This window comes from Amborella trichopoda, chromosome 7, assembly GCF_054954075.1.
Source record: "Amborella trichopoda isolate Santa Cruz 75 chromosome 7, AtrichopodaSantaCruz75HAP2 v2.0, whole genome shotgun sequence".
In the NCBI taxonomy this organism is placed as follows: domain Eukaryota; kingdom Viridiplantae; phylum Streptophyta; class Magnoliopsida; order Amborellales; family Amborellaceae; genus Amborella; species Amborella trichopoda.
Window position 1 is genome coordinate 26,254,568 of NC_142342.1, and position 144,179 is coordinate 26,398,746.

A 144,179-nucleotide genomic window follows, 5' to 3' on the forward strand; every position below is an offset into this window, starting at 1 on the left:
ACTGACTGATCTACCACGCATGAGCCGTCAAGTTTGCAAGCCCTCAATTGCAACTAACGCTGACCTCCATAGAGAAACAATCAGCGTAATGGTTGTAAGCGAGCCTGACGACGCGCAGGAAGAGCACATGAATAAATTTGAAGATATGGTGCGTGCGATGATCGAAAAGATCGATCGTATAGATGTCGCACAACAATCAGCTAACCATGAGGTCAATTCCCATCACTCTGATGGTGCACCTCCAAGACAGCCCCTTCTTTCTGCCTCACAGGACAACTCTATCCCTCACCCTAGCTTTCAGGCAGACATTGATGCTATGGTGGCCCATAGCCTAAAGAACAGACAAATCCCTGGGATACAGGGTGCGACGCCTTATCAAAGGTTGTACCCTTCATACGTTGACCAGATCTCGTTTCCCTTAGATTACAAGAAAGGGAAGTTTCCTCTATTCAACGGAACCACGTCCCCGAACTAGCATATTCCCCACTTTTAGGAAGCGTGTCAAGAAACAGCGGCTGACGGTAGACTTCTTCTCCGTTAGTTTGTTGAAACCCTTGACGGCCCAACTTTTCAGTGGTATGCTCGACTCCTTCTAAACTCAGTACATACATGAAAGGAAATGGAGAAATTTTTCTATCAGTACTTCTATAAGGTCGAGAGAGAGGTCCAAACCATTGAACTTCTCACCCTGACTCAAGATCCCGATGAGCCCGTGGACCAGTTCATATCAAGATGGAGGAATTTAGCTACTCGCCATCCCAATCCGATGCTTGAGAATGAAGCAGTCCAAACCTGTGTGTGGAACATGCGACCTCAGATTGCTCTACGCGTCAAGGCCTCTGATCCAACTTCCATGTCAAAGCTAATCTCTAAATCAGTTCGCATAGAAAGCCTATCACGCCACCACGGCGGGTCACGACAACAGTCTGCAAGCTATGGAAACAACTGGGGCTATGGTAACCCTCGAACTAACACTCGGGGAAACCAACAAAAAGGAGTAATCAGTACAACTGTCACGGTCACTGATCCAAAGAAGGCTCCCTCCCAAACTTTGGACCTCTCCAAAGGGGTGAGCACAGCGAAAACAACACCCCTAGCAGGCAAGCAACAACAGTCATACAATCGAGTACCCCCGCGGGTCAACCTTAATCGAGAAGATTATTTCACCAGGCATAGAAACAAGGTCTACCCCTTTGAGAAGGAATGGGTCCCTGCACTGTTCCAGTTATTATTGGAATAGAATATGGTTCAGCTTCTAGAAGCCAAGTTCCCTGAGAAAGCTGAGCTTGACACCTATGTGAATAGAAGGATAAATCATCCCACAGATGACTGCTACACTCTGAAAGATATTATCGAAGCCCTGATTCATAAGGGTCAGATAAAGCTTGTGGACATAAAGAAGGCCTTCGGGGCAGCAGAAGCCTCATATTCAGTAACCATCCAGAAGGAAGACGAAGCCCCTGGTATCCTTCATACCTTCTTTATTATAATGCTTCACGAAGGCATAATCACACCAAAGCCCGCAAGGCAACCTCGACGCCATGCACGGGGAATTGAAGACCGTTGGTGACCGTATCACCAGATAAGGGGTCACTACCTTTGGGAATGCACCAGTTTCCATGACATATTCGCAAAGAAAATCTTGGAATGTCAGGAGTTTTACAACATTCCAGTAAGTGATCCCCAAGCCACTGCTCCATCAATGCAAGAGGAGGACCTCCCAACACAAGACCTTCTCAATAACGATTCAAACTCTGTTGAACCCTTAGCTTCCCAACTGTGGATAGTCCATCATGGGAGAAGTAGCCTCAAGTCCTTAAGACGAGAAGCAAGTTGCCAAGCTAGGGCTGTTCACAAGCCTAGTGAGACGAATAAAGCACCACCTCAGAAAACCAGAAAGAGACGGGCACCAAGGGCTGCTCACCGAAGAAACAAGACGACTCAACCACCAGTTGAGCAAGAATTTCTCAGGCCCCTTCCCCTGCAGCCAATCTTACTGGATTTTATCCGTAGCACGATCCTCCTTCCTTCTCATCAAGAGGACATCCTTTCACCATCTTCCACTCAGAGTACGTCCAATGAGGGTGACGATTCTAAAAGCACTCCCCAACTATCCGAGCAAGGGAAAGTTGTAAAAGACCCCCTGCACACGTCCGACCCTGGTGATGACGCAAAAAGCTGCCCAGATCGATCTAATGAGGGGAACGACCTTAAAAGTCCCCCACCTTCTAACCCTTCTCCTTCTTCTTCTTTTGCTTTTCATCCTTCTTCTTCTATGCCTCCTGCAAGTACAAACTTGATATGTTCGGACTTCGAGGCTCTTGACAGAGAATTTGAAGGAATCAACATAAGTAGGATGCAACAGAAGCAGTTGAAAACGATGTTGGCCCAGAAAGCATGATTCTTAACAGTTGCTGACGCCCTGGAAGCTCAACCTAGAGCATGACCATCCTCTTCAAAGAAGGACAAAAAATCAAATCCAAAGAAACCCCAGTAGTCCCCTGAGCCCGACTTTGAGTAGAAACTGAGAGAATCAAGGCGGCAGAGTAGGAAGCCTGCCATATAGCACAAGACTATGAAGCACCAGCCAACACGGGGAAAACATTGCAGACACCCATGCAAATATCGTGTGATTCATACGAAGATACTTCTCGCGTCACAATCACTGAATCTCAAACCCCCTTTAACTTTCAAGACAAGCTCCTACAGCCCGATAGGCTTTCCACGTTTGAGCTCGACCCTTTAGTCCCTCGATTCGAGAAAGGCACAGAAATCATGACCTACTCTGGAGCCCTATTGGCGACCGAGATGTCAGGATCATTGGTCTCTGCACTGGAGGTTGACGAAAAGATCTCTGAAAACAACGAGGAAGAGTTGCAAGAAGCCCCAGAAGAATAGGAAGGACGTAGTCAAGCTACTACTGACGAACTCAAAGAAATAAATCTAGGAGATGAGGCCGACCCTATGCCTACATTTATCTCAGCAAGTATGTCTCCAGAAGAGAAAGAAGATTTCACTACTTTCATGCGAGCAAATCCAGATGTCCTTGCTTGGCATTACCATGAGATGCCTTGTCTAGACCCTCAAGTCACCATTTACCGTCTCGACATAGACTCGACTGTCAAACCTATCAAACAAAAATCAAGGAGATTTAAGCCTGACCCCAAAATGCAGATAGATGCCGAAGTGACCAAACTCAGACAAGCAGGTTTCATTCATGAAGTCAAGTACTCGAAATGGCAAGCAAATGTCATTCCAGTCAAGAAGAAGAATGGCCAAATTAGGGTCTGCATCGACTTTTGCAACCTCAATACCGCCTGTCGTAAGGATTACTTCCTGTTACCATTCACGAAGATGCTCATCGACTCAACGGCTCACTATCAAATCTTTTCCTTCATGGACGGATACTCCGGGTATAATCAAATACGGATGGCACCTAAAAATGAAGAAGCCACTGCGTTCTTAACTCCAAAAGGGGTATTCTACTACACGATGATGCCTTTTGGATTAAAGAATGCTGGTGCCACATATCAGACAGAAATGACGACCATCATCAAAGACATGATGCATAAGGAGGTGGAGTGTTATGTAGATGACTTGGTGGTAAAATCCAAAGAGAATGATGCTCACATGAGAGACCTTGAAAAGGTGGTTGAGCGATTACACCTTCATCAACTTAAAATGAACCCACTGAAATGCTCTTTTGGCATGCGTTCGGGAAAGTTCTTAAGGTTCATTGTCAGACACCAAGGGCTTGAAGTAGAGACGGTTAAGATCAAGGAAATCAAGGAAATGTCGTCACCAACTACATTGCGAGAGTTACGCTCTCTTCATGGGCAGCTAGGATACATCTGCAGGTTCATCTCAAATCTCTCCGGTCTTCACACACCCGTTAAAGAAAGATACCCCATTCATCTGGGATGAAGATTGTCAGGAAGCTCTTGATGACATCAAACAGTATTTACTCAACCCTTTAGTGCTTTCTACACCAGTGTTGGGAAAACCTCTCATTCTATACGTGACCGCTCCAGACGTGTCACTCAAGGCCTTGTTGGCAAAAAACAATGATGAGGGGAAAGAAACTGCATTATACTACCTCAACCGCAGGATGCAAAGGGCCAAGAAGAATTACCCCCCTATAGAGAAGATGTGCCTGGCCCTAATCTTCGCAGTACAAAAACTTTGTCATTACTTACATGGTCATGAAGTGAAACTTATATCAAAAGCAGATCCTGTAAAGTTTCTCATGACACGCCCGTGCCAATCAGGACATCTTGCTAAGTGGGCATTATTATTGATGGAATTTGACATCACATACATCCCACAAAAGTCCATCAAGGGCCAAGCCCGGGATGATTTTCTCGCAGCACACCCCGTGCCGGCGGAATCTCTGTTATCAAGCGACCTCCCCGATGAAGAATTATTATGTGCTGAGCTTCCTCATGCATGGGAATTGTACTTCGACAGGGCATTCCAATCAAACCGAGGAGGAGCCGGAGTGGTATTCCTGACCCCAAAAGGAGGAATATTGTCGCTTTCTTTCTCTCTCGTCGAGGTCAGTTCTCATAATGAGGCAGAATATCAATCCCTTATAATTGGGTTGGAGATAGCTTTCGACCTAGACTTAGAACAACTCAATATCTATGGCAACTCTGAGTTGGTTATCCAGTAGCTCAAAAGGATCTACAACGTCAGAAAAGACACTCTCAAGCGTTATCATGATACTGCAAAATCATACATGTCCCAGTTTAAGGATGTATCCCTAAGTGGCATCCTGAGGAGGTTAAACTCGCAGGCAGATGCACTTGCAAAACTCAGGGCTACAATTCAATTGTCCTCATCTGGATCCATGCTTGTTTGGGTGGCAGAATGGAGACACACTGAACTTAGAACTGAGGTCGATGGGGATGATAAGAGAAATATCTTCCCTGAGTGCCCTCCTTATCCGTTCAGTGCACTTCTATCTGCTAAAGAAGTACTTAAGACTGAACAAGAAATGACACAGAGTCAAGGAGATAAGGGTCAAAACCAAGTACCATAATTCTTTGACCCAATATGCGCCAAAATTGAGCAGGTAGAAGATTGGAGAGAGCCCTTCACTAGTTTTCTAAAACATGGCATGCTCCCGAAAGATTGTGTCGAATGCAACAGCATACGTCGAATGTCTACTAAGTATACCCTCCTTGAAGGAGATGCTCTTTTTAGACAGTCATTTTACGGTATTCTTGTTAGATGTGTGGACGTGCAAGAAGCAAATAAGGTGTTATAAGAAATACACTCAAGCATTTGTGGACTACACCAGTCTGGTCCTAAGCTCTATGAACGGATATGCAGGTTGGGGTACTATTGGCCTTCCATGATTGTTGATTCATTAAACTGTGTTAAAAAGTGCCAGGTGTGTCAAATACATTCAAGCCTTATTCACCAGCCTCACTCTATAGTGGCATCATGGCTGTATGGACATTGTAGGGCCTATTGACCCTCCTTCGACAATGGTCATCTCTTCATTCTAGCCTCAACAGATTACTTCTCTAAGTGGGCTGAAGTGGTCCCACTTAAGTAAGTTCATGGGACAACAGTGACCGACTTCGTTCATCATCACATCATATACAAGTTCGGAGTGCCTGACCGGATTATATCTGACAAAGGTCCCCAATTTCGGAGTCACCATATTGATCATTTGATCAACCAGTTTGGTTTCGAATGAAGGTACTCGACTATGTACCACCCTCGGGTGAACGGATTAGCTAAGGCCTTCAATAAGACTCTGTGCAATGTTTTAAGAAAATCTGTATCGAAAACAAAGAAGAACTGGCATGAGAAGCTTCCTGAAGAACTACGAGCTTATCGTACTACTACGTAAAATTCTATCAATACCACTCCTTATTCTCTAATCTATGGGGGTAAAGCAGTGTTACCCCTCGAAATCCAAATCCCTTCATTGTGTGTCATGATACATCAAAGGTTAACTAAAGATGAGAGAGTCAAGCTCTAGTATCAAGAATTGGATGCACTTGATGAAAAGAGGTTAGAGGCTCAGCAGAACCTTGAACTCAACCAAGGGACAATGAATAGGGCTTTTAACAAGTCTGTCAAGGTCCGGTCATTTGCTCGTGGCGATCTAATGCTAGCTGTCAAGAGGCTTATTGTTATGCATGACCGGTGTAAAGGGAAATTTGAACCCAAATGGGAGGTTCCCTTTATAGTCAAAAAGGTCTCACCAAATGGATCCTACATACTGGCACATCCTAATGGAGTGGAGGTGATGGCCCCTATCAACAGGCGATACCTAAAGAAGTATTATCCAGATACATATTCAAAGGAAAGAGACTCAACGCAAAAAGTATGCAAGATAGTCCAAACAAAATCTTTTTATTGCAGCAAAAAGGAGTTACAAGTTACAAGCCAAAGAGCCCATTATTAGGGTGGTTACAATTCTCTTATATCAAAGAACAGTCGACAGCAAAAAGGTTGCTCTGGCATCTGAGGATAAGACGACGGTTACAAACCAAAACCTGTGATGTTGCCCTGGCATCTGAGGATAAGAGGATGGTTACAAGCCAAAAGAAAGGCCTTCCTCATGAAGAAGAAGCAAATCAATGAAAGAAATGCTCTCCTCATGAAGAAGAAGCGAAACCACTCAGAGAAGTTAGCTTCAATTCAACCGACGAGTACCACCAAAGAGAACAGTTATAGGCCAAAATAAGAAGCCAACCATTTTCGAGTCAGCTTCAATTCATCTAACGTGTATATCAAACATACAAGCCAGATCTCATATGACGTGTAAACTAGATCTCATCTGACATGTATGTCAAACATACAAGGCAGAATTCATTCGACGTGTACATCAAACATACAAGGCAGGCTTTTCTGGTAAGGAACTAACCAATGATGGAGAGCATACCCTATTCATAGTGGATGCCCTTCCACAAAACAACATGGACTTCACTGTTGTGCTGGAGGACTTAGCTTCCAACACGTATCACAAGCCATGCCTTACCATCATTCACCACCCTTTGCCAACCCATGTCAGCACCACAGCCAAGCGTAGCAATTCTCGCATGTAACTTACTACCACATGCGAGTGGCACTGTGCGCATCATCACGTGCCACCTGTGCTGATGAGCACCGTCTGAAGGCAGCACCGGCTGTTTCCTCCAAAGGTCAGTGCCGGTTGTGCTCTCAACTCCTAGCACCGGCTGCCTTTTTTGAGGATCAGAGTCGACCATGTTAGCTCTAGTTATGCTTCTAACCATCAGCATCGACTATGTTAGTGTTGGTTATGTCAACGTTGATTGTGTCAGCGTCGGTTGTGTCAATGCTGGTTGTGTCAACGTCGGCTGTGCTTCTGTAGCATCAGCTTTGTCGGACTGTTCGTCTCTCGAGACTCCTCATTTTCAAGGCGTAAGTCACTTTGCCTCCCCAACGGTTGCACGATTTCCAGGGGCAATCATCCACCTCCTGTGACCGTTCATTTTCCCTGACCCTCCGGTTTCTCATCGGAACTCCCTTTCCAGTGACAGAAAACCCCTACAGCCGTTCACCTTCCCTGCGACGGTCCACCTTCAGCGACCATTTCGTTCCCTACCAAAAAACTTTTGTAAGGCCACCAAGAAACCAAGAAACCACCTATGCCCCCATAAAAAACAAATCACAAAGTATGCAAAAATGACCATTACTGCACTTCCCACCTCTCCAACCCGTAAAATCACCGTCGGCGTTCTCCTGCTTCTCGAAAAACCCCCTGTGTTGACCGAAAACTCCAACAACTCCAACTAATCTTCCCCCCCCCCCCCCCCCCCCCCCCCCCCCCCTTCTCTGTCGATGTCTCCTTGTTCGACTAGAACGTCCCCTGCTTTTCCAGCAATCCCTTGACAATCTTGCCGAAACCTTCCCTATAAGGCTTGTCGGAGCACTTGATCTCTTGCCGGAATCCTTTGTTGCTTGTCGGAGCTTCCACCACAAACTCTGCACACTATTAAGAAGTTTTGTTTAAGTATTTAGCTTCGATGAAAAGAGGGGAAAATGGGGTTTTACCCCCTTATATAACCAACACTACCCTCAAACGCCCCTCACAAACTGGCAATCCCAACCGCGTATAAGGAAAGCCAAATGACGACAGGACGGGTCAAGCTTTGACCCGAGACCCGAGGCAACTCTCATCACCGCCTATAAAATTTCAACAAACAGGTTGGACTTGGTCGGGCTTTGACCTGAGGCTTGGGTAACGTTTCATTTTCCTCCTCATCAAATGTCATGCAACACAAGCCGGGAGCTGGTCGGGCTCGGGTCATGGCTCAAATGTCAATCCATACCTAGCGCCAGCTACGCGGTCGAAGTGACCTAGCACAGGCTGTGTGCTTGGCAAATCAGCGCCGATGTGTTCAAACGATAACACGGGCCGTCCTCAACACCAATTGTGTGCTCGACAACCCAGCACCGACTGACTGCTTAAGAACCAGTGTTGAGCTTCTTCAGTGCTGATTGCACTTTCAAAGTCTTAGCGTCGGCTGAGTGCTCAAGAAATAATGGTCGCTGCACTTGGTGCCGGCTGTATTTTAAACAGCCTATTATCGCCTACTCCAGGCCAGAGCCGTGTGCGTCCCGTCATTATCATCCTCAGTAAATTTGCACCTTGACTCTGACCTATTGAACCTATGTCGATCAAAATCAGGTCATGACTTCTCATCCCCAATAGGAACGTCATACTCGTACTACAACTTATTATCCCTAGTAGAGTTAGGGTCATTCTTGCTACTGCAACCCCAAGTGGTTTGCCTCATGCTTATTTATTTTGTCTTCTAGGATATAAAAGACCCACATTTGCCCCCTCTTCCCCAATAAGGTCAGATTTCCTATCTGGATTCCTCATTGGTCCTATCTGTCTTATCCCCAGGGAGTTAGACTACTACCCACAGACCTATTCCCCATGAAGCTTCACCTGCATGGTGACCCACTCAATGGTCTAGATGCACGACCCTAAACTGCATGATCCAAACTATATGACCTTAAACTGTAGCAAATGTCTAGTTGCACGACCTTAAACTGCATGGTCCTAGTTACATGACTCTAAACTTCATAACCACGGTTCAAACTATATGACCTTAAACTGTGGCGGAGGTCTATTTGTACGACCTTAAACTGCATGGTCCTAGTTTCATGACTCTAAACTGCATAACCACGGTCCAAACTATATGACCTTAAACTGTAGCGGAGGTATAGTTGCGTGACCTTAAACTGCATGGTCCTAGTTGCATGACTCTAAACTTCATAACCATTGTTCAAACTATATGATCTTAAACTGTAGCGGAGGTCTAGTTGCACGACCTTAAACTGCATGGTCCTAGTTGCATGACTTGAAACTACATAACCACGGTCCAAACTATATGACCTTAAACTGTAGCAGAGGTCCAGTTGCATGACCTTAAACTGCATGGTCCTAGTTGCATGACTCTAAACTGCATAACCACGGTCCAAACTATATGACCTTAAACTGTAGTAGAGGACTAGTTGCACGACCTTAAGCTGCATGGTCCTAGTTGCATGACTCTAAACTGCATAACCACGGTCCAAACAATATGATCTTAAATTGTAGTGGAGGTCTAGTTGCACGACCTTAAACTGCATGGTCCTGCAAGACTCTAAATTGCATAACCACAGTCCAAACTATATGACCTTAAACTATAGAAGAGGTCTAATTGTACGACCTTAAACTGCATGGTCCTTACTGCATGACTTTAAACTGCATAACCACGATCCAAGCTATATGACCCTAAACCATAGTGCACGTCCTGACCGCATGATGATAAACTGCTTTGCACAGATCCAGGAGGCATGGCCATAAACTCGCCCCCACATACGTGCACACTCCTTTTACATGCATCTTCGAGCACGTCTTCCCTAACCGACTGTTTGTGTGCATGCACCACCTTTACCATCTCCCCAGTGAGTCCATTCCTTTCATCATCCTACATCATTCCCCAATGAGTCTCACCCACACTCACAAAAGGGCAAACCATCCCGCCACTTATACTTGTTGTAAGCTAGTGGGTCACCACTTTCCACATTTTGTCCATACTTCATCCATCTTTCATTGATAGCCTCATGCCATCTCCCCAAAAGTGAGCTAAAATCATTACCATACTCACTCCATAGCCTCTACCAACTGCCATCCATCTCCATTATGGTCCAGCTGTATGACCTTAAACTGCAGTGCACGTCTTGGCCACATGACGTCAAAAGTCTTCGCACAGGTCCGAAGGCATGACCTTAAACACGACTTCACAAAAAAATGAAATAATGGGCATGGTGCATACCTTAATAAGGGAACGACAGATGGACATGGTCACGAAACCATGAGTAAAAGAGTTCTGTGAATAAAAATAGGGCACAGTGAAAACCCGAAAAGGCATCGTGAGTAAAAATGGAAGAATAAGGGTGGACATGGTAGTAAGGTCATGGGTAAAATAGCCCCAAATAAAAAGAAGTTGGTGAAAATCGTCTCTATGGCGCCGCTTCTCAAGTTCAAGTGAACATTCGCAAAGGGCGCTTGGACCAATAAACAGGTTGATACAGCGCTTGCCTCAACAGGCAGCTTCAGCCCTCACTCAAAAAGAAAAAAATCCCTGGTGTTACAATACCAGGGTCCAAAAATACGAGTTTTAAGGAAAAGATTCTAACATTTTGAGTCCAGTTGCAAAAAGGACTCGAAAGACAGAATACTCTTCAAGACGACAAGATAAGTCTTATGAAAAAGAGCATCATTCCCAAGAGGCTACGAAACACACTCCCAGATGCTAGAGGTGCCTTGAGAAGGCTAAGTCAACCATGACTTTGGAGCAGCAATCAGATGATTGTCGTAGCTACAAAGAAGTTGGTAGGGGTGGTTATACCAAAGCTAGTTATCTCGATAAACTCAGGTACCCTACCCACCAAGGAACAATTGGTGCACGACACAGATGAGCACCAACAAAAGCCTCTTCAGCACAACAAACAAACAAGAAAGTCACTCCGACGAACCAAAGATGCCCCAAGAAGGCTAAGTTAACCATGACTTTGGAGCAAGAATAAGATGATTGTCATAGCTGCAAAGCAGTGCATAGGGGTGGTTATACCCAAAGATGGTTTTCTCGATAAACTGAGGTACGCTTCTCACCAAGGAACAACTGGTGCACTACCCAGACAAGCACCAACCAAAGGCTCTTTTGTTTTCTATCCAAGACAAGAAACACTGACCAAATGGGAACAATGCCCTTCGACATGGCACTCAATTACCAAATGGGCCTGATTCTAACTGACGAGGTCCGTACAAAATCCTAAACTTCAGAATCATAAACAGTCCACACAAGGGTGGGGACTTTGACAAGATCCCTTAAAAAAGTCTCTGCTCCCCCTAAAGTCTCCATGGACAAACCCACGAACAATGCATCCCTACGTCTAAGAATCCTAGTTGCATCATTACGTGAATGTCCTCGGCTTTCATGTGGTCCTATGGCTAGGAAGAAAAAAGTAATAAAGCTGAAGGAAATTTTTTGAATGTTGTCCTTCTCTCTTCTCTCAAAGTGCAACAATCGATGGGGCAAGCTATTTGAATGCATTTTTCAGCACCTTGGTCCTTGATGTAGAATAAAGAGGAAGCAGGTCAATAAAGCCTACAAAATAAGTGGAAATTTTGATATACTCAAAATTACCTCAGAATCGGTCATGATCTTCATCATCACTCTAAAAGGCCACCTACCAAGTTTTATCGTGATCAGACATGTCTAAGACAGTGAACACAAAGAAACAATAAAAATTGGCCTCTAGCACCCTGAACGTAACTAGAATTATATTTTTGGTGTATCAAATTGCTGTGGGACCACCTCCATTGGATTCGACACGGTTGAATACCTCTATGGGTCAAGTTTCGACTTAATCGGGCCCTCCAGGACAAATTTATGGGTAAAATACTTAGAAGGGGTAGGTCGCACACTATTCTCACATGGCCACCCTGCATCAAAACACCATTAGAGAAGGCTGTTGTTACAGTCATGGGCAGTGAATTTTAGTGCCTATATCTCACTTGTTATAAGTCGAATCATGCTCAAATTTGGTGAGCATGTTCGTCTCGTCAAGACGAGCGATTTGATATTTGGTATGCCCTGTGACGATGCCCGAGCAGGGAGAAAAACTAAAAAGAAGTTGCTGATCTATGAACAAAGTTGTAGAAAATTCAGCATCAGCACGCCCCACTCCGGCAGTCAAATCACGATGCTCGCATACCCAATCAGCACGAAACCAATTGCATTATATGTGTAAGGTCCGTGGCCATCTCTAGTCCAAACCCTGCGTACGATGAACGGTTGGATTTCACACATGGAGGTGTCGAAGCTGATGTAAATTTCGGCCACGGGATTTCAAGATTCCGGCAAAAAACTCAAAATGATGAAATCTTCATCCTGACACGAAATCGAGATGCGTTTATTGCAACGTGATTGGGACGTCATGCTGAGTGTGATTCACTGAATAAATTGAAGAAAAGCATCAAGAAACGAGCACACAATTGATCCAAAGTTTTCAAGATTCAAGTAAATTTCAAGTTTCATGATCATGGCTTAAAAATATGATTCGTGGCTCGGAGTTGGTATCAAATCAATCGCCATGAAGAAACCTAATAGAAAACAATCATCTTTTGATACAAAGGGCATTAGAATAACCCCAGATCATTCATGGAAGATCACGCAAGTTCTCGAGCAGCAACAGAGACTATTTTGGAATTCTACACATTGTTAGGCATGGGCAAAACAGTCCTTTTGCACCCATTTTTAGAATTTATTTTAATTCAATTTAATTGTAATTATCTTAAATTCTAGGTAGTTTTTAGGCATACATCCATGTTTTAGCCCAATTCTATATAAACATGCAAAGCCAAATAATAAAGGGCCTTGGTTCATTTCTTTGATCAATCAATAAAAGCTTCACTTTTGCTTAACCTCGTGGGTGCGTCTTGGAGAGAGAAGGAGGAGAGAGAAGTAAAGGCTCGATACCCTTCGATAAGGTAACTTTCTCTCTCCTCCCCTCTTTCTCTCTCCTCCCTCTTTCTCTCTCCTCCCTTATTTTCTCGTTTCTCTCTCTTCTTCTCATATTTATCTCTTTCTCTCTGTTCTTCTCATCTCTATCTCTCTTTCTCTTTCTCCTTCTCATATTTATCTCTCTCCCCTCTTCTTCCTAAACATATATGGCGAAGCCTAGCGTGGACTGTGTCCTTCTCTCTTCTCTTCTTCCTAAACACAGCAGGCGAATCCTAGCGTCGATTGTGTCTTTCTCTCTTCTCTTCTTCCTAAACACAGCTGGCATAGCCTAGCACCGACTATGTCTTTCTCTCTTCTCTTCTTCCTAAACACAGCTGGTGAAGCCTAGCACCGACTGTGTCTTTCTCTCTTCTCTTCTTCCTAAACATAGCTGGCGAAGCCTCGCACCGACTGTGTCTTTCCCGCTTCTCTTCTTCTTAAACACCGCTGGCAAAGCCTAGCACCAACTATGCCTTTCTCACTCCTTTCTTCTTAAACACAATCGACAAAGCCTAGCACTGACTATGTCCTTACCTCTCCTATTTTCTTGAACACAGCCGGTGAAACCTAGCGCCGACTGTGTCCTTCTCTTTCCCTTCTTCTTGAACACAGTCAGCGATCACTAGCACCGACTGTGTCCTTCTCTCTTCTTTATCTATCTCAGTCGGTGATACTCAGCACTGCCTAGGTCATCTTGTGCTTCCTCTCTCTTTCCTTCCATCACAGTCGGTGGAAGCATACCTTTGCCTATGTCTTTTCCTTCTTCCTCCTCCTCTTATTTCCATCTGAGTTTGTCTTCGACCCTTCCTTCTCTCTTTACTCACACTTTTCTCCTCCTTTCTTTGTCTTCCTCTCCTTCTTTCTATTCTCTTCTTCCTCTCTTATCTTACTTCTTATTCTCTCTTCAAGATCTCCATGCCTTTTTTTATTCTTTCATTTGACTAAGAGGGGTTGACATTAGACTCTTATGGTAGTCCTATGTCTAGCTGTAATGTTGTTGTGCTAGAATTATTGTGCCTGCTTTATCGTCATGACAGACTAAGCATTGTATCTAGCTAGTTAGTATCGATATTGATGTCTAATAGTAATTATGTTGAGCCGGTCAGAGTTACTGAGCCCGTTTTACTACCACGTCAGATCAATTACTCACCAGCTTAGTCACTGTGCCGATCTCCCAGCCTAGTCAAATTCTTCTCTTTCTCGTCTTTCTTCTCTTATTATTATTTTCTTCTTTTGAATGTGCATGCTTGTGTACATTCACCAAAGAGGCTAGGCGAGGTCTGCTGACCCACCTGTCTTATAACCTTTGCCATATGTGTGTGATTGCAGAAAACAAGAGAATATAGGCCAAGAGAAGCGAGTCCGAACCAATTTTACTATCGGGGGGATTTCTTCGTGATTTAAGAGGGCACCCACGCGAGCCAGCCCAAGTAAGTCCTGAACCCACCTTAAATTTCTCTCACGTCGGTTGGTAATATTTGCCCTTGTTCTCGAATTAGGTTCCCGAGAGAGCAATCTCAAATGTCCTGGGTCTCCCTTGAAACTAGAGATGCATGCCTCCCGATCATCTAGATCCGAAGAGCGAGATCGAGGCACCTAACCAGAAGGCTACCTGCATTGGTAGGTGGCGCATTCGCACAAGGGAGGTCCTTCCATCTAGGTACTCCAAGCTGTCTATAGCCTGAAGGATCCTACATCTTGTGGAGTGATGTCTTTGACTTTTTGGTGTTCGTTTCCTTTACGACAGGGTCGATCGATCATTTGTGCTTTGAGAAAATCGAAGTAGCTTTTCAAAGCAGTTCTTGTAGAAGCAGTTTTCTTCTCCCTTGTAACAGAGACTTGTATTCCTTTTTTTGCTATACGGAGGATGATTTTATTGTAACAGAGACTTGTATTTCCCTTTGCTTATGAATGAGAATCTTCTTTTTTCTCTTTTATGATCGTTTGTTTTCACCTTTTCTTCATTTTCTTCGGAGTTTTTCTCCTTCGCTTCCCCCGTTTTTTTTAGCAGGGGATATCCTGCCTCACTTGGACGGCTCAAATGCCTCCTTCCGGGTGTGTGAGCAGCGTAGGGAATGAATTCCCTTTTGCTTTGTGAAGTTCTGAGTGTGTGTCGGGCTATGCAGGGAGTGATATGACCCTTAGGGTAGTCCGGAGTTTTCATTAGAGAGCAGGGAAAAGGGTGTTGCGTACTTGGGTGGCATTTGGCCTGGTGTACCTGTGCTATCTCACTGATGTGTTGTGGGTGAAGCAGGACCACGACTTAGGTTTTCGCGGTGCACTTTTGATTGCTACATGGCTACCTCTTTGGGATAAGCACCATCAACCTCGTTCATGCGGTTCATTGCGCATGCTTTTTTAGTGTCGTCGTACCCCTGAGTCGTGTGATGTTTTGCATGTGTGACACTTCGTGGGCTTCTTTTTGCAAGGTGTTTTTCCTTCCCTATCACTTGGTATTCTCCTGTGATTGGGACATGTGTCCGGCCACCAGTTTCCCTGCACGATTCCTCTTCCTTGTTTGCTTATTTATAGGCGGGACAGGGGGAAGACCTTTTTTTAGTCTCAGTAAGGGTTCATTTGTCTTGGAGAGAAAGAAGAAGAGTCGTAGCCTCTATCGTTTTCTTCCTTGTTTGTGCATCTTCCTTCCTTGTGTTGGCCTAGTCTATTTATTCGTCATGGTCTTGGAGAAAGAAGTTGGTGCGAAAAGAGGTGGCTCTTCAGTGGGGCTTCCTTTTGCAAAACGTTCAAGAGCGGATGTCCACTCTTCTTTGACTCCAGTCCGCGGGGTGTTTGTATCGAATGCTGAGACTGTAGGCGGAGTCGAGGGAATCCCCGCAATGAGATGAGGGGGCTCTGTTCCTGTTCATTAGGAAATGGAGTCGAAAGCAGGGGATGACCGAAGTTTACCTCTTCCGTTGTTTCTGACAAGGACGTGGAGGTCTGGATTGGGGGCTGTGCTTTAGACATCTAACCTCTTTCCGTGATTGCTTCCCTAGATTTTTCACCCCCAGGGCTGGGTTTTAAGGAGGCCATGGTACGTTGTATGACCCGCTCAGGGCTCCAAGCGCTCAAGAATTGTTCTCTCTCTGACTTGAAGGGTCAGGTCGAGGCTTTGGAGTCTTGCGCGGGCAGTTTGATGTCTGTGCATTATGATGAAGATGATTTTAGTCGGCCGAAGGAGTTGTTACAGAACTTAACAGATTGGGGTGCTGAAGCACTCTCACATGAACTTTCGGCTCGAGAAAAATTTGAAGTGGATCAGGTCACCATGCGGGATAAGGCAGCCCAAGCGCTTGCTGACGCGAAGCGTTATGCGAAGAGGGAGAGGTGACTTGTCAGTACTCATGCCTGGTTCATGGATGAAGAGGAGAGGTGCTCTCGTCAGATCACGGAGGCAGTGGATGAGGTTGTCACGACTACAGTTGCGCATAGCCAGTTTGAAGGCATACCGGGAGGACTATCGGAAGGGGGCAGCGATGAGGACTCATTATTTGGAGGAGGCACACTCCAAGGCGCGGGTGGCTCGCGCGGCTTCTGAGGAGTTTTCGATAAGAGTTTCTCACCTGGAAGAGCAGAAGCAAATTGTGCACGGGAGGGTACGAGCCTCGAAGGAAAGAATGTTGGCGGCACTTGACAGCTTTTAGGGTTTCTTTTTTGCTCTGGTATATCCATTGTTCTCTGCCTATAGTCTCGTTTCTTCTTTGCTTGTAATGAAGATCTTCCTTTTTCTTGTGGGTGTATATATTTTTTTTTTTTTTTCTTTTCTTTCTTTTTTTTTTTTTTTTTTTTTTTTGTACCCTCGCTTAGAGATAATATTTCTTCAAATTGACCATTGATTAAAGGCATGGTCTCCTCGCCTTCATGATCATCTAACAAATATGCCCCATTCGAAAAGGCTTTCTTCACTACGAACGGACCTTCCCATTTCGATTCAAACTTCCCTTTGCTTCGTCCATGAGAGACGATGGGCCTTCTTACTACTAAGTCCAGTTCTCCATATTTTGATATATTTGTTGAAAGCTTGTTGCATGTGATTCTTGTGGATTTCAAGGTTTTGTTGTGCCTACAACCTCTTTTCGTCGAGCGTGTCTAGCTCTTGACGGTGAAGAGAAATTTGTTCTTCTTCCATCATCCCGTGATGGAGAGCTATCCTAAGGGAAGGTAGTTGGATTTTCAAGCCCAGAACGGCTTCCCCTCCATATACCAAGGAAAAAGGGGTCAATTGAGTCAGGCCTCAAGTGGTAGTGCGATATGCCCATAGAACCTCTGGTAATCTTTCGTGCCAGTCTCTTTTAGTATCAGAGATAGCTTTCCTTAGAGCTTTACAGAGAGTTATATTAAAGGCTTCAGCCAAACCGTTGGCCCTTAGGTGATACATGGTTGAATAGACCCAAGTAAATCTGAATTGTTCAGCTAACTTATCAATTTGGCTGCTTCGAAATCGAGGACCATTATAAGAAAGTGATCTTGTTGGGAACGCCGAACCTGTATATGATGTGATGGCACACGAAGTTGGCCACAGTAGGGTCGGGGACTTTCTTGAGTGGGATAGCCTCGGCCCATTTGGAGAAGTAGTCTGTTGTAGCAAGTATGAATATTGTGTCCCGAGGACTATGGTGGATCAATGGGCCCCACGATGTCCATGCCCCACTGGGCGAAAGGCCAGGATGCCATGGTCGGATGGAGAGGCTCCTGGGACTGATGAGTAAGGCTTGAGTGAATTTGGCATACGGGGCAGCTTTTCGTGAACGTGATGGAATCAGTGATCGCGGTGGGCCAATAACAACCTATCCAGACAATCCTGCTATAGATTTTAGGCCTTGCCTTGATTGGTGTATCCCACAGATCCCCACCTGGACTTCTTTGAGTACCTTCTTTTCTCTCCTTGATCGATGCATCTAAGGAGTAGATCGTTGTAGGAGACTCGGAATAGGGTGTCATTTGGCATGTGTATCACGTAACTAATCTTCAGATTTTGTTTCGTTTGACTGGATCTTGGGGGAGTTGGTTATGTTGAAGGTACATTTTGATAGGGATGCGCCAATCGATCGTCTACTCCACTTCCACACACAAATGTTTAAATGATTATATTCTTCCCTATGGTCTTTTTCCTTCATCAAGCGTCAATGAATTCGTGGAAGGGGGTGTATCCGAGGAGTTTGTTTTTCCTTACTCAACAAGCTCTACTTGTCTTTCTTCTTTAGGTTCCTTGATGAGTTCGGCGGATCTCCATTCCACCACCCATATTGACGTGATTCTTCCTAGCGACACTTGTAGTGCGTCGGCAGGTGCATTAAGCCTTCGGGGGACATGCTCTAGGATGACTTCCGCAAATTGGGTGAGTAATGATTTCACCAATTCAAAGTAGGGCCTGAGGATTTCCCTCCTCACGTTGTACATCCCCCTGAGTTGTCAGATTACTAGCTCGAAATCACCGTAGACACTCAAATGCTCTAGGTCCATGGTGGAGGCTATCTCTAATCCTATGATGAGCACTTGATATTCCGCTTTGTTGTGTGACTCTACCTCTAGGAGAGAGAATGACAAGGGGATGAGACCGTTATGGGGGGTAGAGAATACAATCCCTGCTCCTCCCTTTTCCCCTTGGAATGCTTCGTCGAAGTACATTTTCCATTTGGGTAAGGCTTCTGCCTGGAAGACCTCCTCGTTGGGAAGATCGTCGATGAGTCGGAAGCCTGGTGGTAAAGGATGGGCGGCCAGGAAGTCCACCATGGCTTGCCCTTTTATAGCTTTCTGAGGGACATATGTGATGTCGAACTCCATTAGGAGCAACGACCATTTTGAGAGTCGCCCCATCAGGCATGGTCTCAATAGAAGGTATTTTATCCGATTTGCTCTGGAGATAAGTTGTATCTGATGTGAAAGGAGGTAGTGGTGTAATTTTTGAACTGCGAAGACCAGGGCTAGACACATCTTTTCTATTGGCGAGTAGTTTTCCTCTGCTCTTTGCATCCTCCTGCTTAAATAATAAAAGGTTGTCTCCTTCATGTCGTCCTTGTTTTGAGCGAGTAAGGCACCGAATGATTGATCCAACGCGGTCACGTAGAGAATGAGGGGTTTCCTGGTATTGGAGCAGAGAGGACCAAGTGTTTGAGTAAGTAACTTTTGATACTCTCGAAGGCTTCTTAACACGCCTCATCCCATACGAATGGTACCTCCTTTTTTAGCAGGTGCATGAAAGGCTGACAACGTCCTGACAAATTGGAAATGAACCTCCTTATATAGGCCAATTGACCTTGGAGCGATCTGAGTTCTCGTAGGTTGCGAGGCGGTGGCATTTCTTGAATAGCCTTGATTTTGAGAGGCCCGATTTCAAGACCCTTGTATTTGACGATGAAGCACAGGAATTTCCCAGATTGTATGCCGAAGGCACATTTTAAGGGGTTCATTTTGAGTTGATGGAGACGGAGTCTCTCGAAGACCTTCCCTAGGCTTCTTATATGGTCACCCCTGTCATTAGATTTGACAACGAGGTCGTCGACATAACACTCGACTTCTTTGGGGAGCATATCCTCGAACATAGAGGCCATGGCTCTTTGGTATGTAACATCAGCATTTTTTAGCATGAATGGCATTACTGTATAACAAAATACTCCTTTCTGAGTGAGGAATGATGTGGCTTCTTCGTCTTCTAGGGCCATTCTTATTGGGTTATATCCATAATTGCCATCCATGAAGGAGAATGCTTGGCAGATGGTGGTTGAGTCGGCTATTTGCTCAGTGAATGGGAAAGGAAAGTCGTCCTTTAGGCAGGCTGAGTTTAAATCTCAGAAGTTGATGCATACTCTGATCTGTCCATTCTTCTTTCTGACGGGGATGATGTTGGCCAACCACCTTTGGCATTTGACTTCTCCAATGAATCATGTTGCCTTGAGTTTATCCAATTCGGCTTCGATTTGAATTTCTAATTCTACTCTGATACTCCTTGATTTTTGTTCGACAGGCTTTCGCGAAGGTCGATTCCTAGTTTGTGGACTGCAACTCGTGGGTTAAGACCCGGCATTTCTTCGTAATGCCAGGCGAACACATTTCGGTTAGCCCTCAGGAATTCAATGTACTCCTGCTTTTCTGCTGACGACATGATGGTAGAGATAAACGTGGATCTCGGGTCGACATCGTCAGCTGTGGTTTGTCCATCGTCTTCTAAAACTTCTAGGGCTTCTTCTATTTCTTCGATTTCAAGCTAGGGTGGATTTTCAACTGGCTCGTGTGTTTCACTTGCTAGTTCCGCGTGTCTCGGGTCGGGTCCGACCGTCTCTTGGGCTCCCTGGTCAAAGGATTCTTTTGAGGTGCATCCTTGGTGGGGTACAAGCATCTCTTGTGAAGTCGTTACGTGAGAAGATTGTTCGGCAGGAGAGGACTGTGGAAGGAAATTTGGTCGTCTTGGGTAGCCGAAGCCCTCTTTCTGGTGAGGCAAAGAGGCAGTGACTTGAATGACAGCAAAAGGTGCTAGCATTCCTTTGTCGTCGTTCAACCCTTGATTTCGAGAGGGCTCATAGTCCATTTTCTTCACGATTTGATGGGCCTCAGGACTGTATAGATCCCATTTACGAGCAGCGGCGGCTTCTAAGAGGGGGTCATTCCATGGGCTCATTAGTGTGTCTACTTGCTAAATTTTCGAGACGAACCCAGATAAGGGTTCAGAGGTACATCTCAAGGGTATCCCTTCTTTTATTTTAGCCTTCCCTTTCCTTATGGCCTCTTCTTGATTGCAGGTGTCTTATTCATGTTGCACCGTAATCGAGGTCGAGGCTTGTGCCTAAGGTCCGTGCTGCTGGTCGTCATGAGCGGGAGAGGATGGACCGCTCCTTGTTTCCTGACTCAGGAACTTGAACTCTCTCTCCTATCTTTTGGGGATGGTGATAGACAAAGTTTCAGGGATTTGAAGGGCCTTGAGAGAGTTCTAATGCCTTGTCGTAGGGGTCTATAGTAGGTCGTTTCTGTTGTCTTTGATATGCAGTGTTTCAGATATCTATAGTACTTTGAGCTTCTTGTCGGTATGGGCCATTGAGGTCGTTCCTTGTATTTTCAATGAGGACGATATGCAGAGGATTTTTCGATCTTGTTTTTGCCCAACCCCACTCCCACGCATTGTCTTAATTTTGAGGGAGGTGGGGATGTGCAATATTTTCAAGCCTTTTTGCTCGGAAACATCCATAGGTGAGATTTCTTTGGCAATTGCGACTTTGTTGTGCAGCATTTTTTGTTTCCGTGGTTAGGGATTCTTGTGCTGCAAGGTTTCGGGGTGGACCTCCCTCCTTTGCTTTTTTGTTTGGGGTGTCAGTGGCAAGGTTCCCATCCACCGGTGTTAGGGGGATCGTCGTCCCGTATCTCTTTTCTTCTTGAAAAAGGTAGTCAAGAGACTTTGTCATGTCTTCGATATCTTTGTGAGAAGTTGAAGTGGTCTCTTTCAACCATGGATTCAAGCTCTGTTTCACCAACGTTTCGAGTTGTTGGGTCACATTGGATTCGCGAAGTAGTATTTTGCGTCGGCATATTGTGATTCAGCAATGGGGAACGACATTTTATCAGAGTAGAAGGTGTGTTGTTTCCCATCTCGGCTGTATTTGAAACATTGATGAAGGGTGGATGGGATCACTCCTTGCTCGTGGAGCCAAGGGCGACCAAGTAGGATGTTATAGGAGGTGTCAGTGTGGATGACATGGAATAACGTGGTGGCATTTAAATCTCCGATCTTGAGTTTCAGTTGGATTGTTTCAGCCGGCTTTTCCCCAGACTTGATGAATCCCTCGACGGTTATGGCTGTTGGTTCGAGCTGATCTATGCTTGAGCCGAGCCGACTAAGAGCTCTTTGCGACATTAAATTTACTGCCGATCCCCTATCCAGCATGATCCAGTTGATTTAACATGCATGGAGTTCTCCTGTCATGAAGAGAGGTCAGTTATGTAGTCCGTGTCGTAGTTGTAGGTCATCATCTAAGAAGGTGATGGCCATGAAATTATTGAGTACTGCAGGGTCTCCTTCAATCTACTCGACCTCAGTCTAGTAAACCTCCAGGTTGGAGAGCCTTTCAAAAGTCTTTGGATAACATAAGGGTGTCGTAGACACTGAGAAGAGAAGGAAGTTTTTTGAGGTGCTTGATGACGTTGTACTTGATTTTATTAGTCTCGTGACAGGTAGCCTTTTGGTTTTCCAACACTCTTGGAGGAGTGGGCCGTGATGGAGAATTTTTAAGCATCGAGGGATTTGTCACAGTCACCTGCAAATCTTGGGTGGCTGCTACTTCTTCAGGTCAGCCAGGCGAATTAAGGGATGCTATTGAGGCCGGAGCATGAGGGACAGGATGGGGTGGTGTCGGCACAGCTCGAGCGTGGTTAGAAGTCGTCTCCGATCGCAAGGGTGAAATTCTCTCAGTTTGACCCAACCCAAAGACGGATCGATAAAAAGGAGTGATCGGTTTCAGATATGGGACTAATGGCAATCCTGGGTACTTCAAGGTTTTGGGCAAGGGTTTTCTTCGATCCGATTTTAACCTTTTTCCTGATCGTAATCGCATCTGCTCGACTGGAACCGCTGTATGTATTTGATGGGACGCCAACATGTAGCAAGGTATTAACAGTTCCGGAGAGGGTCTTCCTAGGTTTTCGGATGCTTTACTTGGAGAAGGCCGTCGAGAATCTGCTATCATGGATTTGGACACTCGATGGCGTTTGGGCCAACGCTGCGGCGGGTTGTAACCGTGACACTTCCGAGGTTGGGTTCCCTAGATTGGCTCGTGATAATCTTGAGGCCACAAGGCTAACCGGCTTAATCTATCAACGTGGGCCTGGATGATACTGTCGATTCTGAATTCCTCGGTCTTCCATAGTGGATAGAAGCTATTTCTCTTCATGGGGTCTTCCGAAGTTGAAGAGCTCAAGGTCATCTTTTGCGGCTCTCTTCTTTTTGCGTGGGGGATCTGCTAGATAGTCTTCTTTAGTGTGCCCTCTTTTTTGTTAATGTGACACCTGTCCCAACATGGGTGTGTATGACCAATCGAGGTGTTTGGGATGGGCCTGGGTCCATCCCTTTGTGCTGCACAGGACCCAGCACTTGGGATGCCTGCCTGCCTGGTTTGGTGGGCCTTATTGCTTTCAACGTATATGTGCAGGGTTTTCTACGACCTTCGATTGATCTGAAGGCCATGTGCCCGTGTGGGTCTTCCGTCTGGACAGCCCTAAGTGGCAAGTTTGTTATGTGGTATGGAGGCGACGAGCGGACCGTGTGTAGTGAACTTGGGTCTGAAGAGACCCGTGGTGGGTGAAGGGATTGAAGAGGGTTGCCCCTTACCCCGACGCATCATGGCAATGGTTAGACCATCGGTTGTGATGTGAGCACGTGTGAAGGAGGACAATCTCGCTCGAGGGGTGCATGAGACAGAGCGTCATGTTTTACGGGTGTCTATGGAGGTGGCGGCTCTGTTAGGGGTGGCAGGGAGCCCCACGTCTAGGTTTACGACTAACTAAGTTCCAGTCGTGAAGGTGTGGAAGAGTGACCGCGACGCAGTCCTTCGAGGTAACCCTGGCAGGTTCACCCCGATCAAGGGTGGAAGGAGGAGTAGAGGCGTGGATGCCCCTACACCATGTTACCCTAGATCGAACCAGGGTAGTAGGGCCAGCCAACCCACTCATGGATGAATGAGTCGCTGATACGGGGATGAGAAATCCCCAATTTGAAGGAGACAAGAAGAGTAGGAATCCATCAAAGTTTTAGAAAGAGAGGAGAAGAGGACTTTTGTCTTAAAATTGTCTGAGCCAACTATGGCGTGTCCCCAGTGGAGTCGTCAGTTGGTCGGGGCCTGATTTTCTCTGGTTCCCTTGTGCGGGGGCACGGGGAAAAGATCCTCTCTCAAACAACCGCCGAAGGCTGGCGCGCATGGCATGTCGAGTGACGCGGGCGCGTTAGCTTTCTAGAGTGTTAATAGGCTACCAATGAAGAGAGAGATTTTATGATGGGGAAGGGTTGATTCGCTTACCTCATCATTGTGGGTTTGTGGGACACGTCCGGGTGGATTGCCCTCTTAGATCGATTACGAAAGCCCTCCGGCTGTTCATGAACACGGTTTGGTCAAGGACTCTCTCTAGACGCTACGACCCTCTTCTCTCCTCTCAAGTCTGGGTTTTGATGGATGTCTCGATCCTTCGTTCAGAAGTGGCTTTCTTTTCGTTGTTCGAACAACGGGTGGGGAACTTTGCCTTTTTTGTCAGGCTGTCGAAGCAAGGAAGAGAGAGATTAGACACAGGCACACATCAGTTTGAAACCTTTTCAGTTGGCTCGAGTCCACGTAGTCTTGCACATGTGTGGGATTGCATATGTGGGAGGAGAAGAGAGAAAGTATTCGGAAGCGATAAACGTCTTCAAGAAGAGGGAAGTGTGTGCCCGCACGTGGTTAAGTGCCTCGATCTCGCCCACCGGATCTAAGTGATCTAGTGGTATGTGTCTCAGGTTTCTGGTGGGCCTAGGAATTGAGATCGCTCTCTCGGAACCCTTCTCGAGGGCAAGGGCAGGTATACCACCAATGAGAGAGGAATTTTAGGTGGGTTTAGGACTTACTCGAGGCTGGCTCGCGTGGGCTCCCTCTTAAATCACAAAGAAAGCCCCTCAGCTACTTGAGCTGGTTCAGAATCGCCAACCCTGACCTGTAATTCTCATGTTTTTCTACACAACACTTCTATGGTTAATTTGTAAGACAAGTGGGTCGAAGGACCCACCATTGTCTTAGGCAATGCACGTTCATATGAGAAGCCGATGAAGTGCAAAGTTAGATGAAAGATCGAAAGGGAGAGAGAACTTGGCTGAAGGGCAAGGCTAGCATGACAGTCAGACGTCACAAACTTGGAGTGGTAGCAAGACGAGCATGGTTCACAAGACCAACATGGCGACAATAGTACTCAAAATCGATGTCGGAGCGATGATGCTAAGCTAAGCCTACCCTCAGTCAAGCGAGAAGAGAAGGGGTGAAAAGAAAGAGGTGAGACAGTGAAGAGAAGGGAGTCCGAACGTCAATAGGGGTCGTGGTTGACAATGCTAAGAGGCAATGTATCCCTTGCGGATGATGCTGACTGTTGACGAGGCACACAGTGATAGTTCCTCCTAGGTTGCACGGAGATAGGCATGGGACGCAAAAAGAATGACTATGAGCGCCGGACATGCGAAAGAAGCTCGCAGACGGCGATGGGTGTTGCCAAGACCTCTAGCGGACGACAATATGTATCACCTTCTACACTAGGCGTGCAACAGAGGAAGACCCCCCCGAGTGGCAACGAGCTTCGCTGTCTAGGCTCTTCATCGAGACGTCACAGTTATGTTTGTGGCGAGCGATAGGCAGCGCCGTCTACAAACTTCACTAAGAGAAAGTGACAGACAACGAGAAGGGGAAGGGGACTCGTGCAAGGCGCTGCTATCACCCTGCGCGACCTGTATGACCAAGGAAGAGGCATGCACGGAACTACCACCGTCGTGCACAGCCTCTTCGAGGAACTAAGACGAAGACGAAGGAAAAGAGAGGGGAGAGGAGAGAGAAAAGAAGAGAGAGAAGGTTTACGTCAATCTTAGAGGTATCGATCAGAAGTTTCTCTCACCTCAATCCCTCTCTCAAGTGTAACACCACAATGGTAAGAAAGAGAAACTTGTATTAAATGAAAACTCTCTTGTGTGGGTATCCTCTCTATCTCTCTCTATTTGCACATATCTCTCTATCTCCTTCTGCGTACAATGCTGGTATGTATATATAGAAATGTGCCCCGAACATGGGTGGATGATCAAAAGTAACCCTAATTGCTAACAATAAAGATTAAATTGATTTAAAGGAAATTAAAAAATAGGGTGCAAACTAACAAGGTGTGGAATTTGAGAACAGTCCTTGCTTTGTCCTAGGACTTGCGTGTTCTTTCATGGGTGATCCGGGGTCGTTCTGATGCCAGGTTGATCGTAAGATTGCTATTATCTTGTAGGGCTCGGCATGGCGATCGATTTGATACCAACTTCGAGCCATGCATCGTGTTTTTAGTGCACGATCATGTGACTTCAATTTTGAGTAGATCTTAAAACTTTCTATCGATAATGTGTTCATTCCTTGATGTTTTTATGTGTTTTCTTCATTCAATCACACTGAGCATGCCGCTACGATCATGAGGTACCAAACGCAGCTCGATTCTATGGCTGATCGAAGATTTTTTAAGCTTGAAATTTTGGCCGGAATCAAGGATTCTAGCGACAGAATTTGCAGTCTATTCGTTGGCTTCATGTGCAGAATCCGACCATTCATCATGTACGAGGTTCGGGTCAAAGATGGCCCGAGACCTTATGCCCATAATGGAACTAGTCTCATGTCGATCGAGCTCATGAGCGGTGTGATTTGGCCACTAGAGCGAGGTACAATTCTACTGAATTTCCTTCACTTTATTCACTGATCAATAACTTCTCTATAGCTTTTCTTCGCGCTCGGGTAGCGTCACATGGCATGCCACATATCGAATCGCTCGTCTAGACCAAACAAGCATGCTCATCAAATTTGAGCACGATCCAACATGGGACGGTCGAGATATAAGCATCAAAATTCACTAGTCGTGACTGCCCCTTCAATGGTATAGTGTTGCTGGGTAGCCGCATGGGAATAGCGTGCGGTTTCACCTGTTTCACTCTTTTGCCTATAACTTCTTCTTGGAACATCCGTTTGAGCTGAAACTTGAATCTTAAGGGTTTTCAACCATGCTATATCCAATGGCGGTGGTCCCATAATAATTTGAGGTGGTAAAAATGTAGCTCTAGTTATAGGGGTCCGTTTCGGGATGCTATAGGTTGATTTTACCGGAACTGTTTCTCAGTTTGCACTGCCTTAGACATGTCGGAATATGACAAAACTTGGCAGAAGACTCTTGGGAGACCTCATGAAGATCTTGGCCAGTTCCGGGGCTATTCTGGTACTGTCAAAATTTCCATTACAGGCTAGGCCTTTATTAAGCGGGGGCCCCATGTTGATGAAAAATACCTTCCAACGCCATGCCACGCCAAATGTTGTGCTTTGATACAATCAAGAAGTGCAATCATTCGGGATGTTTGAGGGATCTTTGTCAGAGTCCACACCCTCAATAGACTATCTAGTTCTGGAGCATGAGACCTTTGTCAGGATCTCCTCGCACAGAACCAGGCCTTTCTGAAGGCCAAATGCTACGAACCTTCAGTCGGCGTTGTTTGCTGCTATACCATGTTTGCTTTTTATGTTCAAGGTATCTCATGTACGTCCCGTCTAACGGGGTCCAATCGGGGGCTTCTGACCCATCCCAAAAGTCTAGTCTCATGTAGGCTAGTGGATTTGGCGAAGACGTACCTTGAAGCCTGTGGCAGATTAGACCCTGGCTTTGTCAGTTTCTTGACTTCGAGATGGTTCTTAGCATTTTTGGAGGGATCTTTTGGTCATCGTCCACACCCTCAAGGACTCTTGTTATCGTTGGGAGATCTTATGCGGCTCTCACTCCCTGATGAGCCATGTTATGGGGGATCTTTTATGGCTCTCACCCCCAGATGAGCCTTGAAACTGGGGAGATCTTATGCGGCTCTCACTCCCGAGTGAGCCTTGAAACTAGGGAGATCTTATGTGGCTCTCACTCCTAGGTGAGGCTTGAAACTGGGGAGATCTTATGCTGCTCTCACTCCCAGGTGAGCCTTGAACCTTGGGAAATCTTATGCGGCTCTCACTCCCGGGTGAGCCTTGAAACTGGGGAGATCTTATGGGACTCTCATTCCTATGTGAGCCTTGAAACTGGGGAGATTTTATGCGGCTCTCACTCCCGAGTGAGCCTTGAAACTAGGGAGATCTTATGAGGCTCTCACTCCTGGGTGTGCCTTGAAACTGGGGAGATCTTATGAGGCTCTCACTCCTGGGTGTGCCTTGAAACTGGAGAGATCTTATGCGGCTCTCACTCTTGGGTGGGCCTAGAAACTGAGGATATCTTATGCGGCTCTCACTCTCGGGTGAGCCTTGAAACTGGGGCATCGGCTAAAGCTGTGGATGTGCATCAACCTACCTTATCAGTCCAAGCGCCTTTTCGTGGGTTTTCACTTGAGCAGGGGAAGTGGCGTTGTGAAGACGGTTTTCACCAACTTCTATTTTTTTTTCTGGGTTCTTTTACCCATGACCATGTGGTCACGTCCACCCTTTTCATCCATTTTCTCCCACGGTGCCCTTTCGGGGTTTTCACCGTGCCTAGGTTTCTTTTTCTATGGAACTCTCTTACTCATGGTTTCGTGACCATGCTCGTCTGTCATTTTTACTCATGGTGTTCCCTTGTCGGGTGTACACCAAGCCCGTTTTTCTTTTGAGAATGTGTGTTTTAGGGTCGTGCCTTCGAGACAGGTGCGAAGCTTTTTAATGTCATGTGGTCAGGACGTGCACTATAGTTTTTAGGTCGTCCAGCTGGACCGTAGTGGTAAGGAATGGCAATCTGTAGAGGCCATAGAGTGAGTCTAGTGATGACTTTGACCCACTTGAGAAGATGAAGAGAGTTGATGATGAGTAAGTGAATGGTAGTGACCCACTAACTGGGTGGCGTGCCGACTCGTCGTTTCGTAATCATGAGTAGGATTCACTATGAAATGATGAAAGAAGGTAATGATGGTGAAGGCGGTATACACGTGTGAATGGGCCGACTAGGGAAGGCATGCTTGAAGATGCACGTAAAGGGTGTGTGTGCGTACGCATGTTCACTGGGGAGGCGATGGAAGTGGCGTGTGCACACTGACGTGTCGGTTAGGGAGGACGTACCTGAAGATGCACAAAAAAGGGAGATGTACACGCATATGGGGGCGTCTTTAAGGTCGCCTCCTGGACCTGGGCAAAGCAGTTTAACATCATGTGGCCAGGATGTGCACTATGGTTTAAGGTCATATAGCTTGGACCGAGGTTATGCAGTTTAAAGTCATGCAACTAGGACCATGCAGTTTGTGGTCATGCTACTAGACTTTCGCTGTAGTGTATGGTCATATAGTTTGGACCATGGCCGTGCATTTTAAGGTCGTGCGACATGGACCAAGTTCGAGTCACCATTTCAGTAGGGCTGCATGGGGTGGGTATGTGGGTAGCAATCTGACTCCCTGGGGATAAAGATAGTTGAGGCTACACACATGAAAAGATGTAGAGAAAGGTGGTGACTCTACAAGGAGTAGTAAATGGGAGAGGCTTCACTGGGGATTAGGAAGGCCAATGTGACTCCACGGGGATGATGAATATCGGTGTGCATGGAACTCTGAGAGGCCAGAGCACGGATGAACCCAACCGTGGGTTCAAGGAAAGGTGGCTCTAACTCTCTAGGGCTGATGAGGTGAGTACGCCTCTTGCATGCATTTAACTCTGCTGGGGGTCTAATTGGAGTTATGCGTATGAGCCATTTGTGGGCTGCGCGTTACAGTTTTAGGGTCTTGTAACTCAGACCCTGGCTATGTAGTTTAAAGTCGTACAGCTAGGACTATGCAGTTTGTGGTCATGCAACTAGACCTCCGCTACAGTTTAGGGTCGTATAGTTTTGACCATGGTGTTAAACCTTTTAACATCATGCGGCTAGGACGAGCACTATGGTTTAAGGTCACACAACTGGACCCTGGTCGTAAGTTTAAAGTCTTATTACAAGGATTTTGCAGTTTGAGGTCGTGCAACTAGACCTCCACTATAGTTTAAGGTCATATAGTTTGGACCATGGTTGTACAGTTTCGAGCCATGAGACAAGGACTATAGTTGTGCAATTTAGGTTCATGCAGCGTGGACCGTGGCTACACAGTTTAAAGTCATAGAGCTAGGACTATGGCAGTGCAGTTTAAGGTCGTGCAGCATGGACCGTGGTGTAGTGAGGGAAGCGACTCCATGGGGAATAGAGCCATCACCAGAAAATGGGCTCGTTGAGGAGCGGGATGGTGGTGCAGGGAATGAACTTCCTGAGGATGCGGGACGATTGTCAGAAGGGGAGTGCCCAGGCATGCGCATCGCACTAAGTGTGGAGTGGCCCATGAGCTAGGTTCCTTGGTAAAGCACGCGACAAGCCCTTCATCAAAAACGCGTGGCAATTGACGAGACGCGCTCGGTAAAGGTCTTGACGGGGCATGCAGCCACGATTGCCTGAACGAAGCGTGGGGCGATAATCACTTGAGTGACGTGCCAGGCGAAAGTGTTGACAAAGCGCGCGACGCAAGTCTTTGCAAGGCACGCAGTGACGATGCTTCAGGTCTCGGGCTTAGCTCGACCCAGCCCGGTCTTATCGTCATCAAGAGCTGGGGATTGGAGCGTCATTCTGAGTTTGTTGGGGGCAGTCTTCGACACTGTGAGGTATAAAAGGGGGAGAGACCCCACTTTACTATTTTACCAAGGGGTAAAAACAGTCGAATGTTTTTTAGAGAGAGAGAGAGCCAAAGCTTCTGGCGCAGGTTTTCCAGCAAGCATTTCCCAGCCAAATCTTGTAGAAACAGGCCCTTAGAAGATTTTTCTGACAAGCTTCAGGAGGTGCGATGTTTCGCAGTGTGATTGCGAACCTTTCCCGACAAGTGTTGAAGCTTTTTTTAATGAGGGAGAGGGTTTCTCTGAGCCTTAGCAGAGTTTGCAAAGGTGCCCTATTGAAGTTTGAGTGCTCTTCCGGCCATTTTACTGCTGAAGGGGAGGTCACAAAGAGTTCAGAGGGCTCTGTCAGCCCTTTGGTTATCATAGACGAAGGAGTAGGGGCAGTATTGAGCTCAACGGACACTTAGCGGAATTCTAGTGGGCTTTGGTGAACTACAGCAGTGGGAAACCAGGGAAAAGGGCCATCTGCATGGTCTCAAGGACTTTCGATGGTTTTGCTAACTCTAACAATGGGTAGCAAGTGGGAAGGTTTTTTACTAATGTTTTCCACGATATTTCCATCCATTGGAAAAGGGGAAAGAACAGGGTTAGACGGGAGGTTCCTATTGATGGAGCAGTCCTTTCTTTTTAGTGCTCATAGGGGAAAGATCAAGGCCAAGGAAGGATTTCGAAGGTCAGAAGTGTGCTTTTGTCAAAAACCCGAAGGATTGCAAGGAAGGTGAAAGGTTGTAAGAAGGTGGACCGTCGGCGAGGTGACTGTTGGGAAAACTGAAGAGGCATAAGAGTCAATGCCCCACGGAAATTGGGAACAGTGGGAACTAAGGTGCTTCAAAGTCATGCATGCCATTAAATCGCATGCGGCACCGCCTTCACACGTTCCTAGGTCGCACGTGGCGATAGCCACCTTTAGGGGTATGAGGCTCATGGCGATAGTCTCGCACGATGTTAACCTGCCTATGGTGATGATAGGACGTGGCATTGGGTTGCACACGGCGATGGCCTTTGACGGCGATGTCCTGCGGGGGTCAAAAGTGATGGCAAAGGGGGAGGCCTTTCCACCGCGATGTGTTTGGAGCCAAGTCCTCCAGCACAACCCTGAAGTCCATATTGTTCTCTTGACTTGTAACTATCCTCTTATCCTCAAATGCAAGTGCAACGTCGCTGGCTTTGGTTTGTAACCTTCCTCTTATCCTCAAATGCAAGAGCTTTGTAACTTCCCTAATAATGGGCAGTCGATTGTAACTCGTAAACTTTTTCAGTGCAATAAAAGAAATGAACTTCCTTTGAATTGGCTTGATGCTTCTCCTCTTTATTTCTATCTTTTTATTACACACGCTGCACTTTATGGCCATGTTAGGGATAGTAGTTCTTTAGATACTGCCCATTGATAAGGGGCAATGCCTCTTCGCTATCTGAGTTTGCCAGTAAATAGGCCTCATTTGGTGTAACCTTCTTGACTATGAATGGCCCCTCCCACTTAGGCTTGAACTTTCCTTTGCGACGCCCACGCATGACAATCGGTCTTTTCACCGCTAGGTCTAAGTCCCCACGAGCGAATGAACGAATCTCGACAGACCTGTCAAAGACTCTTTTCATTCTTCCTTGGTTGAGCTCGAGGCTCTGATGGGCCTCCAGTCTCTTTTCATCAAGGGCGTGACCAGTCTCTCGGTAACAGAGCCTGACCCTCTCGTCCTCAATTAGTCCCTGATGTATAGCAACACGGAGAGAGGGTATTTGAATTTCGAGGGGTAGGACTGCCTCACCCCCATAGACCAAGGAATAGGGGGTGGAGTTTGTAGCATTGCGAGTGGGGTTGCGATAAGCCCACAGAGCCTCAGGTAGCTTCTCGTGTCAGTTCTTCTTTAACTTTGACACTGACTTCTGGAGCACTTCGCACAAAGTCTTATTGAACGCCACAGCTACCCCGTTGGCTCGAGGGTAGTACATAGTCGAGTACTTCCACTCAAAGCCGAACTAGTTGACTAGGCGATCAACATTCTGGCTCCTAAACTGGGGGTCATTATCATAAATTATTCGCGCCGGGACCTCGAACAGATAGATGATGTGGTGCCACACGAAGTTAGCCACGGCGGTCCCTGAAACATATCTGAGAGGGATTGCCTTGGCCCATTTGAAAAAGTAGTCTGTCGCCGCCAGGATGAAGGCATGACCCAAGGCAGAAGGAGGGTCGATGGGTTCTACAATGTCCATACTCCACTGGGAAAAGGGCCATGATGTTACCGTAGGATGGAGAGGCTCTGGAGGCTAACAAATGAGGCTTTGGTGGATTTGTCACACATTGCATCTTTTGGCATAATTTTGAGAGTCAACTACCATGGAAGGTCAGTAATAGCCGAGTCTGTGTATGCACTCGTAGAGCTTAGGGCCGGACTGATGCAGCCCGCAGATGCCCCAGTGTACTTCCTCAAGTACCTTGCTTGCCTCTTGTGTATCGACGCATCTGAGGAGGATTCCATCGAATGCCCGATGAAAGAGGACATCCCCATTGAGAAGGGTGTACTTGGTGGACATCCACCGAATACCGTTGCGCTCCGCTCAATCTTCAGGTAGCCTTCCATGCTTTATGAAGTCCATGATGAGCTCCCTCTAGTCTTCTATTTGTTCAACCTCCGCGCACATCGGGTTGAAGAATTTGAGCTCCTTCTCCTTGACCTTAGCTTCTTTTCCTTGAGGCATTTTCTGCTCCACCTTGAGGACATCCTTAGCTGCGAGGAGTGCCCCGAATGGGTAAGGCGGGCACTCAGGGAAGACACCCCTCTCATCATCTGCGTCAACTTTGGTTCTCAAGTCAACATGTCTCCATTCGGTTACCCAGACTGGAGTAGGTCCTGGTGAAGACTTGGCACTGAGCTTTGAGAGTGCATCAGCCTGTGAGTTCAGCCTCTAGGGATATTACTTAGGGAGAAGTCATCGAACTGGGTCATGTAAGTTTTGGTTGTGTCATGATGAGGCTTGAGAGTATCCTTCCTTATGTCATAAATCCCCTTGAGCTATCGAATGAGAAGGACAAGGGAACGATCCCACAGTCGGGAGTTAAGAACACAACTTCCCCGCCCCCCCTCTATCAGACTTGAATGCTCCGTCAAAGTACATCTCCCATGGCTGAGTTAGCGTCGTGCCAAAGACTTCTTCATCCGGGAGGTCACTTGACAGGGGAGATTTTGAAGGGACTGGGTGAGCCACAAGGAAGTCTGCTAGGGCTTGACCCTTAACTGCCTTCTATGGTACATACATTATGTCGAACTCCATCAGCAATAATGCCCACTTGGCCAAAAGTCCTGACAAGCATGGCTGGATCGTGAGGAACTTGACCAGGTCTACCTTAGAGATTAACCTGACCTCTTGCTCAAGCAAGTACTGACGAAGCTTCTGTACCGTGAAGATCAGGGTCAAGCACATCTTTTTGATGGGAGGGTAGTTCTTCTCGGCCCCTTACATTCTGCAGCTGGGATAATAGAGCATTGTCTCCTTCCCTCCATCATTGTTCTGTGCCAGAAGTGCCCTGAGTGACTCGTCCAGGGCAGTCATGTACAGAATGAGGGGTCTTCACAAAACTGGTGTAGAGAGTACTAGCAGATTCAACAAGTACTGCTTGATGTCCTCGAGCATAGCTTGGCATGGTTCATCCCATACGAAGGGAGTGTCCTTCTTCAGGAGGTGTGAAAAGGGTCTGCATCGCCCTAAGAGGTTCGAAATGAACCTTCGAATGTAGGTAAGTTGTCATTGGACAGACCACAATTCATGGAGGGTTGTAGGCAGCGGCATGTCCTGAATATCCTTGATTTTGACAAGCTCGATCTCAAGTCCATGGTACCTCATAATAAACCCTAAGAATTTTCCTGAGCGTACGCCAATGACACATTTCAAGGGCTTCATCTTGAGTTGGTGACGTCGCAACTGCTCAAACACCTTTTTAAGGTCTTGCACGTGAGCGATTTTTGTTTCAGAATTTACCACCAAGTCATCCACATAGCACTCGACCTCTTTGTGAATCATGTCCTTGAAGATGGTTGTCATGACACGCTGGTACGTGGCACCGGCATTCTTTAACCCAAAAGGCATCACAGTGTAGCAAAAGACACCTTTTGGAGTCAAGAACGCAGTGGCCTCCTCACCCTCAGGCGCCATCTTAATTTGATTGTAACCAGAATAATCGTCCATAAAGGAGAAGATTTGGCAATGGGCTGTGGAGTCAACCAGCATCTCAGTGAACGGCAAGGGGAAATCGTCCTTGGGGCAGGCAGTGTTTAAGTCTTGAAAGTCGATGTAGACCCTGATTTGGCCATTCTTCTTCTTGACGAGGACGAATTCGCCAGCCATCTTGGGTATTTGACTTCACGTATGAACTCAACTTGCCTGAGCTTGTTCACCTCGGCTCTGATCTGCGTCTCGAGGACAGGCCTGAATCTTCTTAATTTCTACTTCACGGGTTTGATGGTAGGATCGATGCCGAGGTGGTGGACAGCAATCTGGGGGTCTAGACCAGGCATCTCATGATAATGCCAGGCAAAGACATCCCAATTTGCTCGGAGGAGGGAGACATAACTTTCTTTATCTTCGGGAGACATCTTCGTTGAGATGAAGGTTGGCCTTGGGTCAGCTTCGTCCCCCAGGTTAACCTCTTCAAGCTCATCATTCGTGGCCTGACTGCCTTCTTCCCATTCCTTCGAAGCTTCCTGGAGTTCCTCGTCGAGGGACTCAGAAGGGTCTTCTTTGATTTTGAGCGTAGCCACTCATGACCCCGACATCTCGGCCTCTAGGAGAGGCGCAATGTGGGAGGGGACTGGTCTCTGATTGGTCCAAGCAATATAAGGGTCGGCTTCAGGTTTGAGGTCCATGGTCACGTGATTGAGCTTACTCGATGCTTGCCCCGAGCCAAGCAACGCCTCATGCACTTGGATCATGTGGCAAGCCTCATGAGAGCAAGAGCTCGGAGATGGCTCGGCTTCGGTGCTGACCTAGGTGCTCGCCATGGGTTGACCTAGGTGCTCGATAGTGTCGTTGAGCTTTCCGTGAGCTGACCTAGGTGCTCGCCATCTCCTTCGGGATCCTTGAGGGGGTGTTTGGACTGCCCTATTAAGCTAGTGAGGGGCCATGACCTGGCGAACTGCCTCACGTTTCAGGGCCTTGAACCTGCTTCGCCCATGGTAGACTTCCCAAGGCTAAGAGTTCGAGCGCTCTAAGGGATCCGGTGCATGTTTGTGAGGAGCATGCAGCGCGACTTCTTCTCGGATGGGAGGTAAGGCTTGGACGTGTTCTGGGAGAATCACATAGACAATGTGGCCTTGCTGGACTTTATTCGTGACTATGGACTCGAACCCAGAGCAATCTTTGAGTTCGTGGCCCCACACTTGATCGTATGAGCACCAGATATTTTTCGTGCCTCGAGCAAGATGCTGAAGCTTTCTGCCAGACTTGGGGGTGACGAGACCCTGGTGGAGCATTGCCTCAAAGAGGGCCTGGAGAGGGTCTTGCCTGGAGTTTCCCTGGGCTTGCATTGGGAGATCTTCTTGTGCAGGTGGGAGAGGGACCTGAGGGCATCTCGTCGGGTTGCCTTGAACTTACTGGCACTGCTGCATCTTCTCAGTCAAGAGATTATGGAAGCCGGTGCACTCGCTGATGTCATGGCCTCTTATCTGGTGGTATGCGCACCAAAGGTTCTCCATCCCTGGAGGCAAGACCTTAGGCTGCCTTGTCGGCTTTGGGGCGACGATTCCTTCTTCAAGCATTATGGAGAAAAATGCACGAAGGATAGCGGGTGCCCCATCATCCTCTTGGATCGTGACGATGTGAGATGCCTCAGCTGCCCTAAATGCCTTTTTCAACTCTTCGAGCTTTATCTTACCCTTGTTGATAAGGGCTTCAATAGTGTCGTTGAGCTTATAGTAGTCATGAGTGGGGTGGGCTACTCTCCTATTAGAGGCGCAGTACTTCTCATTCGCCTCCTGCCCCGGCGGTTCTACAGCGGTGACCTCTGACAGTTGGATCATGTTCTGTGCTAACAGTAGTTTGAGCAGTGCAGGGATCCACTTTGTGTCAAAGGGGTAGACCTTGTTCCGATGCTGGGTCCAGTAGTCGTTTCGCTTACTGTTTTTAGGAGGCAGGACTACATTGTAGGACAGCTGCTTACCCCCGACCTGAGGTGTCTGTGCCTTGGAGAGGTCAAGAGTCGGAGAAGCCACTCCTTTGGTTTCAGCCACGGTGACAGCCGCACTGATCACTACCTTTTGATTGCCTCGACTGTTGGAGCGAGAGTTTGAGGCGGAGAGTTGCTGACGAGAGCTGTCATTCTTAAATAATCCCTCAATATGAACTACCTTAGAGATGAGCTCTAACAAGGAGGGTGGATTCGATGCCTCGATAGGTAGGGCGATCTCGAGAAGCATGTTCCGTATGCAGGTCTGGACCGCTTCCTTCTCGGTCATGAGGGTCGCATGGAAGATTGACATCTCTCTCCATCGGGTGATGAACTTGTCAACCGGCTCACCAAGGTCTTGCATTAGAGTGATGAGCTCGATGGTCTCCACATTCCTTTGAACTTCGTAGAAGCGTTAGTAGAACAACTTCTCCATTTCTTGCCAAGTGCGTACTAAGTTCGGAGGCAACCAAGCATACCACTAAAAAGTTGGTCCTTCAAGAGTCTCGACGAACTGGCAGAGGAGAAGTCGTCCATCAGTTGTCGTCTCCTGGCAGGCTGTTTGGAAGTGGGTGGTATGCTGGTGAGGAGACGTAGTACCATTGAACAGGGGGAGTTTCCCTTTTTTGTAGTTCGAGGGAAACGACACCTGATCAATTTACAAAGGATACGGCTTCTGGTAGAGTGGCATCTCCTACATGCCTGGGACCTTGTTCTTGAGGCTATGGGCCACCATAGCATATATGTCAGTTTGGGAGACCCCGCGAGAAGGAGAGCTATCTTGAGAGTCTGACAGGGGAGTATGCTTGCTGGCTCTATCCTCGTCGGGAACTTGGACGAAGAAGGGGACTTGGCAGCCTCTAGGAGCTCCATCTTCCCGAGGATGGCTTGCATCATTTCCTCGAACTTGTTCATCTGTTCCTCCTGAACGTCGTTCAGGTCATCAATCACCATGATGCTGATCGTTTCCTCTAGAGGGCCATAGTTAGGTGATGCAGCGGACTGTCGAGGTTGGCGAGTCATGTGTGGCAAGTCAATCTGGAGGGGCTCAGCTTGCCTCGACTGGACCCATGCTTTGTATGTGGATCTGGTGAGGACTGGTTCTTGACGGTCTTGGGACCGTGGCTTCTGGGTGGTGATCGCCAAATAGTACTCCTGGACTTGCTTAGGATCCGGAGTTTGAAGAGGGAAAAAAGGGTTAGAAGGCAGGAGGTTGTCAGGGGTGGTGACCTCGACTGCCTTGGAGGCTTCCTTGGTCAAGATGTGCGGGCCTCTCTTCTGATTAGTCATGAGGCGGTTGTGGACCTCATTCCAGAACCGAGCTTGGGACCTGGACTGTCTCGTTTCCTTCTAGCAGGTGAGGCTCAGGTCCATGAGCCGGAGCAGGGAGTGGAGGGCAGCTTGGGTTCTTGTCTTGGAGGTTGGAGGCCTCTATCTGCCATTAGGCCATTGCCCCGAATTCCTTTGTGAGGATAGGGTGTTTGACTAACCTAAGGCTGGCTCAAGATGGTACTCTTAGGGAAGACCTTTGAGTACCAGGGCTTGAGGTGTTTGCCTGGGGTCAGGAGAGCGGTGAAGGAAAGAGGGGCCGGCTCATGACTCCGCCTGAGTTCGGCTCCGGGAGAGACCTGGAAAGATGGTGCGTGTGCACCTTTAGGGTTAGCCGTCTGGGTGACTTGGGGGTCAGCCCAAGCTCGGTCCATGGGTTCAGCCTGAGGAGGTCGAGACCCACGAGCTTGTGTTTGTGAGGGGTGAGGCGGGAGCTTGTCTCTCACAAGGTGAAGCTGTGTGTGCTGGGAGGGAAGATGGGATGGTTGACCCTCATGTGCTCGGGGTGGCCTAAAGCTAATGCTGCCCCGAGATGTGGAAGGTGAATGCATGACGCATGTAGGGTTTGGCCCGAAAGGCCTAGCCATGGATGCGAGCTCAAGACAATGTGAGGGTTGCCCCGAGGTGTGGCTCGAGTGGATAAACCATGAGCCTTTGAGTGTGTGCAAGGGGTGAAGACCTCAGGACCTTTGCCTCTGCATACCGACCCTCCAGGTGTGGAGGCTTGGAGTGGTGAAGGAGCACAGGGGGTTGCCTTGCGGCGAACCTCAGAAGCGACGGCAGTTCGTTTTCCCTTTGCAGCGATGGATGGGGTAGCCTCCCGGTGTACCGCAGTAGTATGACTGGCAGGAGATTTGCCAGTAGCATGGTGTGCGGCAGCAGCAGTGCTACCCATTCAAGGGGCCTTGGTGGAGAGTCCACCAGGGCAAGAAAGCGGGGAGGCAGGGACTTTTAAGTCCCATCTCACACCGATCCAGGTGAGAACCTGGGAGCCAGACTGTGAGTCCTGACTCAGAAGGAGAGTAAGGAAGGAGGCTTGAGCGGCTCGCTTCCCTAGGACAGACACGAGTGCAAGGATAATAAGGAAGTCCTCGACCCGGATGAATGGGTTGAACAACTCAGGAGCGATAGAAATAGGTGCAGAAAGTAAAGAAGGAAATTGGTCAAACAAGAGCAAACGGACAAAGGGGTAGTAAGTCACCAGTGGAGTCCCCAAGCTGGTTAGGAGCCTCGATCTCGCCCTCCAGATCTAGGTCATCTGGTGGCATGTGTCTCGGGTTTCTGGTGGGCCCGGGATTTGAGATCGCTCTCTTGGAACCTTTCTCGAGGACAAGGGCAGGTATACTAACCGATGAGAAAGGAATTTTAGGTGGGTTCGGGACTTACTCGAAGTTGGCTCACATGGGCGTCCTCTTAGATCACGAAAAAAGCCGTCCAGCTACTTGAGCTGGTTTCGAATCGCCTCCCTTGACTTGTAACCCTCCCATTTTTCTACACAACACTTCTATGGCTAATTTATAAGTCAAGTGAGTCGAAGGACCCACCCTTGTCTTAGGGCAATGCACGTTCATATGAGAAAGCGATGAAGTGCAAAGTTAGATGAAAGATCGAAAGGAGGAGAGAACTTGGCTGAAGGGCGTGACTAGCATGACGGTCGAACGTCGCAGACTCGGAGTGGTAGCAAGATGGGCATGGTTCACAAGACCAGTACAGCAGCAATACTACTCAAAACCGAGGCCAGCACGGTGATGCTAAGCTAAGCCTACCCTCAATCAAGCGAGAAGAGAAGGGGTGAAAAGAAATTAGCGAGACGGCGAAGAGAAAGGAGTCGGGAGGTCAATAAGCGTCGTGGTTAACAATGCTAGGAGACGGGGCATCCCTTGTGGATGACGCTGACTCTTGACAAGGCACACGACGATAGTTCCTCCTAGGATGCACGGCGATAGACGCGAGACGCAAGGAAAACGACTATGCCCGTAGGACGCGCGAAAGAAGCTTGCAGACGATGATGGGTGTTGTCAAGACCTCTAACGGATGGCGAGAGATGCGAGACGCAAGGAGAACGACTATGAGAGAAAGACGCCGGCTCGCTTCGCCGTCTGGGCTCTTCACCGAGACGTCACAGTTATATCTGTGGGTGGCAATAGGCGGCGACGTCTACAGACTTCAATAGGAGAAAGCGATAGACTAGGAGAAGGGGAAGGGGACTCGTGCACGGCGCTGCTATCACTCTGCGCGACCTGTGAGACCAAGGGAGAGGCATGCATGGCACTACCACCATCATGCATAGCCTCTTCAAGGAACTCAGACGAAGAAAAAGCAGAAGAGAGGGGAGAGGAGAGAGAGAAGAAGAAAAGAAAAAGAAAAGAGAGAAGGTTTACCTCAATCCTAGGGGTACCGGTCAGAAGTTTCTCTCACCTCACGCCCTCTCTCAAATGTAACAACACAATGGTATAAAAGAGAAACTTGTATTAAGTGAAAACTCTCTCTTGTGTGTGTATCCTCTCTATCTCTCTCTATCTGCACATATCTTTCTATCTCCTTCTGCGTACAATGCTGGTACGTATATATAGAAATGTGCCCCAAACGTCGGTGGATGATCAAAAGTAACCCTAATTGCTAGAAATTAAGATTAAATTAATTTAAAAGAAATTATAAAATAGGGTACAAAATGACATATTTGCCCCTTTCTAACAAGTTGTGGAATTCCATAACAGTCCTTGTGTTGTCTTAGGACTTGGGTGTTCTTGCATGGCTTATCCGGGGTCGTTCTGATGCTCTGTTGATTGTAAGATTGCTATTTTCTTGTAGAGCTAGGCATGGCGATTGATTTGATACCAACTTTGGGCCATGAACCATGGTTTTTAATGCACGATCATGTGACTTGAATTTTGAGTTGATCTTGAAACTTTGGATCGATAGTGTGTTCGTTCCTTAATGTTTTTCTATGTTTTCTTCGTTGAATCATACTAAGCATGCCGCTACGATCACGGGGCACCAAATGCAGCTCTATTCTGTGGGCGAACAAAGATTTTGCAAGCTTGGAATTTTGACCAGAATCAAGGATTTCGACGACGGAATTTGCAATCTATTCTTCGGCTTTGTGTGCAGAATCTGACCGTTCATCATTTATAGGGTCGGGTCAGAGATGACTTGAGACCTTACACCCGTAATGGAACTAGTCTCGTGTCGATCCAGGCTCGCGAGCGACATGATTTGGTCATTCGAGTGAGGTACGATACTGCTGAATTTCCTGCACTTTCTTCACGGAGTGGCAACTTCTCTCTAGTTTTTCTTTGCGCTCAGATATCGTCACGGGACGTGCCACAGATCGAATCGTTCGTCTTGACCAGACAGACATGATCACCAAATTTGAGCATAATCCGACATGGGACAGCCGAGATATGAGTGTTGAAAGTCACTAGTCATAACTTCCCCTTCAATGGTGTAGTGTTGTAGGGTGGCCGCACGGGAGTAGCGTGCGGCTTCATTTGTTTCACTCTTTCACCTATAACTTCTTCTTGGAACATCCGCTTGAATTGAAACTTGACCCTTAGGGGTTTTCAACCGTGTCGGATCCAATGGCGATAGTCCCATTGTAATTTGAGATGCTGAAAATGTAGCTCTAATTATAGGGATCCGTTTCGGGGTGCTAGAGGCTGATTCTATCGGAACTGTTTCTCAATCTGCACTACTTTAAACATGTCAAAATGCGACGAAACTTGGCAGAGACTCTTGGAAGACCTCATGACGATCTTGGCCAGTTTTAGGGCTATTCCAAGACTGTCAAAATTTCCACTACTTGCTAGGCCTTTATTGAGCAGGGGCCCCATGTTGATGAAAAATACCTTCCAACAACGCGGTCCGGGGTATTTCCCTCTCTTGCAAAAGTTTTCTCTCTCCTCTCTTAAGGATGCTAGGGCTAAGAGAAAAAATAAGCGTAATCAAGTGTAATGCCTCTTCTTTATTGAATTGTAATCCCCTTTTTACAATTGACTTAAGCCTTTTTATATAGATTTTTCCACAAACATGGGTGGATACTAAAAAAATAAGCCTAAACACAATTAAAAGTAATTCTAGTAAAATGCCGAAATTGGGTACAATGTTTGCACATATGATAAACTCGTCCTTCCCTGAGGAGCTTGCCACCATTGTTAAATCTTCGAGACTTCTTCCCGGGTACTTGCAGTATGAGATGGGTTGATCTACTGCTATATTCTTGATGTTCTTTTGCTTGCAATCATTTTGATCCCTTTTGATCATTTTGTGGTAATCTCCTTCGTGAGTGGAGGTACTTGGTTGGACTTTATGAAGTCTTTGATGGACTTTGTGGCATTTTTTAGTCGATCGTGAGCCTGGAGAAGGTTTTCTTCGAGTGTTTTTTACAAGAGGTTTGCTTTGCTTTTACATTATTTCTCGAACTTTTGGTGGAGATATTTTGAAGGTGGGGATCTCCTTGTTTTTATTGTTGTGACCTTGGGTTTTCATGCCTTTCTCTGTTTTATTTTGGACGCTGCTTGTCGTGTTTAACTTGGGCTCTCTTCCTTAAAGTGTTCCTTTCTCAACATCAGCTTTCGCTTGGCCGAGTTCTCTCTGCAAGGGGCTAAGATGTCCATCTGAAGATTCAGGCATCCATGGATTCAAGCCGTCTTTTATTCTCTTTCGTGTAGGTGGCTTGTCTTCCGTGCCTATTCGTCAGAGGGAGGGGTTTTGTCGAAGCTTTTCGTGGGCATCTGAGGCTTTCGACTACTTTTCTGCTGAAGGGAAGAAGCCTCGAGCTCGTCGAGGGGTGGCCGAGGAATCGCCATGGTCGTCGACTGGTTTCGTGCGGCCGTACGGCGGGAGTCGTGCCTCTACCCTACTTTGCGACAGTCCGGGCTTTTTGGGCCACTATCTGAGCCCATGCCCACTTCTTTTTTCTTGGAAGATGACGGTGGTCGTTTGGCTTGCCTATCCGGCTACTACGCGGTGGCGAAAATAAGGCTTCCAGTGAGCATCTTTATTCTTCGGCCATCTTTATCCGAGGCTTATTCCTTCTGCAGCTACTGTCTCCGTGCGGCTATGTCCTGTGTGCCACGGTGAGCAGGTTGTAGCTGGCTCTCTTCCTTTATTTGATTGAGGGCCTGAGGTGCATCAAAAATGACGTATAACAACTACATTATTAACTTTCATTTTTTTCATCAATATGTGAATATTAAGACGTTCTTTCCCTATATGAACTTATGTTAACCCTTAAATTTACATCACACAAAAGAAAAATCATAGAATTATCATGGATGAAGTATATAATCATACATGGACTACAATAAAGAATGGTTTAAATCGATAAAAAAATGGCCACCAAAATCAAGAATTGGTAGAGAACCCTAATCCGTTAAAAAACAAAACCCAAATTATTACAACCTAACTAACTATAATCCAAAATTATTATAACTTAACTAACTATAATATTATATAATGAAATTAAAATTGTTGGTTTACATTTTATAGTTATTTTATTATACAAATAATAACAAGCCCAAAATATCTTATAATAACATCTAATTTAAGATGCATTATTGACAACTATAAGAAAAAATAGTACATTACATAATTTATAATACAACTAAATTAAAATAAATAAAATAAAAGATTTGGTTATCAATGTAGAAATAAATTATAAGGTGGTATGAGTTAGTGTTATTTTCTTCTCTTAAAATATCCTCTAAACTAATATTTTTTAATATTTAATAGACTAGAATTAGTATTATTTTTTGTTTTTTTAATATCCTATGAGTTAGTACTAATTTTTAATCTCAATTAACTGCTTAATTAATTATTAATCATATAATGAAATAATGTTGTGAGATAATAACCTAATTGAGTTTTTATGTTTTATTTGGATAGGTAAATTTACATTTTTTTGTAAAAGATAGGGGTAGTGAACACCCAATTATTATTTTTAATATTTTTTTTCTTTTTTATCAAATAATTTAATTACCAACATCGGGCATACACCCTTCCTATTCACGATGGGCATACACCGTTGGGCGTACACCATCACGCATACACCATCGTTGCTTTTTACGTTTAAAGCTCAAACGTTTTATAAAGTTTCAAACATATATTAAACGTCACGTCGGTTTAGTAGGAAGGTACAAAGAATATTCCCACATTGAAGAGACATGGGATAGAGAGGCTCTATAAAAGAAGCAAGCCAATCGCCTTTGTCAAGATATGTAAGCAAGTGGGGCCATGTAGGTGGGTCGTGCACATTGATGTACAAGTGGGGTTGTCCGGGCGAGTCGCAAGATCATGACATCATCATATCATCACTAGGGTGATTCACTCTGGTGACTCACCGATTTACTGTAGTCAGTTTTTAGAAAAAATCACCGTTTCAGCTCTAGGGTCGCTCGATTTTTGGTATTTCGTCGGAATCGGCACCGATTTCTGTTTCGACTTGGGCTATTCCGGGTCGACTTGGCATTTTTTAAATCATTAGTTTAAACTATTATAGGTTATTGTTGAATTGGGCGATTCCGGGTCGACTTGGCATTTTTTTAATCATTAGTTTAAACTATTACATATTATTGTTGAATGAGCTGGTTGCATGAATTGTGAATGTTGCTTGACATGCATCACAAATGTCTGTGAATATTGCTTGACATGCATCACAATGCCTTAATAAATAACATATAAATGTTGTGTGCCATTATAATCTTAGAGAGAGAGAACACACAAATGTTTTAAGGGACATACAAACAATGTTGGTTTATTGTTGAATGACGTATACTTTTTAGGTTGGGATATAGATGCATCAATGGTGAATATAAGTAGTGCTCAAGTTATTACACGTGATTGTTGAATGGGCTGATTTCTTAGTGCTTGCATTTTCAATTGTATATGTTTAAACTATTACATGTTATTGTTGAATGACGTATACTTTTGAATCGTGAATGACGTATATTTTTTAGGTTGGGATATGGATGATCAGTGGTGAATATAAGTAGTGCTCATATTATTATAGAAAAATAATTGTGTACTGTACTTTCAATTGATATTGTATTCCAAAAAATAATATTCTATAAATTAATAAAAAATAAATAATATCTATGTCTCAATTTTAACATTTACATCTTGCCTATTACTTAAGTTAATCCAATACAGATACCCAGTTCTTCTTTAATATCCCAAGAGGTTATCAAACACAGAAACTAAGAACTTCATAACTTCCTAGGAGGTTATCAAACACATAAACCAGGAACTTCTTAACTTCCTAGGAATGTCATCAAACACAGAAACTAAGAACTTCTTAAGAGCTACTATTTTATAATTCTTTAGTAACTTCCAATTTCCAGTTCATGTTCTTGTTTCTAGTTATCAAACATGTTCTTACTGAATAAGTTTCATGCAACAAACATCACGAAGAAAACCCCCCAGTCATAAAACTGGTTCGGAATCACCTCTCTTGGCTTGTATTCTCCTATTTCTATAATCACGCACATATAGCAAATATTACAAGACAGGTGGGTCAAGGTACCACACCATGACTTCAGGTGAAAGTACATAGGCGTGCACATTCAAAAGATGAGAAGAACGAGAGGATGAAGATTGGGGTGAAAAGAATTTGATCGAGTGGTGAGATTGGCACAATGACCTGACAAGCAGGTAATTGACCTGTTGTGGTAGTAAAATGGGCTAGGTAGCTCAGACTGGCTCAACATGTAACTTAGCCGAGTCCAAGTGGAATAGTCTGAGTCTAAAAATACTAGTTATGGTACATAGGGACCATACATATAGGATGGAAATACTTGAGCCCAGGCCTTAGAGGGTGAGCCACTTCTTTGGCATTTTCAACAAATCTTGTGTGTTTGACTAGCTTGAGATTTTTGGGTGTCCAACTGAAAGACCTTGCCAAGATTGCATGATCTTGGAAAGGGCCTACATCTCATTCGTAGTCTAGTGTGTCCTTCGTTAGTTCAAGATTAGTGATATGAAAACTAGGGATACTTTCATTTGGCATCTCTATTTTCATAACTCTAAACTAGAAGTATTTTTTGTAATTTCGTTAGGATCCTCTAAGTGATCTAAATTACCAAAACATTTTGATGGTTGAGTTTTTCAATGGAAATTTAATAAAGAGATGTAAACTTAAAAAGTAGGCACAAAGTAAATGGGATCATTTTAGCCTTTTAAATTATTTGCAAGATAAATTGAAATCTTTAATGATTTTTTCCCACAAGACGAGAATTTTGTTTAATGAACGACTGTTTTAAACCCAACGACACGGATTGGGAATCATTGATTTGGATTAGGAATTAATCGGGACCAAATTGATTTCGGGAAGTCATTGATCCCAGCTCGGTTTACCCACCTAAAATGCCCTTTATATATATATATATATATATATATATATATATATATATATATATATATATATATATATATATATATATATATATATATATATATATATATATATTTTTTTTAAAAAAAAAATTTATATTACTTTTTAGATACCCCTAACCACCCCCATAAATCCCTATCTTAATTTTAATTTTAATTTTAGTTTTTTATTTTTTGGAACATCAATTTGGATTAGTCCAAATCACTGATTTGACATCAGGCAAGGATATGTAGGTGGACAATCTATCCCATCGATCCTGATTTTGATACATTGGTTTACTCTAGTGTTTCAACGCCCGGTTCTGTAGGTTGGATAGTCCACCCTAGAGATTTGTGTCAAACTGTTGAAACGATGATCTAGATCGGTCTGAACGACGACCTAGAAGAATATTAAAAAATAAAAATAAAATAAAATAAGGGTTCATGGGTTAAGGATTTAATGAGACAAAATATATACGCTTAACAAAAAAATATGAAATAGGGGATTTTGAGGGAAGCGAGTGAGGTTGAATGCCTTCTGGAAACCAATGCGATCGGATCCTGAATGGTTTTTTTTTTAAAACACCAATTTAATCATTGGAAAAGTTTTTCGTGAGTCATTACTATGGTAAAAAGAGGGCATCCAAATGAACATTACCAAAAATAAATAAATTTTAAAAAATGTTTTTAAATTATAAATCTTATATTTTTATGGGCAAGATTTCTATACTTCATCTACTGTTAAAACCATTGTTCGCAAAATTGCTCGATCTATCCGCTAACCACCCAGTAAAGATTCTCTACATTATGGTAAAGATTAAAAATTGTTTTGGTCATTAATATTCACTTTTATATTTTTTCATTCTTTTAAAATTTTTTTTAAAGTGGGTTAAAATATAAAGTGGGTTAAAATCCTATTTTTTTCAACTTCATTTTAAAGTGGGTTAAAATATAAAGTGAAAATATAAAGTGGGTTAAAATCCTATTTTTTCATTAATTTTCAACTTCATTTGCATGTGTTTTGTTTTAATCATTCTTTATAGGTTTTTCACATTTTAGTATATTTTTTTTGTATTTTTTTAATTTTTTTTCAACACTTTTTTGACCGCCCGGGACTTGTCCAGTTAGTGCGGCTAAATCGGCAGGTTTACAAGTTAGGCTAGTTAAACAGCTTCCAGGCCCATGTCCAGTTAACCATTCCGGTTCAATTTTGCGAAACTGGTTAAAACTTAAGGAAAACTTTCTATACTTCCCCTACTGTGTAGAACTTACATACTTCTCCTTATCCAACCGTCCATTCTCAATGGATGGCTGAGATGTTTCCAATCACAATGTCATGCATCTACACTGTTTTATTTTTAATATTTTTTATACAAAACATTTTGACACAAAATTTTGGGCATCCATTGTTCTGTTAAAATCGCACCTGTAAAAATTATATAAAAAAATATTGTCAATAAAATAAAATAACCAAAATTCCCCTATGGTCATTGTATTTATCGAAAATATTATTTTTTATTTTGTTTAGGTGCACCCCATTGAGAATATGGCAGTTACCAAATTTTATATTCATATAATTTGTAGAACAAAAATTAAAAATAAAATACTCTCAGGTGTCGGCTCTAGCTCACACGGTCAGTGACTTATCTTCTATAAAGTAGGGAAAGTATATAAATGCTTCCCAAAAACTTATATACTTCCTCCTATCTAGCCGTTCATTTGAATGGACGACTAAGATGACCACAATCATAACATCACACCTCTACACCATTTTGTTTGTTTATTTATTTTGATAAAACATTTTAAAACCAAATTTTGGAAAACATATAAAAATAAATATTCCCAATAAAATAAAATATCCAAAATGCCGGTTTTTAGTCATTGTAGTTTATCAAACTAATTTGTTCAATACTTTTTTTAGGTGCACCCCATTGAAATGATGATATGTACCAAATTTCATATTTATATAATTTGTAGTTAAAACACTAAAATAAAATACTATGAAGTGTTGGATACACTATCAAATGGTTAGTGGCTCACTAGATCTAAATTGGATGTCTGGATGGAAAAAATATATAATAAAAAAAATGTAGAAACCTTTCCCTTTTTATAATGGAAAAGTCCTTCATGAGTCAGCGGTGCAAGAGCCCACTGACGAACTAACATCCATCTCTAAACGGGCTATGCAAAAAACTCATAGGGCTAAAATGAATTTAGACGGTGGACAAAGTTTCGATACAAAGAATCATATTTTAAATATTAAAAATTTTATTTTATTTTTCATATTTATAATTATCTTAACACATATATCCCTAAAATTTTAGATTAAAAATAAGATAGGTTTAGGTGGGCCCCGCATATCCTATTGAGTCTCTAAAAATTTAGATCTAAAATCCATCTTTAAAAAAAAATTTTAAGTGGGCCCGCATTTCTAAATGTGAGTCGGCGGACTCGTAGAAATCCTGTTGATCATTACATACAGGCAGCGTTTTAAAAAACGCCGAGTCGAACCGGACTCGCTCGGTTCGACTCGGAAATAGTGAAAAAGGAACCGGATCGCCCAAAAATCGGAAATCGTCCGGTTCTAGAGAGAACCGGACGATTCTGTACAGTGAATCGGCGATTCCGTACGGAATTTTTTTTTTTTTTTTTTTTTTTTTTTTTGGTAATCCATGATAGATTTTTTTGTAATCCATGATCGAATTTTTTGGTTTTTTGTAACCCATAATAGAATTTTTTGTAATCCATGATCGAAATGTTTGTTTTCTTTTCTTGTAATCCATGATCGATTTTTTTGTTTTTTTTTTTTTTTGTAACCCATGATAGAATTTTTTGTAATCCATGATCGAATGTTTTGTAATATATGATCGAAATGTTTGTTTTTTTTTTGTAATCCATGATCGAAATGTTTGTTTGTTTTTTTTTAATCCATGATTGAATTTTTTGTTTTTTGCTTTTTTTGTAACCCATGATAGAGTTTTTTGTAATCCATGATTGAATTTTTGTAATCCATGATCGAACTATTTTTTTCTTTTTTTGTAATCCACGATTGAATTTTTTGTTTTTTTTTGTAATCCATGATCGAATTTTATGTAATCCATGATCGAATTTTATGTAATCCATGATTGAATTTTTTGAAAATTTGTGATTTTTTTTGTTTAATCTATGATCGAATTTTTTTTTGTAATCCATGATAGAATTTTTTGAAAATTTGTGATTTTTTTTTTAATCCATGATCGATTTTTTTGAAAATTTGTTTTTTTTTTTTTTTAATCCGTATTATTCAAAGAGAAAACGAGAGAGATGATGATTTTGAGGCCACCCTATCCCAGCCATATAATTCACATATCGAGTCCCAACAGCAACAGTGTAGGGATGAGCACGAAATACTGTAAATTAAATGCTGAATAGCGGTTCATGCAGGGAAAGAACATATCAATATTCGCATATTCATTCAAAAACATGAAAATTCTTAATGGAGTACCCTCATTTTTTATTGAATTCCTAAAAACCAATATTTATAATGAATTTTAATAATTTTTTCGGATTTTTTTGAAGCTTTATTCGGACCGATTCACCCGATTTCGATCCGGATCGCCGATTCGCCGATCCGGATCGTCGATTCGCCGATCCGGATCGATTTTTGAAAAGCCCGATCCGGGTCACCGATCCGGTTTTTAAACCATTGCATACAGGTTTTCGTTCAAGTAAATTGATTCTACCCATATCATCAAAGTGAGGTCTGGTGTCCTCTCTGATTCAGTAAGCCTTCATGGCTGCTACTGCCCTTCATTCTCACCGACTAGCCTGCTATGGTTTAAACACCTCTTTCTCTCTTTATCCCAGGAAACCCATTTTCTCTCTCTTCCTCGCAAACCCCACATTTTCTGTGGTGTCAACCGTGAGCTCTTATGCTTCTTCAAATTCTAATGGTTTCAGTGGGATTTCTTCTGCCTTGGACTTGACAGCTTCAAGGTCTCTTCACCTTTCCAGAGCATCAGCTGGAGGTGCTCTCTCTCTCTCTCTCTCTCTCTCTCTTTACTTTACTATCCTTGCCTTCTGAAAATGGCAGTGGAAAATCTACTTTCCATTACTTCTGGAACTGACAGGAGTTGTGGAATTTGCAAATTGATTAGATATAAGGAAACATTTATTTTTTTTGTCTTTGTGGTTATTGGACACTAAATTTATGAAAGAAAAATTCGGAATCAATGGTGATATTCTCGTTTGATCCTTCAGTTCTTATGTTCACGTTTTGTTTTTTCCGACCATTTCTTAGTTTCAAGTTCATCACTAAATGTGGTGAGTCAACTAGTTTGTAAATGCAAATAAGTCTCTAGTTTTTTGGTATGAATTTGAAATATTTGTGCAACAATTAAGGGTAACTTCCATTATTGATCATATACATGAATGAACAATAAAGGAGTTAAAGAAGAAAAATAGAACACTGAACATAAGGTCAATGTCATGTGGAATGAGATAATGAGATGGCTGATTGTATCAAGTAAGCGGCAAAACAAGTTTTAGGAGAATCTAGATGGAAAAGAAATTTCGATAATGAAACTTGGTGGAGTGATGAGGTTCAGAAGGCCATTTGCGAAAAGATCATGTTATAGAACTTGGCAATATAATAGAAATGATCAAAACTTAGAAGAATATAAATATGCTAAGAAAAATGCTAAATAAATAGTATGTAAGGCTAAATTTAATGCATATGAATATATGATAATCTACAATAAACTAGGAGCAAGAAAAGGTGAAAAGAAGTCTTCAAATCTCAATATTGAGAGAGAAAAAGTATAAGAATCTAGACCATATTAAATGCGTTAAGAGTGAGGATTAAAAGGTCTTGATGAACAATAAAGAGGTCAATGAAAGATGGACAGTTTATTTTAAAAAATTATTAAATGATGAACTTAATGGGAACTTAGCCGTAGAAGGAACTGTTGGCATAAATGAGGGTGGAAGTCATAGATATATTCATAGGTTTAGGATATCGAAAGTGAAAGAAGCTTTGAAGAGCATCAAGATATGAAAGGCTTTAGCTCTAGATTGTATCCAGATGGAGCTTTGGAAGTACATTGGGGAGATTGGCATTGACTAGCTGACCAAGTAGTTCAACGAGGTATTGAGAACAAAGAAAATGCTAAACGAATGGAGGAAAAGTATTATGGTACCTATTTACAAGAACAAAGGAGACATATAGAATTGTGCAAACTATTGAGGGATCAAACTTATGAGCGACACTGTGAAGCTGTGGGAGGGAGTGATTGAACAACAACTAAGGCATGAAACGAGTATATCAGAAAATTAATTCGGTTTTATGCCAGGGAGGTCAACAACCGGGGCTCTTTTCCTACTTAGGCAATCGATTCAAAAGTTTAGGGCTAAGGGAAAAGAACTCCACATGGTTTTTATTGATTTAGAGAAAGCCTATGATAAAGCACCTCGAGATTTTATTTGGTGTGTATTGGAAAACAAAGGAGTCTCTCGACACTACATTGACTTGGTGAGATATGTACGATGGAGCACTAACTAGTGCACGAACTAGTGCACGAACAACTAGTGGAGAGACGAGTGAGTTTTCAGTGGTAATAGGTCTACATCAGGGGTCAGCATTGAGCCCATACTTCTTTATCTTAGTTATGGACGACTCAACTAGGCATGCATGCTGTTTACAGATGACGTAGTTTTGATCGATGGGTACAAAGTTAGAATTTTGGAGGGATGCTATAGAATTGAAAGGTTTTAAAATAAGTTGGAATAAGACAGAGTATATGGAATGCAAGTTTAGTAATAATAGTCGAGACGAGGAAGTAGTTAAGACTGATGGTCAGGAAATATCAAAAAGTGCTCACTTTCAATATCTTGGGTCGATAATCCAAGAAAATAAAAAAATTGAGGAAGATGTCGCACATAGACTTAGAGTTGGGTAGGCGAAGCGGAGATGTGCAACCAGAATTTTATTTAATCGTTGCATACCAATGAAGTTGATAGCTGTGAGACCAGCTTTGCTTTATGGGGTTATGGGGTAGAATGTTGGGCGGTCGAAAAACAACATACCCATAGAATGAGTGTAGCGTAGATGAGGATGTTGAGATGGATGAGTGGCAAGACAAGAAGGGATTGAATTTGAAATGAATACATTCGGGAAAATTTTGGTGCGACACCAATAGGCGATAAGATGTGAGAGAATAGACTTAGCTGGGCTGGCCACGTGTGGCGTAGACCCAGTACAACATCTATTAAGAGGTGCGAGTTAGTTCAAGTGGAAGGCTTAAAAAGGGCAAGAGGTAGGCCCAAAAGGACATGATTAGAAGTAGTGAAAAAAGATATGAGGACTTATGGTCTCATTGAGGGTATGACTCTTAATAGAGCAGAATGACGGATTAGGATTCGTGTAGCTGATTCCAATTAGTTGGCAAAAAGCTTTGATAATGATGATGAATATGATAATGAAACATGAATGAACAAGCGTAGGTGACCAAGGATTGATGGTTTCAAAATCTCCAAAGCAAGATTTATATTCCAATTAAAAGGAAAATTGACAACCCCAAAATTTCTTTCTTGGTCAATTCTTTATATTGTACTGTTTAGAGGAACTGAACATTAAGGCAAAATAATGTTCATCGTTGCATGGCAAAGAAATTTGCTACGTCATTCCTCTCTCTATAGGTGTCCAAGATTTGCAGATAAACTTTCGGAGAAGTCGGTTAATAATGAACCCTCAAAATCATTGTTATTTTCTATTTCTTGTTGACTTTTCGCTAAATTTCTCAGAAGTAAGACTAGGAAGCAATTAGCTTGTAGGTCACTAATTTGTTACTTCATATTTCCATTCCTGATGCTCAATTTAAAGAATGAGCCAATTGATGTTGCTGAGATGGTCTTGACTCTACACCAAGATCCTCTGATTTGGTTCAAAATAATAGGAGTTTGGTATTTTAGACATTGCTGATCGAATCCTTTGTTGTTGCTTTTTGGAAACAAAACAGGAAGTTCCGATTTCAGTACCATATTTTTTCCAATTATTTTCCTGTGTATTAGTATTGTCTCCATTTTCTATGATCCATGGCTTGACTCTCACGAACAGTTTGCAATAGATTAGTTCTATTCCACAATGTGGAATTTCTCTGTCCCAATCTGATTTTAGCATAACATGTGTTTCTTGATGTACTTCATCAGAGGTCTGCTCTAATCTTATCTTTAGTCCTCATTCTGAGCTTCGGGTTGGTCAAAAGATATTGTCCAAGAACTTGAAGAGTAGAGTTAGGGTTTTTCCAAGTTCCTTCTATGAACAATGCTTTACTTCATGCTTTCAAGTTCACTGAAGGGAGAGTGATTGGAATATTTGTGGAACGTTGTTTTGGATAATTTTAGACACTCTATTTTCGTGGAGTAAATTTGCAGATGTTTAAGATCCAAAACCGTGAATCACAGCCAAGGAAACACCTTGCCTTACAAATCCCTAGATCCAAATTACACCTAGTCCCTTAGAAGCAACCAAGATACCATCTGTTGGACAACCTAGCAACGCTAAAATGACCCTTTAGAGTCTGAAAACCATTACCCATCTAAATCCTTTCAAAACTAGGCTGATTTATTTACCAATTCCTAGGAAAATACATAATTCTAAAAGTTCCAAGAATCACTTATTCTATATGCCTTTTGAAAGTTACAAATGAAACACTGAATAACCTGTTAGATGCCATTTCCATGTCCACCAAACCACATTCCACATTGTACACCGCACAAGGTGGGGCATGCAGGGAATTGGTCTTGCCCTGCCATCCTAAGATTATCTAGAAGATGTTGGGATTCACCCTCTGTGTAGGACCCATTTAGGGTATATCCCAATTGACAATTTGAAATTTGAAAGTGACACCTATAGATAAAAAAAACCGATAACTTCCAGAATTAATGTCCAGTGTAGGTTATATAATAATGTTAAGAATTTCAGAAAGCTTACTAATAGATCAAGAACTGTCTCAATTCAATCTATGTTTGGAAAGTTATGAGCAAAATACTATATTTTATGAAGTGACCATCTTTTCCTACATGGAAACTATCATCCTAATTCCAGACCAGTCTTCTACATGGTTTCCTATTTGATTCCTAATAGATTTAGGTTAAAGCCCAGCCATACATATCTCTTATAAGCCTAGTCCCTCGAAGTCTATAGAAAGAATCCCTTCTACACATTTGCAATTGGGGGGCTTCTAAAATTAAGACAAATCTCTTATATCTCTGAGGGATCTCAAGGTTAAGCTTCAAGGAGCCTTAAAAAAATTAGGAATTGAAGGAACATCTGAGGTGTTGTCATTGAGGTAGCAGGAGAGAAGAGGGGATATAAGTTTGCTTGAGATTGTGCCAACTTAAGGTGCCAGGGCTGAATTAGTGATCTTGAGCCATCTTCGTTCAAGTGGCACTATTTATAAATTTACTTCAGCTGACTGCACTTATAGTGCATGCAAATGGGGCACCGGTGCTCCACTTCGGCCTACTTTGGGAGGCTTTCTTTGGCGAGACCAAGAGTGGACTGGTTACTTTGGTGTGCTTCGGTGGCAGAGGCAGTACAAGAACTGCCTCTTCGAACGACCACAACTTTGGTTTGTTGCTCCGATTTGGGCTTATGAACACCTGTGTCCAAGGCATCGCTGAGCTCTATGATACGTGACCCAGCCTTGCCTGTTTTATCCATCAATTTGGTCAAAAATGCTTCCAAAGGCTAGAAATCTGAGCCTAATGTTGTTAGTGCAAGATCAAGACTAGTGTTATTCCTTGTCAAGGGTGGGGATATTTCCTTTGTTAAGGGTAAAGAGTATCATTTTGCCGTTATGGTTTTTGTTCTTTCCCTTGGGTATTTAGATATTGACAGTTATTGACTACTAGAGGTCAGTTATATTGTGGGAAAGGTTGTTTAATCATTGTCAGAGGAGATTTGATTTCAGAGTTGAGTGCGGTACTTCCTGAGTATTGCAGATTCAAAATATGTGGAAGTGTAGGCCTTAAGGTTGGGTTTCAGCATGGTTTTAACATTACTTGTTGATGTCACTGATAGATGATTTATGGAAATGCTTAAACTGCTGAAAGGCAGGGTTCCTTCTTTGTGATGATTCTGGAATTCACGTGGTGTTTGCAGATTTTTGTAAGCATGTCTGCTGTGCAATGTCTGTCACTCATATTCAGAGTAAATACTTTTGTTGTTCTATAGGTTAGCATTGTTGTTCTATAGGTTAGCATATTTCCTTACTCTTTATCTACATTTGAGAATCTAAAGGTGATTGTAGTACTATGATTTAATTGGCTTTGCCCCACCCTATGAACCTTGCTGTACTATGGTTCCATTGGTGGGCCCCAACCTTATGCACCTTGTGAGAATCATTTATCCATTTGGTCATTACCAAATTATGTAAGTGTAACACATAATCAAGGCTGGACAGTGCTAGAAGATTTGTTTATGAAAAAGAAAACCTGACTTTATCATAGATGTGGGTAGGTATTAGAGCCGAATATGAAAAAGTCCACCTGTTTTAGTGATCGCTAGCTGCAAATGGTTATCCTGTTGCTATTTTGATAGTCTTTGCAAGATATCCCGTCCTTGTAATGTGGAGATGATTCAATCAGTTTCTTCAGATCAGTTATATAATTCTCATGTCTTTGACCATTTTTAATTAAATACTAATAATTTTAACCTTTTTTCCTTGTTTTTGGATATTTTATACTTACTGAAATGGTATAATAAAGCATAGCCTTTTATAGTCTTTGAGTTGAATCCATATTTCCATGTGACAAGTCATTTGTTCAAGTGTTGACCAATTGCTATCTGTGATATTTTATTATTCTATTTGTAAGTATGAAGAATTCCTTCTTGCACAGGAGAACATTTCCCTTTTATAGCAAGTTTATTTGTTGACCATCTATGCATTTCTCCCTGGCATTTATTTTTTTTTGCTACTGGCAAAGTCAAATGGCCCTTTGAAGGACCATTAACTGAGTTATCTGTGTGTTCTTTATAGAATTATGGATTTATGAATTATTGTATCCAATCTGTTTATCTCTCTGGTGATGCTATTCAAAATCACCATTTTATTGTTCTTTTGTACTAAGAATTCTACGTTGCTCTGTTATTAAGAGACTTGAAAACCTTTCTCCAGAGCTTCCCAATGAGTTAATTGAAGACCCAAAGTTTGTTCCTTTGAATGCTGATGATCCCAGATATGGTCCACCAGTAAGTAGGCTTCTTCATTTTCTTTACTTGTTTATTTGTTCCTTTTTTTTTGTGGTGCTTGAGTCTAAGGAACTTTGGAGCTCTTCATTCTAAATTGTCTTAAAGAGTTTCAAAGAATTGGTTGGAATGTTATGCTTGTTTGGCTGTAAATAAAAATGTTTATTTATTTATTTATGTTGATGTAGATGGCTATTTACAAGGTTTTTCACAAACTGCATTAAAATCAATATGTGGTTGGGGTTGTTTGGTAGTCATTTTCATCAAATTGTGAGCCCTAAATCGATCAGATAGGACCCATGGCTGGTCCAGTGTAGTGTGGTCTTAATAACATTCATCGAAATATCCATTAAGAGTGTGACATCCAGCTTTGGGAAGTTTCCATGTTATATTATTACAACCCCAAATGGATTGAAGATGAATGGAATGGAGGAGATTTGAGAAGGTAGAATTTTGGGGGCGAAGTTCACTTGTAAGCGATTAGTATATGGTTCACTAAAGAGCTGCATATACCATAATCTATGACTAGAATTTCATTGAGCGATAATAGAATTATGAATTTGACCTCACAAATATATGTAGAATGACTATCAATTATTATAGAAGACAGGCTAGTTTGTTTGTGCAATGAACACTATTCAAATGTCATCTTACTTAGAACAGTACCAAAATGGAGAAAGGCTCAGTTTGGGAAAGTGCAATCAATGTGTTCTCACCCTATAAGCCTAATGTTAGGCGGTTACTGGGGTATGCTTTGCCATATGCCTTTCCTTTTATGTATGCTTCTAATATACAGCCTTTGTCATGCTGTAAAGGTGCCTCCAAAGTGAAATCAGCCCTGGTTTATCCATCTCCCTATTTTCCAGCTCTTTGGTTGACGTTTTTATGTATGGAACATTACATATGTTTTGTATTTCATACCATGTGGCTGTAGCCTTATTAATTACGTTGAGTATATGAGAGAGAGAGAGAGAGAGAGAGAGAGAGAGAGAGAGAGAGAGAGAGAGAAAGAGAGAGATTGAGAGAGAAAAATGTTGGGATTTGTTGCCGTTTAAAGGTCTTATGAGAGTATGTAACCAGTTTTACTTTAGTGGAGTAATAAACTCTAGTGGGAGTATGGTCTAGAGGGACTGTGGTTAGCAATATTTATGCCGAGACTCAAACTAAGCTTGACGAACTAGGCCAGTTGAGTACTAAAACGCAAGGGTACTTGGGAATGGAGCACAACTGAGAAGGGTTAGCAGGATTACCCCTTGATGAGGTCGGAGATCCCCAGGGTAGTTTGGTAAGAGACTGTTTGACCCTTGTGTGTGATTGGTAGGTCTGAAGGGACAAGGGCCAAATCCTTATCATAGACCATGACACGGCATGTACACATGATAGCCGTATCGGGAAATAGAGCACCATTAAGGTTGTTGTATGTATATGTGTGAGAGATAACCCTCATGCACCAAACTGCGATGTGTGCATGTACATGTCAGTGTTTTCTAAGCTTGTCCATAGGGGGGAACCTGTAAACCACAGACTAGGATTGTGTCCTCTTGCCTATTGGATGACTTTGGTAGCCCAATCATGAACCCCTGTGTGGACTGTGGTGTCATGGAACTGTTGGGTCAATTTGAGAAAATAGATGTGGTTCGCGGTCTCTAGTAAAAGATAGAGTGCTTTAGTATTTTTGCGTTTTCCTTAACATAGTTGGATCTGAAGCCCATCAAATTAATTTGGAAATAATTAATTTGACTATAAATGATTTTTAGATTGATAAAGTAATTTTTTAGAAGTCTCTAGATATTGTTTTCATAGAACAAATTTATAAATAGGCTAAAGCTGAATTTCCAGTATTTAATTATCAAAGAGAATAATAAAAATAGTAAATATTTTCTAAAAAATATTTTTTTTAATTTTATAATTATTAATACACATGGGGGCCCATTGTACTCCTTGGGCTCCACTAGTTAAACACAGCTGGGGAGGTGCGTGGGGCCCACATAGAGCCCCATGGGTAGCATGCCCACATAGTGCACCTCCTTCCTATTTGTGGCATGCAAGTTGGCCACTCAATCAATTTAAATCAAATAAGGAAGGTTTTGCAATGAAAGATATTTTGAGGCATGTGTAAGAGAATGAGAAGAAATAAAAGGAAAGAGAAATACATTTTCCTTGAATTAAATATTTGATGGGATTAGGTTAAGTAAGCTGAAGGATAAGGTTCTAGCACTTTCTATTACACCATGATGGTTGATCTAAGGATTGTCAGGCTAAGATATCTAACTTTATAGGTCCCCTATGATCAATGGTCTAGATCTAATCTCCATAAGGATGGCTAAGCATGAGTCTGTAAATAGTCTCCATGGGGGATCCCATTCTCTACACTAGAGTTAGATCTCTCTCTCTCCTCAAAAGAGCTTCACGCCCCTCTCTCTCAGATCTCTCTCATCTCTCTCTAATATTTAGAAAAATATAAAAAGAAAAGAGGGCCACCCCAACAATAGAGCCCCAAGGGGGGCACGCCCCATACACACAGTTTAAGGTTGTAGTCTTGTTCCACATTGCTCTCTCTATTGAAGGGTTTCTAGCCTAGGCTTCTCATACTCGTAAGATTTTAGAAAGACCTTGATCTCGTGCGTCATCGGAAGAGGGGACCCTAGTGTGGTGTATCAAGTCCAATTGAGGTAATCTTTTGGCACTTTAATTTTTGTTTATGCAGTTTGTGTTTCTTGTTCCTATTTCAAGTTTATGTAATTTTTGTTCTTGAAATAAAAGAGTTGTATTAAGTGGCAGCGAGTGATAATCCATTTTGTGTTTCATCTTTATTTTATTTGAGTTTATTTTCTATTGTTTGGACCTTTGTAAGAGTTCTAGCTGGTTAAGAAAAGAAAAAGTCAAAACTACATACACCGTGCTAGTTCACCCTGTCTAACTTTGAAGAAAACCCGCAATAATCTTAGAAAATTTACTTACAATTGATCTTAGAGGGAAGCAATTGAGAAACAAGATTGATAGACTAGACTTAATCCTATTAGAGAAAACACAAGAAAGGGAAACCTCGAGTGAGTGAGAGAGACAAGAAGCAAATATTTCACAAATGCAAGCACTACCAACAAGCAAATATGTCACTAATGCCATCTGAGATTCAGTTCAAGAATATTCTTAAATGCAAGCACTATGATGAGGACATCTATAGATTCAAACCAAGTATTAGTTTCATCTTCAACAAGGAGACATTTGAGTTGATCATGTGTTTAAGCACATGATATCTCACAACTTGCTTGAGAATTCATGCCACACTTCTCTATGCCAGCCTCATTTATTAATTCTCCTTCCGTCTTCAGAAAATTGTAGGTTTGAAATTATTGAAACTAGTGAAACCTAGAGGTCTGAATTGTGAGGAAGAAGCCAAGAGAGTGGAAAGCTAAACTTCAGAGAGAGAAAAGAACAGGGATAGAGTGTTGGATGGTAAGAGAATAGGGTAACTACTGCTCGTCGTTAGAGATTGTGGGCTATGACTGTGCCCAATGAGAGGCAAACAATGGGCCTCATCTACAACCGAAAGAGGAAGATAACAAACTATGACTGCACCTAAAGAGATAAAAAATGGGCTTGGGTGCTAGTGTAAATTTGGATTCTCTGGCAAATGCTAGAGATAGAACAATGGGTTTTATGGTTGTTTCTTGAGAGAGAAATAGAAGGTTGCTAGAGTGAGGGAGCAAGCTGTTAGATGGATGGGATGCCTAATAAAACGAAAAGGCTGTTTCATTTACAACCAAAAGTTTGATACACCATTGTTTTAAAATTTTGCCAGCCTTGAGTGCACCACTGTAGGCCGTATGTGCAGAAAAATGTGATGTGGCCACACATTTGGCGCGTTGCCCACATAATGCAACGGCATCAGCTGAATAACATAACAAGTGATGCGCCTGCATATGCACTATGTGCTCTTGGGTAGAAAATTGCTCATGAGCATGGTTAAAATTGCCTTTTTCCCCTACCGAAAGGGAGGAAGGTTTCAGGAGGTATAGAGCCCCCCCCCCAACCACCGACACCCCTCCCCACCACATCCTCCCCCCCTCCCCCTGCCCTCCCCAAAAAAACAAAGGGGAAAATAATGTTATAACTATTTACATGGTTCTAAGGTGATTTAACACCAAAAGTTTCCAAGTTTTGATTTTTTCTTGAATTCAAAGTTTAAAAAAAAAATTAAGAGATTCTTTTGACTAACCTTTGAGATTGTTTTGTGAATTATTGGGATGGTATTTGCACAAACATTCACCAATAAGTTGAGAGTTTTCAAAAGGGTCGAGTAGAAATGAAAATTTCATTGGGTTGTTTGGTAAGTTTTTCATTTCCTACTTCTCGGGGGGCAATGCCTTCATCATCTTCAAGTAACAAGAATTTGACACGAAAATGCGCTAAACTAAAAAACCCTAAGCATTGAAATTGCATTATTTGAGAGTTGGGAGTTGATTGTCTTTTTGTTTTATGTGTTATAACCTTTGGTCTTTGTCACTTTTGAGTTTAAACTTTAAGATTTGGAATTTTGGATATTTTATATTCGACGGAATGGATGAATTTCTCTTACATGTTAATTGTGTTAGACATTTAAAATCAACTACTCTTTATCAGGCTATCATGGTACTTAGATTTTTAAAAAACTAATATATTATCTATATTGAATAAATCAAAACACCTATTACCAGATGAATCATATTTATGTTTTTTTTATGCATTATTATATTTTTGTGATTGTGTAAATTTTTTTAAATTTATTGATCAAGTTCGAGGTGATACACCTGCATCGGGACTGCATCAAGTTGTATCGCCCCATTAGACCGTGAACCGCATTGGCTCTGCATCTTGCATTTTAAAACACTGTGGTCAACTGACGACTAGTGCAGGGGTTTGTTTTGCAAGGATGTGGTTTTACATGGATTCTAGATAGGGTATTGAATTTTTTGGAGTGAAAGGATGTATTTACCAATACTTCTACAAATAGATTCACTAAGGTAATATTAGGTGGGTCTTTTACTCATAGGGAAGCATGTGTCATGCATGTTAGTGAATAAAGAGAAGGCTATTAATGAGATTGGTAGCTAAAAACCATGGTGTCAGAATTTGATCGATGGTCAAACTGGTGATGTCATGGGTCAAACCAGTACACTGTTGGACTGGTCACACAATAAAAAAGAGAAAAATGTAAAAAATAGAGAAAAATATGAAAAAAATAAAAACTACATGAAATTTAAAAAAATTCAAAAAATTTCAAGGAAAATTAGAAGGGAACAAAAGTACAAATAGAGCGTGGGAAACACCATAAATATATGTGAAAGAAAGTCAAACTCCACAAGTTTTCTTAAATTGCACATCTCAAAATCTCCACCCATGGGCCACACATTGGTGCAACAAGTACAAAGTACAAAACTACTAACTACAAAGTACGAATGTATTTTTTTTTGATAATGTTGACTTTTGTAAAGTATAAGGGGGGAGTACAGAGAGGAATAGAAGTGCTTTTCCACAGGCAGAAAGCTAATAGAACCCTTATGAAAACGGGGGGTGAGGGAGAGTAGGATCCAAAAAACATATTTTTAATACTTACAGTGACAGACCATCAAAAATATGTCTTTCCCAAAAATTAAGCATGAACTAGAGCTGTTCCATCTTTAGCAAGAGTGTCCGCTGCCTGGTTTCCTTCCCTCCAAATATGCCTCCATGAGGCGTGCATATCCCTACAAATACAAAGTATGAATTGTTATAATGCTAAATTCTATAAGAAACAAATTTCTTCTTACGTAATTTATCAAACTCAATCAATATTCTTCTTCATCATTGTTGTCTCCTCCCACTTCATTTCTGCTACCTTTTTCATCATCAAGGTCCAACTCTGCATCATCATCTCCAAATGTAAAATTGGATGCAAGTTATCAATGTTTCAATTCAAAGTATCAAGTAAAATGTGTCATTGGTTATAGTTTTTAAAAAATGTAGCAACTAAGGGTATGTTTGACAAAATAGAATTTAGATATTCAAATTTTTAGAAATTTGAATAAAGACATTGCCTACTTCCTATATATCTAGATTTTGTATTATCTTGATATGTGTTTTTCTGTGTTTGTTTGACTGTTTATCTGTATTTCAGAATTTTCATCTATTTGAAATTTACCACTATTTGGTTGACAAATTCAGAATTTATTTATTTATTTTCATTGACAAAATCAATTATTGATGTGCCTAAGCGACAAATTATTTTCATTGACAAAATCCCAGATTTTTGATATAACTATGTATCCATTTGCCTAGGTCTAATGGACCCAAATTCGAACAAGATGAAAAGGTACACTAGGGCCAATTCGTTAGGCTTTAAAAGTGCGTTTTGCATATAAGAGAAGAGCTCTAAAGCGTCATTATATTTCCTACTCGTTGCACAAGTTGAAATCATTATGCCTCATGAAACATTACCTTTTTCAGGAATCTTATCGAACATTTGGATTGCACCCTAAATGTGACTGGATTTTGCATGCGCAATTGCGCATTCACCATTGTGACCCACAAAACCATGTCTCTCTCTAGATTTCCATCAAATAGCTGGTGAGCAATAGACATTATATTGAAATTGGCAAAGAAACAAATTAAAGAATTCTTAAAATAAGGTTTCCATACGAGCTCATATCTTAGTACAAGCAAGAAACAAGCCTTGCCTTCTTCAAGTGATGGCAGTTTAGAAAACGTTGCAATTACAAAATGTGCAGTTCTATTTTTTTAGGGAGATTCATTTATGGAGCATAGAGCGGAAGATAGGGAGGGATAGACAAAAAAAAAATTGAAACAACAGACTCTATAATGTTTGAGCAAAAAGTAAATAAGTTCGTAAACAATTAAAGAATGAGAAAACAACACTTTTGGAAGGAGATACAATGTTTTTGTTCATTGATTTTTAGAAGGAGAAAGACCAACTCATCGATTTCAAGAGAGAGAAAGAACACATTTGAATCTCAAAAGAGAGAGGGACTTGAAACTCTATGTTTCTTCTCTCTCAAAGGTCCAAAAGCAAGAATGCCATTAAAAGAATCCCATACTCTTAAACCCTTAAAAGAAAGTATTAGTTTCATGCGCCATTTTTTTCTCTCTTCACCTTTGGGTCCATTTCCCTACAATACACAAAGAGCTCAAGCAATTTTCAAGGATTTCTACAAGTCGAGGGATTTTGTGGTTGGTTTTTATGGTTTTCTTCCAAGTGGGCATTCTTATTATGTTGCAGAGATCACGTACTTCAAAACCTCAGCTATTTGAGCCACTTTATATTGAGCAATGGAACCCATGCCCAAGCCTATGACCACGCTACACTTTATAGCTTTGTGAGCTGCGACTTTTTTGAGGTCGTCTTGAGAGAGGGGAATGACCGGTGTAGGAAGTGGTGGTGCTTTATTTGTGTACATGCAGTGAGGAAGTGGGATCGTCATCTGCAAAACGCTGGGGCTTTTATGGTATGAAAAGTGGAGTTTCCCTAAAGAATAAAAAGACTAATGTTTTCTTTTTGTTAATTTTCTTTTAACATGTACCTTTTTATGTGGTCGTGCTTAATGGGTTCTATGAATGTGGGGTAGCACTAGAGGGTCTCCAGAAAGAAGAGGGAGATGAGTGGATGCGAGAGCGAGAGAGACACGCAAAAGTTTTTTACCGGGAAGCTGAATCCCTTAAAGTCAACTCCAAGATGAATTCTTGAGGATTGAGATATTTGGGCATTATTTGAATATTAGAGGATATGATTTGACCCCGTCCAACACGCATATAAATTATAAACTCATAAAATTAGAATTAGTATTGATTCTAGTTTATCTGTAAATATTATGATATTAGGATGATATAAAAAATACCCTGAAATGTTAAAGTGCTTAGAGTGTTTCTGCTCTAAACTGGCCTGTCTAGTCTAATTCATATAACCCTGGGTAAAAAGGTTAAAGGCTGAAAGTGGGTTTCCCACATTGAAATACATAATGTCTCCTGTATGGCAGTAGAGATATGGAGGTGGTGTGTTTCTGAAAAGTGAAAGAAAAGAAATGTAAAACGTGATATTTGGTTTACTGAACTGGGGAATGAGGAAGAGAACAAATCAATAGACCTAAAAGAAGGCTAAGAGAGTTATAGAGACACGTGATAAGAGAGGACTTGCCAACCATCATTAATCAGACTCATTTTCTCTTTGGAGTCCTCTTCCCTCTCAGAATATAGTCATTTAAGCTTTATCCAAGGAGAAATCTGTCATTTTTTATGGAATGAAATTGGTTCTTTTCGATTATGGATGCATTTGAGCATGAGGTTCCTTTGTGTGTGGGCTTTGGTATGGACGAGTACAGCATCTGAATTAACCAATCGGCTACATTCCATGCCCCTAGTTTGGCTATTGATGTATATCTTGGTCAAGTTGTGGTCAAAGCACCAAAAACATACAATGTTTTGCTAGTTAGATGAAAACTCCAATTTCATCTTTAACGCAAGAGTTGTTTTGTTACTTGGGGTTGTGGATTGGCATCCGAAGGGACCACCTAACCCCCAAATTGTTCCTCACCTAAAAGTCTGCCCAAACAGGGCTAAAGCTTATTTTGGGGCTGCCTGGAAATGATGCCTCAGATTTGTCTTACTGATCCAATGGAAATTAAGTTGATTAACATTGTCAGTGTTGTATTGGATATTATTTTTGATTAGTAGTCTTGGTGTCCCAGATCAGCCTCGTCTTTGATACTAGTTTGATTATGTTTAATATCTATGCTTTTGGGTCCTTCCAAAATCTCTCAGCTTTATTGGGTGCTTGTTTACTTTCTATATTGGCCTTGTTCTAATTATATTTAAAGGTTTATGCGTATGAGTCCTTTCAAATTATTTTACTTTTCTTCTATTTTTTCTACTTAATTCTTTCATTATCCTTTTTTTTTGTTTTTGTTTTTTTTTTTTAATAAGTGATGCTGAGTTGGTTATCTTTTTCTTTTAGTGCTTTGGTATATTAGCAAATGTACTAGGCTTAAAATCTATGTTCTTTGAATGGATGTGTCCTTTTCATTTCCCCTTGAGCATTCATTATCCCTTGTAGTTCAAATTTTGATAAAATCTAAACTGTTTGAAATTAAATGATATTGTCTATTAATTGGTTGGTTGGCGCATGGTTTGGATTCATGTACTAGATAAATGATTTGTCAAGTCATTGATGAATATGCTGTTGTGTTTTCTTACATTTCTTTAGCTTTCTTGTGCGATCACTATATGCTAGTTTTACATTGAGAAATTGGTGCTAGCTTGCTATTGTGTCTGCTGATATGTTTTCTGCTATTTTTTCAAATATATGCCATTTTGCAATCTAGTATATGGAAGTGTATATAGAGATTTGGTCAAGTGACATTCCATTTATGGCATTCTTCTTTTGTGTCATATTAATTAGCTAGTGATATGCATGTGGGTCGCACGTGTATTAAATATTAATGATTAAAATAAAATTTGATCTTAAAGTAAAATTTCCAAAACGGCATAAAATTCGTTTATAGACAGGATGGATCCATCTTCACATATGGGCATTTATTAAGTAATAATTATGTTTTCCATTATATTATTTTGTAACCTACTCTAAAATTAGTATTATTAATAAATAAATTATCTACTCGTAAGTAAATATTATCCTGGAATATTAAAAAAAAAAGAAAATGCAAAAACATACCACATAAACTTCAAAATATAATTGTAATTTTATTTATAGCTCCATTTTCAGGTAGTTATTTTGTTATAATAATTTTATTTATATTATTTAGATGGATGTAGTCAAAAGAGATATGGTTACCTATGGTCTGACTGGGAGTATGGTCCTTGATCATGTGCATGCCAAAAAGAAAATTAGAGAAGGAATTTTCTTATTATTTTTTGTATTTACTAGTATAGGTATCAATTTTTTCCTTTTTTATATGGTAATGTATTGCTAGCCTATATAATTTGCATTTTTGGCAATTCATATACTATTTTGTAAAAAAATGGAAATTATCTACAATTATATTAGTAAAAACATTATTTACTGATAAGTAAATATTATTCTAAAGAGTTAGAGAAAATAAAGATATTCATTTCTAATGTTGGTATTACTTATAAGTAAATAATGAGATATCTATTGGACTTACAATTGATAATAATGTTGGTAACATACTTCTCTCTCTCTTTCTCTCTCTCTCTCTCTCTCTCTGTTTTTGTTTTTAATTTAGGTTTGGATGTTGGAAATCTTAATAATGCACAGATAGAAAATGAAACACAGAATGAGAAAAATAGAAGTGAATAAAGGAAAATGGAGTTTTTTATTTTTCCATTTTCTAATTTTAATTTTTATTTATTAATGTGGCTTGTGTTTTGAGGTAATTATTTTCTTAAAAATACTTATTTTTGAGGTAATTGTATTTCTGTAATTTGTATTTATGAGTAATTAATATTCTGTATGTCCCTTTTTTATTATTTACAATTGTATCATTTACTAACATAAATTAAATTATTTTGTTTATATTAGTAAATACATTAATTACTTATAAGTAAGTATTAGAAGAAAAACAAAGAAAGAAGGAATTATGTTTTTATTTTTTGTGTTTACCCAATATAAGTATTTTTGGAATTATGTTTTTATTTTTGCGTTTACCAATATAAGTATTTTTGGTTAATTATTTTTATGAACATTTTTTGGCATTCTCATGTATTGAATAATTAATATGACAGTTTCTATTACTACAATTCTGTATCTATCATGATTTTGATCATTATAAATTTTTTTTTGCTATTACCTATTGTAAAAATATAATTAATTATAATGATTAAACAATTATTAAAAATTACATAGTTAAAAATAGAATTAGCTTTTTTGATTTATTTTTATTATCTCTTAAAATAATTGCAATTGTGTTCAATTGTATTAGTAAATGTATTATTCACTTGTAAGTAGATATTATTATGAAAAACATCCTTACATTTGAGTTTATTTTTTACATGATTGTATATATATCTATTTAATATATGATTATCTTTGTTTGAAATATTAACTTTATGATTATCTTTACCAATATAATACTACGCTTAATTAATGATCAATCTGGCAATATTGATTTTGGCCAAATTTATTGGGACATTAATTAAGGGTGAGATTTATGGAGAGATTAAAGGATCAATATGGATAAATAAAAATCAAATGGTCAAATTTGGAATTCAAAAGGACATTTGTCAATATAATAAAAGGGGACCTCCTCTCGCTTATTATATCATAGATATCATCATGGGTTTGAGTTTGTATTGCATTCTAAGGTCCATTTTCCCTGCTGTAGGCTTTGTTATTGTTGGGATTTGAACTGGAGGAAAGTTCAAAGGTATTTATTTTCCCATTCTCTTTGTTCTTAGCTGTTGGGTTATCTAGAGCAAGCAATCTCAATTTTACGTTGAAGAATAATTGTATCAATTATGCCACAAATGATTTCAATTGTAAGAATGGATCATGCAAAGATTCCGCAGCAGTGGCACAACAAATTCCAATGGGTGTCTTCATAGGATCTCTGTCTCAATATATAGTTACATACATATGCACTGCACACAAACACACCCACAAGCATACGCCCACGCGCGTGCACACACACTAGCACTCAATGTGTTACACTCATGTGTGACGTATACCAAGATGATTGTGTGTGAACCAGGTTCAAGTTTGGGAGGGAGAGAGAGAGTTTGTCGCCCTGAATCAATGTGTGACACAATCATCTTGGTAGTTTAGATAAATGGAATTATCAACAGCCATTGAAGCCCAAATCCAACCAATATTATTTTTCTTTACATATGAGGGATACAATACCGAGCTTTTTTTACTTTTTCCAATGTTCTTCTAAAGTTGAGCCCGGTATGCCATAAGTAGCCTTTGTTTTCTTGTTGTAGAAACAAAGATATAGATGTGGTTTTGAAATGAGGGCATTTGCAAACTCAAGATAATTTGGCTGATGACAGGCTCTTTTATTGAAGTTGTTATCTTTAGTTGCATATGAAATTAAAAATACGGTTTAGAAGATTCTAGGGTTTTAGAAAGCTATGAATGCATGAAAATTAGAGTTCAAGAAGTTAAAACCTATTAATTGTCTCATTTAAACACATTAAGTGCAATACCTAAACTGTAGTTGGGAAATGGTAGTTTCCAAAATGTCCTTCGTAGAAAAAGCTTGTTTTTGAATAATAATTGACACATATATATATATATATATATATATATATATATATATATATATATATATATATATATATATATATATATATATATATATATATATATATATATATATATATATATATATATGGAAGATACTTGGGTCAGCCCACTAGTTGATGGAATAGTATAAGCCCAATGCCCAGATTGAATCTGGGCCGATCCAATGATCATGGTTGTATTTCATAATTGAATTTTAATTTTTTTCTACATATCCAAATCACTTGAAATTTGGAGCGTCTATTCTTAAAAAATAGTGGAATCTAATAAAAATATCAAAAAAATAATTCACAAAAAATAAATTGAGTAAAAACCGCTGAAAAGTCAAGGGGTAGTTTGTTCAATTTATTTATGCTAATTATTTTTTTTAAATTTTTATTAGGTGTGCCTTGATGAGAAGAGTTGGTGCTTCAAATTTTATGTTATTTGGATTGATATAAAAATTTTTAAAATTATATTATTGAAATACAGTCCTGACTATTAGATCGGCCTAGATTGAATTTGGGCCATTGGGCTTATACTATTCCATAAGCTAGTGGGCTGACCCGAGCATCTTCATATATATATATATGTATATATATGTATATATTTATATATATATATATATATAGATGAGCGAGAGAGAGATTTCATAAGCCCACCGGCCTATTGGCCACGCAACTGAGATTAGAAGGTTCATGTTCCATAAATTAGATGGAGAGAGGCTTAAAAACCTCTTTTACGAGCTACTGCTAGTGGGAAAAAGGGAGAATGGAAGCCTCTTCTCACTGCACCCAATGTGCAGATTCTGTTTAACCATGAGAGAACAAATGGAAGAGAATTTTGTTACCAGAAATGTCAATAGAGATAGTTCACATAGTAGTTAGTTTGCAAAAGAAAATTGTTTCCTGGTTATTCGAAGGCACAGGAGGTTTGAGTGTTTGTGGTGGACTGTGAGGATGATGTCGTTTATAATTCCGTAGGATGTGATGGATGACTATGTCGTGGTGACAGAGGAGGCATAGTGTGCAAGAATTTTTAAGGAGGCATTCGGATGCATTGGGCCGAGGCGCGAGCATTCATGTTTGTATTGATCTGTGGTATTTTAGGCTGCTAGAGTTGGATAATATGAGGGGGAATGTGAACAAGGCAAGATGGGTGTTGGGGTGGAGTCCCAAGGTGGGTTTTTAGGAGCTGTTGAAGATGATCGTGGATGAGGATGTGAAGCTCAATAACAGAGAACCTTTTGGTTGATGCTGGATTCATTGATGCAAGGCAAAGATAGGGTTAGCTGATTTTTCTTTTCATTTTAGTTTCTTTGTAGTTCCTGGTTATTTTTCTATTATTTTTCCCTTATCAGGTTCTGATGTGATCTTAGGGTTGCTTTTCTCCGGTCTTGTGCTGGCAATTTGTTATGTTCATGAGCAATTCTTTGGATTTTTTAGTTTCTGGAGAGTAAAATTCTCTCTTTCTTCTCTCTTCTTGGTGTTCCACAATCTTTATGAGTTGAGCTGCTGTTGTCTGATTTTTTGCCTCTGGATCCGTAAGCCTTCATTCAATTCCTTTGAGCAGTTGAGATCTAATAAACTTAGTTATCGTGGTTTTTTGGCGATGATAGATCTGAATGTGTTCTCAAGTCTCTCCCTTTATCTTGCATTCTCTCCACTCTGTGAGATCTAATGGTTGTTGTTTCTGTAGTTAAATTGTGAGATATGGCAAATGTGTTCTCTAGACTTGATGACCCAATTTGCCAACTAGTGAGGCTTTTCCCAGCAATGCTTTGCTTATGGTTGAAGGATTGGCTGAGGGAAGTCGAAGTCAAGTTGAAGAGGGAAACATGGCTCGCAGATCTCTCTCTTTCAATCTATGCTGCTGAGTGCAAATCTTCTAATCTCAGCCGTCTGGCCTAAACCATGCTATAGGCCTGTTCGCTTATGAAAACATCTTCATCACACACCCGTGCATACACACACATATGTATGCATGTATGTATGCAGGTATATATGAGAGAGAGAGAGAGAGAGAGAGAGAGAGAGAGAGAGAGAGAGAGAGAATACAAGAGGCTGCTTACACTTGGGTGCAAAGAAGTCATAATCCACCTTACTTGTCAGATGTGAAATTAGATGGCTGGGGTGTGCCTTTGGCCCAGCTGAATGTCCAAAAAAAAATTGAGGACTTTGTGAGGAGAAAGGACATATTTCACATAGTGATGGAATTACCTTGATACCTCTTTGTTTCTTAGATAATGTGTATAACGTCTTATTTCCAAAATCCTTTCTATACATAACTTAGTAATTTCTATCTTAGAGCTTTTATGTGTTTTTGTAGATATATCAACTTCTAGAGGAATTGAGTGGTGACTTTTTGAAGGTATATATCCTGAACACAAATGAGATTATCATTCCGTGGACATATTGCTGATCTTTCTTCGCTGTTCTTCTAATCAGGTGCATATTATGTGCATTCTTTTCACTTTGATGTCATATGAGTTTATTTTATGATTTGGAGCCCTTTGTTTCTTAGTATTCTTTCCATATTGTAAATTATTATTTTTCATAATATCTACTGTGAACGTAAAGTAATAGCTTTGGTGTTTTATGATTTGCATCCTTGAGGAAATCTTGGAGGAGTTGCCTATTTTCTGTCTAGGATTTTCTTCATTTATTCTTATGTTTAAATGTTTATATTTAACTACAGTTGTTGAAAATATTTACCAAGTAGTTTGTGTGTTTGTCGGTGAATTTCATGTGTTCAATTGCTTATGCTAGGCTCCATTGCAGTGTGAATGACTGCCATTACCATAAGATCATAGGCTTCCTATTTATAATGGCTTGGATGAAAGTCCAATGAATGGATAGTATAGTCAGGGTCCTATGTTCAATATGCATCTTCAGTTCTGACCAAGAAGTAAATTGTTAATATTGATGTAACCAATGCAATTTGCTTGTTATATGATGAACCATTAGCTCTTCTTAGATATTAGCTTTCTGAACAAGATTAAAGTAAGAAAGTCATGACTAAGCATTAATATCTGTCAAGGAAGAAAGGAGAGGGAGCAGCCATAAATAACAGCCTAAGAATGGATATTGTGCTAAGGAAGCTGAGGCTATGAGGAATAGCCTGATATATCAGCCAATACTCAAGAAAAAATGAATCAAGAATGTGTAGTACCTCGCAGCTCCTTGATATTGGAGCCCAAAACAAACCTAGGATATCAGCACACACCCGGCATCCAATACAAAGGTGGGTGAGGAATCAGTCCCTTTCTATTGAACATCAAGTTTTTCTGACAAAAGTTATAAAAGAACTTGAGCCAGGTTCGCATGAAACAATAGTGAACATGAGATGGATAGAAACAATAAATGAGGAGATCCGGACTTAATAGATTTCGAACATCGGTAACAGTTCCAATTGAAATGTATATTCCACTATAAATATCATATTCCACTATAAATATCATTTTTACAAGCTCTCTATGCCTTTAAAGGCCACAAAACCCAAGATTTCCCACTTAGCCTTTGAAGGCCATACATTCACTCCCTCTTATTTTCTCTTAAGCCCATCCTATGTATACGTTTGGAGAAAACATTTGCCATCAATCATTTTATCAAAGGATCTGCTAACATAGCATCTATCGGAAGATGTACAATCTGAATCTCACCTTCTCGGATCTCGTTGCAAATGTGGTAGTATCACGACTTTATAGGCCTCGATTTCTTGTGAAACCGTGACTCTTTAGACACGCAAATAGCTTCTTAGTTGTCGCAGAAGATTTTGATACAAGGGCACTTCACTGGATCAAATCTTTAGTTTATTCTACTTCTTCAACTAGACTGCTTCTTTAGTTGCGAAACAACATGCCACGTACTGACTCCATAGTCGAGAGTGCCACAATATTCTGTTTCTTTGAGCACCAAGAAGCAACTCCACCTAAAAGTGTGAAGATATATCCGGATGTGCACTTACTCTCATCTGTATCCCCCTGATAGTTGGCATCTAAATATCCTTGTATCTGTATATCCGAGCCTCCCCCATTAAGGAGTCAGTAATTACGGTTCCCTTCAAATATCACATCACTCTTTTGATGGCCTTCCAATGTTCCATGCCTGGATTACTCTAGAACCTGCTAATCAAACTCGTGACAAAAGATAAATCTGGTCTTGTCCTTGACGTGACATACATTAGTGACCCAACTGCACTTTTGTATGGAATTCTCTGCATGACTTCCTTTTCTTTTGGAGTAGAGGGACACATGGCTAGGTTAAGCTTGGTCTTCTTATCAATTGGGGGTTAATATGGGTTAGCGAATTTCCATTTCAAATCTTTCAAGAATTTCTTATAATATGTTTCTTGAGATAATTGAATTTTCTGTCCGGGGTAATTTTGATTCCCAAGACATATGATGCTTCTCCAAGATCCTTCATATCAAAATACTGTGATAAGAAAGCTTTTGTCTCCATTACGAGACTCATCGTACTACTGGCAATTAACATGTCATCCACATATAGAGAGATAAAACCTCGTCATTTCCTCTGACCTTGACATTACACAGTAGCCCTCTTGGTTTGGCACAAAACCAACAGATGACAAGGTCTCCTGAAACTTAATGTACCATTGCCTTGATACTTGTTTACTGCCTTCAAGGGACTTATTGAGTTTACACACTAGATTTTCCTTTCCCTTTCTACGAAGTCCTCTGGTTGTCTCATATTAATTTCTTCTTTTACCTCCCCATTCAAAAATGCAGTCTTAACATCCATCTGGTGGAGTTCGAAGTTGAAATGGGATGCTATAGCTATTATGATTCTAATGGAAGGGAATTTTGCTACAGGGTAGAAGGTCTCATCATAAGCTGTTCCTTCTTTCTGGGGAAAGCCTTTAGCATGTAATCTGGCTTTGTATTTCTCCAACTTCCCTTCTGAGTTTAATTTCTTCTTGTAAATCCACTTGCAGCCTATGGGTTTTATATTAGGAGGTAGTTTCACTAGTTCCTAAACATTGTTTTGTTTAATCGAGTTAAGTTTATCAATCATAGCTTCTTCTCATTGTGCCTTTTCATGACATGTTATGGCTTCTTGGTGGGAACAGGGTTCACGTAGGGATTCTTCTTCAATTCTCTCATAATATGCTCCTTAGTAGATGAAGAATTCAGGTTCTCTCTTAATTCGGTTACTTCTCCTAAGACAACGTGGATTGGGATCAAAGGCCTTGTGTCATTTTCTATCTCATAAAACTTGGCTTGTTTCAGAGTGGCACGACCTTCGAGGAATTCTTCCTCAAGGAAATGAGTATTCCTACTCTCAAGGGCAGCTCCTGTGTCAGGATTGTAAAAATAGTATCCCTTACCATGTGGGGGGTATCCTATAAAGATGGGCATACAGTTTTAGGATATAATTTTGTCCTATTTAAATGGGGTATTAGGACATGGGCAGAGCATCCCCACACTCTGAGGTGATCAAGGGATGGAACTCGACCATTGAAAATATCATGAGTTAGAGGGACAACTTTTGTGGGAGTCTGATTAAGGATATAGTTTGCTATTAAAATAGCTTCTCCCCAAAAATCTAGGGAGAGTTCAGCATGTCTCATCATACTCACCATTTCCATCAGGGTCCTATTCCATCTGTCAGCTACCCCATTTTGCTGAGGAGTGTACAACATAGGATATTGATGTATAATACCTTGCTCAGTACATAATCCTTTAAATATTCGTGATATTCTCCACCCTTATCAAATCTAATAATTTAAATTTTCTTATCTTTTTGGGTTTCTGCTTCGGCTTTATACTCTTCGAACTAGTTTAGGGCTTCAGACTTTTCACTTAATAGATATCCATGGCCAAAACGGGAGTGTTAATCTATAAAGGAGATAGAGTACCTCTTAGGGCCCTTAGTGGCTATATTCATAGGTCCACAATTATCACTATGGACAACTTCTAATATGCCAGTAGCTCTTTGAGCTTTTGCTAGGGATTTCTTAACCATCTTTCCTTGAACACATGAATCACAGTGGTTAAGTTTCCATTGAGATTATTTATTAATCCCTCTCTTTTTAATCTCTCCATCCTTTTAGGATATATGTGCCCTAGTCTCATGTGCCATTTATAGGCATCATCATTATTACCATTATAACACGAGACAAAAGAAATTGAGTTCTTTATTACAACTGAAAAGAAACCATCTACAAGATGACCTTTCATGACTAATTCATCTCCATATTTCACCTCCACCTTATTATCAGTAAAAATGGCGGAGTAGCCTACCTTAGCTAATTTAGTGACTGAAATCAAACTCTTCCTCATCTTAGGAGCATAAAGAGCTTGCTTTAGGACCATGCTTTTTCCATTCTCAAGGAAGGATGAAATCTCCAATACCAAGAATTTCAGTTTTTTGATTCCCATCCGTATAGGTATATTGACGATTAGAGGCAACAGGCTTGAAATTTCTATACCAATTCTTGGTGTTTGACACATGAGCAGTGGACCCTGAGTCAAAATACCATGACCCTACGTTTGGGCCAGCTAGCATGTTCTCAAGGACCACACAAGCATGCTCCCTATTGCCCTTAGGATTCGCGTTCTTGGGTGCTTTGCAATCTTTAGTAATGTGCCCAAATTTCTTGCAGTTGTAGTACTAGGTATTCTTAAAATCCTTCTTCTTCTTAGGCCCAGTATTACCCATTTGATTCTCATTCGTTTTCTTCTTATTCTTGCGTTTGCCCTTCTTCTTCTTGAATGAATTGGAGTTTGGTTTAAGGTTTACTAGATTTACGGAGTCATTCAAGGCTGAAGTATCGCGAGACAATCTCCTTTCATCGGCTTTAAGTTTGGTGATGATCTCGTTCAACTTCGGCATTGCTCTCCCTTGCGGAAAGTCCTGCGGAAAGCCCTGAAATAAACCTTTCCTATGAACTCGGCATAAAATTCAGCAACTGGCAGATATGCATGTTTTCATTTGGCTTAAACTTGTGCAGCCTCGATTACACGAACTAAAGTTCTGAACTGCTGTATATGCTCGATTAGCTTGCCTCCTTCATCTTCATATCTGAATATTGCTTCATAGCCATTGTCTTCCTAGTGAGAGAAGGTGAGGCATAATCGGTCTCAAGTCGTTCATGAATCTCTTTGTAGTTTTCAGGTGCTTATACTTATGAGCATCGATGTCATCCATGGTCATAAGTAGCACATATTTCGCTAGAGTGTTTTTACGCTCTCAATGAGCACAAGCATCTCTTACGACCCGCCTTTCATGAGCATTTCCTCTTAGAACAGTTGGGGGGTCATCAATAAGCATTTGGGCAAGTCCTTCTTCAAAGAGGATATATCCTATTTTTCTCTTCCAACTAGCATAGTTTTTCCCATCAAATCTTTCAGACTTGGTAAATTCAGCTAAGAAACCATATGGTAACATGTTTCTAGAGAAATAAAAAAAAATGGCAATAAAAAAAATAGAGGCTTTGATACCAATAAAAGGTTATGTGGAACTCAAGGTATTAAATCCAAAAAAATTTCTTTTATTCTAATTCTAAATACTTGAATTCCACTTACATGGGTTACAATATGTTGTAAATTAAAATAGTACCCAAGATACAACCTAGGATATTTATTGTTACTGCCAAGAGAAATAGAAACAATTTAGGAACTTAAGACAAACTTCCACTATAATTTCTAGAACAAAATAAGTTCCTAGAAATTCATAGAAGCTAGGAAATAATACTGTAAATTAATTAAAACTACTGGGAAGATGCTTGGAGTTATCCTACCAGGACTTGGTACACCCTACACCCCATTCCCTGACCAATGACGTACTGTTACAACTTAAGGTATTGCTGGAAATTATGAGATAGGGAAGCTTTTTAGGCAATACTTCTTTTTCTAGGGTTTTTAGAGAGCTTAAAATCAACTAGGGTTTATAAAAATCCTATACGAACATATTTGGGCTGAATTTGTCAATTGAGCTCTCTGAATGTTGGGCTTCTCCCTTGTTTTTTTCAAAATACAACAAACCCTTGCTGCAAGGTTTCTCTATAACACCGCCTATTTTTTTCTTTTACGCGAAATATAGAGGAGAGAGTAAGTGGTGTGCCTCCCTATGGGTGAAGATTGGGGGGCACATGACTTCAAGTTTCTTGGAGATAAGAAAATTCTGATGTGAAGAAGAGAGAGAGAAGGTGTGTGAGTCTTTTTTTTTGCTTTTTGGGAGAGAAATTTTGTAATGAGAGAGGGAGGGAGGGACGGGGGGTGGGGTGGATGGGGGGGGGGGGTTGTTAAAATAAGTTTAAAGAGAAACAAGATGTAACCCCTATTTTGAATAGGATTCCAATCCAAGTATGTCTTATCCAATTTCCAGCTTGCTTTTAGGATAATTAGGAAATTCTTGGGGTAAGAGAGATTTAATTAGAGCTATCCATCTAAAAAATCATCCATCACGATTTTGTATGGAAAGATGGGAACCTTATCCCTTTAAAATTTGACCCAAGTCCAACTCTCATTTAGAATTGAAATATTATCAATCTTTATCATAGATCTCAAGGATAGCAAACCAAATCTAATTTGAATTAGATTTTCTTATTTTAACATATTTTAAAATTGAACCAAAAATATTGAACGATCCCTCTAAAGGTGGCGTGCCCACCTTTTTTTAAAATAAAAAAGTCGTGTGTTACCCTGTTATAGCTAGAAAAGTGGTGTGCCACAAAGGTTTTAAAATATAAGGCGCGCCACCTAGGGGTGGCACGTGGCCCCTACAAAAACAAAAAAGACACTCACATGTGGGGCTCGTTACTTGGTCCCACATGTGTTAACTTTAAGTTATGAAATTTTCATAAATACCCTTCTGATGAAAATTGCAGCAAAAATAATATTTCAAAATTATGAAAAAATATTTAAAAATTATTACAATATTTATAATACCAATATAAAATATATTAGTAGTGGACTATTATTAATGGTTCAAAATAAGCGACAATAAGGGCACTTCATTCGCCTCAGAAACTATGATCCGGTACTATTTTCTTATCCAATTAAACGAAGACTCGTGACCAACAATCTCTAAGTCTTGTCCAAGTTGGATAGTAAACAGTGGAACCATGATCTTGGAATATGGATTTCAGTTCCTCCTTTTAAGAGCAAGTCTAACACTTCTCACCACCGAGCAAAGAGGGCTCTCTCTATGGATATGTACACGTGTCCCTATATAAGGCTGCTTCCCAGTAACGCGGCTTTCATGTGTGCATGCCATGCAGAACTTTGTTGAGGCTTTGACCTGTGCTCTCACAGGCCTACAATCGTACATAGGAGATCACACAGTTCTTTTGGCTTACAAACATGACTCTTGGGCATCTTTTCAATCTCAATATGGGATAACCCACTGCAAACCCTTTTCGGTAGTGACACATTTCTAGGGTTAAGGGTTTTGGACATGACTAGGGCCATTAACCGCCCAACCCTTGCTTAGTCAACAGACACTCCCACTGAAGTTCACATTCCACTATAAATATTATGTTCCTAGCTCTCTAGTCCTTTAAAGGCCACAAAACCCAACATGATTAATGCTAGATCTTGTTGAATTGACGTGCTTTTTCATTGCCACGTGCACCCAAGAAGGCCTTGGCTGAGGACTAACATATTTTGCACTCAGTGTACATTTAATGGCAAAGTGTATAAGGTTGTCATCGACAAAAGGAGTTGTGAAAACATTGTGTTTCAAGAGATGGTAGACAAGTTACATCTCAAGGTAGGAAATGATCAACATCCTTACAAGGTTGCATGTTCAAACGCAAAGTTGAGGTACCTATTACTTCTCCATGCTTTTGATTAAATTTTCTTTTGGTAGTTTCTATAAAGATGAGGTTTGGTATGATATTGCACCAATCTCATTTGAGCTGAGGTACCTATTTCTTCTTGATGCTTGATTAAATTTTCTTTTGGTAGTTTCAATAAAGATGAGGTTTAGTGTGACATTTGACCAATGGATACTTTTCACATACTATTAGGGTGCCATTGCTAATATCACTAGAAACCATCCATAATGGTGAGTTTAACACCTACACTTTTTGGAAGGATGGTCATAGAGTGGTATTATTGTGGGGTTTTTGAGGCCATTTAAAGGCTTTACGAGAACATGTGACCAATTTTACTGTAGTGGAACAATGAACTTTAGTTAGAGTATGGTCTAAGGGGACCAAAGTTGGCAATATTGATGTCGGGACTCAAACTAGGCTTGATGAACTAGGCCAGTTGAATAGTAAAACTCTATGATACCTTGGCATGTAGCATAACCAAGAAGGGTTAGCAGGGTTGCCAATTGATAAGGTCAAAGATGCCCAGGGTAGTCTTCCAAGGGACTGTGTGACCCTTATGAGTGATTGGTACGCTTGAAGGGACAACGGCCAAATCCTCATCATAAACCATCACATGACATGTACATATGATAGCCGTATCAGGAAGCAAAACACCATTGAGAGTTTTCCATGTACATGTCTGAGAGATAGCCTCAATACACCCATTGCAATGTGTGTGCACATGTCTGTGTGACATAGGTTTGTCCTTAAGGGGAACTTGTAGTCCATAAACTAGGATTGTGTTCCCTTCACCTATTGGCTAGCTTTGGTAGCCCAATCATGAAGCCCTGTGATGGACTGTGGGTCATGGGAACTACGGTTAGTATGAGAAAGTGAGTGCGGTTCATAGTCTTTAGTAGAGATGGCGTGCCTCAGTATTTTCATGTTTCCCTTAACAAAATTGGATCCAAATCTCATAAAATTAAATAAGAAATACAAAGTTATATTAAGTGGTAGCAAGTGAGAATCCAAATTGTGTTCCTTCTTTGTTTTTTTTAGTTTATTTTGTAATCTTTGGACCTTTGTTAGTGCTTTAGCTGGTTAAAAAACGGAAAATTTTAAACTACATAAACGTGCTAGTTCATCAGGTCCAACTTTCAATTATACTGATTATATTGATAACCAAATTTTTAGATATTTTATTTATTAATATCTTTACATTATAATTTATATAATGTATAATTTTTTGTTATAGTTAATCAAAATTTTCACATTGGAGGATATTATACGACAAATTTCAAATTTAATCTAATTTGTATAATAAAATAATTATAAAATATAAACCAATAATTCCAATATCAATGTATAATATTGTACTTAGTTAGGTTGTGATAATTTTGGATGACTAAAGTGCATTAATAAATGTTTGATGTGATGCTAATTTCACTTTATATGGTAAATTAATTTTTTAATCTTACAATATAGAAGTATTTTCTAATATTTTTAAATTATTTTGATGTTATATTATAATATTACATGAGAATTAATAATTATACGGACATCCAAACAAGGAAACATCGTCTCAATATTCACATATTTTTGCAAATAATGAAACTACATGATATACACCCCCAATTTAAAAACAAAAACGCAAAGAACACTATTTTTATAGATTTATAGTTATTTTTTGAAAAATTTTGGGACAAAATTTGTGGATTCAGCCGGTTCTTCGATCCGATCCACTGATCTGAGATGCTTATGGGTGTGAACGATTCGGGTCACCTATCCACTTCTCTAAGCACTGGTCAAGAGTATAGAGAATGAACCCCCTACAGTGTATTTATAGAGTAGAGGCTAAGGTTTTGGGTTTTAAGGTTTTGGAGATCTTGGGGACCTGTGGGGTGAAGAGATCTTAGCCCTTTATTCCTTAGAACAACCATCATAATTAAATGAATGAGCTACAACCATTAGCCCTTAGTTTCCATTAGCCCTTAGTTTCCATTACTTTATTCCCATCAAATATTTGTGTAGAGAAATTACTTGATATTTATTTATTTAATTCTCATCAATTTCTACAGTTTCCACTTTTAAAACAATCATTCTTGATTTGAAATACTTTCATAATATTTCAAAACTATCTAGAAGGCTTAGTGTTTCAAAAAGCGCTAGGTGGCACCTAGGCGACCATGAGGGTCTAGGCCACCCAGCGCCTAGGCGGGCACCCAGAACCTGGGCGGCTCAGTAGAAAGAAAAATGTTAGAATTTTAATATTGTAACCATAAATGAGGAGAATTTTTTATACTCTAACCACAAATATTATAATTTTGATATTCCATCCATAATCCATATTTAATATTTCCATGAATGAGGAGAATTTTGATAGTCCTTAATCCATATTTTCATACAATGTTAAAACCATAGAAGCATACACGGATACACACAAAAGCTAGATAGTAGAAACTAGAAACTAAAAATAAGAAAAAAAAATATACAGAAATTCAGAAAATATACAGTCTAGGACTCAATAGTCAACACTCAACACCAAGAGTCAAGTGTCTTCAACTCTTCATTTTTCAGCCGTCATCATCATCATTATCAAGAGTAGGGTAAGCCTCATTATATGCATAAGATTCGACGCCATCATCATCAACCTAGATCACTTCTTCTAGCAGAACTAGAAATAAATCTATTTAAATGACAAGGATTTTGTTCCTGTTTGTGTTTTATTGAACTCATATATCGGTTAATCTCCTCACTGATAGCTACAAGAACATTTTTACAACGGGCAACATTTCCCTTAATACCGACAAGATGTTTCTTAAACCGGTTTATGCCCCCATTTTATCCTTTTTTGCAATAATTACATCTTGTGTAATTTTTGTCATTCGGATTTTAGTTATATCCATATTCCAACCCGGATCTCCACTTCGACTAGATCCTGATGAAGACATCTGAAAATAAAACAAGCAATCTAAAAAATAAAGTTTGCACTTACTTTGATTGCTCGAACTCCAAACTTCCCACCTCTGAGATGTTTTCTGGTGCTAAAATATTCAAACACAACCTCTAATAGGACTAAAAAACTCCAAAACTAAATCTAAACTTGATGGATGATGTTTGGATCCATTTCCCATAACTTTGAGAAACACTTCGATCCAATAAAAATTACAAAATCTAGTTCTTTGGAGGTTTCTCTCTTGAAAATGGGTTCTTGTGGGTTTAGGTTTCAAATGAACTTAAAACCCACCTTTGAAAGCATTTTTTCTTTTTTCCAAAAAAATCCTAAGAAAAACCCATTTCCGCCCCTGGGCGGGGCGTAGGCCTTGGGCAGGCGCCCATGGACCTTCCGCCTAGGCCAGGGTGATGTGTCCAGACCTTCTGGACTGCCTTCTGGACTGCCTAGGCACTGGGTGGTCTGCGTTTTGAATCACCGAGAAGGTTTGCTTCAAGGGCCACTCATTAAGGAAAGGAAGAGGTGGGGTGTTCCACCATGCATGGCCTATGTGGGCTCGTTGCCCAAGTGGGCTTCTATGTGGTGAATTGGATCCAAACAATCAAGAATATCATAAATGTATTGAGGATTCCATCCTTTCTAGAAATTGCTTCTCACATCATCTTCTCAAACTGACCCAACAATTCCCATGACTCACAACCTATTAAAAGAGTTCATGCTTGGACTATAAAAGTCAGCCAATAAATCATGGAGACATGATCCTAGCCCATGGATTATAGGTCCCTCCCTGAGGACAAGTCCCAAGTCCCATTCTGGCATAATACCTTATAGGTCCTTGCAACACAGTCCAGCATTCAGGGAGTCATCTCTTTGGCACATGTACACGACACACCCTCACCCGGAGGGCTGCTTCCTGGATGATTATTGCAGTGTACATGTTGTGCGATGAATGATGAGCATTTGGCCCAGTTGCTCTCCGGCTAACCACCGCACAGGTCACACCCAGTACCCTGGCCAACCACCACACGCAGGTCACACCCAGTCCCCTGGCCACCTACCTGGGTACAACTCCGACCTCATCAAGGGACGACCTAAATCGAAACCCTTATCGGTTGTGTCCATAGCCCGTCAAAGCTCAGGTGAGTAGCGGCATCAGCGATGCCCCACAGTCCACCCTAGACCATGCCACATAGTCCGTCCGAACTACGTTCCCATTGGAGCTATCACATCACTATAATCATATTTTTGCATGCTCTTATAAGGCTCTTATAAGGCCTTTAAATGGCCACATAACCCCAACAATAGTTTTATCTAATATGGGGAAAGAATAGTAATTTAGTCAAACTTTACCTTTTTAGGATAAGTTTGAATTTATTGGGATGCTCTCTTTATGGGGGGGAATTTTATCCCTTTAGAAAAGGAATGGAGAGTGAATTGAAGGGGGGAGGTGTGTGTCTGTGTGTGTATGTGAGAGAGAGAGAAAGAGAGAGAGAGAGGCATTAACATGGGATGTAGGGAGTTTTTTTTGTGGGGCTTTTATTTTTATTTAAACTTGTGATTGTTCCTAGAAAACTTAAACTTGGTACTTTTTTGTGAAGAGTTTGTTTTGGAAATTAGATGAGAGCATTTTCTTGCTGTTGACTTGATTTATAATCATATTTCGCTCCTTTTATTGCTGAATGGCAGATTTAATTTCCTGGACTCCTTTCACATTATTTGCTTAGCAATGCACATGAAGTGCCAAAACAAAAAATAAATTGTGCTATGTTATGTCCTATGAGACCCCTTACCTCAAGTTTTAACCCTTGAAAGTGAAAACCTTAAAGAAGTAACCTGAGCCAAAGGAGCAAAACTCTACTTTGAAAGACCTCAAAAATCTAAATTTGTTACGATTCAAATTCCATTCTTTCAAGCAGGAACTAATCATAGCAAATTTAGAGTGCAATGCTCTTCCCTCAGGACTAGCCCCAAAACTGAAAGAGGACGATGTGATCTCGCACAATATGTATAGTTTAAAATTTTCCTTTCTTTTGCAATATTGGCTAGATCACTTACAAATGTCCAAAGCTACAACTTTAATTTGCAGAAATAAAACTTAATACAATCTAAGATCTTCTCTTACAAGCCACTACATTTTTTAAAAAAAAAAAAAAAAATTAGAATGCATGAAGAATCAAGAAACATGGAGCCATTAGAATCACCCAATGCGTTGCGTTAAGCTACCCCTAAGGACTTCGTACACCCCACACTGGGTCTCTTCCACTGATGGTGTACGGGAGCTAGGTCTTTCTTGAATCTCAACAAATGAGAAGAAATGTCAAACCTTACTTAGTACTAGAGAGAATGCATGCAAGATGGGGCCTCTTCTTCTCACACTATATGGGGCGTGCCCCTTCTACGTATCACAAAACCTAGGGGTGTTCCCCATTTTTTCTTTCTTTGATTTTAGAGAGAGAGGAGTATATAGAGAGAGAGGATGGTGTTCCACATTTAGGGAGAGGGAGCTCAAGTCTTAGAGTTATTGAGATGACTTCCATGTTGGATATATAGCCTTTCAAGGCCTTATATGCGATGCCATCACTGTTCTGACTCACAGTGGGAGTAACTAGTGGCTACCGGACTCTTTGCTTACTGGGATCTGGATAGGCGAAAATAACCCTGTTTAGATTGAGGCAAGGTTCATGGAGCATATTGTGAACCGAGAGGTTTTAGGTTTTTTCCTCTAGTCACGGTCGGGAGGATTAGTTTCACCTCATGTTGTGTGAGTCAGGGCTTGGGGATCAGTGGATCCCAGTTTGTGATATATATATATATATATATATATATAATGTTTGTTTTGTATAAGATCGGTGTGAGCATAGCTCGGATTGTAAGAGGACAAAGGCCCAAAATCACTGACACGTATAGCTTGGTCACAGCGTGTGCATAGACAATCGTATTTTGGGAAGCCGTTTTGATATGGTAAGATCCGCCTATCAGAATTGTGCATGCGTACTGAGAGAGGACCCTCGCATCCGCAAGAGTGCATGTATTGGGGGGCACCTATAATCCACTGAACAACCTTGGGGTCTATCCAACTATCGGCCAGCTTTGATAGGTGCACTCATGTTCGGACTGAAGCCTGTAACTAATAGGCACCTGTTTGATTGGTCTGAGAAATTGGTTTGGATTTTTGGCTCTAGCCCAGTGGAGTACTATACAGCCCAACCACCTGTAGAATCAGGTTTTTCCACCCCGGATTTATTGGAAGTGCCAAACCCTAATGTTTTGATAAGAAATGATGAAAATTGATTTATCATAATTTTGTATGATTTTTGAGAATTTTATTTTCGAAGGAAAATGGTTTGAGAAACTTTGTTGTATATTAATTTCAATTAAGGACGTTCGCATATATGGCATGTGGCACACAAATGGCCAATGTGTGCCACACGTGCATCCTATAGGGCAGCCACGTTATCGTCCTATGGGCATGACATGGAAGGCCTAAAACTTGGTGTGGGACCTAGTTTGAATATAAGATACAACATAGATAAGTGTAAAATGATTTATGGCGCATGTGTGAAGCACGTATAGTGTGTATAAGTGTAAAGATTTCTCATTTTCATGACTTAATTAAATTCTCAATTTTATGATTTGCTCACACTTTAGATATTTTAAATGGGGGTTTCTCATTAGTATGATGGTGATAAGGGAACAAGTTATGACATGTCCCCCACTTGTTAAAGTAACATTTCATAAGAGGAAGCTTCACTCCACTTGGAACTTGAGTAAGCATAAAAGCAAGTCCAACCCATGTGCAATGTGAGATATTTATTTGATGGTGGTGATTTAGCGATGGTAGGATGAATGGTGGAGATTCATTATTTTTGAAAATTAGGGTTTGAGGGCACATTTGATATTATTGAAAGTAAGTGAAAGTGGTATGTGGGTATGGTGATAAGGGTGTGATCATTAATCACCATCCATGTAATAGCCATTAATGGTGATTAGCTGGGCTAGGACTTTAAGCCTCTCTTAATCCTTGGATCACTCTATGGGTGGTTGAAATCTAATCTATGATATGAACCCCACATGAAAAGTCTAGTTCATCTTTTCAATCTCTAATCTCATCTCTGAAGGAGTTCCATGCCCCACTCTTTGAGCTTATGGTCTTCACACTTGAAAGTGTTAGTACCCCTTTGATTCTTGTTGAATCATTCTCCCATGATGATGTCATTGGATTCCAACCTTCATTACGTACCATCTATAAATTGATGGGTGCCTTTGAGCATTGTTTAGGAGCTGTTATGTCTAGAAAACCTTGCTGGAAATTTTCTATAAACCAGTTTAATACGCCCTCTCTAGATCACAAATGGAGTCACCCTCTCAATGCTTTTCTCCCATGATGAAGCCCTTGTGTCCTAAGCTTCATCACGCACCATCCATTGTTTAATGGCTGTTGTTGAGCAAGGTTTTGGCTGCTGTTATGTTTATGAAGGATTGGTGAAAATTCTCTTGACCCCATTGTAATACCATCTTCAAGGACATAGATGGAGTTGCCCTTTACATGTGTTGCACCCAAGATGAAGGTATATTGTTCATAACCTCATCCCGTACTTCCATTCAGTTTTCTCCACTGTTTTGTGATTGTTTTGGCTTCTGTAATTTGTGAAAAACAGTGAGCATATTTAATCATAAGTATCCCTATTGTAATGGATAAGGGTTAGGGTTGTAAGAGCTTATTGCTTTGTGTTTTGTTGGCATAGTTTTCATGTCATCTTTTGCAAACTGTTTGGACTTCTGTGTTACTGGAAATGCTAACATAAAAACATAACGTTGAGCTTTCCCATAGCTCTATGCAAGGAAAAAGGTCCCCTTTGATCCCATAGTGGTTAGGACCTTTGAGCCAAACCCTAGGGCTGAAACTAGTGTGTTTCGAGCCTCTTTGAGCTCTGTTTTCTCCCCATTTGTTTTAATTGGTTCTATGCCCAATCATGAGATGATTTTGGAATGTATATGAGATGAGAACTTTGTCATGTGGTGGTAAGAGATTTGCTTCCCGAGATTAGATCGAAATCGGACCCTCTTGCGCTATCGCGAGTGAGTGATAGTCAAGGGTTGTACTTATACTGTTGTGGTTTTCGCATGGTGATTGTTGTGAAATTGGTTTCCCATGGATCCTTTAAGGTCATGCACATTTTTACTTTAGCCTCTATTTTATTCTATTTTGTTTCATCCGGACTGTAAGAAACTATGCTCGTATTATAATGGCATTGTTGTTGTTGAAGACTCTTATAGTAGTTTCTAGTAAGTGAGGGTTTTTCCCAAGGTGAAATGAAATACTTTGTAAGTCTCCTGGAAAATTTATGTTTTACATACCTTGTGTGATTCCCTCGATACTACTTCATTCCATATGTAATATCATATAGAAGCAAGGCTAGGATTAGGGTTTCTTAGGGTTTGGCCATCCTTATGAGATTTCATCTAGACCATTCATCAAAGGTTACCTATGATCTTAGTCATACGATCCATAGATATATGATCTAATGGAAGGTGCTAGAAGCTTATTCCTCGGTTTCCTTAACCTAATCCCATCAAATATTTAGTATAGAGAAAATATGTTATATTTCCTTTTTATTTTGGATCAATCTTCTAGACTGTCTTATTTTGAAACCAATGTTTGGTTTCACATAACATTCCATTTTGATTTGCAAATCACTAGGTGGCTTCATGCACAAGCCACACCATATGAGGAATAGGAAAGAGTGGGGCGCCCCACTTATGGATGATGCAAGTGCCCCACGCCCCACATAAGTGGGCCTAATGTGGTGGCCCCATTAAATCTTGGGTCCCCACAATCTAAATTAAATTTTAAAACAATTAAATTGATTTTTAGAAAACCCTGAATATTTAATTTTTCTTTTTGGATAGTTAAATACCTGAAAATTCAATTTTAGCTAATTTATTAATAAGTTTGATAAAATAAAATATCTAGATGCCTCTACAAATTCTTATTAATATTTTAAAAATCATTTACCACAACATTTGATGGGAATCAGTTCCAATTTCGTTAAGAAAAATGCAAATATACTAAGGCACCCAATGTCTAGTAGTGACTATGTGCCACACTCACTTTCTGAAACTCACCCAATGGTTTCGATGACCCACAGTCCATTACAAGGGTTCATGACTGGACTACCAAAGCTAGTCAATAGGTGGTGGAAACACAATCCTAGTCTATGGACTACAGGTTCCCCGTAGGGACAAGCCTAGGTCACGCTGACTTGTGCACAGTCATCGCAATAGGTGCATGGGGTGTATCTTTCACACATATGCATTGCAACACCCTCAATAGTGTCTACTTCCCAATATGGCTATTATATATACATACCGTGTGATGGTCACAATGAGGATTGCGGCCTTGGTCCATTCAAGCCTACCAATCACACACAAGGGTCTAAGTCCTTTGGGCATCTCTCCGACTTCATCAAGGGGTAATCCTGCAAACCCTTCTTGGTTGTGTTGTATGCCCAGGTATCATAGGGTTTTAGAATGCAACTCGGCCTAGCTCGTCAAGCTTCGTTTGAGTCATGGCATCAGTATTGCCAACTTGGGCCCCTTTGGACCATAATCCTTTGGTCCCTCTAGACCGACTCCCATTGGAGTTATCATATCACTGTAGTCATAGTTTTACGTGCTCTCGTAAAGTTTTTAAATGGCCACATAACCCCAACAAAAACATGCCAAAATAGAACCCAAACATTCCAAAATGGAACCCATGCCCACTTTTCAAAATGTGTCATCCTCCACTGCTGCTTCAAATCGCAGTTGGTTGAATTTCTAAGCTGGAACCATGCCCACTTTGAAAGAAAAATAAAGAACGTAATGCCCACCTACTGGCCTTGGAAAGGTTTTGAGATGGTCTCTACCTTCCAGTACTGTGGAGTTGAGACAGCCACTTAGGGCTTGACTACTGTCCAACTGGTGAGTTCATACCCACGCACTGATGTCCAAAGTAGTGCTGTGCTATGACCTGGCATGTGCCCCCTCATCATGTGATATGTGATGAGCCATGCTTTGCGGTGGTAGCATGGATGTATGTTGAGGTGGCTAGGTCATGCATATGTCCAGTTCACTTCTTTCTCAGTGGTGTGGCCATTGTACTACAAATATAAGGAGAGAGAGAGAGAGAGAGAGAGAGAGAGAGAGATATCACTACTGCTCACTAGCTATGGGCATTCTACTACTAATATAAGTAGAGAGAGAGAGAGCGTGACTGTGGGCACTCTATTACAAATACAAGCAGAGAGAGAGAGAGAGAGAGAGAGAGAGAGAGATTGATACAAAGAAATGAGATTAGAGAAAGACAGAAAAAAAGAAGTGAGGTGAAGGGGAATCACGGGGTTCTAACATTTGCATGTAACCATGTGCCCCAGAAGCCAATGTGAATGCTCAACGACTGTTTAGAATTGACTTGTAGTTGCTTGCATTTTGTGACCTCAAAGGCACAGTTATTTGGATCTCCCAACCTAGATATTGGTCTTCCTCCAGGATCTCACTTCAACACTCCAGGATGGGGATCTCCAAAGGATCACATTTCTTAAATTAGGGGATCTCGATCCCTTTTTAGGGATCCACCTAGTGGCTCTAAGGGGTAACAAGAGGCCAATAAAATGATCCATTTAGATCTTAAATGTGCTCATACTCTCTCTCTAATGCTTTGGATGTTGTAAAGTGTAAAATTTAAATAAAGCAGCTTGATATGCCTTGGAGGTTGCAAAGTGTGACAGGTAAATAAAGCAAATTTTATCAATAAAACTCAGCTTCCTTGTATCATTATTAGTAATCTCAACATTCCTCAGCATAATATCTTTTTGTTGTACCTTGTTCAATTATTGTTATGTAAAATACAAACTCAAAGGAATATATAAATATTATTTCTTAACGAAATAAAATTTAGTTAATAATTATTTAATTTTTTTATATTGCCAATTTCTTAGCCCATTTTTTACTGGATTTTTTGGGATTATTGGATTTCTTTAATTTTTAATAAAATTTCTTATATAATTCTGATTTTTTATTTATTAATTAGTTAATTCTATGGACTAGGCTCCCACCTAGGGAGGTTTTAGTAATTGACAATTCTTCTACTCTCGCTCCTGCTTGTGCTTCCTACGACTCTGGTTAAAACAGTACATCCAAAGGGCTGTACTCATTTGGGCCTCTCATTGCTCTACATGACATCAGAGGGCTTCTCAAAGGCTTTAGGGAAATCTTCTGTAGTCTTAAGATTTATTTGCTAATGCCACAAAGAACTTACACTATTCGTTGATATGCATGGTACATGTACTTAAAATATCAACTATAAAAAGTTCATCAGCCGCATGGGTCCATTAGTTATATGTAGCTTCTGTGTCTTGTAATGGCAGACAACTGATGTAGAGCACCGCAAAAGCCATTCCCATACCAAGTTATAAATGATTTAACCTGTCTTTTTCTTGTTTAAAACCTCAAATTTCGACAAAAATGGTTCGAGGGGCAAGATATATGGGATGGTTATAATTATCATTATGCATTAATTCTAGAACTGCCATAATTTTATGCATTGATTTGCTTCCATGCATGTAAATGCTCCCCTTCCATCAGGTACAGTAACACCATCTCAATGATTGAGACGACAATGATACTATGTGCTCTTAATGTGTTACTTTGTCTTTTCCAATTTCCTAGTTCGTAAATCTTTGATGTTTCTTTTCTCTCAGGTTATTTATTTTACTGAGGACATGATAAATTGTTCACTTTTGGATGCAATGAGCACTCAGCAGCCTAATTTGGAAAACATGAAGGTGAGATTTCTAATATGTGTTCATGCTCTAATTGAATCCTTGTACATATAGACTTGAACATTTCCTTTCATGTTTATGAAGCAATCGACATCATAGTTATTTTGAGCTTGTTCATGTGGAATGCTGGGGGTGCTTTGAGGTGGTTTCCGTTATTTACTATGCGTGAAATTTATCGTTCTTTCTAGCAAATTCGTTATTAATAAAAAATTGAAAGAATTAGTTTGTAAATAAATCATACGTGGATACCTCAAGCAGTGGATAAACTGTGTAAGGCATCAGCTTTAGCATTTGAAATTTAAGCAAAAATGTTTTAAGAACAAAGATAATCCATTTGTCCCATGCATAGTTGCCAGGATCTCTCAAAGTAGGTGGCGATCCCGCTCTAGAATTTCACTTCAGCGCTCTGGGATAGGGATCTTCAAGGGATCTTGATCCCCACTATTGAGGATCTATGTGCCTACTATTAAGGATCTCGATCCCTAGCTTAAAGACAAAGATAACCAAATTTGATTTTTATTTTATTTTTTATTTATAGCTAACTAACAATGCAACTACTTAATATTGTTGCATCACTTGCTGGGTATAACTATAGAGATCTCTACTTTACAGCATATATAGTCCTAGGCTATACATACTCTTTAAGGTTAAGAACAAGATACTCGGTTGAGATTGAGATGCCAAAAGCTCAAGATCGCCGTTTGCAAAAGGTTGGGATCGGGTTTCCTAACACTTAGATATCTCAATCCCTAAAACATGCATTGTACAAATGATGATCCCCAACAAGAACCACCTCGCGTGACCAGAGCCCTCCCGCGTGACCAGAGCCATCTCATGTGAACCTAAACATGGTGGCGTGGTGCCTCTCTGGTGATGACCGGTGATCCTATGGTTTCATTTGTTTGTGGCACCTCTTTTCCTATGGAGGGGAAACATCCTGATCCAGGGTATCTTCTTTTTCGGTTTTGTGTTGGAAGTTTCGTTTCTAACAATGGCGGTGCCAGTGCTGGTTCCATGACCGGGTCTGGTCTTCCTGGATCTGATGTGCGTGGAAGGGTTGTTTCTCGTGTTGCTATTAGTGGTGTTCATGTTATTAACAAGAGGGATGCCCTTGTCTTTGAGCCCATCAGTTTTGGATCTGGTGACAGAGATGGACTTTTCAAAAGATCTGTGTACTTCTGGCAGCAATGGATCTGTTTCTGTCCTTAGCAGATTGTGTACTTCTGGATAGGAGGGACCTCGATTAGATCCTACTAGATCTGATCAGGCTCTCTTGGATCTTCACGTTGGATCTGGTGTCAATAGAGCTGGTGTTCCAGGGATTGAATCAGTGGATGTTATGAAAGGCAAAGTTGATGTTTCGCAGATCTCTGTGACAGATCTTCATGTTCAATCTAGTACTCCTGGTTCTACCAATGCAGCTGCGACAACTACGTCTAGATCTTCAGAAGGAGCTGTGAAAGGGCATAACGTTGCTGGTTATTTCATTGTATCTGGCTATGGCAGTGAATACAGATCTGGAAATTCCTTGTTCTCTTTGCAGGAGAAGGCTTCTGGTATGACTCTTAATCATCACCTATTATCTTCTAATATATTGAACAATGGTGCTATGCATGATGGGGGTCTGGGTCACAATCCTAGATTGGATTGTGTTTCTAGGGATCTTAAAGAAAACCAAAAGGTGATTAATAATGGCTCTGTTCAGAATGCTCGAGGCTTTACCCCTCGCAGTGGCCCTGGCAATGCTCGCAATGGTGATGGACATGAGCGGAGGGATCAGTTATCCACTAGTTCTGTAACTACTCTTAATATCGAGAAGGATGATCAAGGATTGACTCTTAACAAGCAAAATGAAAATAGAGCTCAAGCTATCATGAGCAGAGAGATTCACTCTGGTCTTGGCTTGTATTTGCTGCTGCTACTACTGATGGGGTCATGAAGAGTCTTGTAGGGGAGGATTTTCCACCCTTGCTGGCTGGTTCACAGTATGAGACCGCTCCCTCAATCCAGGGCCCTTTTAAAGAACCAGCTAATGGTGATAAAGGACGCTTTTCCCTTTCTGGCAAGACTAAAGAGGCTGTTTCTCCTGCCTTTGGAGGTAATTTTGAAATTGGATCTAGCTCAGGCTGTCCTGGTGGAGGAGGCATAAGAGGGAGTTTCCTTCTTTGGTCTCTAAAAACACCAAAGAGGGGCGCTTGGCTGAGTCTATCAATTGTTGGGGTTCGAGTAAGTCTTCGGACTTTGGAGGTAATTTTGAAATTGGATCTAGCTCAGGTTGTCCTGGTGGAGGAGGCCTAAGAGAGGAGTTCCCTTCTTTGGTCTCTAAAAACACCAAAGAGGGGCGCTTGGCTGAGTCTATCAATTGTTGGGGTTCGGGTAAGTCTTCGGACTTATTATTTGGAGCCAAGGGGGTTCAAATTGGAGTGTTCTACTTCAACGACATGGAGATGCTGCCTACTGAAACAGTCAATGGTAAAAAATATGTTAATATTGCTAAGGAGCTGGTGGACTCATGCATTAGTAGGTGGAAGAATTAGTCTTCTGGTATACTTCTTGGGCCGTCGACCCGATTGGAATTACATGAAGGAAATGTTGAAGAAAATGTGGAGACTTGAGCATGACATTGAGGTATTCTCCATTAATGGAGGATTTATGGTGTTTAGATTCCATTCTGAGGAGGAGATGGAGGTGACCCGTATGGGGGGGGGCCATGGTTTGTTAACAAAAAATGTTTGGTTTTTCAGGATTGGAACCCTTCAGTTCAACCCACTAGAGTACGTGTCAAACTGTGCCAATTTGAGTCAAATTGCCTGGGCTGCCAATGGTGTATTGGGAGCCAGAAATTTTGTTCCATATCACCTCTTGTGTGGGCAAACCTATCTTTATGGACAAACCAACTAAGCTAAGATCGAGGGCTGAGCCAAGAGTGTGTGTTTCTATGGACCTAGATACTATTTGCTCAACTGAAGTTTGGTTTGTTATTGATGGCCAGGAGCATAGGCAAGATATCGTGTATGAGTTCATTCCTTCGTTATGCTCTAAGTGTCGAAGGGCAGGCCATAAGGCTGAATTGTGTTGTTCAAGTCTATCCCCAATGGCTCCTAACAAAGGTAGTGTCAAAGGAAATGGAGGTCCTCGTGAGAAGAGGGTAGGAGGGGTGAAAGGCAAGCAGCAGTTAGTTTATAAAAGGAAGAACAAACCCAATGGTCTACCAATTGGATCCAATGTTCAAGAGAACATTAATGTGACTGTTAGCGAGCAGGTTGTTGCCTCTAACAAGCAAACAGTGGCTCATAAAGAAAAGGCAGCTAATGAGAAGAGTCTGATCCTACAAAGTACTGCTAATGCTTTCGATATTCTATCTGACACGCATGAGATGGATAATGCGTTTACCAATGAGCCCAGCACAATGCAGCCTTGCAAGCTTGAGGGCAATCTGGGTGGACAGCAGGAGGAAAGTGTTTTGGTCAATGTGGCAAACTCTGGTTCTCAGCATGGTATGAAGGGTCTACAAATATCACTGGGGGGAGTTTGTAGCAATGATGAAAATGTGTCGCAACAGTGTTTAGACAAATGCAAAGTCTCGCCTTTGGCTGATTTGGTGGTATTGGAGGATGTTGCCTTGGTGGAGGCTGTGGATATCTCTAATGATGATATGGAGAAGGATGATGGATCCTCACATGACCTTGTGGAGCTGGAGGGGTGAGGAGCATGTTCAAGTATCTGGTGAAAGGGAGGATGCAAGGATGACACCTTCGGACGATATTGGAGTTATGGGTGATTCTCCTACCAAAGATGCTGATCCATCTTTGCTTCAGCCTATGGTAATAGTCTCCACGAAGAACCCTCTATCCACAAAAGCGTCAAAGGCCAAATCGAAGCCTGAGCGAGAAGATGAGAAGATTAGTATTTCACAGGAAAAGATTTCAGGCCAAATGCCTAATGAGGGACTTAATCTAGCTCGAACTAGAGCACAAAAAAAGGCCTCATTATCAGCGATGGGTGATAAGGAGGGGATTTCTTGAAAGGTACATCGTATCAAGGTGGCTACAGAAGGTAAGGCTACCCTTACAAAGCACATGAATCTTTAAAATATTTATGTTTGTTATTGCTTGGAATGTCAATGGCCATCAAGGCTGGGCTAAAATTTTGGATATTGGGGCTTTAAAATCTTGGTCTTCTTTTTTTATTGGAAACCAAACTTCTTGTGGAGTTGAATCGTAGGTGGTCTAAAATGCTGGGTTTCTATAATAACTTTATTGGAAATGAATTGATGGTAGACCCAGAATTCTAGTATTTTGGAATCCTTTAATTTACTCAATCAGTGATCGATATTAATGATCGGATGATAACAATTGAGGCCACTCGAATATATAATGGGAATATTTCAGTTATTTCAACAGTCTATGCATATAATTGCGTCTCAAAGGGCTCAGCTTTGGGATCACATGATGGCTATAGAAGCAACTATTCATCTACCCTTGCTGCTATTAGGGGATTTCAATATCCTATTGGATTCCTCAAAATGAATGGGGGGTAGTAGCTTTATACCTCTAGATTCAGGTGACTTTGCTCAGGTGATGTCGGATTGTGCTCTTGTTGACCTTGGAGTAGTCAGGGGTTGGTTTTCTTTGTCCAATAGCTAGTTGAGTAGGAGATGCATCAGAAGGGGGCTGGATCGTGCATTAACAACTACTGACTAGGTTGTCTTTTCCTAAGTTCAGAGTTCAGCAACTCCTTAAAGGTACTTCATATCCCTGTCCTTTACTGGTTTTTATTTCTGATCAGGGTCCGGTTGGTCCAAAACCTTTTAAATATTTCTCTATGTGGGAGTAGCATCACGATTTTTTGAATATCATCTCTAATTCATGGCAAGGTAAAATGGGGGGGACACTCATGTATTGTTTTTTTGCTAAATTAAATAGGTTAAGGGGTGACCTTTGTTCATGGAACAAGGAAGTGTTCGGCTATGTGGGAGAATCGATTGCATCTGTGCGACATCAGTTGTCATCTTTGCATGATAGCCTACACATGGATTCTTCCAATGAGACTCTTATATCTGAGGAAAAAGAGTGTACTTAGAAATTACAGATTCTTCTAGGTCATGAGGAAAGTTTCTGGAGGAAAAAATCACGGCAGAACTGGTTAAAAGATGGGGACTCTAATACCAAGTATTTCCATTTATCTACTGTGGTTAGGAGGAATGACAATTATCTCTTTGAAAGATCAGAATGGGAATTCCTTTTCTACTGAAGCAGACCCATTTTTCTACTATGGTTAGGAGGAGGAATGACAAAATTATCTCTTTGAAAGATCAGAATGGGAATTCCTTTTCTACTGAAGCAGATGTTGAAAACCATATGATTAGTTATTTTTCGAGGATCTATTGACCCAAGAGAGTAATACCGATATACATGTGGTTGATCAGTTCTTGCTGCCATCTCTTCTTAGTTCTTCTCAGAAGGACAAATTGGTGGACGCAGTAAACATGGAGGGAATAAAAGCGTGCATCTGGGATATGAAAAATGACAGTGCCCTGGGTCCGGATGGGTTTTCAGTGGAATTCTATAAGTTTGGATGAGAAGTCATTAAAAAGGATCTTTGTTTGGCCCTTAAGGATTTCTTTACTAAAGGTAAATTTCTCAAGCAAGTCAACACTTTTATATGTCACCCAGTGTGATGGAAGATTTCTGACCTATTGGGTTATGTAATGTCCTATACAAAATTATCAGTAAAATAATTTCTAATCGTTTACGAGTGGTTCTTGCTGATATTATTGATCCTAGGCAGGCTGCATTCTGGAAAGGTAGGCGTATTACTGATAACATCCTCATGGAAAATGAACTAATAGAGTTCGGCCTAAAATGTGTCTGCAAATCGATTTGAGTAATTAATGCCTATGACAGGGTTTCTTGGGATTTATTGTGGGTAGAATGCAGGCTTTGGGTTTTCCTGATCTATTTGTCTAATGGATTTGCTTGTGTATTTCTACTACTTCCTTTTCTATTATGAGGAATGGATCTCCCAAGGGTTATTTTAAAGGGAAGAGAGGTTTGAGGCAAGGGGATCCTCTATCTTCATACTTATTCTTATTGGTTATGGATTTCTTTAGTAGGTTGCTTGACTGTGCTATGTTACAAGGCACGGTTCCCAAGGCTTTTCCTTCAAGGTGTGACTATGGGGTCTCTCATTCGTTTTATGCTGATGATGTGCTCAGTTTTTGTGAGGCATCCATCTTTTCTGCCAGGGCTATACGAGAACTTATTTCTGAGTTTGAAAGGGCTATTGATTAGATTTTCAATTCTTTTAAAAGCAAGGTGTTCCTCTTTGGTGCACTACGAGGAGGATGTCGGAGAATCTTGAGGGAGTTAGAGTTTTTTGAGCCTACCTTTATTTCGTGGTCATCTGAGGCACAGTTATTGCCATGGTCTGGTGGCAAGGTGTTCGGAAAAATTGCTTCATGACAGCCTTTATGTCTATCATATATAGGCAGACTTCAGTTGCTTAAGTCAGTTCTTGGAGCATCAGCGGTTTTCTGGTTGTTATCTATTTTTCTCCCGAAGAAAACATGTAATATGATAGAGAGATTGCAGAGGAACTTCTTATGGGCCGTTGAAGCAAAAAAGAAAGGTATTCATCTTGTCAAATGGAGGACAATATGTCTCACTCAAGATGAAGGCGGCCTTGGGGTATGGGAAATGGAGGATTTCAATATCGTAGGAATGATGAAGTTAGCATGGCGGATTTTGGAAAAATATCGCTACTTTAGGAATTCTTCTATATGAGAGGCTAAAGCAAAAAGGGGATGTTCTCATTCCTGGAAGGGAATTTTACTTGCCTTGTCGCATTTGAAAGACAATATACAGTGGAATAGTGGTAATGGTCAGATGGCGGATTTCTGGGTGGATCCATGGTTAGAAAGTCAGTCATTATCAGAGTTTATAGGGATACCATTCCAGAGGAGTTGGCTGCTTTTGGGAGAAGGGTTTCACACTTTATAGGAGGAGCATTCCATCATGGGTTTTTCCACCTCCCACATCTGTTGCTTTGAGAGATATATGGATGGAGGCTGAGAATTACACTCTTCGTCTACAGCCCAAGAAGGATTCATTAGTTTGGATTCACTATGCTGATGGTATTTTCTCTATTAAAGGGGCATTGGATTTTATTAGGCATCGAGGTTCTTCACAGCCTATTTTCCATACACTTTGGTCTTCTAAATGTCACCTACTGGCGAAATGGTTCTCATGGCTATCCTTACTTAATCGTATACCCACTTCTTTTTTATTGCAGCAGCGGGGTATGCAGTTGGATTCCTTGTGTCCCTTCTTTAGCAACCATGATGACAACCTCTTTCATCTATTATTTGAATGTGCTTTTGCTCAAGGAATATGGAGATCATTAGCTTGGAGATGTGGAAAATGGTTCGTCCTTAGCAGTTCTGCCCCTGAGTTACTTAGGTGGTGGTTGCTTTTCAGGTTTAAATCTCATGGTTATTTATTACTATTTGGTTTCTATGGGAGGAGCACAATAGGAGGGTCTTTGAGTCAAGGCCCACCAAGAGAGAACACCTTGTGAAATGGATTACCTTAAATGTTCAAGCACTAGCAGAAATTAAAAAGTGGTCTTCCATTTATTAGAAAAAGCCATTATAGGTAATCTTCAGATAAATTGGTGTCAACAGAAGCCAGAGTCTCGTATTCCGATGGCGTGGTCATTTCCTGAGGTTCAGAATTACAAGCTCAATATTGATGGTGCTTCCTTGAGAAATTCTGTTCTAGCAGGTGGAAGTGGAGTCATCAGGAACAGTGAGGGTGCTTTTGTTGCGGCTTTTGCAAAGCATTTTGAATTTGCTTCTAATAACCATGCAGATGTTTTGGCCCTTGAAGAAGGCGTTCAGTTGGTTCATCAGAGGAATTGCTTTCCAATTTAGATTGAAAGCGATTCGGCCCTACTTGTGAATACCTTGCAAAATCGATGTCGTGCTCCATGGCGGCTACAGACAATTGCAGATAACTACCGTACGGTCCGTGCCAGACTTTCTATGCAGCAATGATCCATTGCACATTTTTTTTGAGAGCCAAATATAGTTGCTGACGCGCTCGCTAAGAGTGCATCTATTGGCCTTGGTGCTACTGTGTGGCACCGTAGACCATCAAATATTTTTTCTCCTCTTTTACTACATGATCTGACGCAAATGCCCTATTACAGGGTTTTACGTTAATTGTTCTTCTTTCTACATCTTTTAATGAAAATTTTGGTAGGGGGCCTTCTTCGCCATCAACTTACCCAAAAAACAACATAGGGATATTCTAGCCTTTCACGATTCCACACTTTCAACCCTGTTCTAGCTCCCGATCACCGTTCTCCACAACTATAGTCCCATGTATGGAGCACCATATAGTAGCTCGGTATTGTTGATTGACTTTATTATAGCATAACTTCAAAGATCAGCTAGCATTGTTGAGTTGCAACACATTGCACCCTTGATGCTATTTGATGGTTACCTTTTGTTTAGCATAGTAGTAGTCTAGAGAAAGAATTCCATTACAGATCTTGTAACTTTCAAAAGCAATTATATATAGGGTTTTAGCAGAAACACATCGTTTCAAGTTTGCACTTCGTAGAATTCAATTAAACAAACTTAGAATTAGCTGAATCCCATTGCTATGAAGAGTGGTAGTCATCTGTTTTATTGTAGATGGAGGGATTGGTCTGCTATCATCATCATCATAATCAGAGCCTTTGCCTAACTATTTGGGTTTGGCTCTATAAATCTTGGTCCACCTTTCTACTCTATCAGGCTATAAGTCCCCATATCTTTTATCACTACTTTTAACCATGTCCTTTTCGGCCTAACCCTTGCCCTTTTTGAATTTTTGGGCCTACTTTTAATTGTTCATGCTTTACCGCTCATACTAGTATTTTTAGAATTTTAGTGTTGTTTTAGGGGTATTTTAGAGTCTTAAATATGTACTTGGATCTCAAGTTAAATTAGAGTTTCCATAAGCGTATAAAAGGTAGGATGTCATATTTTGGTAGCCATATATGTTATTGGAATTAATTTTATTTTATGAAAGAAGAAAGTTCTTCTCTTGGCTTGATTTACAACCATGTTCTCTTCTCTTGGCTTGATTTACATCCACGTTCTATCTCCATTATTGCGGATTTTACTTATTTAATGTTCAAGAAAATGGTGGATTTGTCTTTCCACCTTTCCTTCCTACATCAAGTAGTATTAGAGCATGGTTCAAAGGCGGCTCGAGATTGTGATTGCTGGTCATGGAGGTCTTAGCTGTAGGGATGCTGATCGGATTCAACTGCACAAGGAAATTAACAACTTGATGGAGAGGGTTGCAGTGTTATTGCTGCACTAGTGAGGCTAGCAATAGTGTGCCCTAAAGGAAGAGGAATCTACGAGGATAATCAAAATCGTGAGGGTTTTCATGGAGATTGACGCGAATAAGAGTCTGACTCAAAGTTGGAGTGGAATGATGAAGCTGCCTTCGACCACCCGTTCTATGCACACGCTCTTCGTTGGGAGCCTCATGTTTGGGAGCATAAGTCATGGTATTTAGGTTATCTACAAGATTTGAAGGAGAATGAGGTTGATTTTGGCGTGGGTCGCATCGAAAATCAGCAGGTTGTAGATTGGAAACTACCACCAATTCTCGATACATATTTAGATGATGCACAAGATCTTGTAAGAGATCGAATTTATAATGATGATCAAGATTACATGAGTGACTCGATCTCTGACGAAGAACAAGATGAAGATCTTAAGGGTATCAAAGAATTGGAACCCTTAACATATTTAGGGCATTGGAATCAGAGTAGCACAGTGGAAGTGATGTCTACTCATAATCTACAAATTGTTTCCCTGGTTTTAGAGAACAATGAAATAGATGTCGAGAAAGCCTCTAAAGTACAGAAAATTGGATTTGAAGTTTCCTATATGATTTTCAGTTGAGCTCAAAAATAGTTGAATTTGATAAATTTGCAGCAATTCCTAAATATATGTATTAGGCTCTATTTCTTCTGGAATTGTTTTTTAAACAAATAGTATTTGAGCCAACAAAGAAGGTTGAGGATTGCAGTTTTGATGCTAAATTCATCTTAGAAATTTTAAAACTCGAGGACGAGTTTTCTCTTATCAAAGGAGAAGAGGGAAAAATTATATTTGTTTTTAATTTTTATTTAATTTCAAGGGACATATATTTTGATTTTAGTTTTAGGATTTATTTTTAGAATTTTAAGTTTGTTTGGGATTTTAGGGGTTTTTTTATATTTTGTTTATTTGCTATTATGAGTACTATTCATGATACTATTCATATATTACTGTTCACAGATATTGTTCATGCTTTACTGTTGAAAAAATGTAGACAGCTAGGGCTTGTGAGTGGTAACAAGATAAAAAGAAATCCTAAAAGAGATCATTATCATCTGAGCCTTATTCCAACTATTTGCGGTCGGCTATACGAATCTTGTCTTGCCATTACACTCCTTCAACGGCCATACCCTTAGTCAAGCCATAAGTCAGACACATCTCTTCTTACTACTTCTATGCATGTCCTTGAGGGCATACCCCTTGTCCTTATAACACATCTCACTTGAATCAAATCACCCCTCTTAATCAATGTTATTCTAGGTCGATTTTGCACATGGTCAGACTCTCTTAATCAATGCTATTCTAGGTCGATTTTGCACAAGGTCAGTCTACCTAAGTGTGACCATAGGTCGATGTGGTTCAAGTGGGATGCTCTAAAAGGGCAAGGGGTATGCCCTGATAGACATGTATAGAAGCAGTGAGAAGAGATGTGTTTGACTTACGTCCTCACTATGGGTATGATCGTTGAAGGAATGTAATGGCAAGACAAGACTCGTATAACCGACCCCAAATAGTTGGAATAAGGGTCGGATGATAATGTTCTCTTTTAGGGTTCCTTTCTATCTTGTTACCACTCACTAGCCTTAGCTGCTTGCATTTTTTCCAAAATACCCCTATGAACAGTAACGTATGAACAGTACCGTGAATAGAAAATATGAGAAAACAATAGAATCCAAAAAAACCTTAAATCCTAAAACTAAAAGCAAAATATACATCTCTTAAAATTAAATAGAAATTAAAAAATAAATATAATTTTGCCCTCCATCATTCTCCCTTGATTGGAGAAAACACGTCCTTGAGTTTTAAAATCTCTAAGATGAATTTAGCATCAAAACTACATTCCTCAGCCTTGTTTGTTGGCTCAAATACTATTTGTCGTTAAAACAATTCTAGAAGAAACGTATCCTGATATGTATATTTAGGAATTGCTGCAAATGTATCAAATTCCGCTATATTCTTAAGCTCCAATTGAAAGTCCTATAGAAAACTTCAAATCCAATTTTATGAACTTCAAATCCAATTTGCTGTACTTTAAAGGTTTTCTCAACATTTATTTCATTACTCTCTAAAACCTAAGCCACAATTTAAAAATTATGAGTTGACCACACTTCCACTGTGCTACTCTGATTTCAATGCCGTAAATCTCCTAAGTGCTCCACCACTTTGATATCCTTAAGATTTTCATCTTTTTTTGCGTCAAAGATCGGTTCACCCAAGTAATCTTGATCATCATCATAGGTTCGATCTCTTACAAGACCTTGTTCATCATCTAAGTATGTATCAAAAATTGGTTTGCAGATCCCAATCTACAACCTACTGATATTCAATACGACCTATGCCAAAATCAACCTCATTCTCCTTCAAATCATGTAGATAACCTAAATCTAGTGATTTATTCTCCTAAACATGAGGCTCCCAGTGTGGAGCGCGTGCATAGAATGGGTGGTCGAAGGCAGCTTCATCATTCCACCATCTCTGCGTCAGACTCTGATTCGCACTATTCTCCATGAAAACCATCACGATTTGGATTATCCCTGTAGATTCCTCTTCGTTTAGGGCACATTGTTGTTGTCCTCGCTTGTGCAGCAATAGCTCTGTAATGCTTTCATCAAGTTGTTGATTTCCTTGCGCTGTTGGATCAGCATCCCCATGGCTAAGACCTCCACGACCAGCCATCACAATCTCGAGCCGCCTTTGAACCATGCTCTGATACCCCACTTGATTCAGGAAGGAAAGGTACAAAGTTAAATCCACCCTTTTCTTGAACATTAAACAAGCAAAATCAACAATAATGGCGAAAGAACATAGTTGTAAATCAAGCCAAGAGAAGAACTTTCTTCTTTGATAAAATAAATTTCAATCCCGTAATATATATGCCTTCCAAAATATAACATCACACCTTTTATGAGCCTATGAAACCCTAATTTAACTTGAGATCTAAGTAAATATTTAAGACTCTAAAATGCCCCTAAAACAATATTAAAATTCTAAAAAGACCCATATGATATGTGCAAAAGTAAATATTTGCAGATGGCCTTTATGCAATCCATATATGTAGGAACATTAACTCTATCTATATCTTTTAGAAGTAAAATACTTAATAACTATTTCGGTGGTCCATGACTAGGCCCAACTAGGCCAGCCCAACCAGCTTGAATTTAGGCATGGGCCATGTTAGTTATGTTGCAGTTTAAAGACCTTACGAGAGCATGTACTAATATAATTTTAGTGAAATATTGGCTCCAGTTGGAGTGTTGTCCATATTGGACTGTGCGACATTTCTAATGCCAAGACTCACCTGAGCTTTGACTTGCTATGGCTCAAGGTAATGTCTAAAACCCTTGATGAGGTTAGAGTTGTGCCCAGGGCAGTTGGCCAGGGGATTGGATGTGACCCCTGTGTGTGATAGTTGGCCAGAGAAGACAGGGGCCAAAATCCTCAGCATTGGCATCACATGGCATATACACTAGATAACCGTCCTGGAAGAGGCCCTTTGGATAAGAATGTGTGTTATGTACTTGTGATGACTCACTACAACATCGAACTGTGTTGGAAGGACCCATGGAGCATATTGCTGGACTGGGGCCTGGATTTGTCCGCAGGGAATGGCGTGCGATCCATGGACTAAGATCATGTCTCTTTCATTTATTGGCTGACTTTGATAGTCCAATCCATAGTTGTTGGAGGCGGGAGCAGGAGCGATAGAGGGATTGGGAGTGGGATTGTTTTGAGATTCACTGAACCGCCCTATAGTGGAAGCTCCCCGGGGTTAGGATTGGCGTTCGTGCAAATGAACAAAACAAGGAGCGAGATCCTTAGGTTTATGGGAGCTAGATCCGAAGTCAATGGGTTCGAAGTTTTGATTAGCAGGAATCTATGCTCCACTACAAAAAAAAATGATGTTGTAAGTAGAGCTAGTACAAGTTCCATTGGTTAAGGAATCGAGGTTTAAGTATGTCATATAAAGGGGTTCCTCCTGTTCTAATATCAAGATTCTTAAAGTATAGGAATCATGGTCCTCAAATGATTGGTCCGCGTTCTGCAAGTGCCATTTATCAGGAATCCCTTATCAAGTGCCCCCCTCCCTTAACAATGGAGTTATTTATTTTTATGTGAATAACAACATATTAATTATGTAGATTTATAAGTCAGTTTTTCTTATGACCATTACATCTTCTGGCCATGACACAAGTTTGGCATGCACCATTCCCTCTGAATCCCCAGTAACCTAGAATCCTACCACTCAAGAGTCATCTTCTTCAAATGTATTCTCGTCTGCTTCCATTGTTTGTCAAAGGCTGGCTCTCTATAGGGGCAAGAGGACATGATGAACTACTCTCTCTCTCTTTCTCCCTCCCTCTCTCTCTCTCTCTCTCTCTCTTTGATTGTTGTAAAAGAAGCTTTTAAAAACTTGAAATGGAAGCATATATTCTCATCTCACAACTGTAATCAGACTTAAGACTCTAAAATAATAGGACATCATAAATATAGTAGGCTTAAACTACTTAGGCTAGGGGGTTATTGTCCCTCACAATTCTCATCAACCTCAGGGGTGTAATTGATGACATGTTGCTAGCTTATTCTCGGAAAGAAATTCTTCCATCTGCTTTCGCATTTGGCTTATCGGAAGCACTCAAATTCGCCCACGAAAAAGACAACCGCTTTGTTTTATGGAAAACGTTTATATAAGGATGCAACCTTATAATGTAGAACTACAGATGCACCTCAAAAATCCATCAGAAAAGGTAGTTTTAATGTTGAAAAACCCTTTGATTGATCATCTCGACATCGAGATGTATGACCATGAAAGATAAAAGACTAAGTTTAAGAAATAGTGCATTTTGCAGCATATTATCTCCATCGTCCATTTTCAAGATTTTCATATGTTTATAGATCTACTTGATTTTAACCATTTTTTGAAATTTAAAATTTTATAATTAGATATAAAAATATATTTTGAGATAATCCTAAGAACATTTTACATCAAAATTATAAAAATTTGAAGGTACACCTTACCTCTACAGCTACGGATGCATCCGTATGCCAACTGCACCCATGTTTTATTGATTTGTCTTCGTTTAGGGTTTGGTGCTTGGTGGTTGATCATCCCCGAGGCATTATTAGTTCAATGTTAACCCACCCACCTCCATCCATGGCTACTTTTTTGAACAATGATCACTTTTGATACTTCAATGTTAACCCACCCACCTCCCTCCATGGCTAATAGGTTAAGTCAAAGGGGAGTCATTACTACCAAGTGGGGCATTGCAAGGCTGTCTTTATTTGGAGAGTTTGAGTGTTTGGAACTTAGATTGGTGTTCTTGTAGCAACAAATTGTTGTTTCTGTCGAGGTGGTCGGACTAAGTAACTAGGTTTTTGGGATGGTTTTGGAATTGATCGGCACTGAAGGGGGCATCCAAGCTTCTATAGTTCTTTGATATGTGTGGGCAGGGTTGTTTGTAGGTACTGAGGGTTTCTCAAATTTATGATGTTAATCGATAGGAGTATTGGATCATAGGGATAATGTTAACAGCAAGCGGTGGAGTTTAACAGATTACGGGATTTCTAGGGAACAGGTTATCATGCAAAATGTCACCCTGATGAGCGAACTTTGTTACTAATATTCCAGGGGTCTTGGTGGTTCAATGTTTGGTTATTTCATTTGTGTTCATCTACCATTTCTTGTGCTTTTAGTTGTATGCTTTATTGTATGGTTTTGGATTCTGTTCTAATAGGAACTCCTTGCTGAAAATTTAAGAACTGCGTACTTTACAAAAGTTGTTAATTTGATGCTGTCCATCTGGTGAAATACTGTTGCAAACAATTAATTGCATCCATTTTTTTTTTTTACAATCCCCTCTATTGGTGGCTCCTTAAGAAGGAATACTGGAAACTACATAACTCACTGTCCAAAGTTGTGTAGCATATTGTGTTTCAAGTAATTTATAAGAAACCAACAAGTGCTCCGTTTATCTCAATGTGTAGATTGATCTCCCAGTGTAATTCACCATAGCTAATTCTATTAGATATCAAAATTTATGTATTTCAGTATGCAGATTGCAAAAAACCTTCCTCGAATTTGCTTTTTCTCTGGTTTAAGTGGGGAGGAGATGATGATGTTCATTGATTCATTTCCTGAAACTGGTATGATGTAATTTTCTTTTCTTTTGAGTCACAGTTCCTTTTATATATATTATTAAGTAGCTGTGAAACTTGGCATGCCTTTATGGGAAATTCTTATTAGACTAGATTTTTGTTGTATCTGTTGACTTGTGCTTTCTTTAATTGTGTTTTTCTCTAGTAAAATCTCTCTCTCTCTGTCTCTCTGTCTTTCTCTCTCTCTCTCTCTCTCTCTCTATATATATATATATATATATATATATACGACGAATCTGAGGTTAGCCCACTAGCTGATAGCTACAGTGTTAGCTCAACGGCGTATAATGAATTTGGGCCGATCTGACGGTCACGACCTCATTTCGTAATATAATTTTAATATTTTTCTACAAATTTAAATCACATTAAATTTTAAATATCCATTCTTCTCATCAAGGTGCACCAAATAAAAATATTTAAAAATAATAATTCCTAAAAATAAATTGACCAAAATACCCTTAAAAAGTTTCGGGTGTATTTTGGCCAATTTATTTCTTACGAATTGTTTTTTTGAATTTTTAATAGATTCTCCTATTTTTAAAGAATAGACGTTCAAAATTTCAAGTGATTCGGATTTGTAGAAAAAATAGATAAAATTCAAATACGAAATTCAATCGTGACCATTGGATCGGCCAAGATTCAATCTCGGACATTGGGTTAACGTTGTAGCTGTTAGCTAGCGGGCTAACAGCTCTCTCTACACACACACACACACACACACATATATATATATATGTATATATATATATATATATATATATATATATATATATATATATATATATATATATATATATATATATATATATATATATATATATATATATATATATAGGAAAACACTGCTAAACACCTATAGGTAAAGTTCTACAATACTTCTCTTATAGCTTTATCACCATTCAAAGTTTATCACATGGTCACAGATGTCTAATAGTATTTGAATTTTAATATTTTTTTTTATAAATTATAATGATCTGAAATTTTGTAGGTGTGCGCTTTAGTAAGATGCACATGAATAAAATATAAAACAAAAAATTTGAATAATAAAACTTACATAAAATACCCTATAAAGTTTCAGGGGTAATTTTGTCATTTTATTGTATGACTATTATTTTTTAATATTTTATTTTGGTGAGACTTGGTCATATGTACACATGCCCCAAATATTAGGTAAATTTGATTAGTAAGAAAATTATAAAAATTCAAATACTATCGAAAACTCTGACCGTGTGATGAACTTTGGACGGTGATGAGCTATAGGTGAAGTACTGTAGAACTTCACCTACAGGCATTTTGTGGATGCTTATATATATATATATATATATATATATATATATATATATATATATATATATAAGGAAATGATTTTGTCTGCTAGTTGGCTGATAGTTGGTGTCTGCCAATGGCCCAGATTGAATCTGGGCCGACCGATTCAACGGTCACGACCTTATTTCATATTTGAATTTTCATTTTTTTTTCAAATCCAAATCACTTGAAATTTTAGGCGCACATTCTACTCATCAAGGCGCAACTAATAAAAATATAAAAAAAAATAAAAATTTGTATTATATGTTGCAAATTATTGTTTTTATATTTTTATTAGATTCTCTTATTTTTCACAAATAGACGTTCAAATTTTCAAGTGATTTGGATTTGTATAAAAAATTGAAAATTCAAATACGAAATGCGGTCGTGACCATTGGATTGGGCTTAGATTCAATCTGGGCCGTTGGCTGACACTGTAGGTGCTGTCAGCGCATGGGCTGACATGATTTTTTTCCCCTAAATATATATATATATATATATATATATATATAGGGAAAAGTTTATATAAGGTGCAACCTTAAGATGTAGAATCACAAATGCACCTCAAAAATCTATCGGAAATGTTCTTTTAATGTTGAAAAAACCCTTTAATCGATCATCTCGTCATCGAGATGTAAGAATATGAAAAAAAAAGTTTGTGTCTCGAAAATAGTGCATCTTGCAACACATTATCTAGACCATCCATTTTCAAGATTTTTATATATTTATAGATCCACTTGATTTGAACCATTTTTGAAATTTAAAATTTTTTAATTAGGTATGAAAATAAATTTTAAGATAATACTAAGAATGTTATACAACAAAATTACTTGTTGTGATAAAATTTTAAGGTGCGCCTTAATTGGATCTTTTAAGGTTGCAACTTTATAGAAACCGCACCCATATATATATATATATATATATATATATATATATATATATATATATATATATATATATATATATATATATATGTGTGTGTGTGGTTTGTATAAAGCTGAGGTTCTAGATAATCAAAGTAAGACACATCTTCGAATAGTGTCGAAAGATGTCGTTTCAATAGTAAAACTATTAAAGAGGGCCTGAAAATTTATTTTCATCTCTAATTATAAAAAATAAAGCTTAAAAAATAGTATAGATCAAGCAGATCTATGAACACTTGAAATTTTTACTGTCGAGATAATTTATTACGAGATGCACTATTCCAAGACTTGATTTCCTTTTCTTTTTTTTATGTTCTTGTATCTCAAGGTCAAGATGATCCGAATTGAGGGCTTTTCGGCATGCAAAAAAAATTTCTACTGAATTCTTTGAGGTACACCTTAATTTGATTGTTTAGGGCTTCAACCTTATATAAACGCTTTCCTATATATATATATATATGGAAGATACTACAAAACACCTATAGGCGAAAATCAACAGTCATTTCGCCTACCCTCATCACCGTCCAAAGTTCATCGCACGGTCACGATTGTTCAGTAGTTTCATTTTTCAAATTTTTTTCTACAAATCGGAAGGATCTGAAATTTGGAGCGTATGTTCATCAAAAATAGGTGAATCTACGAAACATAACAAAAAAATATTTTATGTGAAAAAAATTGACCAAAATACCCCCAAAAAGTTTGGGAAGTATTTTGGTCATTTTTTTTTGAGAAATATTATTATAATTTTTTATTTGGTGCACCTATTTTTGATGAACACACGCTCCAAATTTCAGGTCAATCCGATTTGTAGAAAAAAAATGAAAAATAAAACACTATCGGACAATCGTGACCGTACGATGAACTTTGGACGGTGATGAAGGTAGGTGAAATCACTGTTTGTTTTCGCCTATAGGCGTTAGGAAGACTTTTCCTATATTTATATATATATATATGGAAAATGCTGAGATTAGCCGACTAGCTCATATGCGTTCATATGAGCCCAACAGCCCAGATTGAATCTGGGATGATCTGACAGTCACCACCTCATTCAATATTTGAATTTTAATGTTTTTTCTATGAATCCAAACCACTTGAAATTTTAGGCGTGTATTCTTCAAAAATAGAATAATCTAATAAAAATATCAAAAAAATAATTTACAAAAAATAAATTGACCAAAATACCCCTAAAATGTTTCAGGGGTATTTTGGTCAATTTATTTTTTACGAATTGTTTTTTAAAAAGTTTTATTTGGTAAAAAAAAATTGAAATTCAAAAACAAAATGAAATCGTGACTGTCAGATCGGTCCAAATTCAATCTGGGCCATTGTGCTCATATGTTCATATGAGCTAGTGGGCTAATCTCAGCATTTTCTTATATATATATATATATATATCTATTTTATCAGAGGTTGAATCGATCATTAAAAGAATAATTAGGCCAAAAATTAGGATATATTTTGAGAAAATGAAACATCCATAGAAGAAACGCAAAACCTTGAATGCTGAGATATGACTATATGCTATAGGCCGATCAATATGTAATGTTGTTCGGACTTGCTTGGCAGGTGTTCCCTACTTCTTGCTTAGCTTCTTGGCAGATAGATAGATGCGAATAGATAGATTTTCGGAATGGGCCTATACCGCTAGTTAGATATGATTGCCTTGCTTTTCCTCAGCATGTGTGCACGATTCCTTTGCGATCTCTCCTGCTGACGATGTTATGCTCTTTAGTGTAGACTTAGTCCACAGCTGACTCCATACCTTAGCTTCAACTCAGCATTGTGACTTCGTCCCTTAGGATTTCATAAATATTCTCGTAGAATCAAGAATGAAGTTTTCATTAAATACATGCCAGATCATGAATTAGTAACTACACCTAATCTTTTAAAACGTCCCAATTGTTTCAAACTTTCTATTTTTCGATTGGGATATTTACAGAATCCCCATAAATAGGATCAAATTGTATTACATGATTGTCCATGAGATTCCTTTTTCTTTTCTTAAGCAAGCCCCCAAGAGTCCTTAGTGGATCCATGATACGGGATCATTGTAGTCGACCCCAAATAATTGGGATAAGACTTGGAAGATGATATATATATATATATATATATATAGGAAAGTTTGAGGTCAGGCTGCTAGTTGACAACTACAATAAACGATCAATGGTCCAGATTGAATCTGGCTTGATGGTACTTTCAAAAGGGTCTACTATTTAATGCTGCCACTTTAAAGAGCTTCATTTCTATGTTTGAGGCAGTGGTGTAGTTTGGCCTAGGATATAGACCTCCTACACCTTATAAGCTCAAGGGGCCTTTGTTGAGAAAGGAGGTGGAATTAACACATGACTACTTGAAGACCCACAAGGATGCTTGAGGCAAATGTGGGGTGACTATTATGATAGATGTGTGGACTAATAGGAGGTCTAGGAGTTTCATGAACTTATTAGTTAATTGCCCCATGGGCTGTTTTTTTTAAGTCCATTGATGCATCCAATAAGATTCATGATGCACCCTTCATATATGGTGTTATAAATCAGTGCATTGAAAAGGTGGGGGCTGTTGTGCAATTTGTCACAGATATGGCTAAGGCCAATATGGAAGCTGCTAAAATATTGGAGATGTTGAAGACACGTTTTCTGGATGCTTTGTGCAGCTCACTGTATAGATCTCATGCTTAAAAGGACTGGTGAAAAGAAGCCCATGCATGAGATACTAGAAAAAGCCAAAGCCATAAAGGTTTTCATTTATAGCCACACCCATGTTTTGGCAATGATGAGGGATTTTACAGGTGGGATTGACTTGGTGAGGTCGGGGGTCCTCAGGTTTGCCACCTCATTCTTGTCTCTAGATTCTTTGAATAAAAAGAAAGGACAAGCTTCAAACTATGTTTGTATCTGAAGCATGGAAGGGAAGCGAATGGTCTATGAAGGCCAAGGGAAAAAAGGTCTATGACATTATTATGTCAACTCGGTTTTGGAGTGGGGTTCAATTTTGCCTTGACATTTTTAGGCCACTTGTGAAAATGGTTCGCCTTGTTGATAGTGAAAGGGAATCGGCAATGGGGCATATATTCAAAGCCATGGAGGTTGCTAGAGAAGAAATGGAACTTGAAGTAAGATGAAAAAAGATATGGCCACATCTTGAAAGTTGTTGGCAAGTGGGATCTGCAGTTGGAGAGACCCCTGCACCTAGCAGGGTATTTCCTCAACCTTGATTATTTCTAGATTATTTCTATTCGGATCCTGAGATCGAGCGATAGGATTATATCATGGTAGTATTTAACAAATGCAATGTGAGGCTCTACCCTGGCACCGATGTTCAGGGCAAAGTGTCTATGGAACTTAACTTATATCAATATTCAATGGGGACACTTGGGACAGACAAGCAAAGGACAAAGATATATCCATGTAAGTTGAAGATGTATGTGTCGTTTCAATTTGACTTGACTCTACTTTTCTAAATTCTAAATTTACATAAATTTATGTACTCTACTTATTTTTATTGTTAAATGTATTATAGCCTCTTGGTGGCCAACCATGGACAAACTGCCCCCAATTGGCAAAAGATGGTGCAATGGATATTGAACTTGACTTGTACATCGTCCGGCTATGAGCGCAACTTCAGCACCTTCAAGATGGTGAATATTCTATTTACCCTCTGCCTCATCTCCTATCAATTTATGACAATAATTTTATCAAAAAATTTTTTAAAGTAAAGAATTGTAATAAGGAAATGGTATATTATGAAATAGATGCATACAAAGAAGAGAAATAGACTTGAGCAGAAGAGACTGAACAACCTTGTTTTTGTTCAGTACAATCAAAGGCAGAAGGAGCACCATCTGAAAGATTTAGATCCACCAATCGAGTGGTTGGTCGAGCCCGATGTCAGGCCTGAGCCTGCATGCGAGGGAGAGAGCCTGCATGAGGTGGCTGGTTTGGCATTGAGCTCTATAAGAGCTACTAGATCCCAAACACAGAGATAGGGGAAGGAAGTGGCCTAGGAAAATGGAAAGGGGAAGAAGAAGGCCCTGACGAAGAGAAGGACGATGATCTTGGAGGACATCATCATCAAATTCAGGTGGACTGCATGCTGGACGTCGACCTCATGTTGCAAGTGATGACGACACTCAACCTCATTATTGAATTCATCATATTTGTTGGGTGAAGACTTTCTGCAGTTTATGGCCTTTGATGGTCAGATATGACTTTTTTTTTTAATGTCTTTTGAAACTTTTGTGAATGACTGATGACTTGTGATTTGGGAGATTTAAACGACATTTCAAGTTGATTTTATCTTTCAATGTTGCTTTTGAGTTATAATTATTTCATTTACAGTCTAAAGTCGTAAATGTTTATGTTTGATCTGTACTTCGGACATTTTAACAATATATTATATACAAAACTTACTTCTTAAATAAATAAATAAACAATTCTATATACAATAAAATGGGGGGAGGTGTGGGGGTCCAACTTTTTAAGAAAAGACAAGACTGCCTTTGGGTCTGGGCGGCCACCTTAGCACCTAGGCAGCCCAGACCCCAAACCGCCTAGGCGGCTGCCTCCACATTTTTTAACATTGTTTTATTATATATTTTATATATTATATGATTTATTTATTTTATTATAAAGAACAATTATATAATAGTTTATGGTGAGATACTTCCTATCCATACTCATATTTATGACTTCACTCTACCACATGACCGATGTAGGACTCAACCTCTATATACTTATCTCTATTCACTTTTCCATCCGTTATATAAAGATGCATTTGAAAGGGGGACAATGTAGAATAACACAGTGTATAAATTCCCCGGCCCCCAAAAAAAAAAAAACAGCTCTTTCCTTTTATTAATACCAGAAAATTCTCCTTCCAAAAACCACTTGCAATGCAGAAATAAAACCTCCTACAATCTACTGATCAAACACTTAGTGCCAGTGACATGAATTTTGTTGATGGTAAAAAGGTTACTACAAGAAGAAGGATAGATAGGGGATTCTTCAATAGATATTGATTGTAACTTTAGGGATGAGCTCCATTAAACTCATCCACTTTCTTCATTCCCAAGGATAGAGAGGGGATTCTAGTTTAAAGGCATAAGGAGTTCATTCTCTATGCCGCTGCACGTGTAAATTACAAATTCATTCCTTGGTTCAAATATCGTTTGGTTGGTAATTTCCAAGCAGCTATTTAAGTGTTCTGATATTTGGATCGTTTATGTTTAAATCACAATACTTCACTATTACCCTCTATGCGCTTGGTAGAGAATTGAGGAGATGAAAGAGTTGCGTATTTTCATCAAGCTTGAGTTGTACAGCTTCAAGTTCTTGAAGTAGGGCTCTAAATCTTTGCATGTAATCTGCAATCTTTCCTCCTTCAGGCATCTTGAGATCCGGGTATTGCTTTATAGTGAGAGTCCTTGTCAAGGAAGGGCTTGCATGGTCTTTTTCGAGCTTGTCATGGATAGCTTTATCAGTTTTCATTGTTTTCATAGCCAACACATTTTTTGTGCACAAACTGCGCATAAGCATCTCTTGTAGAAAGCTCTTTATAACCTGGGATGCATTACTTTTGGGCTCCGGAGGGGGGCTATCAACGAGTCAAGACTCTCGGTCTTCAGTAACTTAGCCGTAAAACCTTTGGCTCCCATATTCTTGACTCAAATAAAAGATAAAGACGACTGAATATGGCAGAGAGGACTTGCTCTGATATCAATAAAAGGTGGCAATGTAGAATGCATAGTGTATAAAGTACAAAAAATATCTTCCTTTCGTAGTACTCGCAAATTCTACTCACAAAAGCCACTTAGATAACTTGAGGCACTGAGAATGAGGGGGGTGACCCCTATTTATAGTGTCATCTGAGGTCTAGTGTAAGCCGTCTTAGATTAGGTTTCAGCTTTGACCTAAATCCATAGTAATCCGTGGGATAAAGAGCAGATTTAATTTGATCCCTCCATTCCCTAAATCAACCATCGTGATGAAGGGATGGATTCAAGTATTATTATCCCTTAGATTCCTTGACCCATTCGCTTCTGATCATGTTAGGATTAGGATTTATCCAAAACTTGGACGAGTTTTATCTTTGATTCTTGCAAACGCCTAATCTTATCCTTCTGGAAATCTCATCTTCTTGAATTCTTATCCAAACCTTGTAGAACTGATGCAAGATAATTCCTTATCTTAGAACCTCCTAATTTTTAGAACAAAATTATCCATAAAATAGGAGTCCCGATTTTTCCAAACTCTCTCTCCCTTATCATACACTTTCCCATTAGAAGAGAGAGAGAGAGAGAGAGAGAGGATCATGACAGTGTGGTGTGGAGGCCATGTGGGCCCCACATCCCACATAAGATGGGCTCCCCCACCTTTGGGCCCCCTTATCGTGCACTTTCCCATTAGAAGAGAGAGAGAGAGAGAGAGAGAGAGAGACAGAGGATCATGACAGTGTGGTGTGGAGGCCATGTGGGCCCCACATCCTACAGAAGATGGGCTACCCCACTTGTGGGCCCATGGCTTGGGTCCCATATTTCATCATGCCCCAAACTATTTTTATATCCAATAAATAATTTTTTAAAAAATGTATTGAATATTTAATTCTCAAAATAATTTATTTTCAATTAAAAATCCGTATGCTAAAAGTAAGACATGTAATGGGGTTGGAAAATTTATTTTTCTATTTCATAATTTTTCTTAATCATAAACAAACACTATTGGAAGAAACTTGGATCTATCAGATTAGGAGTATGCCATTTCTATGGCATTCCACTCATGTTAAAAATCGGTGATCCTCGAACTAACTTTTCAAAACTAACCTAACGAGACCCATGACCCACTGTCACTCTTAGGGCCTCATGATTGGCCAACAAATAGTTGGGACATGAATCTAGTGTGGATTTTAGGGTCTCCCCCTAATCAAATGCATAGTATTATCGCAAAAGTGCAGGTGTCATTTGTTCAGCATGTGCACATGTAATACCCTCTTGGGTCGCTTCTTATAACGCAGCTATCATGTGTATATGCCATGTAGTAATTGTGGAGGATTTGGTCCTTGCCCTCACAAGTCTCTAATTGCACACAAGAGACTGGCCACCTCATGGCTAAAAACATCCCCTAGCATCTCCCTGATCTCAACAAGGAATGACCTTACAAGAACCCCTCTATGTTGTGTCATATGCCCAGGGGAAGGGGGTTTTAGATTGCATAATCCTAAAATACTATATTGGTTCTACATGGACCTCTCCCCACTGGAGTACATATCTACTATGATTGTGATATTTGTATGCTCTCAAGGTCTTTAAAGGCCACTAGTGTTATGTATTAATCAATTTTCATCATGTTTGGGGGACAAGAGAGATGGAAATGGAAAGGCACGATGGTGGCTAGAGGAGAGAGAGAGAAAGGAGAGGTGGAGAAGAGCAACAGAGAGATGGAGGAAAAAGGGGATACAGATACCGATAGCGGGGAAGAAAAGAAAAGGGTTGTGAGAGATACCTGAAAATGCGCTCTGAGCGAGAATTTGGGGCTTTTATGTAGGTTTATAAGATCTCAGCTCTCCCTGTTGCCATAAGGATGGTTGGGAATAAGGTTAGAGGCAACAACGCTGAAGAGGCATACATGTCCTTGTTCCGATCCAAGTACTGAAGAGGGGGGAAGACGAGGAGGCCTTGAACATGGACTGGAGGATGTTCATTTCTTGCTCCTGATCTGTGGGGGATGAGTTTCTTCGCAAAGGATGTCAAGGTGCTGAGCCATTGAAAGGGCACATGGACCCCAAAGGCAAATCACTGTAGGTGGGAAGAGAGAGAAAAGGCAACATGGAAGGAGGGAGAAAGAGAGGAATGGGAGTCTTGAGAGACTGTAGGTTTGGGCAAGCGTGGGTTTGCAGATAGATGTTCCAATTCGGCTTTCCTGCATTCTGTTGACATTCATGAGAGGTTATTGGCTGAGATATCCATGGGTGGGGTCCAAGTTGGAGCTGAGGGTGTGATCATTGATGTTTCGTATATAGGTTAGATGAAGTGATCTATCATAAGTAGGAATATATATTCCCAGTGAAGATATAGACAAAGACTACAGATGCTTAACCTAAAAGACGAGGAAAAGAAAAATAAAAACAGCAGAATGGAGTAGCATCCCAGAAAAAAACAAAAACAAAGCAGAATGAAGATGCTTAGACTATGAGACCAAAAACTAGTGTCGGGGCAACAATGTTTCGTGTTTACTCTTAAAAAATGATTTATTTAAATGGGAATTTGTTCAGTTACTAATGGCTTTATTGATTTTACACAGGACTAGAGCCTGCTGTTTTTGCAGCTCTTGTTCCCAACAGTGCGAACAAATTACTGGCTGAGTTAATAGAAGAGATCATGGGTGATCATGAGAGATTGGTAAGTGCCTCTTATCTCATTGAAACTTTGCCGTTAGCATATTTACTAGTGTATTTTATGCATTTTCCTAATTTGGACTTTGACTTTGCAGACCGCAGACCAATCCAGTACATTTTAAAACCACTGAGATCAAGCAACACTTTGAAAGAAAAGGAATTGAATTTATGCCACCATAGAAATATAAGTTGTTGCCAGTGATGACGTTTAAATGATGCCTCCTGAGCCATTCTTGTATGGGGCCTTTGCTCTCTTTCCTTTACTTCATGTAAACTAAATAACATTCAAAGCCTCTTTTGTTAGTTTTGAAGTTCTTGTTAGAGAAATTCATTTTAAAATTTGAACATATATTAACATTTTGGTGAAACATGGCCAGTATTTTAAAATCACAAGGTCTCAAGCAGTATTTTAAAATCACAAGGTCTCAAGCTCAAGTTGGTGGTCGAAGACCCACCTCTACTGCTTGCTTGCTTTATTTCTCAAAGTTCATGGTGTACTGCTTATTTTGCATTACACCTTTTTTTGCTACAAATATGAGAAAAGGCCAGAGCTAGATTGGCAAGGGATTTGGGGGCTCTCAGCATTACTTGGGTTGCCATCTAAGTGGGGCTGGGCATGGCTTCAGGACGGATTTGGAGCACACTCCTGCAGACTGGGCGGTGTCAAGCATAGCAGGCCTGATGAATTTTCTGGCTGGGCCAGGCATTGCCAGTTGCTAAAATTTATGATAAGTATATATTTTTGCATGTGATTTGCAGTCCACATGATAATCATTTTTTGATATATGATGCAGATGGGGTTTTCTACCAAACTTTGGTTTGCCCACCAAAATTTTACCTAGTTTTCGATATGCCCTTGGCATAGCTAAGCCCTGGCCTGGGCGTACATAAATGGGCTGGGCTCACGCCAGGTCTGCCCTGCCCGTTGGTTGCCTAAGCTTAGCATGGAACTTGGAATTGGAGATGAAAGATATCAGTGGTGAGTAGTGAGACCATAGACCATAGACTAGAACCCCTCTTTCTCTCTCTCGCCTCTCTGATAAACATGTATGAAAAATTTTCTCAAATGGAGAATTCATGGGTGGTTTCCAATGGAAGTGCTCCAAAAGAATTGGTTTCATGGGACTCAATGATTTCTTCATGTAAATAAGGCTTCGGAGTTATAGAAACTGATAAAATGTAGCGGCGTGCCAAAATTATTTTAAAATTTCTAATGCACTGTCAGCTTGTAATATAAAAGGTTTGTTAGAGCTCGGGAGAGTAATTTATGGTGAATTGGCAAAGAAACCAGTTGGACTGAATACTGCTAGTCTGACCAGGTATTCTAATTGTTGAAAATTAGAGGAAGCATTGTAATTTCAACATTTCACTCAAGGATTTAATAGCTTCGGGCGACTTAATCGCCGGCTTTTGAAATAAATGAAAGTTTCTAGTGCTTTAAATTGGATGAGGGAGATGAGAGTTATTAGGACTGAAGCCTGAATCTGCTATTTTGGCGACAGTCTTTCAGGTCGTGCAAGTCTGGAGGCTCTAGAATTAGGTACCCGAGTCTATGGTCATATAATGAAAATCAAATTCAGTTATGATATATTTGTTCGAACTGCCATGATAGACATATACCAAATGTGAATTACCTCTTGTTTTCTAATATGAAGTACAAGAACATAGCTATCTGAAATCTAATAATCGGAGAATTCTACCAAAATTGCATGCTGGAAAATCCGATCTGAGTTGTTTAGGATTATCAGATTATGGTTCAACACTTAAACCAAGTTTAGGGGCTATTTCTATGGCAACTGTTAATTTCTGCAATCGCTCGTGTAGCTTTTCTAAAACATGGAAAAATCCAAAGGGTACAAAATTAAACATGGGTTCGGTTCAGAATCTCGTTTTGATGGGACTTTGATTGGAGAGAGAGAGAGCGAGATGTTTAGAGTAGAAAGGGCGTGGGAGACAAGATGGGACTTTGATTGGAGAGAGAGAGCGAGGTGTTTAGAGTAGAAACGGCGTGGGAGACAGAGATAAGAGGTGGAGTTAGAAAAAGTACAGGGAGTATGGGAGAGAGAGGGAGAGTGGGAAAAGACGGTAAAAAGAGAGAGAACCGTGCAGTGTCATTTCAAAAACTACTTAGGATAAAATTATGTAATAAAATAAGGTCAAAAGTATTTAGGGGTTGTAAGGTACATTTTGTAAAGCGAAAATGATAGAAACTTTCAAAATCAATTTTCTAGATATCCTACCCTCAATAATTTTTGTATCATACTTTAAATCCATAAAAACACTTTTTTTGCTCTCTTTTCACTTTATGTTTTTTAGTCATATGACTCTACTTTCTCTCTATCTGCTCTCTCACACTTTCTCTCTCTATCCATCCTTTTTTTTTCTCTCTTCTAACTTTCTCTCTCTTTCTCTTTACTCACCCCCTTTCACGCTTTCTCTCTACGCCCTCTCTAACTCTTCTACCTTAGCCTCGGGTCCTTGTTAGAAGAAGACCGGTAGACTAAACACCCATTCTGCAAGAAAACGTAAAGGGTTTCGTAACCTACAATTTTAGGCATATCACCCCACAATTAGGCGCTTTGGGCTCTCTTTCAATCTTTTCTAGTTCTAATACTCGAGCCCAAGAAACCTGCTGATGTGGGTTCTACCCAAAAAGCAGAAAACTGTATGAAAATTGCAACTTTAGTGATAGATATTATGCCCACACCCATGAAACCAGCAACTTTATAACTACGGGTTGTGCCCAAACCCATGAAACCAGGAGCTTCGGTAATGTGGGTTGTGGCCAAACCCATGAAATCTGCAATTTTTATGATGTACGTTCTGTTCAAACTCATGAAACCTGCAGCTTCGACGATGTCTATGGAGAGAGATAGATAGCAGATGGAGAGCGAGGGAGATAGATGGTCGGTAAAGATAAAGAGAGATGGCGTGTAGAGAGAGAAAGAGAGATAGAGAGAGGGTGGGTAGTGAGAGAGGTAAAGAGAAAGTGAGAGAGGGGAGCAGAGAGAAAGAGAGGACAAGTAGAGAGAGAGTGAGAGAAAAGGTGAGTAGAGAGAGAGTGAGAGAAAGGGCAAGAAGAGAGAGGATAGGTAGAGAGAGTGTGAGTAGAGAGAAACTAGAGCCACCTGACTAAAAAAACATAAAGGGAAAAGAGAGGAAAATGGCATTTTTGTCAAAAAATTTATGATCTAGATTGTGATACAAAAAGTATTGGGATTAGGATGTCTAGAAAGTTGATTTTGAGGGGTTTCTATAATATTTTTTTTTTAAAATAAAGTAATGCCATTAAAAGCTTTTCAAATTTGTGGGTTTAAAGGGAAATAGTACGCCAAATTTGAGTGTATGGAGAAATTTACCCAAAATATTAACCAAATTTCATAAAAACGTGAATGACTTTCCAAAATGAAAAAGTGAAAAAAACCCTTCCTCTTTTTATTGGGAATTAGTATTGCAAGGACAAAGATTGGTTGGTCCTTGTTCATGTAGAACTTCAAAGTAAAATACCTAGTTAGGGGTTTTCTTATGGATCTAATAGGCTCGAGTCATACTTGTCTAGCTCAATATCAATTCTTTTCCATTAAAAGTATGATTTTGGAGCTAGGAAACTTCCCCCAATCAAAATTCCCTCTCAGACTGAAAGTGGAATGCCAAGTTTGATAGAAGTGAGATCTTGGGAATCTTGAGCTTAAAATCTTTTCTTTTGTTTTTCAAATCTATCTTACGATGAGTAAAATACAGTTTCATGAATTTCTAGGTTACTAGAATCCCCTAATTACGTTTTTTAATTTAGGTATTGGATCAGGGACCAGCTATTCCTCTTTAATCATGGGTGCGGTTTCTATAGAGCCTAGGCTCTAAACAATCAAATTAGAGCCTACTTTCAAATAGTGTTGAAAAATGTGGTTTCAATACTAGAAATCTTTTTGATATCTTTAAAATATATTTTTATTTTTATTTATAAGTTTAAAGCTTCAAAAATAGTGTAGATTGAGAGATCTATGAAACCTTAAAAATCTTAAAAATTGACGGTCCAAAAATGCATTGCAAAATACACTATTTCCAAAATTTGAAATCGATTTTTTTCTCATGTCCATGCATCTTGATGTCGAGATGATCAATTTGAGGATATTTGGGTATCAAAACAACCTCTTCTAGTGAAATTTTTGTTGTAGGCTCTAATTTGATTGTTTAGAGCCTCGGCTCTGTATAAACTTTTCCCTTTTTATCATTGGACACCATTTCTATGCAGCCAACCCCCATATTGTAGAAATGCGGGCTTGGCAATAAAAATATTTTTTAAATATAATTTGATCCTAATTTTTAGAGAATATATAATCTTTAATATGGAGATCATGAATATGAAAAAAAAAAAAAAATTTGAAAACTAGAAATAATAATTATATTAAAAAACATTTGTACAGTTAGTTACAATTGTTTTTAAATGGACCACCGATTTGCATCCATCTTTAAAATGGGTGCTTTATACCTCTGGACCGCATATTGTAGAATTGTGTTCCAGCCTCATGAAATAATTTTCCTTAATCACTTCATGTTTAGCGAGTTGGCAAACTCATGTGTCCGTTCTAGCTCCCGAAGGATTTAGGACCCCAAACATATCCCAAATATTTGTAAATCCATTTGGATTAAATCCATTTAGCCTTAGATCCATGAATTTGGAACTCCAAAAGCAACTCTAATTGGATACATGAAGAATTAAAATGGATGGTTTAACAAAATACAAAGTAGACCATTTCTAAAGCTGAAAATTCTTTCTTTCTTTTTTTTTTCTTTTTTTTCTTTATATTCATGATTGTGATGTTTTAGTTGATACCGTCTGCTAAATATCGGATCCAAAGTCCACCTCCAGAATTTGAGATAGTGAAATCACTGTAATAAATATGTTTGAAGACGCATCCAAACCCAATCCTATCATATCCCTCTCCGTATTCCAAATCCAAATACAGGAGACGGATGATAACAATACCTGTTTTGGTTTAGGGCCCTTGATGGCATGAGGAATAATCAAAGTGACACGAGGGATGGCTTCATGGAGAGAGACTGGGACTCTTACCTTGCCCTGGACATAGAAGAGGGGCCCTCACTTCACCCATTGGAGCCAGCCATTAGTTGTTATTGCACATGATAGATGACCATGCCATATTTTGCTGCTAACTTGGAGTGGGAATCTAGCTTGTATATGACCACCCATTATGAGAAAAAGTGAGACCCCCCAAAGGAATGGCATGCCACTTTTAGATCTCAAAGGATTGAGCCTTTGTTCCTGTAGGCTTCTCAAGACACTTCGCTTACGGAACTTGGAATTTCAAATACTGGGATCTCATCCAAGGTCATGTACATGACTGGCTAAACGCGAAGTAGATGAATACAACTATAAATCGAGTACAAAAATAAAGCAGACACAAAAAAGTACACCACCACAATACACGATTTACTAGTTCATCCCATAGAGCTACATCCACGGCCTCGGGAACTAGAAATCCACTATCACAATGAATTATTGTTTTGGATTACAAGAAATATACATCTTTCTAAACATATGTAAAAAACTCTCACCGATCTTCCTTTCTAAACTCACTCTCCCCACTGAGCAACACCGTCTATCAATATCTTATCTTTTTTTCACTACAATACTGCTACTGAAAAAATAACCTCTAGACCATGGGAATACCGCCTCTCTCTTGGAGGCTATGTCTCTCTCTTTTGCAGACTCCATCTTGAAGATCCTTTCCCATAACCCCCAAAGGGGTGACCTAACAAGGATGAGTATTATATTTTTCTTGATCCCCTTTTATAATTATATTTTTCTTGATCCCCTTTTATAACGATCACGTGAACTTCTTTCTCTCTCCAAGAAACCCTTCCTCTTTTTACTATAATACCTTTAATCTTTTAATGAAACATAGGTAAGGTGACTCTAATTATCAGCAAACCTAACAGTTTCACATAGACGCACTTGATGCTATGGTCTTGTTAGAGGGGAGGATTGGTGCACTCGCAGCTCTTCCTTCTTCAGAGGCTCCTCCATCATCGTGCAAACCAACTCCTCCTCTTAATCTTAATCCTCCTCCTGCTACACCTCGTGCTCCTAATCTTCCTATTTCTTCACGGCAAGAGGAACCACTATCAGAGGCCTATTTTAGCTTAGACTTTGCTATTGCCTCCCATGAAGAAATCTAAAATGACTATGAACCCTGGCCTCCAATGGGCGAGAAGAAGCACCACACAAGTGTGTGAAGGGAGTCGGCCATGCCAAAAGAAGAATCACAGAGAATATCCCACGCACTTCACAGCAATTCAAGTTAGAGGAAGGAGAATAAGAGAGTTAGAGAAAATATGTGGGTATCTCAGTGGATGGTCCGAAGGCCCCAAGAGATCATCTTCAAGGTTGGGGTGTAGGACTTACCTAGAGAGGCTTGTGGTATGGACTTGCTACTTGCAAATACCTAGGTTCTCCTTGCTTTGAGGGACAAAGGAGGCAGTGGTGGGATGGTATTCGGGAGGGGATCGAATGCAGATTGGTATGGAAATGGAGTTTCCTCACCATTAGGGTAGAGGATTAAAACCACCCTAGTGAACGTCTTTATTTACCACAATGCTCTTTTCTCAGGATACCGATGCTGTGGCAGATGAGGTAGAACAGCTCATCAGGGATTCTATGGTCCGGGCCATAGTTATCGGAAGCAGGAGCAAGAGCGGCTCCGGTTTCAGGAGCGGGAGCGTCGGATCGATGACTGCCCGAAGCTTTGGAGCTGGGGAGCGAGTTCCGATGAGGGTAGAAGTTACGGATCGAGATCCCGATATATTGGGATCGAGATCTCGATACATTAGGATCGAGATTCATATTTAACGGGAACGCGTTCCATGTATTTACGGAACGAGATCTTGTTTGATTAGGGAGCGAGATCCTGTTTGAATAGGGAGCGAGATCTTGATACATTGGGATCGAGATCACTATTTGACAGAAACACATTACATGTAACATGGGATCGCGCTCTTATCGACAACAAGAACGAGATCCCACTTAATGTTGAGTCTCACTCCCATCTAAACAATACCACGATCCTATTTGGCTAGGATCGAGCTCCATTCATCGTAGGATCGCGTTCGGCACAATGGTGGTTCGTGCCCCCATCGCAGAGCTCTACTTGTATGAAGAATCAATTACATTACATATGGATTCGTGCACAAGCATAGAAACCCGTTCCTATATAAATGCGATCTCAATTTGGTTAAATTTAGAAACCATTGTTCTATCTATCAATGGCCCATGTGGCTAGACCCATGCACAACCAATCCTACATGTCCATGGATTTATTAAATCCCATTAATCTAGTATGAAATAAAGTCTTCTAATGCTATGAACAATTAATGTTAGTATTGTTCAAATTTGCATACATGATACAAAAATGAGCTTTACATTGGTATTTGTATACATGGAAATACATTGCCTAGGATTTGGGTACCATTTGGATGCAACCTAAGCATATATGGTTACTGTTAGGCTTAAATTCAGGAAATGCATCACCTTTATTTTTTGTTAGAAATAACTATATGAAAATTTTACTACAAATATTAATTTTTATATTTAAATGTTAGTTTTATTTAAGAAGTTTCTTTAGAAAGTTATAAAATGGTAAAATAAATTTATTCAAAATTTCAAAAAAATTATTGTCATAGAAATAAAGGTAATTATATATATATGTATATATATATATATATATTATAGGATTTTATAAAATCAAAGATATAGGAAAATGTTTATACAAAGTTGCAACCATAAAATGCAGAACTAAGGACGCACCCCAGAAATCCATAGGAAAAGGTTGTTTTAATGTTGAAAAAAGTCTATAATTCATCATCTCGATATCAAGATGTATGAATGTAGGAAAAAAATAAAAAAATTTAAGTGCCACAAATTGTGCATCTTGCAACATATTATCTACACCATCCATTTTAAGAATTTTCATATGTCTATAGATCTACATGATTTTAACCATTTTTTGAGTTTAAAAGTATTTAATTAGATATGAAAATAGATTTTCAGATAATCTTCAGAATGTTTTACACCAAAATTACACGACATAATAAAATTTGGTGGTGCGTCTTAATTGGATTGTTTAAGGTTGCAACCTTATAGAAACCACACCCAAGTATATGAAATTGGAAATAATAAATTTCAAGGTTGGTATGTTAGGGTAGACCCTGATGGATCATGGGCGCAGGCATACTCGACAACTCAACGTGCAATTTATTTTCTATTGCCCGTGGTATAATAGGGTAGAACCTGATGGATCATGGGCGAGGGCACACTCAACAACTCAACGTGTAATCTATTTTTCGAAAATGTCAGGATCACGATTTTAAATTTTTGGGAGCAGGGATTTAATTTGTTCAAGAACCACATCTACAATGTTACGGAATGCATTCCATGAGACAATGCGAGCGAGATCCGTGAAGTAGAGGGAGCGAAATCCGTTGTGTATGGAATCGAGATCCGTGCTTTAGCGAGAGCGAGATCCGTTGTGAATGGGTTCGAGATCCGTGAAGTAGAGGGAGCGAGATCCTTGAAGTATTGGGAGCGAGCTCCATTGTGAATAGGGTCGAGAATCCTAAAAATTGGAGCAAGAGCCTGGCTCCGAAATACTGGAGCGAGATTCTGGAGCGGGAGGGTGGCGCTCCCGATAACAATGGTCCAGGCATGGTGGTGGCCACAAATTCCATCTGGCTAAATGGAACACGCTATTAGACCATAAAGAGTTGGGGGCCTTGGGTATCAGGAAACTAAAAGGGTTCTTGATTCGCTTGGACTCATTTGGTTGCCTGGATTTTTCAATATTATGGAAAAGTGTATCCAAAAATTGGTATTTACTGAAATTAGCCTTTCATGGAATATGGTATATGATGTTTGGGTCGCATCCAGAAGAAACTAGGAAAATGCAATTTCACTGTTTGGATTGCCTATCTTTTTCTTGGAAATGTAAATCCTCTCTCTCTCAAAATTTTGAGAGAGTTTCTCTCTCTAAAATTTGAATATTTTTTTCTCTAAAATTTTAATATACTTTCTTTCAAAAACTTAATTTGAAATAGTTTCTCTATTTAAAATTTTTGAAAGAGTTTCTCTCTACAAATTTTAGATACTTCTCTCTCTAAAATTTGATATAATTTCTCTCTCTAAAATTTTGAGATACTTTCTCTCTCTAAAACTTAAATTTTGAGATAGTTTCTCTCTGTAAAAGTTTGGATATAGTTTTTTTCTCTAAACAATTTCACATAATTTCTCTCTACAATATGATATAGTTTCTCTCTCAAAATTTTTAAGATACTTCTTTATCTAAAATTTAAAATTTGAGAGTTTTTTTCTAAAATTTTTGAGATAGTTTCACTCTAAAAAGTTTTAGGTACTTACTCACTCTAAAATTTGATGTAGTTACTCTCTCAAAAAGTTTAAAGATGCCTTCTATCACTCTAAAACTTTAATTTTGAATTAGTTTCTCTCTTTAAAATTTTCAAGTAGCCCTCTAAAACTTAAAATTTGAGATGGTTTCTCTATCTAAAATTTTTGAAATAATTTCTCTCTAAAAATTTCAGATACTTTCTGTACCTAAAATTTGATATAGTTTCTCTCCCTAAAGTTTTAGGATTTTTCTCTCTCTAAAACTTAAAATTTTAGAGAGTTTCTCTCTAAGAATTTTCAAGTAGTTTCTCTATCTAAAATTTGATATAATTTATAATCACTAAAATTTTAATATAATCTTTTTATCTAAAACTTGAAATTTGATATAGTTTCTCTCTCTAAAAGTTAAGATATTTCTCTCTAAAAAATTTTAAGTAATTCCTCTCTCTAAAATTTAATTTAGTTTCTCTCTCTAAATATTAAGATACGTTCTCATTCTAAAACTTATGTTTTGAAGTAATTTCTCTTTCTAAAAGTTTAAAATGCTCCCTAGAACTTTAAATTTGAGATAGTTCTCTTTGTATAAATTTAAGGTACTTTCTCTATAAAAATTCGTGTATTTTCTCTCTAAAGCATTCATATATTTTTTCTCTCTAAAATTTGATATAGTTTTCCTATCTAAAATTTTAACATGTTTTCTCTCTCTAAAATTTGATATAATTTTCCTTTCTAAATTTTTAATATAATTTTATTCTCCAGCAGCAAAATGGGTCATTTCTATGAAATGCTAATTCCACCTATTTTGGTAGAATTGAGATTTCCAAAATTTAGGCTTAAAATGAGCATTCAAGAATCCCACTGAAATCTCAATTCCAACAGAAATATCAATTATAAGCAAACCAAACATGATTGGCTGGCTTTTTCTAGGAAAAGTGACTCCTAAAAATTTGAATCCATGGAACAAAATAGGCCCTAAAGGAAAAAGTTTATATAATGATGGAACATTAAAATATAGAATTGAAGAAGCACCTCAAAAATCTATCATAAAAGGTTGTTTGGATGTGTTGGAAAACTCCCTAATTTTTCATCTCACCAACGAGATGTATGAATATAAAAAGAAAAAAAGATTTCAAGTTCGTGAAATAATGCATCTTTCAACACATTATCTAGACAGTTTTTTTTCAAGATTTTGATTATAGATCTACTTGATTTGGACCATTTTTAGAGTTTAAAATTTTATAATAAGAGATGAAAATAGATTCTCAAGCCATCCTAAGAATATTTTTATATTAAAATTATATATATGATAAAATTTAGAGGTGCGCCTTAATTGGATTGTTTAAGGTCAAAAAAAAAAAAAAAGGTTGCAACCTTATGCAAACCACACTCTTATCTAAAATATCCATTTAGCCCAAAAATTGAGTATTTACATATACATGAGATTTGTATATTTATTGAGTTTGAAATTTTATAGTCAGAGTTGGCAATAGATTTGAGAGCGATCATGGATATTTTTGATCCCCAAAGTACTTTCCGGATTTGAATTGAGGTTTTACTTTGTTTCCATAAATCCTAGGCCTTATATAAACTGCATTACCAAAATATTATGTCTCACTTTTTGTGGTCATTACATCCATATCAATTTCTTCACTTTTTGTCAAAAATGACAAAAATAACCATACTTCAAATGTCGAAAATCCGAAGTTTATTAAAGCTCCTTAGGTATTCAAAGGCCAAAAATACTTCTAAACCATCAAAGTGGGTAAAAAACAACTTCGCATCTTGAAGATCCGAAGTTTAGCTAATCAAAAGCACCTAAGTGTTTTGCTCCTCTTGTCAAGTAAAAACTTCAAATTTTAAAATTAATTTTTTTAAGGTTTTCATGAAAGGACAATGCATAAACAAATTTAGAAACACAAAAATTTGAGTAACAACTTTGCAATTTAAAAAGGGTGTGGTTTGTATAGAGCCTAAACTCTAAACAATCAAATTGGAGCCTACCTTCAAATAGTGTAGAAATGTGGTTTCAATACTGGAAATCTTTGCGATAGCCTTGAAATATATTTTTATCTTTATTTATAAAGTTTGAAGCTTTAAAAATAGTGTAGATCGACAGATCTATGAAAATTTGAAAATCTTGAAAATTGACGATCCAAAAATGTATTACAAAATACACTATTTCCAAAACTCGAAATCCATTTATTTCTGATGTCCATACATCTTGATGTCGAGATAATCAATTTGAGTACATTTGAGAATCAAAACAACCTCTTCTAGTGAAATTTTTTAGGTAGGATTACATTTGATTGTTTAGAGCCTCGGTTCTATATAAACATTTCCCATTTTAAAATGCAAAGTTTGACAATAGTAAAAACTTCAAATTTTGAGAATCTAGAGTTTTTTTTTTTTTTTTTTTTCTTTTTTTTAGGTGAAATTTTTAGTGGCGATAACTTTTGTCAAATAAAAAACTTTTGATTTTGAGAATTCGAGGTTTTTAATATTTTAAGGCATATAAGGGGTGAAAATACTTCTTATTTTGAGAATTCGAGATTTTTAATTTTTTAAGGCATATAAGGGGTGAAAATACCATAAAAAGAAATTAGTTATAGAATTGGATTTTCTAAAGGGAAAGGTTTCTATATTTCCCCTACAACATAGAAGATCTATGCTTGCCCTACCATCCAGCCGTCCAATTTTGATCAAGAGAACTATTCACCTTTTGATCTTAGATTCGACGTCTCAAAGTATTTTAGTTTTAGTTTTTTTATAAAATTTGTATGAATATTAAATTTTTTATGTGCCATCTTCTCATTGGGGTGCGCATATAAAAAATATTAAAAATAAATTTTCAATAAATTATAATAACCAAAATACCCCTTGAAACTTTCAAGGGTATTTTGATCATTTTATTTTGTTAGAAATATTTTTTTTATATTTTTCACTAGTTCGAGTTTAATAGAGGATTGGACATACAAATTTTGGTGTCAAAATAGTTTATAAAAAAAATGAAAAATAAAATAGTGTAGAGATGTGACATTGTGATTGGGGCAATCTTAGCCCTCCATTCAGAATGGACGGTTGGATAAGGGGAAGTATATAAGTTTAGGGAAGCATAGAAAGCTTGCCCTTAGCTAAATTCACATTAAGGGTATTTTTGGAAGAAAAAAAAAGGAGAAAATTACACATATTGGTATGAATGTAATGTATTTATCTCATAGGGGACTTGGGGTTATGAATGTAATGTTTTTATTTTATGGGGGATTTGAGTAGTAGCAGTAAATTAAGGGGGGTTTTTTGTAATTTTTTCTAAAATAAATCGTTCCAAAATGACAAGATTGGTTGTGTAGTGTACGGTGTGATCCTATAGGACCATATTACTAAAAGTACTTTAGTTGCTAGGCATAAGAGTTAGACAATGGGTGGGGAGTTGCCCCGGCCCCATCAATGTGGCCATGAAAAACTAGGGCGTCGCCACAAAAATATGGCCCAAGGGTTTGCCCTGGGTCATGGCTTAAGCCGATCCAGCCTAATCTGTTTTTTCGTTTTTTTTTCCTGCTTTTGTTCTCTTCTTTTCGCTGTGTTTATTAGCACATACCAGCTTGGCAAGGCTAGGGCCCTTTCAGTGTAATTTGGGCCCAACTTGTTGCAAACCCTAACAATGGCCCATCCCAACTGGGGTAGGGCTATTAAGCGTAAAATGCAATTTCAACTTTAAGATTCATAACAATGGCCTAAAAATATTTTGAAAAAAAAGTTATAAATATCAATTATTATATTTTATTGAATTTAAAAAATATTTTAATATTTCATATTTTGTGCTCGAATATCATTTTTAATGTCTATTTAATTTGAAATTTTTTATAAATCGGATTAAGCTCAATTTCTGAGTACCCATCTTCTCACTATAATGCAAGTGAGAAAATCTTTTGTTACATCTTTCCATGAAACTAATCTAAAATAATTGCGATGAGGCTGCGATGATGATGATGATAATGATGATGATGTCTGATGCTGATAAGTATGAAAACACGGACTTAGAGCTTAATCCGATGTCTAAAAAAAAAGATAAAGTTGACAATCTAGATTTTCTTATAAACTTTGGGATATGTTATAAAATATATGGAAAATGGTCAAAATACCTATGAGTTAAAATAACTAGAGCCACAATGAGGCTTGCTCATTTATTGTACAAGTGATTACATGTACCTCCTTAACTAACTTGATGGCTGATGTTATAGCTTCCTTTTGCCTCCATTTCATCAATGGCTAAATGGTCGTTGGGTGACCCACTTAAGCTGGGCTCACAAAAATATAATGAGCGTTGAGCCTGATCCACACATGTGAAAAGTACGCAATAAGTGCCCTTGTGCCAACTCCCTCGCAATCGCATAAGCATGTGCATGTACACGTCACACGTTTCTCGTGCTCTACACATGTACCATCATTCTCTCCTTTATACTAAGGGTATAAGGCATAGGAATACATACTCTTAAATATAACTCAAATAACTCTCTCATCTTCAATATAGGACTCAAACCCATAGCTTTCTCGCTTTACAGAAACATCTTAGAAACAAAACCATAAAACAATATTGTTGTTTTGAAATACACACAAGTATTTTTCGAACCAACAATACTAACATTTTCCTTCACTATTTCAAAATAATAAGAAAAAATATAGTATTTGCATATCATGAAAGTATCTTTCGATTTGAACTTTTACTTAGAGTATACACTAAAAAGTCCATCAAGTACCGTGGTAGCTTATAGCTTTGAACTAGATTGTTTATCTAATAGATCGGTAGTATAACTCACAAACAATATTCAACGCTGATGTCTATTTAGCTGCCAACATATTTTGGGCCCTGTGCTTATATCCCGATTTCATGAGTGTTCTAGAGACAAGTCCTATCTCATAGGAAGCAACCTCACTTCCACACTTACATAGTTGTGTCTATCCTGATGTTCTCATGTATATAAAACACCCCGACTTATATATAGTCTCTATACATTATTAAGAGTATAACTCAACCTACTAATATACAGGTCATCATTTGACTCATCCACCAAACGGATTTCCTTAAAAAAGGTGCTAATTATATTTTTGTCATTTAGTTACAATTTGTTTTTACCACATTGAACCTAGAATTTTAATGTTACAAAAGACTAAGTTGAGTCCCTACTATAGATGATTACTCAATGGACTCTAGCCCTATTCTTTTTGACATCTTATTAATGGTTTTCATTGCACATTTTATCAAAAGATCAGCCAAATTTTCTTTTGATTGTACATATTTTACACTAAACATTTCATCTTCAATTAACATTTTAATAGAGTTATGTCTTCTTGCAATAGATGTCGATTTTTCATTATATGCATCATTACAAGCTCTCGCAATAGTAACTTGATTATCACAATATATTGTGATCGCAGGTATTGGTTTTGGCCAAATAGGAATGTCATATAACAGATTATTTAGTCATTCTGCCTCTTTACCAACATAGTGTAAAGCAACAGTTTATGTGCTTGTTATATACACATTTATCATCGTCATTTATCTTAAAACCATTTGACATCAACATATTTTCAAATTTCCTATGCCATTGTTTAGGTGCTTGTTTAAGTCCATAAAGAGATTTCACTAATTTGCAAATTTTGTACTAGTAACCTGGCATCGCAAATCCTTCAAGATATTCCATATAGATTTCTTCATATAAAACAAAGTTTAAGAAAACGAATTTACATCCATTTGATGTATGACTAGATGATTGATAGAGGCTATTGCTAAGAGCAATCTAATGGTAACAATTCTTGTCACAGTTGCATATGTGTCAAAATAATCAATGCCTTCTTTTGATTTAAATCTTTTAGCAACTAATATTGCTTTATATTTATTAATAGAACCATCAGAATTCTTTTTCTTTTAAATATCCTTTTAAAACCTATAGGTTTAGAAGTAGGTGAAAGATCTACTAATTTTCGAGTTTTATTTGCCATTATAAAATCTATTTCAGTATTTATAGCTTCTCTCCAAAAAAATTGCATATTGAGAAGTCAATGCTTCACTTAGTAAAGTTGGATCTTCCTCCACATTTGAGACTATAGGAAAGTAATTTAAAATCTTATTTTGATTAACCTCAACTAGATAAATATAAAAATCCAGTCCAAAGTTGTAAGATAGATCACCTCTAATTTTTTTACTTCTTATTGATTCTATTTTCTCATCATCATTATTTTCTATATGTTCTTTATCAACATTCAATCATTTTCATGATTAATTTCATTTGGAATGCTACTTATTTTATCTAATTCACTTTTAGAAGTGAGATTTTCAAAAACAATCTACATCTCTAAATTCTTTTATTATGTTAGAATTTAGATCCAAAAATCTATAAAATATAGGATATCCGACAAATACATATTTAATGATTCTAGGACCTAATTTATTTCTTTTAGGATCTAGAAGTCTAACATACGTCATACTTTAATAAAATTCAAAGAAGGTTTTTTATTAAATTAGAATTCATAACATATCACTCTTTTTATGTGGAATTCTATTCAAAATAAAACACGCAGACAATAAAGCTTCACCCATAGATTTAATGGCAGTGAAGAAGAAATAAGCATTGCATTCACCATTTCTACTAAAGTCTTATTTTTCCTTTCCACTAGTCCATTTTGTTGAGGGGTATAAAGAGTAGTCACTTGATAAATAATTCCATTACTTTCACAAAGTTCAATAAAATTATTTGATTAACATACCCCACCCCCATCATTTCTTATAATTTTAATTTTCTTACTAAGTTTTTCAACTTCCACTATGAAAACTTCAAATTTTTTAAAAGCTTCATCTTTATGTCTAAGCAAATAAATATATGTATATCTTGAAAAATCATCAAGAAGTGTAATGAAATATCTTTTACCACCTCTAGTTAGAACATTATTTAATCACATGTATCATTATGTATAAGTGCCAACAATTCACTATTTCTTTCTATTGAAGGAAATAGTTTTCTAATTATTTTCACTTGTGTACATACTTCATATATTTTTATAGATAAATCATCACAATTAGATATCAATCCTAACATAATTAAATATTTAATAAAACTATAATTAACATGTCCTAATCTACCATGCTACACATTATAAGAATTCACAATATAAGCAAAAGACTTATTTATTCTATTAACTAAATCAAACTTGAACATCTCATCACAAGAGTAATCCTTACTAATAAATACACCATTTTTTGTCAAAATGAGTTTATCAGATCCAATGACGATTTTAAAGTCCTTCTTATTCAAGATACATCTAGAGACAAGATTTCTTCTCAATGCAATACACATTTTCTAAGGTTAGAACCTTGCCCGAAGTAAATTTTGGTTCCACCATACATTTTCCAAGCATTTTAGCCATAACTTGGGTTTCGAGTTGAACCGAATTATCATTACCCATGGGTTCAAAGGTCTTATAAATCTCATTTGTTAGACACATTAATGGTAACATCTGTATCGATCCACCATTCCTTATCTTTATCAATCATGTTTACTTGTTTGACTATTGCTACAACTTGTTCATCAATGGTCAACTTTATTTGGTCTCTAGGCTTTTTGAGCCCTTTTCGGCATCGGCACTCTCTTGAATGGTGCCCTAATTTTTCACAGACATAACAAGAGGCTTTTTTTTTTGTTAGCATTAGACTTTTGGTGCTTATAATTTTCATCATGGACCTTAGGAAAAAAATGCTTCTTGTTATATTGAGTATTTAATTTTTGCTCAATAAGGTTTGCCTTAGTATGAAAATTCATAATTTCATCTTTTTTTTCTCGAAGTCTATTATCTTCTTCAATTCGAAGAGTTCTTTAAAGTTGAACCAAATCAAAGTCTACTTTCTTATGTTTTATTTTCTTTTGATACTCTTTCTATGATAGGGGGTAGCTTATGAATAATTGAGCCTACTAGAAAAAATTCATCTGATGAAATTCCGCAATCTTTAATTTTATTGACTACAACCTACAACTCATAAACTTGAGAAATAATTGGCTTATTTTCAATTAATTTAAAGTGTATGAAATTAGCAATTAGCAAGTAGAAATCTTTTGTTACTGGACTCTTCCATGAGATATTTGGTTTCAAGTAGTTTCCACAACTCTCTCGTTGTGGCAATAGATGCATACCTGTCATAGATCGATTCCGCCAAAGCATTAAGAATATGACCTTTACAAATGTAGCCATCCTCCATTCATCTTTTGTAAGCTTAAGTTTGTTCTTCGGTCGATTTATCAGATGGTGGTAGTGGTGCAGGCCTAGATTTAGTGACTTTGTAAGCCACATTGAGTGTAGTAAAATCATGGTTCGTGGTTTTAAGGTTGCTAATGATTCTGACTTGGTTGTTTTACATTTACAGTATGCAGATGATACCTTGCTATTTTGTGGGGTAAATATGGAACAAGTCCAAAATATAAAGATAATGTTGCAATGCTGCAAGAATGTTGTGGGACTAAACGTTAATTTTTAAAAAACTTCTATAGCGGGGATAGGATGTTCACCGGATACTATGGAGGTTTTAACAGAAGTGATAGAATATAAGGTGGAGACTTTCTCTATTAAGTATTTGGGAATTCCTATTTCTAATTCGAAGATGCCTTGGGGTAGGTTAATGTTAATCCAAGCGTCCTTTTCCAATTTGTCAATATATATGATTTGTTGCTGGTGATGCCAACCTCAATATGTAATCACTTGGAGCAGTTGATGAGGAATGTTTTGTGGGGTTCTTATGGTGATGACCGAAAATACCATTTGGTTAATTGGGATATAGTGTGCACACCAAAAAAGGATGAAGGGATGGGTATTACGAGGGTTCAGCTTGTTAACTAAGATTTATTGGCAAAATGGTGGTGGCGCTATAGAACATGTGGTGACCAATTCTGGTGTGAAATTTGCCAATATATATGATGTTGTTGCTGGTGATGCCAACCTCAATATGTAATCACTTGGAGCAGTTGATGAGGAATTTTTTGTGGCATTCTTATGGTGATAATCGAAAATACCATTTGGTTAATTGGGATAGAGTGTGCACACCAAAAAAGGATGGAGGGATGGGTATTATAAGGGATTAGCTAGTTAACTAAGTTTTATTGACAAAATGGTGGTGGCGCTATAGAACATGTGGTGACCAATTCTGGTGTCAAATTTTGGAAACAAAATATGGTATCAATTTCAATTTGCAAGTGGTGGGGAGCGGGAGAAGGAGAGGTGATTGCTCGCATGTATGGAAAGGGATTTTGGGAATTAAACCACTGGTTACAAAGAACCCAAGGTGGATGTTGAGCAATGGATCAACCATTCTTTTTTGGCATAACAGGTGGGTGGATGGTAATGCTCTAATGTATAAATTTTCAAAACTTTATGAACTTTCAACTTGTAAAGACGTGACAATTGAGGATATGGTGGAGGTGTATGGGGGAAAAACATAATGGAAGGTGTGTTTGACTCGTAATCATTTATCAAACATTGTGATTTAGCAGTTTGCAGAACTTATGGATATTCTTGAGAGTCATCATATCACTCATATGATGGAGAATGAATTGATATAGAATACCCATAACGATGGTCAATTTAGTGTTAAAATTTCCTATAATTTATTATTTTATGATAGAATTCGGTGGAATTGGGCATCTTTGCACAATATCTGGAAATAGGCCAGTACCTTTAAAAGTGCGAGGTTTTTTGCAGATTCTATTTCAAAGCAGGGTTTTAACGGTGGATAATTTAATCAAAAGAGGTCGTGTGATGGTGAATCTGTGTATGTTGTGTAAAGAATGTGGTGATCACTTATTTCTTCATTGTTCGTTTTCCTATACCATCTAGTTGTGGTTATTTCATAAGATTGGGTTTCCATGGTTACTCCGGAGTCTATTGCTCATATTATGGACCAGTAGGATTGTGTTATGTCTTATGGTATGGGGAGAAAGATTTGGCAGATTATGAAGACATCAGTTTTGTGGGAGATATGGAAAGAGATAAATAATAGGGCTTTTGAAGGGAGAGTAGTGGAGATGGGCGTGGTGAAGAGACGAATAGTTCATACAATTTAGAGTTGGCTATCCATCACAAAGGAAGGCTTCAGTGTTGCAATTAACATTTCCAATATGTTGGGACATAAAATGCCTAAAGTTCAACCAAGATGTGTTTGGCATCCACCATTACCTGGTATACTCATGCTAAACTTTGATGGAAGCACACATGGAAATCCTGGTGCAACAAGTTATGGTGGGCTGATCAGGAATTCTAATAGGGAAATGATTGTATGTTATGGTGGACCTTGTGAGATAGTAACTCCAAATGCTGCAGAGATTGAGGTTGTACTTCAATGTATATGCATCTTGTATCAACTCTTTAGGAATTATCTGTGTAATGTTGAAGGTGATTCTTTAAATATCATTATTTAGTGTAAGTTGAGAAGTTGAGAAGTTGAGAAGTTGAGAAGTAAGTGGATGGAAATTGTGGACATAAGTAATCAGATGGTGATTACTTTTCAATATGTATATAGAGAATCAAATGAGGTGGTTGATGATCTTGCAAACTAAAGAGTTGATATGGATGCCTTAATGACTGCTTATGACCTTTTTTTTTTTTTTTTTTTTTTCTTTTTTCTTCTTTTGAGTCTACGTTGTATATGTGAAATATTTTTTAATTAGTAATGAAATAGATGTACTCTTGTCCAAAAAAAAAAAAGAAACGAAGAAGAAGAAAAACAAGAGAGAGAGAATATGTGGGTATTTCAGTGGATGGTCCAAAGGCCCCAAGAGATCACTGTCAAGGTCATGGTGTAGTACTTACCAAGAGAAGGGCCTGTAGTGTGGACTCCCTGCCCTCCAAATAACTATGTTTGCCTTGCCTTGAGAGACCAAGGATGAATTGATGGGATGACATTAGGTAGGGGACCGAATGTAGATTGTCACTTTGGAAAGGGAGATTCCTTGCCATTAGGGTAGGATCACGTTAATTGAACCCACCTTAGTGAACATCCTTAATTTACCACAATGCTCTTTTCAAGATACCAATGTTGTGGCAGACGAGGTAGAATAACTCATCAGGGATTCTCTAATCCGGGCATGGTGGTAGCCATAAATTCCATCCAGTTAAATGGAGCACGTTATTAGACCATAAAGAGTTGGGGGCTTTGGGTATCAGAAAATATAAAGAGATGAATCTTGATTTATTTGGTGAATGGTGGGGGTATTTTGCCCCACAAGATGGGCTTATGCTAGAAAGAGGTCAACAGACTCTCAAGTATAGTTGCAAACTCTCAATGATTTTGGGTGGTTGCCAAAAGGCTCCCCCAACTATGTACTCAGGGTTCCAAAACGGGTTTGTCCCTTGTACCCATAGTTTAGAGTGAGAGTGACCCATAGTTTACGGTTGAGAACCGTAGTTGTAGAAAGACTAGTGGAAAGGAGATAATTTTTTGGGTCGATCAGTAGGGAATACATGCCCTTACTTGTTTTTTAAAAATAGTAAGTGGTTTTTGATTACGTCGGTGAGAATGAAAACCTAGACTGATAGTTGAAGCTCAGGTGATGCTACCACCATAACCTCAACCCCATTCCCAATGGGGTGGAGGTAATACCTTGGACACACTACTCTTTGGCCTCTGCACTCTATTATTGGATTGAAGTGTCACGGTTAACCTTTCCATTTTTTTTCTGAGTTCATAGGGGTTTGAACAGGCACCCCCACATGTTCTATCAATATGTCGAAAAAGTGAAAAGAGGGATTATACTAGACTAGAATATGAAAGGTTACATGATTAAAACTCGCGGTTTGAGGGGCGCGAATCCCATATCTTGTAAATAGGAAGTTTGAAATCATTTCCCAAAGTAGGTATGTGGTGTCCGTGATGCATTTTCCTTTTAGTTTCTCACTTATGGTTGGATGGACTGATTCCTATTCTTTGTCATTGTTAGTCTTACAAGACATTGGGGAACTAACTGATTTGGTCCCTGCAGTTAACGAAAAACCCATTGAAGAGGAGATCCTCCAGTTTGAAGCTTTTTTATCCCCTCTAAACTGGCAATTCAACCCTCGAGGGGTGGACAAGATGATTTCGGACCGCATCTCTGGTTGTTTATCAACAGTGTCTTTCTGCTATGAGCTCATCCCAGCAGCCCGACAATTCCCCTCCCTATTCTAGTGTGGCCATTTTTAGTTCCCCTGAAGATCTAGATTTTTGTTTGGCTTGTTATGCGTAATAAGGTGAAGTCGCCAATGTACACATAACAGAGGTGTCTGTCTACCACACAGGTGCAAATGAGGAGGCAGTTCACCTATTTTCACATTTTTCCTCTTACGAAACAAGTATTGGAAACCTAGATGGATCCTTGATGGATGTTAGGTCTTCCGAGAGTTAATTCAGCAGCTTTTCGAAGCCTATCTTTCTATCCCATTCCCCACTTGTTCCTTTGGTGCAACTTGAAAATCTAGATGGAACGCAGCTCGAAAATCTTTGAGAGTTAGGAGTCCGATTTGATGACTATCAAAGACCTACTTGGCGATCAAAGACACGACAAGGCCCTAGTCATCTTTCAGGAGCTCCATCTTTAATATTTGTGCTTCTAAGCATCAGACGTTGTACTAAATTGGAGCTCCATCTCTAGGATCACTTCAAGGTCCATCCCTTGGTCACAACTGCAGAAGGTTCCTGACCCAGCACCTTCTAATGGCTGCTCCCTAGGCAATTACAAAAAGCTGGAATACTTAAACTTTCTTTTACTTTCTTATAGGCCCAATTGGAGTTTGCATCTTTAAGCCTGGTCAAGGGTGGGGCACTCCTTGAAGGTCTTAAACTTTCTTATACCTGCTGGGCCTCAATACTCGTACCCAAAAATTAGTCACCCTGCGCCGGTTCTGTAAATATATAAAAAATCGCCCAAATCTAGAAGAGAACCGACGATTCGCTACAATAAAAAAACGTGTTTGCTACAATAAAAACACCGATTCTTGGCCAATTCAGATTGGTTCTTGGCCGATTCACTGTTTTTACATGCGTTTTTTTTGCCCGTTCACTATTAGCAAAATAACGATCCAAACCGCCGATTCACTGATCTGAATCGGTTTTTGCAATGCTCGATCCTAATCATCAATCCATTTTTTAAATCCCAGGCAGAAAGAGCTCCATAAACATTATAAATTGGCAAGTTGGGTTCCTGGCACGCTCTGTGATTAGAATAAAATAGTATGATTGCAAGCCCATGAAAGTTGATTCCAAGCATGCTTGGCAAGTCCCATGAAGCACGGCCCTTAAGCAAAGGTAATGCCCATTTTTGTTGGGGCCGTTTTCGTTTCCCTCGCTAAACAACTGGGGTCAAACCTTTCTATCTGAATGTTTTTTGAATTTAACGTATTATGTATTGTCAACTATAAAAATAACGTTAATATCTTACCTGAGGATTATCACGAAAGCACAAAGATGAAAAAATTCAAGTGGCAATATCAGCATCCTTGCGTTTTTCTAAGATGAGATCCCCATATCATGGGGCAAAAACAAAAACATAATAGATAGGAAACAGCCTAACATTCATATGATTGTCAAGAACCTCCAACAAACAAAATACATCGGGTCCCAAGAGACATCAGACAAGTAATCCTAAACACCACTCATGTCGACCACAAGCGAACCAACACAATAATCCAACATTAAAATAAATGAAAAACTTCCACACCAAGTCCCAAGCTAGATTTCTTAAGTATCCTACCTTGACAATAATGTTAATGTCTTACACACATACACACATCCGCATCGAGCTCCTGGTCATTGATCTTAACCTATTGAAATTCAGTCGATCAGTACCTGCGCATCCCCTGGTCTATAAGCCTACCTGATGGGCACTCATAGGCTAAGTGCCCACGCCCCCCACAATTGTGACATATAACAACCCCCATGCAATCCCTGCTCATGTGCCCTACCTGATTGCAAGTCCTGCACACCATGTCCCCCCTATAGTTGAAGCCACCCCGCCCACCTCGCTCTCTCTCACCAAAAACTTCAGCCTTTGGGCACTGCCTAGCTACATGGCCAGCAACATTGCAAATATTGCACACAGGCTCGTTAGAGCAATCACGAGCTAAGTGACCGGTTTTTCGACAATTGTTGCAGGCCTTCTCGTTTGTGCAATCGGCTGCAACATGGCCCTGCTTGTAGCAGTTGTTGCAAAGCCTAAGGTCACCAGGGGGCAACTCAGGGGCTGAGCACTCCTTCGAGAGATGACCCATCTTTCCACAGGTGTGGCATATGGGCTCATTGGAGCACTGGTTCGCCATGTGCCCTGGTTCTCGACAGTTCCAGCACAGTGACTTGCTGGTGCACTCTGCTGCAATATGCCTGAAAAGGAGAGATTTAGATATACATATACCTACACACACACACACACACATATATATATATATATAGGAAGCCACAACGCAATGCTTATTGACGAAAATGAATAGTGTTTCGCACATAGGCTCAGCACCGTCTGATTTTTTTGGACAGCGAGGATTAAAGACCACCACGGACCTAGCATGTCCGTAGTGGTACCCCGTCACGGACATAGCATGTCCATGACAGTCAAAAAACACACAGAAACCGCCAAAGACCATGCGCCATCTGTTGCAGCTCCATTCAATAAACTGCCACGGACATAGCAAGTCCGTGGCGGGGGGAAACACTATTCAAAATCGATCAAATAATTGGAGAAAGGCTGATAGCATTGGGTCTTCACTTACCCTGGAAGGCCACAGTTGTTGCAGATCGAGACGTTGGGGCAATCTCTAGCGAAATGTCCAAGCCTCTTGCAGTTCCTGCACAACTCGGGCTGCCTGAAAGAAAGCATTGTAAGAAACATGTCTTTATAACACTCCAGTTCAGAAATTTTTGAAACTCACTCCAGTTTAGAAATTCATATAATAAAAACGATTCAATGCATTTTGATAGTCAAATATGTCCATAATGGATCTATCTCTCTCCCCACCAAAAACAAAAACAAAAGAAACCCCCCTATACAGCTCAGAAGAGGCATTGTGCATAAAATGTTATATACGTGTACATATTCCATGTATAAAAGTGTGAGCAAGTTTGAATCTTGAGTTGTGCATCCATAGCTAGTTACAGGTGGAAAGTGGTATGCGAAGGGTCCTTCGGAGTACACCACACAAATGGTCCAAATTACATCATTGATTACATAGTTCTCTATGAAGTCCTCTCCAAGATTGTAATTTCTGTTAAGCACAGAAGTATATATCAAAGAAAACGGACAGCTCCCCTGATTTGCCACCAAAAGCAAGATCATGCCCTCTTTCTTTTCTAGGCACTTTTAATAAATAGTTCAAAATGATAGTAAAATATATGAAACCCAGTTCAATGCTATTGGAAGGCAAAGTTCAAAAACCCAAACTCTGCTTGAGACACACCTAATCCCAGGACTGGATAACTCCCATACGCCAATTTGATTCATTGAGTCTTAGCCAAGTCTCCCTAAAGTCAAAATATAAACAAAAAAAAAAATTATTATATAAAAGTAGTATTTCCATACAAATAGAATGGTTGTCAAGATAGTAGAAGAAATTTCTAATGTATTGGCCATGTATTTTTGTTCAAAAAATAAATTTTTGAAGGAAATATTTTGAAAATAATGACCAGTTTTTCCAGAAGTAAGCAATCAATATTGAGGGGTGTTTTTTTACGTTTTAAGAACTCAAGAAATACCAGATCCAAGTCAACTCAGGCAACTCGACAGACTCTGGGCATTCTTATAAACACTACTACACTGAAACATTGAGCAAGTATTTGCACTCTAGAAGAGGTAAATACAATGGTTGAATGGGAACACCCTTAGGCAATGCAAGTGGGAGCAATATAGGTAATTGGTGGCGGTCAAGAATATCCAAAGATAAGTTTGTTTAGGTGAAGGGGCTCAAAAGTCTCTCAACATATGACGTTACAACTATCAACTTGGGTATTCATCAAGGCCATATATCAAAGAACCCTAGTCAACAATCCAGATGTCCGACAGCGAACCCATAAAGGCCATATGTAATGCTAATGAGCACCACAGAAACCACAGGCTGCAAAATTATGAACACCTATAGCAATTGAAATCTCTTACAACTTCACACATACTGTTCTAGAAACATACATGTATGGTTAAGTCAGGACATAACCGAATAAGCTGGGTTGTCTTGAGTTTCTATGACTCCTTCCAGCAAGAATTTATTTCTTGAAAGAGAGCTCTTTCCCTTGCAAGATAAGTAGTCTTTTAATATTACCTTTGAAGCATCATATGTGTTGAACAGATTGAACTCGAAGGTGTTTCTTTCCCAGTCTTCGATGTCCAACCAGAATGCTTAAGAGGGGGACCGGAAGATCATCTGGGGCAACAATATGGAGATTTATTTTCCACAGGAGACTTAACGTTGGGAAACATTTAAAGTAAATAACACGCCCAACTCTCCAGAAAAACCAAGTACCACGACTGCCTAAATCAATTATTCATCATGCAACATAGCCTCAAATAAGCACCACAAAATGCTTCTAACAGTAGTCTCGACTTCCAGCCCACCACTTTGTATGCACGATCCCATTTTCAAGGCCTCCCTGCCATCTTCTCCTTCAAAATACATATTGAATTCTTTCAAGAGATATCTATAGAGAGTATTTTTAGGAAATGTAAAGGGCACCCAACTTGGGTGGTTGTTTTCACATACATAATATGAAAGAGAGTATGATCTTGCCCTCTCTTTATGGAAAGTTAATATGATATTCATGCATGCAATTGCAAGCCATGTGATAAGTATTGAAGCATCTAAAGCAATGTAGTCAATGGATGCTGTGTTTGCAACATATCCAGGTTTCTTCTATCTATCCTTAATCTCTTGATTTGTCGCAATTGACCTCCATCAGAGGAAAAGGCCACAAACCATTCTTTTCTTTCTTTTTTTTCACACACAGAAATATAAAAAGGCCACAACTCTTATGAAGATAGAATCATTGCCATCATCTATCTAAGCCAGGACTCCTCATCTACCAAAAGATTTCCCACTTCACAGTCTATAGATTCTCCAGGTCTGAAAAACATGGCTAGCATGAGCAAACATTAAAGTACTGTAAGTGAAATATACAATCTTTCAAATATGAAACCTTTCACTAAACTATTCAATTGATCACCATATGTGCTTGCACCAGGTAAATCAACCAAGTCACCAAGGACCTAACTCAAGAATGAGCTGAGCCAGAGTATCAGAAGTCCACCTGAAAACTACCGTTTCTTGTGATGCTATAGAGGTAATACCAATAGCCCTTTTAACAGGCCTTAATGGTATCTCGCATGTTTCCTCAAGTTCCTTGAAAGTAGAAGAACTCACTCATTGTCATAAAATCACCCACAAGGAAACAGATTACCATTAGAGACTAGCTAATATCATGGATGAGATTTAATAGAGACAAAAGGCAGCCAATTCATGCTAGAATACGCTCAAAGAGGCTAATTAAGAGGCAGGCTGTTCACAAGGGAGGACCTTTGAGGGGTCACTCTCTGTCGATTGGTGACTATTATTTCCCTCCTAACTTTATCTTGTTTCTTTTGTTCCTGTTTTCGTTCCTTTTCGGTTATGCCTTCACGTCTGCATGTCCAAGCAATTTAACCAAACCATTTACACCAAATATTTAAAGAAGCAAACAAAAACAAATTCAACAAGGATCCCCTTATATAGGATTGTTGAGAATTTCACAATTAGAAGACAGCAATACAAAATAGTATAAACCTTGTCAGTACTCTAAATCCATGCATCAAATGAAATTTCATCATAAATGGACATCTCAAAAGTGAGAACATAAAACAGAATAACCTGGAGCCAAAAATCTCACATGTAGAGGGCACCATAAGCTCGGTAACATGAACTTATCAGATTAGCCCATAAACATTGATGTTGTTTGAAATAATGCCTTAGTCCATCTCATAATCTTATGACAAACACGAAATACAAGCCCTACATGCACAAGTCCAAGTTACAACTCCATTCCAACATCAAAAAGTCTGCCATTCACAAAAAAACACCAACTCCCTGACAACCAGACCGTATAAACAATATTGCTATCAAACACTATAATAACCCTACATCCTACTTTAAAAGCTAGATGTTTCATCCACTCCTTGCATAGCTTTATATATGACGACGACTGCTATCAAATGACCTCCATACCATTTACGAGAACAACAAATTTTCTATATATAAACCAAACAAATGCAAAAAGAGACATTGTAAACAAGATCGCTGCAGATAAACCTTCAAGTTCCCATGTAT

General features: G+C 39.6%; 2 protein-coding genes and 1 long non-coding RNA gene across 23 annotated transcripts in view; 2 read left to right on the forward strand and 1 right to left on the reverse strand.

Annotated features, from left to right (window-relative positions):
- The first annotated feature begins 49,939 nt into the window (after positions 1-49,939).
- LOC105420082 (vacuolar acid trehalase) lies at positions 49,940-116,806 on the forward strand. 17 transcript variants are annotated; one of them, XR_016059441.1, is made up of 9 exons: positions 49,940-50,254; positions 56,405-56,478; positions 67,806-67,847; positions 71,033-71,151; positions 90,179-90,262; positions 105,704-105,791; positions 108,360-108,423; positions 116,326-116,423; positions 116,515-116,806. XR_016059441.1 is itself a non-coding variant. In XM_088872233.1 (8 exons), exons 1-8 carry the CDS (start codon positions 50,020-50,022, stop codon positions 116,539-116,541), a joined length of 690 nt encoding a protein of 229 aa, XP_088728359.1. In that variant the 5' UTR covers positions 49,940-50,019; the 3' UTR covers positions 116,542-116,806. The 17 variants fall into 17 exon arrangements, 2 of the variants coding, with proteins under 2 accessions (XP_088728359.1, XP_088728360.1); XR_016059434.1 differs by having other exon boundaries at positions 71,033-71,074; positions 105,697-105,791; XR_016059432.1 differs by having other exon boundaries at positions 71,033-71,074.
- Positions 111,551-112,036, forward strand: LOC148781306 (uncharacterized). The gene is made up of 2 exons (XR_016059447.1): positions 111,551-111,668; positions 111,846-112,036. It is a non-coding gene; the product is annotated as an uncharacterized LOC148781306 (long non-coding RNA).
- Positions 116,807-139,399: 22,593 nt separating the features above from the next.
- LOC18424699 (uncharacterized) overlaps positions 139,400-144,179 on the reverse strand; it is a 10,447-nt gene continuing 5,667 nt past the window's right edge. For 2 of the 5 annotated variants that reach the window (XM_020661732.2, XM_088872237.1), the window contains 3 exons: positions 143,394-143,498; positions 140,607-140,699; positions 139,400-140,223 (listed from right to left, as the gene is read on the reverse strand). In XM_020661732.2, the coding sequence (XP_020517391.1) occupies positions 139,686-140,223; positions 140,607-140,699; positions 143,394-143,498 (736 nt within the window). In that variant the 3' untranslated portion in view covers positions 139,400-139,685. Of the gene's footprint in view, positions 140,224-140,606; positions 140,700-141,290; positions 141,355-142,145; positions 142,508-143,393; positions 143,499-144,179 lie in introns of those variants that run through there. The other 3 variants (XM_088872235.1, XM_088872236.1, XM_011630829.3) reach the window with 3 other exon arrangements.

Excerpts from the sequence above, each read along its gene's own strand:
- LOC105420082 (XM_088872233.1), top strand. The coding sequence starts at position 50,020 with ATGGCTGCTACTGCCCTTCATTCTCACCGACTAGCCTGCTATGGTTTA. Across the intron at positions 56,479-67,805 it reads ATCCCAGATATGGTCCACCA|GCTTTGTTATTGTTGGGATT; the intron begins GTAAGTAGGCTT and ends TCCCTGCTGTAG. Across the intron at positions 67,848-71,032 it reads AACTGGAGGAAAGTTCAAAG|ATATATCAACTTCTAGAGGA; the intron begins GTATTTATTTTC and ends GTGTTTTTGTAG.